We start from the raw sequence: 136454 nt of genomic DNA, 5'->3' as shown, positions 1-136454 counted from the left end.
GTTGGAATGACAGGGACGCTAGAACTGCCCATGGTCGTGGTCTGAGATGTTTGTTCCATGGTCTGAAATACTAAAAGTTCTTAAACAGCTACTTGATTTCATACTATTGTTTTGAAGAAAACAGTGTTTGTTTGTTGTTTTGCTTGTTTGTTTGAGACAGAGTTTTGCTCTTGTTGCCGGGTTTTGTCCATGTTGGTCAGGCTGGTCTCAAACTCCTGACCTCAGGTAATCCACCCACCTCTGCCTCCCAAAGTGCTGGGATTACAGGAAAACAGTTGTTTCTTTAAAACAATTATATAGGCTGGGCACGGTGGCTCATGCCTGTAATCCCAGCACTTTGGGAGGCTAAGGTGGGTGAATTACCTGAGGTCAGCAGTTCGAGACCAGCCTGGCCAACATGGTGAACCTCCGTCTCTACTAAAAATGCAAAAAATTAGCCAGGCGTGATGGTGCATTCCTGTAATCCCAGGTACTCGGGAGGCTGAGGCAGGAGAATCACTTGAACCCAGGAGGTGGAGGTTGCAGTGAGCTGAGATAGCACCACTGCACTCCAGCCTGGACAACAAGAGCAAAACTCCATCTCACAATCTCAAAAAAATAAAATAAAATAAATAGCTATATAAGCTACCTTATTGATGCAGCTACAAATGAGCTGTTGAAACATATAAATTTTAAAGAACAAGCCACATATCTTTCACCCACAGCTTCACCAACTAAAGGTGTATGTAGTACTTTTGTGGAAGGCATTTCGACATGCTTTGAGGGACCTTGAAATACCGCCATGATTACATGATTTTTCTAAAACCAGACTACTCCTACAATACAAGAATTGAAAAGTTCAGAGTAAATATTTGTAAGACCTAGGTTACTAGAAAAGATGATGTTCTTTAAAAAAAACGATGCCCATCTTTGTAGGGAAAAGAAAGAGAGATCAGACTGTTACTGTGTCTATGTAGAAAGGGAAGACATAAGAGACTCCATTTTGAAAAAGACCTGTACTTTAAACAATTGCTTTGCTGAGATGTTGTTAATTTGTAGCTTTGCCCCAGCCACTTTGACTCAACTACTTTGACCCGACCTGGAGCTCACAAAAACATATGTTGTATGAAATCAAGGTTTAAGGGATCTAGGGCTGTGCAGGATGTGCCTTGTTAACAAAATGTTTACAAGCAGTGTACTTGGTAAAAGTCATCGCCATTCTCTAGTCTCAATAAACCAGGGGCACAGTGCACTGTGGAAAGCCTCAGGGACCTCTGCCCTTGAAAGCAGGGTATTGTCCAAGGTTTCTCCCCATGTGATAGTCTGAAATATGGCCTCGTGGGATGAGAAAGACCTGACCGTACCCCAGCCCAACACCTGTAAAGGGTCTGTGCTGAGGTGGATTAGTAAAAGAGGAAAGCCTCTTGCAGTTGAGATAGAGGAAGGCCACTGTCTCCTGCCTGCCCCTGGGAACTGAATGCCTCGGTATAAAACCCGATTGTACATTTGTTCAATTCTGAGATAGGAGAAAAACTGCCTTATGGTGGGAGGCGAGACATGTTTGCAGTAACGCTGCCTTGTTATTCTTTACTCCGCTGAGATGTTTGGGTGGAGAGAAACATAAATTTGGCTTACATGCACGTCCAGTCATAGTACCTTCCCTTGAACCGAATTATGACATAGATTCTATTGCTCACATGTTTGTTGCTGACCTTCTCCTTATTATCACCCTGCTCTCCTACTACATTTCTTTTTGCTGAAATAACGAAGATAATAACCAATAAAAACCGAGGAAACTCAGAGACCGGTGCTGATGCAGGTCCTTGGTATGCTGAGCGCCGGTCCCCTGGGCCCACTGTTGTTTCTCTATACTTTGTCTCTGTGTTTTATTTCTTTTCTCAGTCTCTCGTCCCACCCGACTAGAAATACCCACAGGTGTGGAGGGGCAGGCCACCCTTCACATCTTGTCTCCACTTCCTTGATTAAAAAAAAGAAAAGAAAAAAAAATTTGCCCAAGTTGGATTCATTCACAGAATTCTACACATTAAAAATGATGTTGCAGGTCGGGTGTGGTGGCTCATGCCTATAATTCCAGCGCTTTGGAAGGCTTGAGCCCAGGAGGTCAAGGCTGCAGTGAACCGAGATCGCACCACTGCACTCCAGCCTGGGTGACAGAGCAAGACCCTGTCTCAAAGAAAAAAAAAAACAGAAAAAAATAATGTTACAGAAAAAGTACAATATTTTTAATATACACATTTTTTTTTTCTGAGACAGAGTCTTGCTCTGTCACCCAGGCCAGAGAGCTATGGCTCGATCTCAGCTCACTGCAACCTCCACCTCCCGGGTTCAAGCAATTCTCCTGCCTCAGCCTCCCAAGTAGCTGGGATTACAGGCACCCACCACCACTCCTGGCTAATTTTTGTATTTTTAGTAGAGACGGAATTTCACCGTGTTGGCCAGGTTGGCCTCGAACTCCTGACCTTATGATCTGCCTGCCTTGCCCTCCCAAAGTGTTGGGATTACAGGCGTGAGCCACCATGCCCAGCCAAAAGTACAATATTTTTAATGACATATAAAGATGTTCATTCTTTGTGGTTGCCCTGGATGAGAGGGACTATTGATACTCAATAGTGTTTCTTTTGTTTCTACATTGTTTCTATAGTGAAAATATGCATTGGCTTTGTATTAAAAAATGTATAGTAAAAATGGTTTTATTAAAAACAGCAAATAACTACAAAAACTCCATTGCAATGGAAAGCAGCCCTTGGATTTTCTAGCTGAATGAAACAAGTAATTTATGCACTGTTAGAAATGTCTAAAGGCTCGCTCAGGTTTCATGGGCAGAACAGGAATTGTATATCCAATTAAATGTGAAATTGCAATGCCTGGTGCGGTGGCTTATGCCTGTAATCCCAGCACTTTGGGAAGCTGAGGCAGGGGATCGCTTGAGCCCAGGAGTTCGAGACTGGCATGGGTAACATGGGGAGGCCCCATCTCTACAAAAAATAAAAATCATTAGCTGGGCAGGTTGGTGCATGCTTGTGTTCCCAGCTACTTGGGAGGCTGAGGTGGAAGGATCCTCTGAGCCCAGGAGGTTGAGGCTGCAGTGAGACATGATGGATGCACTCCAGCCTGGATGACAGAGTGAGACCCTGTCTCAAAAAAAAAAAAAAAAGAAAGTACAATCACAATTAAATGTCTTTGCATTGGTGGCTCCTGACCAAATTCCCTAAGCCAGCAGTATGTTAATAAGCAGAGAGGCCACAGCTCACCTTGCTCAATTAAAGGCAGGAGCAGGCCGGGCGTGGTGGCTCACGCCTGTAATCCCAGCACTTTGGGAGGCCAAGGCGGGCGGATCAAGAGGTCAAGAGATCGAGACCATCTTGGCCAACATGGTGAAACCCCGTCTCTACTAAAAATACAAAAATTAGCCAGGCGTGGTGGTGGGTGCCTGTAATCCCAGCTACTCGGGAGGCTGAGGCAGGAGAATTGCTTGAACCCGGGAGGTGGAGGTTGCAGTGAGCCGAGATTGCGCCACTGCCCTCCAGCCTGGTGACAGAGCGAGATTTCGTCTCAAAAAAAAAAGAAAAAAAAAAAAAAAAAGGCAGGAGCAAGTATGAGCGAGACAGAAATCAAGGTGTAAATTGGGCAGATCCTCAGGCCCAGCGCTGAACTTTGGTTTGATGAAATAAAACATTACATTTCAAGGTTGGCAGAGACGAATGAGGGTGGAAGAGGAATCTAGGGCCTTTTAGGGAAGCCATGAAGCCTCCTGCCCACACTAGTGGGTAGAGTGGAGCCAGGCGTTTTGCTAGGGCTTGCTATATTTCTTGGCAGGGTACTCTGCTGGCAAAGCCAAGAATTCTAAACTAGATTCAATAGCCAGAAATGATGTTAAACATTTGGACATGATATCCTCCCTCACAGATTAGCTAGAGTGTGCTTCTGCTGTGCTAGATACTTAAATAAATACCTCCCTAGCTGTGAAGGCTGCTTATCACAGTGCTATATTTTAGGATGAGGTCGTTATTTTCCTATGCATACACATGCATTGTATAATCTTGCCAATGTAGGTCAGCCCAAAATAAGTGATAAATGAGTAGAACACACATTGCACTAGCTTGGGACAAAACTAGTTTACCTAAAGATGACAGATTTCTTAACTAATTTTAAGAGCCATGCAGCTTTGTATTCTAGCAGAGACAGATATTAGGAATCTTATAAAATCAAAAATTTTAATTTCTGCCTGAATAGCTCCAAAGGGCTAAGATCTCAAGCAAATGCATGTAGGTTTTGTTTCTGTTGTTGTTGTTGTTTTTAGAGACAGGGTCTTGCTCTGTCACCCATGCTGAAGTGCAGTGGTGCAGTCCTAGCTCACTGCAGCCTTGACCTCTCAGGCTTAAGTGATCCTCCTGCCTTAGCCTCCCGAGTAGCTGGGACTACAGGTGCGTTCCACCACCCCTGAGTAATTTTTTATTTTTATTTTTATTTTTGTAGAGACAGGGGTCTCAATATGTTGCTCAGGCTTGTATCTTTTTTTTTTTTTTTTGGAGACATATTCTCGCTCAGTCACCCAGGCTGGAGTGCAGCACAATCTCCGCTCACTGCAAGCTCCGCCTCCCGGGTTCACGCCATTCTCCTGCCTCAGCTTCCTGAGTAGCTGGGACTACAAGCGCCCGCCACCATGCCCAGCTAATTTTTTTTTGTATTTTTAGTAGAGACGGGGTTTCACCATGTTAGCCAGGTTGGTCTCGATCTCCTGACCTCGTGATCCACCTGCGTTGGCCTCCCAAAGTGCTGGGATTACAGGCGTGAGCCACCGCGCCCCGCCCAGGCTTGTATCTTAACTTTAAAGCTACACATTCCCAAATGAAGATGGGATGGTACACAGATTTGAAGTATTAGCTGGTTTGGAGCTTCTGTCTTCTAAAGCAACATTTTACTTCGCCACAGGGTGGTGGGGCAGGGGCCATCCTAGAAGGAAGAGTGTGAGTTTCATGGGATAGGGTCTGGGGAGGTGGCTGGGGGAGTTTCGGTTTTTTTGTGTCTGTGGTACACAGACAGATAAGCAAGGAAAATGTCCAAGCAGTGAAATCAAGAGCTCACTGCACTAACACAGAGAAGGACCCTGACGCCTGGCCGCAGGCCTTTGTTCTCATTGGCTTCAAAGAACTTCTTGATGTCTACCTTAATTTCATTATTTACCCAGGAGTCATTCAGGAGCAGGTTGTTCAATTTCCATGTGGTTATGTGGTTTTGAGTGAGTTTCTTAATCCTGAGTTCTAATTTGATTGCGCTGTGGTCTGAGAGACTGTTATGATTTCAGTTCTTTTGCATTTGCTGAGGAATGTTTCATTTCCAATTATGTGCTCGATTTTAGAGTAAGTGCCATGTGGCACTGAGAAGAATATATATTCCGTTGCTTTCAGGTGGATAAGGTCCACTTGATCCAGAGCTGAGCTCAAGTCTTGAATATCCTTGTTCATTTTCTGTCTCGTTAATCTATCTAATATTGACAGTGAGGTATTAAAGTCTCCCACTATTATTGTGTGGAAGTTTAAGTCTCTGTGTAGGTCTCTAAAAACTTGTTTTATGAATCTGGGTGCTCCTGTATTGGGTGCGTATATATTTAGGAGAGTTAGCTCTTCTTGTTGAATTGCTCCCTTTACCATTACGTAATGCCCATCTTTGTCTTTTTTGATCTTTGTTGGGATAAAACTACATTTTATGTCCCCCTTCCTATAGTTTGTCACCGAAGGTTGGCAGAAGTTGAAAGGAAGAAGACATTTGGGCGTTTGGTTTGGGATTATATTAGGTTATAAGGTTCATTGCCTCCACCTCTTTCAACACATTTAGTTTCTAAATGAATCCAGCTTTAAATGACTGCAGGGGTGCTCATGCACAATTTTGTTTCTCAAATCTTTGGGATTTTTCCTTGAAGAATATTCACAGGGAATGGGGCTGTCTTGCTTCATAGTTACTCTTTTGTATACATGATCTCAAGAATCGCCTGATCACTGCTAGAGTTAAACCAATACACTAACCGCCTGAAGTGCTGAAAAGTCAAATGGGGGCTTAGAACCTCACTCCAGATCCTACAAAAGCTGATGGTTCTGTTCCCAGAAACAACCCAGCTTCCTGATCATCTATGGCCAGTGCCTTGTAGCACAGCTGGAGATCACCCTTTAGTGGGCTCTTCAGCTGGATCTAGAAATCAAATTGACACCAGGCAGATTAACAAGAGAAAAGTATACAGATTTTATTGCTTTTATAGGTACATGGGAATCTGCACAAGAGCAAAGTCCGAAGAGGTGGCCAAAGCAAGGTGCTTTATACATTTTTAGAAAAAGAGCAATAAATTGGAGAAGAAATGATAGGACAAAGAAAATCTAGCCAGGCAGTAAATTTTCTAGGAGAATCACTAGGACATATATGAGGAAGGGTGTGTAAAACAGGTGAAAGATAAGTGTTAGTTCGTTAAACATGTTTACTCTGGTCCATTGTAGCCTCTACGATAAGGAGTATTTTCTCGCTTTGGTGTGGACAGGGCACGCCTCCCAGAGCAACCTTTATCACTTACTGCATGCAGGAAGAGACAGGTCAGCCCGCCCTTTCTGAAACTACAATTTCTTCAGTGTTTTCAACTCAAAATAGTCAATATCCCCCATCTGGCATACTTGGGGATGGCACGTCCTTTACTCCTTCAGCCTCTTCTCCCTGAAGGTCCTTTGCATAGTTGGGAATCTCCACCAGGAGGGGTAGCTCTTTGGTCTGAACCCATGGCGACAGAGTTTCGACAATATTCCTAACTTAAATGTTTCTGATTCTGAGTGGCGGTTAGATCCCTTAGTACACCCCTGTCCCCAGTGCCTACAGAATGGGCAGGTTAATAAGTGTTGGCTGAACATTCAATGATGGATAAGGAAGAATAGGAGGCAAGAGAGAGGGTGGTCTCCAATGCCAAGCCCCTGTGCTAACTGGGGTGATTTTTTTTCATGACTCATTTTCCTAAAAGCACCCTCAAGGGTCCCACAAAACTTTTTCCAACAGCTAAATCACAGACTAATCTGGCCCATTGACATCTTCCCTGAGTATATTAATTTTTTTTGTTTGTTTTTTTTGAGATGGAGTCTTGCTCTGTCACCCAGTTTGGAGTACAATGACACTATCTCAGCTCACAGCAACTTCCACTTCCTGGGTTCAAGCGATTCTCCTGCCTCAGCCTCCTGAGTAGCTGGGACTGCCAGCGCGTGCCACCATGCCTGGCTAATTTTTTTTTTTTTTTTTTTTTTTAGTAGAGATGAGATGGGGTTTCACCATGTTGGCCAGGATGGTCTTGAACTCCTGACCTCAAGTGATCCACTTGCCTCGGCCTCCCAAAGTGCTGGGATTACAGGTGTGAGCCACTGCACCCGACCATATATTAATGGTTTTTGACGAATTTGTTCCATAGATTAAAATCTTGTGCCCCATTGCGTGTTGGGCTCCATCGCATGTGGGGCACAGGGTTCCTGAGTGTTTGTGGCTGTCAAACCAAGATGATTTCTTGCTTAATCAAGCAGATTTACAAGTTCATCTCTGCTACCAAGAAGCACTTGCTCAACTCAGAAGACAATGTCCTATCAGCCTTTCACTATCACGCAACTGTTCTTCAAGACCCACCAAATTAGCTCCAGTGAAACGGAGGCTAAAGTGAAACTTTTTCTCTTATATAGATTTTTATTTGTAACTAGGGAAAAATTAGGCACCCACAGGAAAATAATAACCTGAAAAAATTAGGCTGAACGTAAGAAAAATTTGTGATGAAATAAACATTTCAATCAACTGAAAATATTTTTCTGACTTTTTATGTGCCACCATTAGTTACATCATTGAGAAAACAGTATTTGTATTAAATAAAGAGCTGGTGAAAATCTGGCAATTGGCCGGGCATAGTGGCTCATGCCTGTAATCCCAGTACTTTGGAAGGCCGAGGCAGGCGGATCACTTGAGGTCAGGAGTTTGAGGCCAGCCTGACCCACGTGGTGCAACCCCGTCTCAACTAAAAATACAAAAATTAGCTGGGGGTGGTGGCGGGCACATATAATCCCAGCTACTCCGGAGCCTAAGGCAGGAGAATCGCTTGAATCTGGGAGATAGAGGTTGCAGTGAGCCGAGACTGAGCCACTGCCCTCCAGCCTGGTGACAGAGCAAGACTTCATCTCTCTCTCTCTTTTACTTTTTTTAAAGACTTCTTCTCAAAAATAAAAAGAAAGAAAATCTGGCAATCCAGTAAAAACTGGCCACTATGGCATGCATGTGCTATGCATAAACGTAAATTGACGCATAAACTTAATTTTAGAACTGGAAGGAAATCTGGAGTTCTTTAGGAGCCAGATTTTACACATGCAGAAACATACCAGCTTCAGTTTCGATTCAATAAAACTTGACTAACTAAATTTAAGATAAGCATAGTTATGCATTAGCGCATTAACTCTCAACCTTTTAAAAAAGAATTCTTCCTTTGCTTGCTAATTTTCTTTCTTTCTTTTTTTTTTTTTTTTTGAGATAGGGTCTTGCTCTGTCATCCAGGCTGAAGTGCAGTGACATCATCATAGTTCACTGCAGCCTCTACCTCCCCGGCACAAGTAATCCTCCTGCCTCAGCCTTCTGAGTATCTGGGACTACAGGCATGAGCCACCATGCCCAGCCTTTTCTTTTCTTCCTTTTTTTCCTTTTCTTTCTCTCTCTGTCTCTCTTTCTTTCTTTTCCTTCCTTTCTTCTTCTTTTTTTGATGGAGTCTGTCTCTGTCGCCAGGCTGGAGTGCAGTGGTGCGATCTTGGCTCACTGCAACCTCCGCCTCCCGGGTTCAAGTAATTCTCCTGCCTCAGCCTCCCAAGTAGCTGAGACTACAGGCGTGTGCCACCACGCCAGCTAATTTTTGTATTTTTCTAGAGAGGGGGGTTTCACCATGTTGGCCAGGATGGTCTTGATCTCTTGACCTCCTGATCCGCCTTCCTAGGCCTCCCAAAGTGCTGGGATTACAGGCATGAGCCACTGTACCTGGCCCTTTCTTTCTTTTTATCAAGACAACAACATGTCTTTGTAGTGCTCCCAAGGCTAAAGTATACCTTATGTCTATGTAAACACTCAGCCTCAGTTTTGCAATGGCCCATGTTGGCAGTAGTGCAAACAAAAACAATTATGAAACCCATTTTCCTTTGACAAAGAGAAATAAGTGGCAAGAACTGCTTCTTTCTCTTAGTATGGGTCTCTGAAAAGAACCAGATCAGTCAAAAGGGGAATATTTTTCTGGAGGGATAGGTTTGGTCTAGTGGCTTCTACCTCTTTTAGATGACTGCTATTTCTCATTTTAATGTTAAATAGACACTAATAGGAGAAATGACATTAATTCAGTCAACAAACATTTACTGAGCACTTCCTGTGGTCAGGCCCTCTGTTAACTTCTGGGAATACAATGACAACTCTGACAGTCCCAACCCAAGGAGCCAACAAGTCCAGGGATAGAGACAGACAAGAAAACAATTACAACTCCACCGTTAGAATAAAGGTACATTGAGAACTTGCAACAAATATTCTTCATCCCTTATCTTAATTATTCATAACATGTTTACCACCAATAAGAACAGCAATAACAATAAATGCCCAACTCAGACAGCAATGCCCATTTACCCTGTGTTTACACAGCATAATACAAGCAGGCAGTGGACAGAGATTCTCTTGTTTAGCCCTCACAACTCTGCAAGGTGGGTTTTATTACTCTCCATTTCTAGATAAAGGATCTCACCTAATATTACATGGGCCAGTGGTTTTCCAGTTGGGGTATGCACAACCCTGGGGGTAGGTGAGGACCCTGCCTGGGGTCTTCAGGTGGGGACCATCAACCTCCATTTGTACTCTTTTCTGAACATTGGTTTGAAACAGAAAGTCCCTGCAATTAAGGCATTAAGCTGGCTCTTTTTCTATTTCTCATTTCATAATTGCCCTTCTCCTGCTTTACCAAAACCTTTCACCCCCCCATCATATATATATATATATATATATATATCCCCATACATATTCTATATATACATATCCTATATATGCATGCACACACATCATATATATGTATGTATATATGATATATACATATATGCTATGTATACATATATAGCGTGTATATACACATGTGTATGTGTATATGTGTGTATATGTGTATATATACACACGTGTGTGTACATATATACATCATATATGTGTGTCTATATATATGGGTGTGTCTATATATGTGTATATATATGCAAATACATATATATGATGTGTATATATAAGATGTGTGTGTGTGTGTATATATATGTGTGTGCATGTGTGTGTGTATATATATAGTATATATATATTTTTTGAGACAGCATCTCACTCTGTTGCCTGGGCTGAAGTTCAGTGGCTGATGACAGCTCACTGCAGCCTCCCGGCTCAAGTGATTCTTCCGCCTCAGCTTCCTGAATGGCTGGGACTACAGGCGTGCATCACCACACCCAGTTGGTTATTTTCTTTTTTGTAGAGATGGTGGTCTCACTGTATTGCCCAGGCTGGTCTCAAACTCCTGGGCTCAAGCAATTTTCCACCTCAGCTTCCCAAATTGCTGGGATTACAGGTGTGAGCCACTGCACCAGCCCATCCTTTATTTTAATATTATGCAGTGCCCTGAGGCATATAAAAAACCCATCTTCCCAAGTAAAGGAAATTCAAGCTGATGCCTGCAGAGCCTCCTTTAACAAAGGCTCTGAAATACCCTCTCTCATTAAAATGATAATTTCCAATAAAATTTTTTTAACAGTGATTTACAAAATGATAAAATTTATTTATTTTGATTGTGTATGGATCATGGTAACAATAAAAAGACTTGTCAAAATAACTAAATTGAAAGAATCTTGAACATTTAGAGCCTTAAGACCACCGGAATTGAAGACCACAGAAATATTAATTTATATTCATATTTTTGTTGCAGAAACATAATGAATGATCAACGAAAGGCTTTTAAGCATTAAAAATATATTATACTAGATAAAATTCTTTGGGGGAAATGGGATGGAAATACATTTTCAAGAGAGAAAGGAGCAATGTAAAATGAGGATGTAAAATCCTTCTGCTGGTTGTCCTTGGGGTTTTCTTTTAAAGAAAAGCTTGGCGGTGTTTTTCTTTTTTTCCATTGGATGATGGTGAATATCAAATCACTTTGGTGCTAATATTTCATTTAATGCATTAATTTTAAAATTTTCTGTAGAGATGGGATCTCACTATGTTGTCCAGGCTGGTTTCAAACTCCTGGCCTCAAGCCATCTTCCTGCCTCAGCCTCCCACAGTGCTGGGATTACAGGTGTGAGCCACTGCATCCGGCCCCATTTAATACATTTAAAAGAGTGGTGTAACAGTTTTTATTCAAAATGTCATATTTACAATATTCTAGAATGTATACCATTTTCAACTAATTAAACCTAAACATCCTTGTAAAAAGTGTGAAAAGTTATATAGTTTTTCAAAGTTCGATTAGCAGTTATGTAAGCAGAAATGTTTCAAGTATGTGTGGTAGAGCCAGGCTTCAGTTCCCTGTCTTAAACACAAAGATCCATATCACTTCCAGGTACTGCAATGGTTTGCTGTTTTTCCTGCTTCCCCCATCTCCAAATAAACTAAAGTATCAACATGCCTCACCTCACATAACTCTAAGGTTTCAGCAGTTGGCAATTACACCTGGAAACCATTTTTCTAAAATAAACAACAACTGTTTGCTTATGGATCAAAATGCAAAGGACCATAACATTTAGCCTCACCTTCCTAGTACAGATCGAGTTTAAAAGTGCCATGGTATAGCTAAATTATAAAGAAAAATATGAATATAACTGCAAAAGTGGAAGGAGATTTGGGATAATTCTTGCCCATTTTGTTAGGCCAAATGCATCTTTGTGCAAATTAGAAAAAGGTGGTCTTCATCCCTTCACTCCTATCCTTTTGGGGGTGAAGGGGCAGTGGCTAAAGTACAGACTGGGTTTCAGCTACCACATCCTCCTTCAGTTAGCTGCCCTTCGTGTGACAGAAACATGTGCAAACCGTGCAAACAGCCCTGTGCCTTTGTCTTATGTTCCAGCCAGCCAAGAAAAATCATGTAAAAGAGCAGCTGCTGTTTGGGGTAATGAACTTGGACCCTCCCCAATTTGTTCCAAGCCTGTTTTTGTATTCATTTTTCCCACATTTATGTTCCTGGATGGAAGCTTCCGTATCTGCTCTTGGCCCTATTTGAAATTCCCTAGATTTCCTTCCTGGCTCCTGGCCTTTGGCTTTTCATGTGGCTCCTGATCCCACACGCTCCCTTAATTTGGATTCTCCTGTCATTTCAGGTGAGAGGTTTCCCACTACAGCCTCTTGGGCCTCACCCCCAATACCCCTTTCCCATCAGAACAGCCCGGACCTTCCCTTATGGTACAGCAGAGACAGAACTTAAATGAATTCTCAAGAAGTGCTTGGACTCACACCTAGCAAAATTACATGGCATTTAACCTTTGACACAAAAAATGCAGCTTCTAGGAATCTATCTAAAGATACACTGTGGCAAATATGCAAAAAGAAGCATTATTTATCAAGCACTATTTCCTAATAAAATAATTCTTAGGTCAGGCGCAATGGCTCAGGCCTGTAATCCCAGCACTGTGGGAGGCTGAGGAAGGCAGATGGCTTGAGCTCCAGAGTTCAGGACCAGCATGGGCAACATGGCAAAACCACATCTCTAACAAAAATACAAAAATTAGCCGGGCATGGTGGCATGCACCTGTAGTCCCAGCTACTCGAGAGGCTGAGGTGGGAGGATCGCTTGAGCCTGGGAGGCACAGGTTGCAGTGAGCCAAGATCGCACCACTGCACTCCAGCCTGGGTGACAGAGTGAGACCCTGTCGAAAAAAGAAAGAGAAAGAAAGAGAGAGAGAGAGAGAGAAAGAGAGAGAGAGAGAAAGAGAGAGAGAGAAAGGAAAGAAAGGAAGAAAGAAAGAGAAAGAGAAAGAAAGAGAAAGAAAAAGAAAGAAAGAAGGAAAGAAAGAAAGAAAAGAAAAGAAAGAAAAAGAAAGAAAGGAGAAAAAGAATTCTTACTAATAAATGCAGGAGAAATGATAGAATTGAAATATCACCATTTTCAATTCCTAATGAAATAACGTATCTAGGCAATGACCATCAATACCTAGATGCTAAAATCATCTGATCAAACACTGATGGGAACTTCGTAACAGATGGATGAGGCTAACAACATCTGAAACCACTGACTGGTTTCAATGTCATAAAAAGAAAAACAACCAGATATTTTCTGTCTCCTGATGAGTAGCAATTGGAACTACGTATCACCTGTAAAATCTTCTGGCCAAAAAATTAAGCCCAGCTGGATCTTATTAAACCTTTAAATCTAACAGTTAGTTTTGAAGCTTTTACAGATTAAATGAAGTCTGAGATTTGCTTCAAAATGAACCAGTGGTGGGGAGGAAGTGGGTGAGGTGTAGGTGAAACAAGATTGGCCACGTTGATAATTGCTGGAGCTGGGCGATGAAAGCACAGGTATTTATCACACCATCTCTCTACTTTTGTGTGTTTTTTTGTTTGTTTTTGGTTTTGGTTTTAAGGAGCAGAGAGTTTAATAGGCAAGAAAGAAAAGAGAAGGCTGAAGGAAGACGCTCCCCCGTACAGAGACAGAGGGAGGGGACTCCAAAGCCGAAAGAGGAGGTCCTCTTGTGTAGGTTTTAAAATACTCCCAGATAAAATATTTTTGGAAGAGTACGTGGTTGGATTCAACAGCTTTTTTTTAATTTAAAAAAATCACCTCAATTTTTTTGCTTGCTCTAACGTGCCATAGAAATTCCTGAGGTTTCACTTGTTGCTTTATAATGAACTGTGTAAACACAAGCTGGAAGAGATTAGCTATGCGCAAGAAGGGTTGGTTAAATATTGAGACTGCGTTGCTGAGGGAAACCTTTTAATGAATCTGAGTAATTTTGCAAGAGAAAAGATAACAATGAACACTACATTAAACATCATTCTTTTGCACTTTGCTAAATATGTGTATGTAAATTACTGTCTGTTACTGGATATATACAGCATATACATATGCACTTTTTTTACTTTTTATTTTTTGAACGGAGCTTGCTCTGTCACCTAGGCTGGAGGGCAGTGGCGCAGTCTTGGCTCACTGCAATCTCTGCCTCCCAGGTTCAAGCGATTCTCCTGTCTCAGCCTCCAGAGTAGCTGGGACTACAGGCGCCCGCCACCACTCCTGGCTAATTTTTGTATTTTTAGTAGAGACAGGGTTTCACTATGTTGGCCAGGCTGGTCTCGAACTCCTGACCTCCTGATCCATCTGCCTCGGCCTCCTAAAGTGCTGGGATTACAGGCATGAGCCACCGTGCCCAGCCCATATATACTATTTATACATTTTTAGTATCATTTTGCCTTTACATTTTACATAATTTCAGATACATTTTCCTCATATCAAATAATTCAGCGTTTTTTAGTACTAACATCATAGTCTGTAAGCCATTCAAAAAATGTATTTCACAAAATAGGCTATCTCATCCTTTGAGCTATTGAGATGAATTAATTTATACTCCTCCTAAGATCCTTCTCATCACTAAGATTCTTTCATTTTATGACAAAACCATAGTTCTAGAAGCTTGTTTCTCCCACCTGAAAAGACTGGATTTGGGAAATGATCCTGTAGAACTTCAGAGGTAAGCCTGGTGAATCTGATCATAGGGGGTCTGGAGGGTGAAAAAAAAAAGAGTTTGGTGCTCATGGATGGGGCTAGTATTGGGGTGTAGGGGAGATTAGGTCAAAGCAAGAGGATTCAAAGGAGAAATGAATTCCTTTAGATTGGGGAAGATAATTGGAAGAGGTAGAAGACACTGTCCATGACATTTCCTGGGGAAGCAGATGTATGTATAAGGATGTGAGTGTTGTGGTTTTGTAAAGAATGCATTCCTGAAGATGTCGCATAATTTAAAACCTACATATTTTGATTAATTTTCTCATGAGAATAGCAGGGTATGTGTTCTCAGTGCTCACAAATGTATAATCCATTGTGGCAAATTTTTGCTTTCATATTTTTTTTTATCATTATTGTCACAGGTTCTGTGACAGAGTTCTGGTTTCTGAATTCACAGCATACCAAGGCAGTTCTTTAAAGCTCTTGATACTGTTTTATCATATCTAACTTGTATTCCAAAATTATTGAGTTGGGGCACATTTTCCCAGCACTTAGCACCGCCATTTCATGGATGGTTGGAGAGGGGGGTCCAAAAATTTTAAAATTATGTTAACAAAAATAACACAGCAACAAAATAATAAGCAAAATAACTGCCAGAGTATTCTTTAGCTTGAAACAATACGGTTCACATCGATAGAATATGGCATCTATTTCTGTTTAATCAGTTAACCCTGCTAAGTAGCAAGAGCTTACAATTCATGTCTAAAATCATGATTTTTTTTACTAGTTTTTAAAAAAATGTGGGCTATATATATATAATTTAACATTTTGCTTGTAAGACTTAATTTTGCCTGGGTATGGTGGCTCATGCCTGTAATCCTAGCACTTTAGGAGGTTGAGGCAGGAGGACTGCTTGAGCCCAGGAGTTCAAGACCAGCCTGGGCAACACAGTGGGACCCCATCACTACCAAAAAAAAAAAAAAAAAGTAGTCAGGCATGGTGGTGTGCCTTGTAGTCCCAGCTACTTGGAAGGCTGAGGTGGGAGGATCACTTGAGCCCAGGAGGTCACGGCTGCAGCAAGCCATGATTGTACCACAACACTCCAGCCTGGGTGATAAAGCGAGACACTGTCTCAAAAAAAAAAAGACTATTTCTAAATGTGTGGCTATATGATACCATATAAATGTGGCTTCTTGGGCAAGGAAAGAGGACAATATAGATGAAAAAGAAACTGATCCTACCAGAAGTGATCCTTTTATCTGCATAACTCTCAGGCAGTTGTGGCAAATAATTTGCAATATCTACTCTATTGTTCTGAAACTGGTTTTCGCAACTTTTATTGGGAACACCATCCCCTCTCCTGCATGATCAGTTTCTCCACTCCACTGATCATTCACATGAGTAAAGTCAGTTGCGTGCTGGTAAATGTTTAAGATCTTGTTCTTTGGGGGAAAAAGGTCCTAAGTTATAGCAGTTGCCCTGGATAACTTCAAGGTATCAACATGGAAGTTATGTACAAAAATGGCTGTCACAAGCCAGTATGAGCTAACACCAACATACTACCCAGTGTTCTTCAAACTTCAGGTCACAGCCCGTTAGTGGGGCTTGCAAACATTTTAGTGGACTATAAGCAGCATTTTTTTAAAATGAAAAAAGTAGATTGTTTTATACATAGCAGGAGTATTGTTTTGTAGAAATTTTTTTTTTTTTTTTTTAGACACAGTTTCACTCTGTCGCCCAGGCTGGAGTACAGTGGTACAATCTCAGCTCACTGCAACCTCGGCCTTCTGGGTTCAAGCGATTCTCATGCTTCAGCCTCCCAAGTAGCTGAAATTACAGGCATGCGCCACAAGGCACAGCTAATTTTTGTATTTTTAGTAAGAACAGGGTTTCACCATGTTGGCCAGACTGGTCTCAAACTCCTGACCTCAAGTGATCCACCTGCCTCGGCTTCCCAAAGTGCTGGGATTACAGGAGTGAGCCACTGTGCCTGGTCAAAATTTTTGTTTTCGTAATTTTAAGTACGTATGTAGTAAGTCTCAGTGGAAATGAAATTCTTATGGCAGGTCACTTGAAAAAAAAAAGTCTAAAAGTCACCAGTGTAGTATCTTCTCTTAAAAAAACAAAACAAAACAAAAAAACAAGAGAAAACCTGAATCTGCCCTTGCTCCACTCCTTCCTCAGCTATAATGCTGCTTCTCCTTTCCTCCTCACAGCAAACCTTTTTGAAATCTTTATAGTCATGGTTTCCACCAGTTCTTCACCTCCCACTTCTCAACACACTTCAGAGTCAGAGTCAGCAATGACATCCACGTTCCTAAGCCCATTGCTTACTTCCGTCCTCCTTGGTCTCAGCACACTTGGCACACAGGCTGTTCCTCTTTCTTTGGCGTCTGTGACAGCACTCTCAGCAAATTCCCCTGGTTGTCCCTTCTCAGTCTCATTTATTGGCATTGTCTTATCTCCCCAGGGCTGTCCGAGGTGATTTTCTCCCTCCACTCTCCTAGGTGGTGCCATCCAATCCCATGACTTCATATCATTCTCTCCTCATGCTTCAGCCATGCTGGTTGGTGGCCTTTGTTTCCTGAACACATTTAATGCATTCTCAAGACCCTCCGGGACTTTGCAGTAGCTGCTCACTAAGGCTGGAATGCTCTTCCCCACCATCTTCATATGGCTGTTTCCTTTCTTTCACTCACCAGCAGCTTAAACTTTGACTCCTCTGAGAGACTTTCCTTGTCACCCAACTAAGGTTGCCACTCAGGTGCTCCCAATTTAATCTTCTCTAAAACACATCACCGTATGTGTCCTCAACTAGAGTATAAGCTTCCTTGAAACAAGAACCATCAAAACTCCTTGCCCTCATGGAGTTTATAGTCTTATGATGGGTGAAGTAACATAAAATAAAAAGGTACCTTATATAGTATATTAGCATGACAAATGTTAGCCAGAAATAAAGCAAGGAAGTGTTGATAGGGAGTGTGTATGAGTGTGTTTTGGGAGAGTGTTTGCAATTTTAAATACTGGTGGTCAGGAAGGACCCCACTGAGAACTGACATTTGAGTAGACTTAAAAAGGGAAAAGGAAATATTGAGTAAAGATTTTAGGATGGGAGTGTGACAGGCCTGCTAGGAGAATAGCAAAGTCGCTGTGGCTGCTGCAGAAAAAGTGAGAAGGAAAGTAGTAGGAGATAAAGTCACAGTGTGTGAGGATTCAGGCAGATGAGGAAGTGCTCGTGTAAGAACTGGATCTTTACTCAAAGAATGAGCAAAAATTAGTAGACGGTTGGCCGGATGCGGTGGCTCACACCTGTAATCCCAGGTTACAGGAGGCCGAGGCGGGCGGATCACTTGAGGTCAGGAGTTCAAGACTAGCCTGGGCGACATGGTGAAACCTCATCTCTACTAAAAATACAAAAGTTAGCTGGGCACGGTGGCGTGCACCTGTAGTCCCAGCTACTCAGGAGGCTGAGGCACATGAATCACTTGAACACGGTAGGCAGAGGCTGCAGTGAGCTGAGAATGTAACACTGTACTCCACTCCAACCTGGGCAACAGTGTGAGACTGCCTCAAAAAAAAAAAAAAAAAGGTAGGTTGTTCAGTAAGGGATTAACATGATCTGAATTATGTTTTGTCATGATTTCTCTGGCTGTTGTGTTGAGACTAAATTGCAGAGGGGCAAGGGCAAAAATAGGGAGACCAATTAGGGTACTGCAGTAATAATGTAAGAGTTGTGGGACTCTATCTAGAAGGGCCCATGAGGTCCTTTGCTTGCTAGTATTCTTTACTGCTGTGCCTGGCCATGATAGGCATTCAGTGAATATTTGCTTATTTAAAATAACACACTGGGCTAATTGAACAACAGTGCCAAATGAGGGAGATATTTCTAGGAGTAAGTTGTTAGGATTTATGAACATTTTAATTCAGATTTTCTTTGTTAACTCTGCTCTCTGGCCCTTTTACTCAGCCCCATTTGCACCTAAATATGACTTACAAAAGAAACACAGCATTTATGTGTACTTACTTCAACTTATTTTAGCTTTGTAAAGAAGCACGAGGTTGACTCAGGGCCAAGCTTGGTGTCTCATGCCTGTAATTTCAGCATTGTGGGAGGCCAAGGCAGGAAGATATTGTGAGCCCAGGAGTTTGAGACCAGCCTGGGCAACACAGTGGACCCTGTCTCTACAAAAAAAATTTTTTTAATTAGCTGGGCATAGTGGTGTGCGTTTGTAGTCCCAGCTACTCCTGGGGCTGAGGTGGGAGGATCACTTGAGGGAAACCCTGTCTCAAAGTGGCAGGGCGGGGGAGACTCAGGCAGAATTGTGAAGATATTCAATTGCTCCTGACTTTATCAATAATCTAACATTTCAACCTAACACTGATACCTATTTTATGCAAAGCATTACAGTATGCACTGGGGACTGTATAAGACAAGTTCCTTTTCTCAAACTACAGTCGAGTTGGGTAGATAAAACACACAACACACACCAAAAGATAACTATAAATCCAAGGCAGTCTATGTCAAGGGTAAATTCACCTATTCAAATTGGATCTTGGGAAGTGCATCAGACTTGGAAAATGGGTGAGGAGGAGAGAAAAGCAACAGTGAATCAGAACATGAGTTCCCAGTTATGGGACTTGTAATGAATTCCTCAATTAAAATGAAAAATAATGAAAACAAAAGCCAGGGAGGAGAAAGCCCACGCTAGTGACACTAAAATATATCTTTCCAAACAAATGTGGATAAAAGCCAAGTAGAGAAGATGAGAACTTTAAGGTCCCTAACACAAAACAAACAGTAAGCAGCCAGCCATTCCAAGTGGCTGACATGACTTTGTTTAACTTTATTTGTATTTCTGGCTGGTGTGTTTACAGCCAATAGGTCAAACTATGAGTCAGTGTAGGGCCCTGATAAGTTGGGTATTTACGAGCATCTAATACGCACAGAATTGTGCTCCATACTGCTTAAACTGTTCCCTAAGTGTCCAATTTGGAGAAAACACCCACACGCAGGATAACTGGCGAGTGACGCGGAGTGGCTGCGAGTCCAAGTTATCACTAACGGATGGGGAGCTTGGGCTGGGCACAGTCCAGCATACTGAACCCTTCCCCCACCGTTTCACCTACATCCAGAGGTGTGTACTGTCAAAAAGCAGCGCCTCCAAGTCTCTTCTGGCACTGTCTGGACTCCGATCCGAGGCAGACGAGGAAGCTGAGAAAACCCTGGCGTTGACCCCCTGGACCTGGGCGCCCCGGGAAGGCCAGCGCTGGGTCCAGGCAGGCGGGGCCTGTGCGGTGACCACCCTGGTCCTGAAAAGTCCCAGCCCCGAGCGCCCTCCCTCCTAGACCTGGAGGCCTGGAACAGCCAGGTGGACGTCGGCCCACTTGCTGCGGAAGACAAAGCCTTTCTCTTCTTTCCTTCCCATTTTCCTGCCACCTCCCACCCCACTCCGCCTTCGGGGCAAAGGCAGCCAGATCCACCCAGGACACATTCTTTGTCCTTATCCCTCTGTGCTCGTCCCACAGCAAGCCAGTCGCGGTCCAAGGCTCCAGAGGCTGTGCAGGAGGCCGAGCTGGGTGGCGATCAGCGGCGGGTCCCTGTCCAAAATCCAGCAGAGCCTCCAGGGACGCCCCATACACAGAAGGCGGGGCGCGGGGAGGGTGGGGAAACCACAGCAGTAAGGCGCGAGAGCAGGGAAGTGAACCAGGACTGACTCCTGTCGCTTCCCGTAGCCGCCCACGGACGCCAGAGCCGGGAACCCTGACGGCACCTAGCGGCTGACAAACAACCTGCTCCGTGGAGCGCCTGAAACACCAGTCTTTTGGGTGAGTCGCGCGACCCCCGGCCTCGGGTGGCGGGACAGTCGCTAGGGGCGTGGCTGCTCTGAGGGTCTCTCCAGTGGAGGATGGCATTCGGATGTCACGGCTCCCAAATCACAATTTGATGGGTGGGACAGTGTCCAGTCCACCCCGACCCGCAGGTCCTCACCGCGGCAGAGCTGGGGCTGGGTTGCGGGGACGCTGCCTCTGCAGGCGAGGCGCTCCGGGGCATAAGGGATTATCAGGAATCGCGGTCTTTCTTGGACATCCCTGGCTGGGGTCAGGCTGTTTGCTCTGGGGTGTCTCCTAGCTGCAAATCCACCCCACCTGGGCTGCTTTCTCACCTGTTCCCTCCTAGCCTGAGGCCGAGCGCCACCTCCAAGTGGAGGAATCTGGGGAAGTTTCCTTCCCGGAATTTGTAGTGACAGTGGAGTGACCTCCATTGCTTTCCCTGCCTCTAACACGCTCTTTAGGATGCCGAGTCATTTGACTGCAGTATTAAACATTGCAAAGCGCAAGTCATGTGACTTCCTTTGACCTTACGTGAAACTTAAGTGACGGCTTCTTGTGATGTATACGAAGTGTTCATGCTGGCGGGACCTGTCCCTGGGGATACTTCGGGGGTTGCGTGATTTAATGCAAGCCGATGGCTTAAATTGGGTCACTCGCTGGTTATTATACATGTGTATGGCAACTCAGCATCCATTCTTTTTGCTCTTGTTCTCGCTTCCTGAATTGAGTCACGGAGCCAGACTTTTGAGGTTTTGACGAATTAAGTGAATGACATAGACTGGGGCTATATTTCGATGGTAAACCAAGAGGGATACAGTTTTTTTTCTTAATAAAGAAAAAATAATAGATTTGATCGGTGTGTATTGTTGGTGTGCAGTATAATGACAGAATTGCTGGAAGTAAAATACAGGAAGCTCTAGTTTCATTTACCCTTTAGTTCTGCTTAAAGCCGAGTTTTTCCTGGAGCTATTAAATGTAGTGTAGTGTCCATGGGTGCTTTTATCTTAAAAAATGTGGCTGATGCTTTCCAACACTCCCCTGCCCTGTGATTTTTTTTTTTTTAAGCAACAGAGAAAACTGTATCTTAATAGTATTAAAAGTATTGGATTTTTCCCTACTTTGATTAGTTTAAATTGGAGGAGGAAGAGCAATTCTTTTTATTCACAATAATAATAGCTAACACAGCGCTTACTCTTTCGCTATTTTATTAACTCAATCCTCAGAACAAACCAATGATGTGAATACTGTAATTATTCTCATTTTATGGAAATGAAAAGTTAAATGAATACCTCTGATAATTATACAGGACTGTTTGATTAGTATTTGCCATTAATTAATTAATTTTTTTTTTTTTTGGAGATGGAGTCTCGTTCTGTTGCCCAGGCTGGAGTGCAGTGGCACAATCTCGGCTCACTTCAACCTCCGCCTCCCGGGTTCAAGCACTTCTCCTGTCTCAGCCTCCTGAGTAGCTGGGACTACAGGTGCATGCCACCACGTCTGGCTAATTTTTGTATTTTTAGTAGAGATGGGATTTCACTATATTGGTCAGGCTGGTCTCGAACTCCTGACCTCAGGTGATCCACCCGCCTTGGCCTCCCAAAGTGCTGGGATTACAGGCGTGAGCCACCATGCCTAGCCTATTTTAGTATTTTTAATAATACATTCCACGTTAGAAATTTTCTACTGATGTATTTTTTTTTATTATACTTTAAGTTTTAGGGTACATGTGCACAACGTGCAGGTTTGTTACATATGTATACATGTGTCATGTTGGTGTGCTGCGCCCATTAACTTGTCACTTAACATTAGGTATATCTCCTAATGCTATCCCGATGTATTTTTTAAGTCAATATTTCCTACACTCACAATCCAAAATTATTTAGTATATGAGCACACTGGTAAGAATGGGAGGCAGATCTTTGATTGTAATAACATTCTATTATTTGGTAAATATCAGTAAAGTAATATATAATTTAAATTTTAAAATAGGATATGAAGAAAAATGCTACATGCTTACTTTTCTTTTCCTCTATTTTTACTTTACACAGGGCCAGTGCCTCAGTTTCAATCCAGGTAACCTTTAAATGAAACTTGCCTAAAATCTTAGGTCATACACAGAAGAGACTCCAATCAACAAGAAGCTGGAAAAGAATGATGTTGTCCTTAAACAACCTACAGAATATCATCTATAACCCGGTAACTGATTTCTATAAGATAACTTTTTACCTATGCCTGGACAGATCCAATAGAATATTAATTATCCATTGGGAGAAAGGGCAAGAATAAAAGCCAGTGAACATATTTAAAGCACCTACTATGTAATAGAGATGGTAGTGGGTGCTGATTACAAAACAGCTCTTGTCCTCTAGTGGAGGAAGAAGTCACAACGATAATATGACGTGATGAAACAGTGTTATGAACAGGGAACGTTTGAGTAGAGTGGAGGGAATGCCAACTTTTGGTGATGGGAGGAGGCTCAGCTAATCATAAATTGTAGTTTTTAAGGGAAAATGGATTTCTTACTCTACAAGTTTTTCATTTTCTTTTTTAATTAGAGCTGTCCATGAGAAGTTAAGGTCTCGATCTTTCCCTCAGCCTTTCAAATACTGCTTGGCACTGAGCAGGGAAAATGTCAAAAGCCAATGGGGAGATGGAGAGTGAGAAGTAGTAAGGGTCTCGTGCAGTTCAGGCAGGTCCTAGAATCCCTGAATGACTGTAATTGCTGGAAATTGCCCTGTAATCCTGAGCAGTATAGAGCTTGTTTTAGTTTTATGTAGTGGTGAGAATCTTTAGGAATGTCTAGTTTCCACTTATCTGAAGCTGAATCCTGAATTGAGGTCTGAGAAAGGACAGCCACTTTTTTAGTAAACCCCCTAGAAGATTCTTGGGCAAAAGGAAGAGTGAGAATCCTTGAAATAAGGCCCTAAACCAGTTTTGTTAGTGTGTGGGGGTTCAAGTTTTTGTCATTTACTTTATAGCTGTAATTCCTTTTTCCCTAAGTTTTAATGTCATTGTGTAAGAATGAGGTATCGCTGCTGTATCAAGCAAAGTCAGTTTTAGGAGAAATAGCCTTTCAGTGGTAGTAAGTTTAAAAAAGATGACTTCCTGAAATGGAAGCTAATGAGACATTTAAGATGACTTTGTGCACATTAGAGTTAAAAACATCTCAAGGCTGTAAACCGATTTCCTGCAAAGATCTTAAAAAAACAACAAACCAGGCTGCCTGCCAGGGGTGTCTGAAGTATCATCTTGGCTCAAGCTGGGAGAATGGATAAAGGTTACACTGTTCATTTCTGCCGTTCACACAGAAAAGAAGATAATTTTATAGGTAAAATTCCTGCATATCTTGATTCTAGCATACTGATGATTCCTGTAGTTTCTGGGGTCAGTACTCTCAACTATTGAAGTGAAACAAAAATAAGTAGACTTCATTTCTTGAGGAAGGGGATCTGGAGAAGTCGTTCTGCTCTAGAGCAGAAAACGCCTTCAGTCTTGTGGCATGGCCTGGATGCTGTTCTGAGGATAATGCATTTCCAAGGGAGATATTTTTGGCAAATAGCTTTTTTTCTTTCTTTTTAAATTTCTCTGTTTTATTATCAGTTCTCACAAAAGAGTAGGAAAGGTTAGAGGTAGAAAGACTGAACTGAATGGCAAAAACATTTTGCTCTGTCTTTAAATTTCACTAATGTAAAATATAGTATTTCTCTCATTTGTAGCTAGTTGCCCTTTTGATTTTCCAAAAAAAAAGGCTGTAAATAACTTAGTTATTTTATTTATTCAATTAATTTTTTTTTAAATTTTTTTGAGACATAGTTTCCCTCTGGTCGCCCAGGCTGCAATGAAATGACGCAATCTTGGCTCACCGCAGTTGCTGCTTCCCGGGTTCAAGCAATTCTAGTGCCTCAGCCTCCTGAGTAGCTGGGACTATGGGCACGTGCTACCAGGCCCAGCTAATTTAGTAGATATGGGTTTTCACCATGTTGGCCAGGCTGGTCTCAAACTCCTGACCGCAGGTGATCTGCCCATCCTGGCCTCCAAAAGTGCTGGGATTACAGGCGTGAGGCACCGTGCCTGGCCAACTTAGTTATTTAAAGTTAATTAATTGGTATATTTTATAAGCTAGACTTAGGAAAACTGTTTTCGGCTGGGCGTGGTGGCTCACGCCTGTAATCCCAGCACTTTGGGAGGCCGAGGCAGGTGGCTCACGAGGTCAGGAGTTCAAGACCAGCCTGGCCAAGATGGTGAAACCCCGTCTTTACCTAAAAAATACAAAAATTATCCAGGTGTGATGGCGGCCTCCTGTAATCCCAGCTACTCAGGAGGCTGAGGCAGGAGAATCGCTTGAACCTGGAAGGTGGAGGTTGCAGTGAGCCGAGATGGTGCCACTGCACTCCAGCCTAGCAACAGAGCGAGACTCTGTCTCAAAAAAAAAAACAAAAAAAACAAAAACCTGTTTTCTTGAATCATGGTTATTTTGTTACTGATCGGTTCAATGAGTAAATATTTATTGTCTGTTGTATTCTTTATTAGGCATTATAAACACAGCGCCACTTTTTATTTTTTATTTCATTAATGTTTCTAATTTTTTTTTCTTTTTTTTTCAAGACAGAGGCTCGCTCTGTCACCCAGGCTGGAGTGGAGTGGTGCAATCTTACCCCACTGCAACCTCCACCTCCTGGGCTTAGCCTCGCAAACAGCTGGGACTACAGGCATGCACCACCATGCCTGGCTAATTTTTGTATTTTTTTTGGTAGAGACAGAGTTTTGCCATGTTTCTCAGTCTGGTCAAGCACTCCTCCCGCCTCGGCCTCCCAAAGTGTTGGGATTACAGGCATGAGCCAACGCGCCTGGCCTATTTCTAATATTTTGGTCCACATTGGTGTTAGACCAACTGTCCACATTAAGTTTTCTTGGAAAAGATGAAGTAAATATTGTAACTGGCCTATGTATTTTTTTCCCTATTTAGTATATTTCTTTCACTAGTTCAACTGATAGAATTCCAGGACTTAAAAAAGTCAGGCTTTAAGGCTGAGTCCAGAGGCTCATGCCTGTAATTCCAGCACTGTGGGAGGCCAAGGCTAGTGGATCACTTGAGCCCAGCAGTTCAAGACCAGCTTGAGCAACATAGTGAGACCTTGTCTCTCTATAAAAATACAAAAATTAACTGGGGATTGTGGCGCATGTCTGTAGTCCCAGCTACAAGGAAGGCTGAGGTGGGAAGATTGCTTGAGCTCAGGAGGTTGAGGCTGCAGTGAGCTGTGAGTTTGACACTGTGCTCCATTCTGGGTGATAGAGCAAGAACCATGCTCAAAAATAAAAATAAAAAGTCAGAGGCCGGGTGCTGTGGCTCATGCCTGTAATCCCAGCACATTGGGAGGCCGAGGCGGGAGGATCACCTGAGGTCAGGACTTCGAGACCAGCCTGACTAACATAGTGAAACCCTGTCTCTACTAAAAATACAAAAATTAGCTGGGCATGGTGGCGGGAGCCTGTAATCCCAGCTACATGGGAGGTTGAGGCAGGAGAATCGCTTGAACCTGGGAGGTGGAGGTTGTAATGAGCCAAGATTGCACAACTGCACTGCAGCCTGGGTGACAGAGCGATACTTCATCTCAAAAAAAAAAAAAAAAAAAAAGAAAGAAAAAAAGAAAAGTCAAGCTTCCTTTTCTGTTTTTTTTTCTTTCTTTTATTTATTTTTTTTAAGAGACGGAGGCATGCTCTGGTTGCCCAGGCTGGAGTGCAGTGGTGCGATCTCGGCTCACTGCCACCTCTGCCTCCTGGGTTCTAGCAATTCTCCTGCCTCAGCCTCCCGAGTAGCTGGGATTACAGGCGCACGCTGCCACGCCCAGCTAATTGTTCTTTTGTATTTTAGTAGAGATGGGGTTTCACTATGTTGGCCAGGCTGGTCTCGAACTCCTGAGCTCAGGCAATCCGCCTGCCTCGGCCTCCCAAAGTGCTAGGATTACAGGCATGAGCCACTGCGCCCGGCTGCTTCCATTTCTGTCTATTCAATTTGAATGAATAATTTGGAAGACAGTATCTTTACTTCATACTAGGAATGCTGTCAGTGAAATTTCTTGTTTGGCAGTTCATTATCTACCTATATATTTTATTTTTGCTGTTGTTTATAGAGTTCTTAAGATATGCTTAAATGCTAGCTGGTTAAGAAATTATTTAGAAATGAAACAGAATTGGTTGTTACTCCAAGTTAATAAGCCGCTTGTCAACATGAATCCTACTTGGTACCCAGTTTTCTTAGGAACCTTGCTTCCATGTTTATCCTTTTCTCCTTAGTATTCTAAGTACCTCCCTTTTTACCTTACAATTTAGTCTTAAAACACAACACAGTCAAGTCTTTTGTAACCTGTGAGGTCCCTTCCAGCCTTTGTGCTGTTTTTCTTCTTTTTTTGCTGCCTGCCTTCCAGAGTGAGAGTGGATTTCCTTGCTAAGGCTCTGCCCTCTGATTTTTCACTCTCTTAATTTCTTTCTTGGTTTTACTAGTGAAATTTTGTCTTTAATGTCTCTTTCTTTTATGTCTTTACCGATCACTCATAGATTTTTTTTTCCGTATGTATCCAGTTCCAGCCTTTCACCTAATGTGAACCTCCAACTCTCAGTTGCTCAGTCAGCCCTTCAAGACGAGGAGTTCAAAACCAAACTTGCATCTTCCTTCCCAAACCAGCTTTCCTCTTGCAGTTTTCTGCAGCAGGATCCTTCTGCTGTTTAACTTTTGCCTCCTCCCTTGTTTCCTAGCACCCAGTAGTTGGAAGATAGTCTGTCTTCAAAATTTTAAACTACATTTATGTCCAAACCAGTGGCTTTTCCCTTTTTTAAAAAAATTTAAAGATAATATGTGCAAATCACTTTTTAAAAATTCAAACAGTATTTAAGAGTTTCAGTGAAACATGCATTTTCCTTCTACCCTGGTACTTAGTTTTACTAGCCAAGGGCAATCACTTTTTACTGGTTTTTAAAAATATATCCTTCCTGAGATAGTTATGAATATCCAAAAGTGTGTGTGTGGTGTATATCACCTTTTATATATCCTATCTCTTTACATGCATGCATTTTACTGTATAAACTGTTTTCTACCCTGCTTTTTCTATTTGACCTATTTTGGAAATGTCATTTTATTTAGAACTTCTTCATTTATTTTAACAGCTGCATAATTAGCAGTAAAACTTATGTAAGCAGTCCCTTGTTAAGGGCTGTGTCTTTTTGCGATTATATCCGGTGCTATAGTGTACATCCTTGTGTGTACATCTTGGTGTGCCTGTGCTAAGTATTTCTGTAGGATAAATCTGTAAAAGTGGAATCACTAGGTCAGAGGGTATGATCCATTTTCTTTACTTATTTATTTAATTTATTTATTCGTTTATTTTTGAGACAGAGTCTTGCTCTGTCGCCCAGGCTGGAGTGCAGTAGCATGATCTTAGCTTACTGCAAGCTCCACCTTCCAGGTTCATACCATTCTCTGCCTCAGCCTCCGGAGTAGCTGGGACTACAGGTGCCCGCCACCCACGCCTGGCTAATTTTTTTGTATTTTTAGTAGAGACGGGGTTTCACCATGTTAGCCAGGATGGTCTCGATCTCCTGACCTTGTGATCCACCCATCTCAGCCTCCCGAAGTGCTGGGATTACAGGCATGAACCACCGCACCCAGCCCCATTTTATTATCTTTATTTGCTTGGATCCTTCTTAGCTTTTTCAATGTTAAAGATATTGACAGTTTTCCTCTTATTGAAATGTATAAATCTCTTGACTCCCTTGGTATTATTGCCCTGGCCTGACTGATTCTTCTCTCTCCTTTCTCTTCTCACCCCATGTTGAGGTCCCCAAGGTCATACCCAGTTTTGATGATTCACCAGCATAGAATTGTACTTGTGGCTATGATTTATTGCAGTGAAAGGATGTAGAGCAAAATTGCAAAGGGAAAGGCACCTAGGGTGAATTCCAGGGGAAACCCAGTGCAAGTTCCAAGGTCTCCTCCCACTGGAGTCACATAGGATGTGCTTACATCCTCCAGCAATGAGTCGTGACAACACTTGTGAAATGCTGACTGCCAGGGAAGCTCATCAGAGACTCAGTGCCTAGGGATTTTACTGGAGGCTGGTCACATAAGCACCCTCACACATATCAAAAAATTCTAGTCTCCCAGAAGGAAAGCAGGTGTTTAGTATAACCATATTATTTGCATGAACAGTTCAGGTACAGGAAATCCCCGTTATCAGTTAGGTTGGTGGGTGTCCTTCTAAAATCCCAAGTTCCTAGACACCAGCCAGGGGCCTGCCTTGTAAGGAGGCCTTTCCAGGACAGCAGTCAGGCCTGCCAATGTTAACTCTTTTCTGCATACCTCCTAATTTTAGAAACCACCGAGCCTTTGCTGCCTGACCTGTCCTGCTTTTCAATTTCTTTATCTACTTTGATATCTTTACAAATGATCTTTACCCTGACTTTTAAATGTGTGCTCTGGCCATTCACCTAGCGTGTGGTTCTGAGTCTCCAAGTCTTCTTAGCAGATTTGCCCTTAGATTTGCTCTTAGATATTCTGCCAACGCTTCACACCAAGTGTTACAAACTAAACTCATCATCTTCCTCCTGAAACCGGTCTCCCAGGCCAGGTGCGGTGGCTCACACCTGTAATCCCAGCACTTTGGGAGGCCAAGGTGGGTGGATCACCTGCGGTCAGGAGCTCGAGACCAGCCTGGCCAACTTGGTAAAACCCCATCTCTACTAAAAATACAAAAAAAAATTAGCTGGGCGTGGTGGCGGGCGCCTGTAATCGCAGCTATTCAGGAGTCTGAGGCAGGAGAATCGCTTGAACCCGGGAGGCGGAGAATGCAGTGAGCCAAGATCATGCCATTGTACTCCAGCCTGGGCAACAAAAGTGAAACTCCATCTCAAGGAAAAAAACAAAAAAAACCTGTTTTCCCCCCAGCTTTGTCATGTATTTAGTGGCCTTATGTAGACAGTTTCCTTTGAAACATCTCTTGGACTTCTCTGCTCTTCCAGGGCCATTGCCACCAACCTGGAACGTGTCCTTATCGCTTCACACCAGGCCTATGGCAGCAGTCAGTCACCCAGATGACCTCCTGACCTCTGGCTTATTTCACCCCCACTGGACTGTTGTTCCTAAACGCTTCTTTCGTATGTCACTCTAAAATCTGACCCTGGCTGTACCTTTCTTTAACAACTCCCTGACTACGTGCTGAGAGAAGATGGGTCTTGTCTTTTCCCGCCTCTCTGCTTTTGTAAACTGCCATTTCTACCTGAAGTGGCAACTGAAATCGTACCTTCTTCATAAACTGTCTTTGGCTACCTCAGTTAGAATTCCTTATCCCATTTTCCTGAAGCATTTCTTTGACTCTTCTTTACTGCTCCCCCACCCTTTTTTTTTTTTTTGAGACTGAATTTTGCTCTTGTTGCCCAGGCTGGAGTGCAATGGCCCGATCTCAGCTCATTGCAACCTCCGCCTCCTGGGTTCAAGCGATTCTCCTGCCTCAGCCTCCTGAGTAGCTGGGATTACAGTCATGTGCCACCATGCCCGGCTAATGTTGTGTTTTTAGTAGAGATGGGGTTTCTCCATGTTGGTCAGGCTGGTCTTCAACTCCCAACCTCAAGTGATCTGCCCACCTTCGCCTCCCAAAATGCTGGGATTACAGATGTGAGCCACTGCACCCGACCCCCATTTTTTTTTTTAAAGATGTTGAATTGGTCGGGGTTTGTAGTTACAAGCAACATAAGCCAGCTCTTTAAGCAGAAAAGGAATTTGCTAAATGATAGTGCAGAGTTCTCAGAATCTCTAGCAGGATGAAGAACCGGGCTTGGAGAATAGGTAGCCACAGATATACAAGCATGCTGTAGGACTGTTCCCATGAAGAGGCATCTGTTGTCACCACTGGACACAGATGATACTGTGTCTCTGCTACTCTACCAATGCCACTGCTGTCTCTGATCCCAGATGTAGCTCCCTCTGACCCTGGATGCAGCTCCCTCTGACCCTGGATATAGCTGCCCCTGACGCCAGATGTAGCTGCCTCTGACCCCGGATATAGCTTTCTCCAACCCCAGATACAGCTGCTGCCCCCTTGCCAGAGTGAATACTGCATCATTGTGGCTTCTTATTGTCACTGGTTCTTACTTAAAAGCTGAGCTGGAAGTTCTAATTGGCAGTTTTGTCACCTGCTCTTACTTCGTTGCAGTCTAGATGAGGTCTAATGTTCATAAGGTAGGAGATTTTCAGATAGGGAAGGGGATACCAATTTTCAACAGCCAAATAGAGTATCACATTTTCACTCTATGTTTCCTGGGTGTCTGTTATGTTTCCTGGGTGTCTGACTCTTACGCTTCTTTCAAGCTGCAGTCTGCCTAATAGAGAGCCTTGCATTTAATCATCAAAAAGGCAAAGCAATATGAATCAGCAAGGGTGTTTTGGCAAATAACACCAAACCTGACTGTGGTGTAAGCTTGTGGTATTGTCTCCAGTGTGATCAGATCTGTATTTTAATTTTTTTAATGTAAATTAATAATGATCTGTGAATCACCAAAGTAGTTTGGAGTAGCCTAGAAAATAATGAATGTCCTCCATTTTCACAGGAGCCAGGTAGTCCTGGGTTAAATGAGTCAGCAGCAGGGCACTGTGTCTCATAGTTAAAAAAAAAAAAAAAAAAAAAAAGAGTATTACTGAAGTAATGCAGGATCTTTTCTGAAGTAGAAGGCATGATGAACCCAGAAAACTAAAGCAGCAAGTGGCCACCGTTCTTAGCATAGTTGTTTCTCAAACTGGAACAACCTATAAACAGTTGTGAACAAGGTATTAGAAGTGCTGGGGGCCGGGTGCGGTAGCTTCTCCCAAAGCTCATTACCTCCGAAAGCAACCCCAGCACTTTGGGAGGATCACTTTGAGCCCAGGAGTTCCAGACCAGCCCGGCCAACATGGCAAAATCCCGCCTCTCTAAAAATACAAAAAATTAGCTGGGCATGGTGGCATGTTCCTGTAATCCCAGCTACTTGGATGGCTGAGGCAGGAGAATCGCTTGAACCCGGGAGGCGGAGGTTGCAGTGAGCTGAGATCACGCCACTGCACTCTAGCCTGGGAGATAGAGTGAGACTCTGTCTCAAAAAAAAAAAAGGTGATGGGAATAGATTGTTTTGTCTCAAAAAGCTCTTTCCAATGCTAAAATGAAACATATAATTAAAAATATTTTTCTGGTTATAAAAATATCAATGTTTATTATAGACATCTGCAAAGTATGAAAATATATGAAGAAAAAAATTAAAATCCCATCATCCCCCATGAAAACTATTGTTATCATTTTTGTCTGATTTCTTCAGTGTTTTTCTTTTTCTTTTTTTAATTTTTAATTTTTTTGAGTATGTAGTAGGTATATCTATTTATGGGGTATATAGGATATTTTGATACAGGATACAGTATGTGTTAGCAAGGTTTTCTTTTTAATGTTTATTTATTTAGTTGAGATCATACTATATATGGCTTTATAGATTACTTTCTCACTTTTGTGTTATTAAATATTCTGCATAAAGATAATTTTAAGATGAAATTTGATGTTATAAAAACTTCTCATTTTATTAAGAGATTAATGCTATGAAACATGCTGCTATATATTCTTGGAACCAGCTGTGACCCAAAAGATCAATGTAGGGATGTAGGTCCTTCCCCATTCTCTACACACAAAATCAGCTACTCTGATGTGCAGCTGTAGCCCCAGTCTACACTGTCTGTTGTATTTTTTGTTTTCTGGTGTCATGTGCCTCCACCCTGCTCCTAGCAATTGCCATGACAACAGATAGATAATTGGCTTCCATAATTTCTCATCTTATTGCCTAAGGCAACAGGGAGCTTGTGGGCTCAGCTTGCGGTTCAGCAGCTGCTTTGTTGCCTCTCCTCTGTATGTGTGAGGCCTGCCAGAGCCCACTTTCCAGACAGGTGAGAGTTCATTCATTCACCATGCAATTACCGATCGTCTCTTGACCTCTGTCCTAGGGAGGTAAAGGTGATGAGCCAGTTCAGCCCCATGCAGCTCACAGTCTAGGCAAAGCTACATGCAAACAAACAATCCAAAGTGCTATCATGAACCCTCTGAGAGGGGCTGACTCAGCAGCCCAGGGAGCTTGAAGAAGGCTCCACAGAGGAGGCTGTGCCTCAAGTTTTCAGTTTAGGAGCCACCAATTTATAACCACTTTTCTGCGGCCCGTCTTATTTTATTTCTTATTTCTTGACAATCAGAAGTACCTTGGGTAGGTTTTACCATGCACATCATAATTTGGGTGAGCTTGGTGTGACGCTTAACGGTGTGTGGGCTGTACATCCTGGTCAGATGCTCCAGATGGAGGCAGATGGTTGTGATGCAGGAGAGGCAGCCACACAGCACAGGTCCCCAGCCAGTGGACTGGGAGGACAGTGTAGTCATCTCTGGGGAAGGGGAATGACAAGATCTGGCAGTGTGGCAGGTCCCAGAAAAAAAGGGCTGGGTTCTGGGCAGTGAGGGTACAGGTTGAGACCTGAATACTGGGTGGGGCCAACTGTCAGAGCCCACGCCTGCAGACTGGACTGGTCCAAGGCAGGTGGATGCCGTGTCTTGAAGACCCACAGGCACCCACTCATCCTCACGATCATGCAGTTCTCTGGTTTCTAACAGTGCAGTCTGGGTTGCAGTCTGGGAGTCCAGCAGAGAAGAGCAGGCCCTGGAATCCCAGGTGTGGGGGCGTGGCTTAACTTGGAGCTTCCTTCAGAGGCAGTGAGTGCTTGTCATTGTCTCCATCAGCATTGACTTTGGGCCTAGTGTGGCCTCGAACCTTCTGTTGGGATCAGCAGTGGAATAGTAGGAAAAGGAATGAGTAGACGTGGCATTGCAACAAGTTTTTTTTTCTATTAGAATTATCATATTAAGCAGAAGTTTTGCTTCACAAACTCTCAGCCAAATACAAAATACTGTGAATAGTATTTACCTTGTGTCTCTTTCCAAAGGACTCATAGTGGTTTGCAGCTATTGCAGATATCCCAGCCATGCGGCATGCGGTTCCTTTTTTTTTTGAGACGGAGCCTCGCTCTGTCGCCTAGGCTGGAGCATAGTGGTGCAATCTCGGCTCACTGCAAGCTCCAGCTCCTGGGTTTGCGCCATTCTCCTGCCTCAGCCTCCCGAGTAGCTGGGACTGTAGGCGCCCACAACCACACCCGGCTAATTTTTGTATTTTTAGTAGAGACGGGGTTTCACCGTGTTAGCCAGGATTGTCTCGATCTCCTGACCTCGTGATCCGCCCGCCTCGGCCTCCCAAAGTGCTGGGATTACAGGCGTGAGCCACCGCGCCCGGCTGCGGTTCCTTTTTATAGCTGTTTGAATAGGAAAGATGACTTGGAAAATGCTGGATTCTGAGCAGATTTATGTGCAGCCTTAAAAAGTGTAGTTTTTCTCTATCAATAATGAGTTTGGGTTGTAATTGCTTAGTAAGTAATTTTATGTAAACGTACATTTGTTAAATTTTTTTTCTTAGGTAATCCCGTATGTTGGCACCATTCCTGATCAGCTGGATCCCGGGACTTTGATTGTAATACGTGGGCATGTTCCTAGTGATGCGGACAGGTAAAATCATTGTGCTAAAGGAAGGAGCATGAATAAGCTGTCTTTTTGTGATTGTGGAATGATAACAAAGAGTAAGGTGGGAAAGACCATTTGATACTTTGAGGCCCGATTAGCTTTCATCAGCAGCCCTGGCCAAGGTGCTGAAGAGATTGGAATGAATGACTAAATAAAGGTTATTGGGATTTATTTCATTGTTTAAGTCTGATTTCAGTATAAAAAATTAGAACCATCAGCTGGATGTGGTGACTTACACTTACTTTTCCAGCACTTTGGGAGGCCAAGGCGGGAGGATTGAGTCCAGGAGTTCGAGACCAGCCTGGGCAACATAGTGAGACCCCCCCGCCCCCCATCGGTTAAAAAAAAAAAAAAAAAAAAATTTAAAAATTAATTGGGCGTGGTGGTGTGCGCCTGTAGTTCCAGCTACTCAGGGGGCTGAGGTAGGAGGATCCCTTGAGCCAGGAGTTTGAGGTTGCAGTGAGCTGTGATCGAGCCACTGCACTACAGCCTGAGTGACCAAAAAAAAAAAGAAAAAGAAGAATTAGATATGTCATTAAAGAAAGGAATTGTGGTCAGATGACAGGGACAGTCTAGTTTTAGTCTGACATTCCCACAGCATCACAGATCTAGTTCAGATGGTTTTACTGAATACTTGCTTTGGATACAAGCTGTGGTATCATTAGTGTTGGGCTCAGCTCTGTGTACCTAACACCTGAAGAGTAGTGGTTTAAGTAAGATGTGAAAATTAAGTCTCAAGGAGACAGCCCGGGCCTTTTCAGTTAACTCCTTCAAGTCGTTAGAGAAGTAGACTCCTTCCAGCTCACCACTCTGCTATCTTGAGGGTGAGGTAAGGTCCCCTTTCCCGTTTTCCTTGGCAGCTAGATTTCCAGCCTTCACCTCTGTGGTTTGGGTAGCTGGATGGGTGCATGTGGTGTTTGCGGGGAAACAGAGATGGACAAAAGGCAAGTGCTTGCTGATTTTTAAGGCAGTTTCCAGTAGTCTTCCCTGAGCACTTCACTTCCATCTTATCAGCAGAGCTTTAGCTGCACAGGCAGGCCTAGCTGCAAGGGAGGCTGGGAAAGGTAGGTTTTTATTCTGGGCAGATTCAGACCCAGTTCAAACTCAGGGGCTGTGTTACTGAGGAAGATGGAAAAGATTAGGCAGCCAGCTCTTTAGGCCTCATAGTGAATGAACGAGGAGGGATTGGTCAGTCCCTTATCACTGGGCCTGGAGTGTAGTGCCTGCTGGGCCTTTACTGGTGGCTTTCCTTTCTGAGCACTCATGGGGCCCCTGTGTCTTCCCTCACATAGATTCCAGGTGGATCTGCAGAATGGCAGCAGCGTGAAACCTCGAGCCGATGTGGCCTTTCATTTCAATCCTCGTTTCAAAAGGGCCGGCTGCATTGTTTGCAATACTTTGATAAATGAAAAATGGGGACGGGAAGAGATCACCTATGACATGCCTTTCAAAAGAGAAAAGTCTTTTGAGATCATGATTATGGTGCTGAAGGACAAATTCCAGGTAGGTTTTGGAGAGGGACAGGTTGAGTCCTCATTAGTGAGCAGGAGTGCACAGGGGCGCTTTTCACATTTGTGAGCCCAGCCTTGTATTTCCTACACCTGAGATATAGTTTGTTTGGCTTTGTAGTCTTTCTCCATAAAAGGACCAGGAAGGCACCTAAATGTGAGGTGTGGCACCACTACTCTCCAGCCCGTTGTTGCCATGCAGAAATATGGTCCACTGTGACCAGATCTTTTTATTAGATCCTATTTCTCCTAGCAGGGCTGAGTTCCGAATTGACACAGTATTATATTCATGATGGGAGGGTAAGTTATAATATAACCGCCACCACCCAAAGAGCTAACAAGGGCAATCCCAGCGTAGAAATCAGAAGGGTTTTGTAAATTCAAGTCTTGCTACAAGATAGTTCTGTAGGATCATGAGATTTTAGACCCAGAGGAGATCCTAGAAATCCTTGATGTCAGTTCCATCTCTGGCTTCATGGAGTGTGTTATACCTAGCGCGTATGTGTACGGTTGAATTTGGTCCCAGAGGCTCTTAAACCTGCTGGCCCTCCGGCCTGTGGAGCTTTCCCACAGTAGAGGTTTGTACCAACGCGAGAGAAGACTCGCATGCCTCTGGCGCAGATCCTTTCTGATCTTTGGGATACTGCTCCCGCCCGAAAATCTTTCTGAATCTCCCAAACTCCATTCACTTCTCCCTTCTCTGGCCTTTCGAGCCCGTGTCTGTATCATTCTTTTTAACAGTTTTTAACAGTTATGCTTTGGCTTTATGTGTTTATTTTGCCTCCACAATGGGATTTTAAGCTCCTTGAGTCAGAGACTATATTGTATGCTGCTTGCGTTTTCTGCCTATAACCTAACGTGGTACCTGGCATTTGAGAGGGAGGGAGGAGGAGCCTCGTAGAGTGCTGAGGACCTGCAGAAGCTACTTTCTCGTCATCTTACTGTAGTCTGTTGAGGTAGAGATTGTTCCTACTTCAGAATAAGAAAACCGAATTCAAATATGTTGGGTAACTTGTCCATATGAATTTGTTTTATTTAGCAAATACAACAGATTTTGAGTGTCTGCCACATGGGAGGTCTCCAGGGACAGTGTTGTGGGGAGCTCGCAGCCAGATCTTTAACCTGAGTTCACAATCTCCAGGGCACCTGTGCCTGGGCTTCCAGGTGACCTTCGAACCCAGATGTCTCACATGTATGTAGAGGCGCACACAAGCACACGCACATATATTTATGACTGCATGTTTCTCTGTGGAGAGACAGTTCCTAGTGCTTAATCAAATCAGGAACTCAAAAGAAGTTCGGAAGCACTGCTAGTGTTTTGGGTGCTTTCGGTTACCATTTGGTCAGATGTGTGTGGAGACCTGTGGGAACGGGTATAAAATTGGACACAAGGAAACATTTAAATTTGGATAATAAGTTAATTTATTAACTGTTTTTTTTTTGGTGGTGGTGGGGGCTCTGTCTTCTGTATCTCTCTAGGTGGCTGTAAATGGAAAACATACTCTGCTCTATGGCCACAGGATCGGCCCAGAGAAAATAGACACTCTGGGCATTTATGGCACAGTGAATATTCACTCAATTGGTTTTAGCTTCAGCTCGGTGAGTGACCTTCCACAGCTTGGGGTCTTTTATAAGGATGGTTTCTGATGAGATGGTAGAAAAAATCTTCAAATAACACTTCTATTGACATAAAAAGGACGTATCTCCCTGACTGTAGTATTAATTTTTTGGAGGTGAACTGCTCACACTAGCAGAAGGCTGTTTATCAGCCAGGGCTTCATTGTCTGTAGGATCTCAAATCTAGTGTGGTTTTAATAAAACACACACTGTTTTTAGCTGGGTAGCAGCTATTTCCTTTGCATGGGCATAAAATGGAGTATTTCTGTAAGACAGGTTTCTAGGCTGGGAGTGTCTGAGTCAAAGAGCAGAGTCATGTGTTGCACAAGGACCGTTCAGTCAATGATGAACCGCATATACAACCGTGGTCCCATAAGATTGTCATATACTGTATTTTTACCATACCTTTTCTATGTTTAGATAAGTTTATATGCACAAATACCATTCTGCTCTGGTTGCCTACAGTATTCGGTACAGTGCATGCTGTACAGATTCACTGTCCAGGAGCTATAGGCCACACCCTACAGCCTAGGTGTGTAGTCGGCAGTACCATCTAAGGTTGTTAAGTAATCTTCTGTGATGTTTGCACGATGACAAAAGTCATGTAAGGACACATTTCTCAGAACATATCCCCTTCGTTAAGCAACACGTGACTGTCTTTGCATTGAAAATTTTGATAGATACTAACTCACCCTTCACAAGGGTAAAAACAATTTGCACTCTCAACAGCCATCCTCCCATCTTCTTGTTGACATTACATCTTATTCTCTGGAATGTTTGCCAATCTGATGGGGGGCGGAAAGGACCCCAGTGTCAAGTGTATTTTTGGATCATAGTTTTCAAGCATATTTTTAGTACCATTTATAATTTTTTATATGTCAAACAGGTTATATATAGAAAATATTTTCTACTGGATGTTACAAATTAATCTTTATTATCTTTTCTCAGGATTTACAAAGTACCCAAGCATCTGGTCTGGAACTGACAGAGATAAGTAGAGAAAATGTAAATATTAAATCTTTTAATGAGCCACTGGTTTAAAAATGTTGTTTTAGCTGTCATGTTAATGAAATGGCAAGAAGGCTGGGTTTTTGAAAATTATGCTTTTAGAACGCAAGTAACCATTTGAAAATTGAGATACATACTTGTGGTGCCAGTCACGCAATAAGTTTTTGCTGATGATTCACCTGTCAGTTTATGTAACTGCCACTCACTGTTCTTAAGTAAAAAGGACTCTCTCACTCTTAACTGCTGAATAGTACTGTTCTGGGGTATTTCTAAATATTGAACATCAGCCAGTGCACTGGCAAATGAACTTCCATGTGTATCTTCAACGCCTGGGAGAATAATTGCAATTTAAAAATGCGCTGTTATTAATGGAGAAAGTGAGGTCTTACCCACTGGCACGTTCACACCTCACAGACTGAATAGAATCTCCGCATTCTGGGGGCACCCTGGAAAGGACAACTAAGACGCGTTTGAAGTTCATGTAGTGCTGGGTGAAGGTGGCGGCTCAGGCCTGTAGTCCCAGCGCTTTGGTTGAGGTGGGAGGATTGCTTGAGCCTAGGTTTGAGATCAGCCTGGGCCACATAGGGAGAACCCCATCTCTACAAAAAATTAAAAAATTATCTGGGCATGGTGGCGCATGGCTGTGATCCCACCTTTGGGTGGCTGAAGTAGGAGGATGACTTGAACCCAGGAGGTTGAGGCTGCAGTGAGCCATGATTGAGCCACTGCATCCCAGTGTGGATGACAGAGTAAGACCCTGTCTCTTAAAAAAATTTCATATAGTTTTATGAAAAATTATTAATTTATGGTGGAGGATGAAGGACTCAGATGAACAGGGATATCAGACTCTCTTCTCAACCTGTGTAGCCCTTCACACCACCATACCATCCCGTCATAAAGCACCGGCTGCCTGGAGGTCACACCAGAGTGGAGCAGGAACATCCCAGGCTCCGGCCAGGCTCCGGCCAGGCTCAGCTCAGCACAACCAAGACTTCAGATTATAAACTATAATTCTTCTCCTTCTAACATTCTTATGTTTTGTTTCTTTTCCAATAGGTTCCAAAGTCTGGCGCGCCCCAGCTTGTGAGTATTTTTGCCTGGGTTATTTCATGTGGAATATTTTATAACGTTGCATAGAAAATGAACAGTTTAAACTGTGGAGGGCAGCTTCATTCATTCCATTCCTTACTGTAGAACTGTTTCCCTACAGCCTAGTAATAGAGAAGGAGACATTTCTAAAATCGTACCCAGAACTGTCTACACCAAGAGCAAAGATTCGACTGTCAATCACACTTTGACTTGCACCAAAATACCACCTATGAACTATTTGTCAAAGGTTTGAAGAGCCCCAAATTTACTTAACTCTATATAAAAATTAAGTTGTAATGAGCTGTTACGAGTAACCTGTACCCAGAATAGAAACCCAAAGCAGCCCCCTCTGCATTTGTGTGTGGTCCCTGGACAGATTCGAGTCAACCAGGCCTGCTTCTGAGCCATTCCTGTGTATTTCCTCAGCACCCCCCGGCTTGGCTGCTTCCCCTTCAGGCAGAACACAGTACTGCCTCAGACCCCAGGCACAGGGGGCCTTCCTGAGGTGTTTCACTCATACAGAGGGCATTGGGTCCCATCCTGTCATTCATTTCGTCATCTAAAATGTAATCAGTGAGTGTTTGTCTCGAGCCAGAGACAGTGCTGCTGCAGGGGACCCAGCTGGGACCAAGGCAGACTGTGTCTCCCCTCCTGGGATTTACAGGGTCATGGCTCTGAAACATTCTGTAGTGTTCTCTGGACACGAGTTTTCCCTGGAGACCGCTTTCTGCAGGCCTCTTGGTCCTGACTGTGGCTTCTTTTCAGAGCCTGCCATTCGCTGCAAGGTTGAACACCCCCATGGGCCCTGGACGAACTGTCGTCATTAAAGGAGAAGTGAATGCAAATGCCAAAAGGTCAGTATCCTTGGGTACCAGTCACAGTGCAGATACTTCCGTGCCTGTTACCGCCTTCCACCTGTGAACGGTCTTGTGAGCTAGAAGTAGGGCTAGTGTCAGAATCATTTCCAAGGTGAGATGATTCAAGCAGGAGGACGTTAGATTGCTAACAGCCAGTTGGCAGCAGAGCCAAGACTAAATAAAGCCCAGTGTTCTGACCTCGGCTTTTTCTGGCCAGACGAGAGAGTAGCATTTTTGTCCATGAGGCCTATCCTTGCCTTGTAGAACTCCAGGGCAGCCCCGTAAGATCAGGCAACATCTTTTCTTTTTTTTTTTGTTTTTTTTGAGATGGAGCCTCACTGTGTCACCCAGGCTGGAGTGCAGTGTTGCAATCCCAGCACACCACAACCTCCGCTTCCTGGGTGTTCAAGCCATTCTCCTACCTCAGCCTCTGAAGTAGCTGGGATTACAGGCGCGTCACCATGCCCAGCTACTTTTTGAATTTTTGTATTTTTAGTAGAGGCAGGGTTTCACCATGTTGGCCAGGCTGGTCTCGAACTCCTGACCTCAAGTGATCTGCCCACTTCGCCCTCCCAATGCTGGGATTACAGGTGTGAGCCACCACGCCCGGCCCAGGCAACATTTTTTAGGGCCCCTCTTGTCATGTGATTTAGAAAATTTCTGCTTTAACAACTTTTTCCACAGATGTCCAGCCTTCTGAAAGCTTGAAATTAGAGCTATTTCCTAGAAAGTGGCATACTTTCAAGAAGGAAGGAACCACGGGTAGCTGATGAAGAGAATACCTGCTTGAGAGGATCCCAGGCTCCTGCAGCCTGAAGTAGTCATTCAGTTTAGCGTTAAACCTTCAATTTCTGTCCAACCACATCTCAGCCTCAACGCTGATTTTAAAGGGTTTTTTTTTCGTATTTTTATTTTGCAAGTAACGAATTAGTGGAATGCTGAGTTTACAATTTCAACTTCACCTGCATTCCCATGACCGTGTGGATACGTGTGTTTCATAGCGTTAGACATAGTTCAAGTCTGGTCATTAACATTGCTGAAACTGCCACTACTCTGTCCTACTTGGTTAATTAAGGTTTTTTTTTTTCTTTCTTTCTCAAAAGCTTTAATGTTGACCTACTAGCAGGAAAATCAAAGGATATTGCTCTACACTTGAACCCACGCCTGAATATTAAAGCATTTGTAAGAAATTCTTTTCTTCAGGAGTCCTGGGGAGAAGAAGAGAGAAATATTACCTCTTTCCCATTTAGTCCTGGGATGTACTTTGAGGTGAGGTTACAGTTTTTGAAAATGGGATAGCAACAAGAATCCTTGGAGCAGGGGTGGGATAAGTGGTCCATTTAAATCAAGTCCTAACTCAATATGTGGAGGTTGTGTATGTTTTTTGTTTACTTGGAGATTGTAATTTGCCCCTTTTTATAATGTGGGCAATCAGTATAAATGGCAAAGCCAGTAGAGTGTCAAATTATGTGCATTGGAATTGACATTTGTCATCATATTAAAATTCCTGCATAGCCCCATATTGAAAGGAATTTAACACAAGGAAGCTTGTGTCAGGACTGGAGTCACACATTTAATCGTATAAGTGGACTTGAGGACGTGGAGACCCTAAAACTGCTTGCTTGCCCTGGCCATCATCCCCCATCAGGGTAGATGGTTTCAGGTGGCAGTCCTTTCTCCTAAGGAGTTAGTCTTGTTTGTATGTATTTAAAGAAAAATACATCAGTCCCTTGGAACTAAAAGGCATGTAGTCCTGAGTCCCCAGATAGGTGAATATTGTAACACATACCTTTCCCAAAATATGTTTCTGGGATGCTGAGCAGAGAATAATCTCCTTGTGATGCAGATGCTGGGTGGTTGGCCAGCCTCAATCACCAGCTCAGGTACCACTGCCTCACACAGTCACTTAGGGTCATTGGTTTAGGTTATAATTCTACAGCATTTTAAACTGCCACATTGTCTGGACCATGTGGGTTCTTGAGGACTCATCAAAACCCGTTACTAAAAGCATGAATATCAGGCGGAATAGATAGCAATGTGACATTCGTATTTGTCCCTAAGTTCCAGTCTAATGCAGTGCCCTGGTATGTGGAGTGTAGACAGATGTGGGCTAATCATGGAAGGTTCCCTGGAAGTTGTGGATATTGGTTTGGAATTCAGAAAGCTGGGAAGGATGTGGAAGGCTGAAGGTTGGCTTTTCTAGATTTAGGGCATGATTTGAACAAGTCCTTAGAGGTGGGAAGGGCAGCACAGGGTTGTTGGCTTGGCAAGGGTCAAGGCATAAAGGGTGACTTGGGGTTCACTGGAGGGAAACAGAGGTGAGCGCTCTAGAAGGAAGTTGAGCCTTGTGGTGGGTGACAGGAAACCAATGATGTAACTTGTTTTTGACCTATCTGGGCCCCAAGTTTGGATCTGCTATATTAATATAAAAAGGACAATAATGATACATTCAAATAATGCTGAAAAATACTAAGATGAAAATATCTCCAACTTCGTAATTCAAACCATACCATTAGGATTAGGTGAACCACATTCCAGGCATTTTTTTGCAGAGACAGTGAAAAGGATGGCTGGCTGAAGGAATGAATAGATGAATGTTATATGCTTTTGAACAATCGTCTTTTCCATTTAATTTTCTAATTCAGGAGCAGTAATTATCCTTGTGTTGATCACTGTTGACGATTTTCTGTACTGATAGGTCCTTTCCGGGGGCTTCCATCTCTTGCCTTTTAAATATGCTTGCATTGAGATTATCTCAGGTCTTTCCATTATGCCATTACTTTCATTTTAAATCTTCTTGCTGTTTCAAATACACTTTAGTTGTATCTACAGTGTTTTAAAAACAATCTCATTCAGTGTTGTAATTTCATCTGTGGGCTCTTCCTCTGGATGAAATCCATGTTCCTCCCAGCATCAGATGGTTGTGAGCGATTCTGTTGTTCTGTGTTTTCTTCTAGGCTGGGGGTCTTGCAAAGGATGTGCCTTCTTTTCATTTGTAGTAGTCTGCTTACCCGGAAGCATGTCATTTTTTTGCCACTTGCTTGTAATTCACTGGCTTTGCACTTGCTCTGATACGGTACAGGTAACTAATTGACACCCTCTGCTGCCAACTTGGTTTTCCTTCTGAGCTATAGCATCAGGCTGTGTGTTTTGTGTTTTCTTGATATTTTGTTAAATATATCCGGGGTCCCTTCTACCTGGTTGGAACTGGGATTCCCACCATTCTTGTGGGGATAGAATCTCAGGTTACACCTATTTCCCCAATCCTCTGTAGCCACAGAAGCTTCATCTTGGTCAGCTCTGTTATCAGAGTGCAGGACTTGGGCTAAAATTTCCTCCCCTTCCTGATTTTCCTTGACAGTCCTTTCCACTGCTCCTATCAAAAGAATGAAAACCCTCAACTTGCTGCTTTGCAGATTCAGGTTTTGTGCTTCACTCTGGCCTCTGAGGGTGGGGCCGGGTTAGCAGCAAGGCTGAGCTGCCCCTCTTTCTTCTGAAGCCTTCATGGGGGCGAGGAGCACAGGGAGAGCTCAGTGCAGGGCCTCCCAGTGGCCTTCTCAGAGTGGGTGGAAACCCTGCCTGGCACTGGCAGCGTGGCACCAGAAGTATGAAGTTTAGGTGTAAAGGTGATGTAAAAGGCTAGTAGGTTTTGTGGTTTTTCGTTGTTTGAGTCTTGAGCATAGCTGACTGTGAAGGGCGAACACGGCCGATGGATCTGAATGAATTTGCCAGAATGTGCACCACTTCTGACTTACAGGATACCCAGCTTTGACGGCTTTGGACAAACACACTGAGGCCAAGATGTGCTGAGCTTATGGAATCAGGATCACCAAGCAGCTGTAAAAACCCTAGCAAGTGCCTTAAGCTGCTGAAATTTCATATTAATTTTCTGGTTTGTTCATGGTCCTAGAGTTTGAGGCAGAAAAATCAGGATCCAAGTCCCTTGGTTCCAGGCTACTAGCTGGAAACAGCATCTCAGGGAACTAAAGCAACCATATTAGGAGTTTTCCTGCTTTAGGGGAGTCCCCAGCATCGGCGAGGAGGGGCAGTACTCTGGCTTTCCAGGAGCAAGGGGCAGGATGCGGCTGAGGGAGAGGGGCTGTGTTGAGGAAAGGAGGGCTGCAGGCCCTGGGGATGGTGTGAGGCTCCAAACATGTCCGAGTCACTTCCCTGGGTGGGATGAGGCAGACAGTGCCACCACCAGGGACACTATAGTTAGATTAGGGTCTTGGAAGTCACAGAAGGAAGTCAGCAGCAGCAGGCTGGAACTTTTCTATGTATAAAGAAATCAAATGGTTTACTCTGACACCCTGTTAGTATGTGACAAACACAAAATTTTAAACTAAGGGGAACCACTAATGGCATGTTTCCTTTCCTTTCAGATGATAATTTATTGTGATGTTAGAGAATTCAAGGTTGCAGTAAATGGCGTACACAGCCTGGAGTACAAACACAGATTTAAAGAGCTCAGCAGTATTGACACGCTGGAAATTAATGGAGACATCCACTTACTGGAAGTAAGGAGCTGGTAGCCTACCTACACAGCTGCTACAAAAACCGAAATACAGAATGGCTTCTGTGATACTGGCCTTGCTGAAACGCATCTCACTGTCATTCTATTGTTTATACTGTTAAAATGAGCTTGTGCACCGTTAGGTCCTGCTGGGTGTTCTCAGTCCTTGCCATGAAGTATGGCAGTGTCTAGCACTGAATGGGGAAACTGGGGGCAGCAACACTTATAGCCAGTTAAAGCCACTCTGCCGTCTCTCCTACTCTGGCTGACTCTTCAAGAATCCCATTCAACAAGTATTTATGGAGTATCCCTTCTATAATACAGTAGCTAACATGTATTGAGCACAGATTTTTTTTGGTAAAACTGTGCAAGGAGCTAGGATATATACTTGGTGAAACAAACCAGTATGTTCCCTGTTCTCTTGAGCTTCGACTCTTCTGTGCTCTATCGCTGCGCACTGCTTTTTCTACAGGCATTACATCAACTCCTAAGGGGTCCTCTGGGATTAGTTATGCAGATATTAAATCACCCGAAGACACTAATTTATAGACGACACAACTCCTTCCCCAGTGATCACTCTCATAACCAGTGCTCTATCATATCCCATCATTGAGGACTGATGTTGACTTACATCATTTTCTTTATCGTAATAAACATGTGGCTCTATTAGCCGCAAGCTTTACCAAGTAATTGGCATGACATCTGAGCACAGAAATTAAGGCAAAAAACCAAAGCAACACAAATACATGGTGCTGAAATTAACTTGATGTCAAGCCCAAGGCAGCTGATTTCTGTGTATTTGAACTTAGGGCGAATCAGAGTCTACACAGACACCTACAGAAAGTTTCAGGAAGAGGCAAGATGCATTCAATTTGAAAGATATTTATGGGCAAAAAAGTAAGGTCAGGATTAGGCTTCAGGGATTCATAAGGCAGGCACTATCAGAAAGTGTATGCCAACTAAGGGACCCACAAAGCAGGCAGAGGTAATGCAGAAATCTGTTTTGTTCCCATGAAATCACCACTCAAGGCCTCCGTTCTTCTAAAGATTAGTCCATCATCATTAGCAACTGAGATCAAAGCACTCTTCCACTTTATGTGATTAAAATCAAACCTGTATCAGCAAGTTAAATGGTTCCATTTCTGTGATTTTTCTGTTATTTGAGGGGAGTTGGCAGAAGTTCCATGTATATGGGATCTTTACAGGTCAGATCTTGTTACAGGAAATTTCAAAGGTTTGGGAGTGGGGAGGGAAAAAAGCTCAGTGAGTGAGGATCATTTTATCACATTAGACTGGGGCAGAACTCTGCCAGGATTTAGGAATATTTTCAGAACAGATTTTAGTTAAGATAGATATTATTTCTATCCATATACTGAAAAGAATACCATTGTCAATCTTATTTTTTAAAAAGTACTCAGTGTAGAAATCGCTAGCCCTTAATTCTTTTCCAGCTTTTCATGTTAATTTATGCAGAGTCTCACCAAGCTCAAAGACACTGGTTGGGGGTTGGGGGGTGCCACAGGGAAAGCTGTAGAAGGCAAGAAGACTCGAGAATCCCCCAGAGTTATTTTTCTTCATAAAGACCATCAGAGTGCTTAACTGAGCTGCTGGAGACTGTGAGGCATTTAGGAAAAAAATAGCCCACTCATATCAGTCCTTTTAAGTCTTAAGTTCATTTTCATTTTATGTGGAGGAAAAAGATGTAAAAAGCTATTAGTATTTATTAATGAATTTTACTGAGACATTTCTTAGAAATGCGCACTTCTATACTAGCAGGCTCTGTCTCTAAACTGCAGGTTGGCTTTTTGCTTGCCACATTTCTGCGTTAAACTTCTATATTAGTTTCAAAGGCTTTTAAACTCAATGCGAACATTCTACGGGATTGTTCTTAGATGCCTTTAAAAAGGTGGCAGATTTAATTTTATTTGAGCCCTCACTTTCCAACTTCACCATGACCCAGTACTAGAGATTAGGGCACTTCAAAGCATTGAAAAAAATCTACTGATACTTACTTTCTTAGACAAGTAATTCTTAATTAACCACCAATGGAACTGGGTTCATTCTTAATCCTGGAGGAGCTTCCTCATGCCACCCAGTGTTTCTGGGCCCTCTGTGTGAGCAGCCAGGTGTGAGCTGTTTTAGAAGCAGCATATTGCCTTCATCACTCCCGTTTCCCAAAAGAACAAAGGATAAAGGTGACAGTTACACTGTGCCTGGGTTAAAAAAAAGCATTCCAGAACCACTTCTCTTTATAGGCACAACAAAGAAATGAAGGCTGAAGTTCGCTTACCCAAAATGAAAAGTAGGCTTTACAGTCAAAAGTATTTCTGTTGATTGCTAAATAACTTCATTTTCTTGAAACAGAGCAACTTTGAGTGAAATCTGCAACATGGATACCATGTATATAAGATATTGCTGTACAGAAGAGTTAAGGCTTATAGTGCAAATGAGGCATCAGCTTTGGGTGCTAAAATTAACAAGTCTAATATTATTACCTTCAATCAAGAAGAGAATAATAAATGTTTAAACAAACACAGCAGTCTATATAAAAATACCATGTATCATTTACTCTTTCTGCAGCTCTATACAATAGGCAGGAGAGGCTTATGTGGCAGCACAAACCAGGTGGGGATTTTGTAAAGAAGTGATAAAACACTTGTAAGTAATCCAAGTAGGTGTATTAAGGCACCAAAAGTAACATGGCACCCAACACCCAAAAATAAAAATATGAAAAATCAGTCTGAACTCTGAGTAGAGTATGAAACACCACAGAAAGTCTTAGAAATAGCTCTGGAGTGGCTCTCCCAGGACAGTTTCCAGTTGCTGAATAGTCTTTTGGCACTGATGTTCTACTTCTTCACATTCATCTAAAAAAAAAAAAAAATCAAAATTAAAATCTGAGTCATTCCGCCTGCCTCGGTTCTCATTAGTTTAATTCTTAATGCCTTGCATTTTCTGGCAATCATTCAATCAAAAGAGTGAAATGAAGCACATTAACGAAGCAGGAGGAGCCATGGACCGCCTTCCTCCACACCGCTCCTTCCGCCTTCATTTCTTGCCCACAGGCTTGCACTGGAAGCTGAATAAGAATCCCCAAAACTCAAACTTCCTAGGGATGCCACCCCTTTAGTAGCTCACACTTCCCCCCTCCAAGAGCTAAGAAACAAAGGAGAACGTACTTTTGTAGCTTAGATAAGCAATGAATCAGTAAAGGACTGATCTACTTGCTCCACCACCCCTCCCTTAATAATAACATTTACTGTTATTTCCTGTGCCTAAGACTCTATGTTCTAGAACTGTCACAGCTCCCCATGTCACACTCACTAGCTTGTGATCTTTGTCAAATAACTGAAACCTTTTAAGCCTCTAGTTTCCTTCCTTTGTAAAACAGAGATAAAATGTTGTGATTTTTAAGTGAGATAATCCATGTAAAGCACCTAACATGGAGTAGTGAATGAACATCGGTTGCTACTAAAAGTGGACATCCTACTGCATCCTTAATGCCACTAGGCATTTCCATACAATAACCTCTCATCTGGGGACCAAAACTTCAATCATATAAATGTATGAGGTTAATTAAAAACACTACTGTAATCTGCTTGTATGATCACAAAACACAACAAAAGTAAAGATAGTGAAGATTACTGTAAATGGACTCTCAAATGATCAGGAGGTGGTCACTTTGCAACTCGCTCCCTCCACCCAACTCAAAACAGGAGCTCGAGCCTGCCTGTATTTGAGACTGGAGCCGCCTGTATGAGGACTGGATCAACTGCTAGTCACGTTATATCCAAATCTGCATTATCATTGGGCACATTTTCACAGAATTTTACTGAATTATTCCTTAATTAATAGTTGGGAATAGTTTAGGAATTACCTTCCATCAACTCTGCTAAGAAAGGAATGGATTCTGGTAGCAAGACAATATAATTCTCCTTTAGTTTTTCAGCCAGTGCTAACACAGTAATCAAAGCCGCAAATCGAACCTGAAAGGGATAAAAGAGCAAAGAAATAAAAGGTAGTGTTACTGTATTTATTATCTGAAGAGCTGTACTGACTTGAGACAAGCTCTAAGTTTTTAAACATTAGTTCACTTGCGTTTATTCACTTCATTATGTTCATTCAGCTTTCATCTTAGAATACCAGTTTCACCATTTGGGAGCTGTTTGTAATATGCGCAACCTTATAAATCAGTGTTTTCCAAACTGTGTCCCACGACTGCAAATCTTTAATGTGAAATGTCTTTTTATAATCTCTTCCTTTAAAAAAAAACCAATAAAATAAAATACCGCATGCAAACTCAAGTGTGTCGCCAGATTTTACTTCACTGGAGCTCGCCAGCCCGCCATGCTGGCAATGAAGTGCCTCCAGCCACCTCTGGCAGGTCTCCTCACCCACAGCCTCTGACTGGTCACCACTATAGTTGTATGAGGGGCCAGGACACTCGCTTGGGATAAACTCCCATCTCAGCACTGAATAAAAAACATTCTGTGTCACAATATCCTAGTTTTGGGGCTTTAAAAACATCTAGGTGTTCCTCACATGCCTTGTCTATGATAAGGAAAGCAAGCAGTAGTTGGGTATTGTTAACTTTTCAAACAAAAGCCCTACTGGTCTTCTAATTTTGGATATTTTAATTAAAGAATACCTGGATAGTACAAAGTGAATTATTAAAAAAACCATCTGTAACTACCTAGATTCAATCAGGATTTCCTTTATTTGTGCAAAGTAAAATATTACAATAAATTTGATGCTGCTACTTGTATAAAAACCTATGGTTTAAAATGTGGGGGTGCATCAAAATAGTCTCATTGTTAGCATATCCTAATAAAGAATTTGAACTAATAAATCCTATTAATAAAATTCTGCTTTGGTCTGTTATAGCCAGTAAAGTTCTAATACAATCATTAGTTTGAGAAATGGTGACTCATTGCTAAAACTTGGGTGTGGAATTTTGACTTCCACTCAACCTACCCATGTTTTATTTCCACTGCCACCACTTACTCAACAAGATCATGAGCCTAGTATCTATAAACAACAGAATGTATTGCGTAACTCAAAAGACTATTCTGTGGATAAATTCAATGCATTTCTCTCTGGAGAACAATGACATTTCAATGGCACTTAAAAAACAAGGAATTACTTCAAGTCTTTGTTATTTAAAAGCATTTACAAAGTATTTAAGTACTTCTGCCCAGCGCACCACTGGGGTGGGGATAGGGCATTGCTATTCTTTACAAATAGCCTGTAAGTAAAAAACAAAATTTTCTTAGGCACAAATTTCTGCCTAATACAAAAGACCAGACCTCTAGTACTGGATGACAAATAGCAATGTTCTTCCCTGCCAGTTTACCAGGGGCCTACATCTGTGACCACCTGCAGGCTGTTTAGGCTATGCAGTGAAAAGATGCAGTTTCAGTACTTGTCACCCAGTTCCTAACCTTAGGTGAGGAGTCTCTCGTCTTTAGCAGAATCTGGTAGTTCAGTGGTTTCCAAAGAGAGTCATCCGCCATGGCCACTGAAAACTGTGCGATGCATGGTATCAGGTGCTTTGTCACCCGTTCCTGGAATTTCTCTTCTCCCCCAAGCCTGTTTTCCAGCTAGGAAGAATAAGACAAAGACTTCGAACAAGTCTCATTTCTTTCTTCTGTTTGAAAAAATACCCAACATATAAATATTTTACTATCTTTCATGATATTAGCAGGTTCAAAACCCAGGCATTATTCTAATATTCTCTAGGGCAAATGTATTGCCTTCTCGAACTCAAATGGAATCTCATACCCTTTATCATCGCCCCTTTCTCTCCAGCAGAACATCTTAGAGGAGCTCTTTCCTCCAGAGGGCAGCCATGCTCTGACGCGTTCTCAGTGAGGCCCAGTTAAAACAAAAATGAATACATTACCCATGACACCTTATATCATGTCTGTCTTTTGAGCAGTTTAAAAAATAAAAAATAACTCAGGGCCAGGCATGGTGGCTCACGCCTGTAATCCCAGCAGTTTGGGAAGCCAAGGTGGGCGGATCACTTTAGGTCAGGAGTTCGAGACCAGCCTGGCCAACATGGCAAAACCCCATCCCTACTAAAAATACAAAAATTAGCCAGGTGTGGAGGCGGGCGCCTGTGATCCCAGCTATTCGGTAGGTTGAGGCACAAGAATTGCTTGAACCCGGGAGGTGGAGGTTGCAGTGAGCTGAGATTGCACCACTGTACTCCAGCCTGGGTGACAGAGCAAGACCTTGTCTCAAAGCAACAAAACAAAACAACTCAAATTCCACAATGAAGTTATATCTTTGAAAAAACAATTTTCAAATAAAACATTTCATTAAAAAGACCAAAAAAAAACAACCTTACAAAGAAAAATCCTAGCAAGCTGTCATTTGAGCAGATCTAAAACCTGCCAAGCTTGAACAGTGATGGCTTCCTCAGCAACGAAAGATGATTCTGTTTGGTTACCTGATCCACCAGAGGCATCATCAAGGCTTCTGCTCTCTCTTTACTTATAAAATGCTGGGTATCAAAAAGGAAGATTTTGTATAAACAGTTCAAAATAAACTGCAACAGCAAGCAGCACTTCTCAGGGTCATTTTCAGAGTCAAAAAATGCTTCATCTGTAGACGTGGGAAGAGTAAAAATGAAAAAACACTGAACTTAACCATTTAATCTCCAATGTTTACACTGGAATCACTATTAAAATAACTATAATCAGAAGAGTCTAAAATGATCTAGAAATCATAATCAGGATGAAGGCAGAACACAATGGATGGTCTCTCGAAGAACGATTCCTTCTTTTAGAGTTAAGATTCTAACACTCACTCTGGCAAGTTAAATTCCCTCAACTGTCAAGTGGGTCACATATTAGCATTAGAGAATAAACTAATCTTAATTTTTATGTTTTAAAGTTACTTCCGGTAACTGACAGTAATGGCCATTTACTTTATTCTTTCTCCCAAGTGAGGTGACTTATAACATTTGTTCATCATGCTAAAACAACACTTCACTGTCTGACAACAATGAAGTAAAAAATTCACCCTCCTTAGCTTAGCACTTAAGAACCTCTAAAATCTTGCTTCCAAGCACTAGGTTGTGTCTTAACTGGTACGTTGTATAAGGCACACAGGGCAAGGGTGACAGCTGAACTGAAGCAACTACCCACCTGTTTTGGAGATGTTCACCTGGTTCAAGGTGTCAGCAAAAGGCTTCACTAAGTGGCCGGCAAACAGAGTAAAAAGCCCTTTCAGCTTTTCAGCAATGCAATCTGCCAAGTTGTAAAATGTCAACAATCTGTCCTTTGGGGCATCTTCTGTTTTAGCCCAATCAAACAGCTAAAAGGATAAGATAGTATTAGTTTCTTTGACATCTTGTCACTTAAATCTGAGCACAAAAGAGAGGAAGAGGAAGAAAGCATCACCTTGAAGAACAGGGGCCTGAATGTGACCTCGGAAAGTTTGACAACCATGGCTACTAGACAGTCAACGATACAATTTTCTGTTTTTCCAACTTCCTCCAGATCGTTCTGAAAACAGAAGAGCCCATTTATTAGAGTGCTGATATCTGACTGTAAATTATTTTGGCAAGTACCACTGTTACACAGCTAGATTGTTCTCGGACTCTTCTATAGGTGGATAACGGCTTTAGGATTTGGATGAGTGAACCTGAGCTTACCTCAGAGTGCTGGGCTCGGAAGTCTAGGGCCTCCAGGAAAAAGGCAGTTAGCTGAGACTGATGGGAGGTGAGCTCTTCCTTCTTCATCACCCCAATATGCTCTTGCAAGATGCTCATAAACGGACCCATGTGATTCTACCAATAACACAGTAAAGAGATGTGCCATTTTCAAATGATTCCTAGAGTTCAGCAGTGTGTATTTTTAAAAATTAAATAAACATATTCTCTTTAAGTCAAAGTTTACACATTTCAGTACCACCTCTCCCTTCTCCAAAGTCTTAATACCCAATATGATCTAACCTTCCAGTTCTTCTCAATCTGCTTGTAAGTTTTTTTGACGGCGGGCAACAGGACTCGGGGTGCAAGTGTGGTAGCCAGTGTCTTTTTAAGAGATGTGAGACGGATATTAGCCTGTGAGGCAGAACCCATTTCACTAGTGATTTTCTCCAAATGAATCACCTACAGAAATATAAAAAAAGTATCAGGGCCACTGCAGATCCTCACTGACAAACACACACTTACAGAGAGGCTTCATGATGACGTACTAGTGTTTGGAAAATATGCTTAGCACTTTTTAACTACACACAGAGTTCCTTTTAAAGTCAGCCCTAAACGTCAGTGGATGAAACTGGGCAGACACCTCTTGCCCAACTTGCGATCAGGGACGAAGGCCGATGGTAGACAGAGACGCACACAGAGCACACAGACAGATGATTTTCTTAGAGGACAGGAATGCAAGGGACCATGGCAAGAGTCAAGTTGCTAAAAAACTGAGAAAGCTCCTCAGAGCACAGGCCCCTTTCTGTGAGAAGGCTACTTTTAAGCCCTGGCTGTGGTGTAAGTGAAGCGGTTTAATCATTTGCCCCATGGTAATGAAGGCTCCTAACCTTGTAAATGGCAAATGATCAACACAATGGAACAGCCAGGGCTCAACATTCTTGAGCATTTTCACTGGCCCCTAGTGTGTTGACAGGAAACCGCTGACGTGCAATACAAAAATTCTGCTTTGCAAGATGCCTTAGGATTAAACCTCTCACAGTAGAAACAGGGCCCACCAATTTCCACAAGTAATAAAAGGCGGCTCTACCAGCCCAACTTCAAAGATCTCACAGAAGAAAAAAAAGCCAGAATACATTCCGCACAATTAAAGAAGAGAAGCATCTCGCTAAAAAGTGACCCCCATATCAATTTCAAGATTAAGTGGCAAGGATGATGGAAGAGAAAAAGTACACATTTAATAAAAGCAAGTACATCTCTTCAGAAATAAGACTCCTTTCTGTCAAACAGAAACTAACCCTTAAAGAAAAAACAAAATCACTACATTTGTGATATTTTACTTTCCCCAGCCACCTCGCGTAGCGTGTCGTGGCCATGGTGGCTATCGTGGCTCACCTGGGAGAGAATGCCTTCCAGATAGGGGCTGATGAAGTGCGGGAGAGTCTCCACAACCTTCTGCAGAGCGGCCAAGGCACTGAGCAGGTAGACCTCGCTGGAGACCAGCTCGCTGGTGTTCTTCATTGTTGTCAGCAATGATGGCATCAGGCTAGAAACAGAGTAAGAGCTTTAGAAGAACTTGAAGCAGAAACAGAGGCTAGGGAATGGAGTAGAGGGCATTATGAAAAAAACCAACAAACTGTGCCTATTACATCGCTATCTGCTTCATAGCCTAAAAAGCTCTGTCTACACATTTTATGTGGCTAAGCACAAGAAATCTCCCAGTGCTAACAGTATGGACACAACAGTAATTTAAAAGATAACAATGTCTTTCATTAATTGAACACTTAACTATGTGTCAGGCCCTATGCAAAACTCCTTGCAAGCACTGCCCTACAGAAATCCTATGAGGTAGATACTGTCTCTGTTTTATAGACAGCAAAGCTCTAACAGGTTAAGGAACACACTGGCTGTACAGTAAGAACTACTACAGCCAGGAGCTTCTAACTTCCAAATTTGGCAGCAGAAGGCAACTTTGGCCTTGCCTAACTGGGTGGGCCCCTCTGCCAAGAATCTTCACCCACTGCTTTTTGACTATACTAGACAAAAGGAAGGAAGAATGGGGGACGATTAACATTGCAAAGCAGTGCATCTGAATATAAATAGGAAGGCTATGTCTTTCTGTTTGAAGATTATTTTTATTATTTTTTTTTAAGAGACAGGGTCTCACTCTGTTGCCCAGGCTACAGTGCAGTGGTGCAGTCATAGCTCACTGCAGCCTCAAACTCCTGGGCTCAAACGATTTCCCTGCCTTGGCCTCCCAAAGTGCTGGGATCACAGCCGGGAGCCACCACACCCTGCAAGATCAGTTCTTTAACAAATCCAATTTTATGCAACGTCTACTCAGAGGAAAAAGAAAAAAGTCACCAAAGTGTTATTTTTCAACGTGTGCCAGGTGGTAACAGCTCCTGTTCCAAGTCTCCGGCCGCATACCTGGGAAGCTGGGGGATGGCCAGCGCCTCCAGGGTGGAGGTCACCTCTGCTACGCACAGCAGCGCGCTTCCCAGGACATTCTTCTCCTCCTTTCTCTCTGGAGCAATCAGTTTCACAGCAGTGCTCAGCACTGGGACAAAAGGATCTGGATTTTCTGCACCAAAATTCTTGCATAAAAGCTTTAAGGTATACAACGCTGTCTGTCTATTGATTGCTTGTTCTTCTTCCCCTTCCTTTTTCTTATGCTGCACAATGCCCAAAAGGTCTGGAACCAGTTTTAGGAAACGGGTAACCTGAAGGGGAGAGCCAGAATCCCCAAATCATTAAAGCTGCAAAAAACGTTTGTCCATTTTCCCATTGTCACAGCTTGAGATTGTCTAAATGGAAATCAGACTCGGGGGTCCTGAGTCACACAGTCATGCTAAGCAATATGTGTGCTCTAACCAGTTTTTCACTTATACAAAGCACCCACTGATTTGGAGTAAAAGTGACTTAGAATTATGCTAAGACTAAGGCCACGTAAGCTCTGTAGTAAGCAAGAATTCCACTAGGCTGAAATTCCATTCTAAGAGCTCTTACAACACACATATATTCCCATTAGAATTAACATCACATTTTAAAACATGTCATGGTATTATATTCAGACAATAATATACTTCAATTTGAAATTGTACCACTAGAGAAATTGAAGGGAGTTAAATGCAGCTCTTTGATAAAGCAAAGTACAGTAAATGGGTGTGTCCTGGGTCTTTACTCACTATTGTCTTCTTCCAGGATATATTTTGCTGTAGCTTGTTATTCAAAAGGTCCAGTGCTTTCCGGCGAACAGACGGCAGGGGATTGCCCACCAGCCCTCTGATCACAGGAATGAATGTCTCTGTGGGCAGCAAGGCATTGACCTAAAGAGAAATTTTATATTTAACATGAAAAGAAAAACAAATTAAAAAAAAAATCAACTTCAATTAAGACAGACTGCTGTCCACTGCACACCTCCAGGCACCAGGCACTTCCACACACATTTTCTTATTTAATTCTTAAAATAACCTTTCAGGTAGGCATTACTAACCACGCATTATCAAACAAAACAAAAGCTTGATGTCAGGAGGTAGTGCCAAAGGCATGAAGCTAAATCATTTAGCTAGATTTGAATCAGCAATCCTAATTTCAAGCCCAGTGATATGTATGTAATATACTTCATATTTTTATTTTATTCCACTTGAATAAAGCAGAACATTATATATTACATGACTTAATTATTAAAATATATGAGGTACATGTTCTCATAACTGGTAAGGAAACAATTTTTTCCAGACAAATCTATTTCTAGTCATCAAGAGATTGTTTTCTAAGAAAAATCTGAGCTTCATTATATTCATAAAAGGAATTGCTAAGTTTATTCTTAAAAACTTTAAATAATTTCACAATAATTTAAAAAACAGCAACAAAACAGTAATTCCAGGCAGAAATGAAAACCTACCTTATCTAACAGGTCGTAAGCTTTACTAAGGAGTGCGCGCCAGAACTTCACGGTGAGTTTGTCTGCGTTCCTTTCCAGGGACTGTGCAACTGCATTGATATAGCCGAGAACGGTCTCCAGCAACCTGAAACACGGAGCCTCGCTCAGCAAACGGCAGCTGAAGGCACTCAGAGAACTTGTTCATGTCTACCTTATGCTAAATGTTTCAAGTAGAAAGACCAATTAAATAATTCCGTACTAAATTATTTCAAAAACTACTTGGAAAGAAAGGAAATGAGGGATTATTGCCATAGACAGAGATCATCAAGAAGTAACTAGGCGCTTCTGTGCAGAAGCATCGTCCTCGCTGAGACTCTGTGAGGTGCTAAATAAGCAACAGATGCTGAAAGCGTTTAAGGAACTCACTCATATCTAGCTCATGCTCAGTGGGTCGCACTGGGCTGTCCAAGTGGGGTGTTCAGGGAGTTATGGCCCTAGGTTAATGGCAGGTGTGTGTGCACACACACACAGGCACACACACACGCACACACACCATACACCATTTGTATAAAGAAAAATATTAATACAAATGAACATAGAACCCACTTCTTTCACATTATTAGGAGACAAAAAAAAAGACTACAAACTTCAAATAACCTGTAATTAGAAAAACACACCAAATCCAACACAACTGCCACTGGAGATCCCCCCACTGCTGCCAGCCTGAGGGGGGAGCTAGAGGGAAGAGTGGAGATAGAAGTTGACACCGCACAGCAGAGGAGGGGAGAAGGGGGCTCAGACAAAATCAGCTCCAAAAACGAAAGCCCTACACATAGCGCTACAAGTTGGCCCACAGGACTGGAACTCAGCAGCTCACAATCCCGGCTGCAGGGCAGGCACTTTCCAGTGGACGGGGCAGGACAGTGGCCCTGGGAACGCCATGCATTTGAAAAGGAGGTACACAGCAAGGCCAGGAGGCAACCCCCGAGGACGTGGAGAGAAAGGAAAATTCCTTACCCAAATACATAATGGCAGCATATGGATTAGAATCCACGGAATAAAGAATTCATGAGCCCATAGAAATCAGAGCCAGATTAAGACACTAAACAGATATGGCAACTCAATACGATACACAAACTTGACATGAATCATGATGCAGAAACACATGCGGTGTAAAGGACAGTGTTGGGATAATTAGGGAGACTGGAGTATGAACTGTAGATTACATCACTGGATTGGATCAATGTTAAATTTTCAGAATTTGATCAATGTACTGTGGTTTTATAAGAACATCTCTTATTCTTATGATTTACTTTCAAATGGCTCAGAGAAAAAACCCTACATAGGGAGAATGCTAAGGCAAATGTGGCAGAAAGCATTATCAAATGGTGAACCTGGTTGTAAAGAGTATATGAATTTTCTGTACTATTTTTCCAGGTTTTCTATAAGTTTGAAGTCATTTCCAAATAAAAAGTAAAAAAAGAAAAGGAAACATACCTCTCTTCAAAGCCTTTTAAAATCTCAGGACCACCACTCTCAACTACCTAATTTTTAAAGAAGATGTCATTAGAACAGTATGGAAGTCAATAATAAAAGTCATTTCAAGTCAGTTCAATGAAACTCGGACCATTCACTCAAACCTTCCACAGCAACTGTTTTCTGACATTACAATTTAATCAGGTTCATATCATCCTCATTATACTGTAGTAACTCTATTTCTCTTAATTTATTTTAATTACATTCTACTGGTAGTATCTAAAAAGTACTACAATGGTTCAGAAAAATACAGCAATCAACACTCAATTACCACTACCGAATTCTATGACATGCTGATCTGGTGAGCTCACATATCCTTTGTTGAGAAGTTAAACATTACAGATTCAGCTGGAATCCCCCAAGTACTGCTCCTTGGTCCTATTCTCCCTCTACCCCAAGCCCCACAAACACAACCATCATCCCAAATCTGCTTCCAAATGTTTCAAACAGTACGTATCATGGAACAACATGTTTTTCTGGAAACATATTTTTGAGATCTATGCATGGTGACTTATGTTCTAGTTCCTTCATTTTAACTGCATATGATATTCCTCTATAAATACAACTTATCTATCCATTTGCCTCTGTTGTTAGATGTTTAGTTTATGTCCATTTTTTCCCCTTTTACTAATAATGCTAGAGAAGAACATTTTTATGTCCCTTTGAGCATCTTGGCAAGTTTTTACAGCATATATGCCTAAGGAAGGGAATGACCAGATCACAGGAATTACTGGAACTTTCAACCTCATGGAATCCTGCCAATTGCTTTCTAAGGTGGTTGGAACAATCACACTGTCTGCCACTACATACCCAATCCCTAGTACTAACAACTTCAACAGTTTTGCCAATTTGATGGGTATCACATTTAATCACATTTCTTGCTTATTGGAGGCTAAATGACATTGTACATTAACTGGCCATCTGTAATTCCTCTTCAGTGAATTCATATTCTTTGCCAGTTGTTCTAATGGAAACTGAGGCTTTTTGATTTATGCAGAGCAATAATCTCTCTCAGGCTGTGGCTTTCTATTGAATCAAAATTTTAAAGAAATTCTTTCCTATCCTCCAGTCACAATCATGTTCTCCTTGATTTTCTTCTAAACATTTGAACTGTTGTTTTTTACAATGAAGTTTTACTCTGACTAATGTCTTTTCTACAAGGTGTGACATCAGACTTTTCCCCAAATGGAAAACAAATCATGCCAAGGCCAGCACTTGGACCATTCTCTCCCCCAACTGCTTTGTAAAATCACCTGCTGCACCTGTTACCTACGCCCGCATGTGTTTCTGGGCCTACTGTTCAGTCACATTGATCCATCTGATTACTCCTGCACCATAGCACTGTCCTTGCCCCTTACAGTTTGGTATCAATGTATCAATATCATTTCTTAAAATTATATAATTGAAAAAGCACACTGAGTTTCTAGACTAATCTGGGCAGATCTGCCACCTTTAAATAGTGAGGCTTCTTATGTGTAAACACAGTCTCTCTCTTTCCATTTCTTCCAAGTTTTCTTCTGGGTCCCTTCATATCTTGCACATTTCTTCCATAATATTTGTGCACATATTTTTGTCAGGCTTATTCTTGGTACCTTATAAGTTTATGTTTTTATTATACAGGAAATCTTTTTTTTTACTCTGTTTTCTAATTTGAGGAATAATAATATTATATAACAGTGTGCGAGACTAATTAGTTCAGCCAGCCTGCTTGATACAGATCACAACCTACACTGATCTCCAGATAGTGTCTACGCTGATCTCTCTTAAGCAAGCTTACTGAACTCATTATTAGTTCTAACTGCTGATTCTCTTCTTTCCTGATTCTTACACTTCATTTATTTTCCTGAATAGAAACAATGACAGAGAAGATTCTTGTCCCTGACTGTAGCAGGCACACCATTAATATTTCATCTTTAGGTATGATATAAACCACAAGCTTCAGATTGTCACCTTTATTAGGCCAAAGTAATTCCCATCTATCCTGCACTGCTGAGAGGATTTTTTCCTTTTTTTTCTTTTTTTATTTTTTGAGACAGAGTCTCACTCTGTCGCCCAGGTTGGCTGGAGTGCAGTGGCTCGATCTTGGCTGACTGCAAGCTCCACATCCCGGGTTCATGCCATTCTCCTTCCTCAGCCTCCCGAGTAGCTGGGACTACAGGCGCCTGCCACCACTCCTGGCTAATTTTTGTATTTTTTAGTAGAGACCATGTTAGCCAGGATGGTCTCAATCTCCTGACCTCGTGATCCACCCGCCTCGGCCTCCCAAAGTGCTGGGATTACAGGCATGAGCGAGGATTTTTTTCTCTTAAGTTGTGAATGAGTATTGAATCTGGTGAATTATTTCACTATAAAATGTAAAATGATCATATGGTTTCCCTTCTTCATCTGTTAACGCATTATAGGACTCAATGAACTTTACAGTACTCTAATGTCAAACCATTTTTGCATTCCTGGTCATATTCCTTTCTTTCCTTCCTTTTCTCTCATTGTTTAAATAAGTTTAATACACAAACAGAGAGGTACACAAATCATACATGCAGAACTCACTATATCCAGGTAAAGAAAGGCTGGGCATGGTGGCCCATGCCTGTAATCCCAGCACTATGGGAACTCGAGTTGGGAGGATCGCTTGAGGCCAGGAATTTGACATCAGCCTGGGTAATATAGCGAGACCCCGTCTCTACAAAAAAAGTTTTAAAATTAGCCAGACGTAGGTGGCACACGCCTGTAGTCCCAGCTGCTTGGGAGGCTGAGGCAAGAGGATTGCTTGAGCCCAGGAGTTCCAGGTTGCAGTGAGCCATGATCGCTCTACTGCACTTCAGCCTGGGACACAGAGTGAGACCTGTCTCAAAAAATAAAATAAAATACAGGCAATTTATCTACTCTGTTGGTAGACACTTGAGTTGTTACCAGTTTTGTGCTACCGTGAAGAATGTTATGAATATTATAAAGATTCTTGTAGATTTTTTTGGTGTACAGGTTCATAAACTTCTGGTGGGTGCACAACACTTAAGAATGAAACCACTGAGTCACACAGTTTACATTATGTTCAATCTCAGTAGATCATGACGAACAGCTTTTCATGGTGAAACGTATTTTCTTTTTCTATTATCTTTAAAGGCATGCCTCACATTTTCATGAGCCATTTACCAAGCTACTTCTACTGGTTGAAAACAGTTCCTTGGAGACAGCAGAATACCTTTTTATAAACACATTTAAAGAACACATTACCTTTTTCAGAAAATTATTGGAAGACAGGAACTGAGACATGAAGGACACTGACAAAAATTTAAAATGCCGCAGTTGCTTGCTAGTGTGAGTCTCTACATTAAAAACCTGTAGCATTTCTTCTTGTGATTCACTCTTATTAAATGACACTGCTTTGGGAATGGTTTCTGAAAAAGCAACGAAACAAGTGACCTTACTCATTTTCACCCGAATCCTTCATACAGAATTAACAGATATAACCTTTCAAGTAAAGGATGGTTAATGGGATAACATTTTCACAGAGAAATCTGTTCATCTATTACATCCAGTTTCTCCTCTTCTAAATTAGTGAAAAACGTGAGTGTATTTGCCAAGAAAGTACCCAATGGCCCTGAGAAGCGAGTGTTTAAGACAAAAAACAAAACAGGGAAACTGGACAATCATATGGAAGAAGACCATATCACGGAAGGAGTCTTTGAACTTCCAACTGCAGATGTAGATTTCTTTATTCAATGTATCTAATGTAAATGGGTTGGCAGTGCAGTGTTAAAAACCACTATCCTACAGAATGACTTACTGCTAAGCCACTTCCTTACCCACATCACCACATATACCACATACACCACATACTCTCCAGGGACCTCCCTCGTCTGTCCCTGTCAAACCTGAGCTGACTGCAGGATGGGACAAGTTACTGCCTCGCCAAACAGGGATGACAGGGCCAATGGCTGGCCACACAGAAAACAGTCTCTGCGGAGCTCTTAGAGTACCTTCTTTCTAATGTGCCTTGTTGTTCTGCTTCAAACTGTAGAGAACTAATAAGAACTATCAACACGTCAACCCTTTCTTAATGAAAAAAAGTTTTTTTTAGAGACGGGGTCTTACTATGTTGCTCAGGCTGGTCTTGAACCAAGCTAAAGTGATCCTCCTGTCTCATTCTCCTGGGTAGCTGGGACCACAGGCTGACACCATCACACCTGGCTTCATCAACCCTTTCCCAAGCCAGCCTCAGTGGTCCTGCGGTTAGTGGGATTTTCTTCAAGGCTCTGCTGTATGGTACAATTTTAATATTTTGCTGCCACTCCTGTGGTACCTACTTTTTTTCTTTTCATGTAAATGTCTTCAGATATTTTAATGAGAAGCCGAGAGACAGCTAATGAGGTCCTGATCATTTACTGTCATTTGAACCTAACTCATCCTGGATACCAGCAACATTCCACAGCCAAGACGTCAGTGCAGGGCACAGAGGTATAAAAGACAATGTGTGAGGAATGGCAAATGGAATCCCGACTATTTTCCATAAGGATTCAAGAAACTACACAATCAAATTAAAATGATTAGCTTACTTTAAAAATCCTTCTGAAGATGTACTAAGGATAACCTGCATTCTCTTCTGTTTCTCTTTAGCTTTCAGATTGAACAGTAAGTGACACTCAATCTACGCTTACCTTCTTTTTCCTCTGGCAGCTTTAGTAAGTACTGGAGGATATTCATCAAGCTTTGTATCTGATGCTGAACACTAAACTCACAACAGACTGAAAACCAAAATTCAGTGTCTGCTTCTAAAATAGCATCCTGTGTAGAAAAAGAAAAAGGTAACAGATCTGTACTTACGAATTGTGAAGGCATAATTTCAAGATAATGTGCGTTAGGATTTCTAGCAGAACAGAGTACACTACTTTATTTAGAGTAGGTCGAGATCTACTCCCAGATTCCATGTCTAAGAAGTCATTTAAAAACGGTCCTTGACTTATCAAAACAGGGCTTTATCCAAACAATCACCTGTGTTTGTGTCTTACTGACTTCAGGGACACGGACGCTCCTCTATTTCCCCACAAACTGCCTTCAAAACCACTTTGAAGAGACACTGTTTCATTACTCTTCAGCCATACTCTGCTGGGCTTAAAACAGGACCACTTGTGTGGCACCAGATCTGTTTCTCAGAAAAGTTAATTCGCCCTCAGAAGATGTTTTGCTGCAACTGAGGATATTCAGAGTGCTATGGGCTCTGAATGCAATTTTTTAAAATGCCAAAAACCTTTTTGAAAAAGGTTCTGAGCAAAAAGGTTCTAAACAACACACATTAGGCATCATCAGCCCCATGTTTAAACTGGACAATATCATAAAATTGTGAGAAATCACCATTTTCCTTATCTTCCCACCCTAGGTTCTGACCTTTTCGCCATAGGCAGCCGCCAGCACTGTTTTTGTGACATACTGTTCAAAAAGCAAGATGAGGAGAATCCAGAGGAATTTCTCTGCACCCAGTGTATCAACAAGTTGAACAAGGATGGGCAGGCGCCTGTGCTCCGGGACGTGTGGCAGTGCATCCACAAATACACCAATGACTTTTACCACGATCTCTTCAACATTTCTTGAAACTTCTATAGAATCTCCACTATCAGACTACAAAACAGCAAGCAGAGACAATGAGTAGGTGCAAGTAATTGTCCACAAAACAAGTTTAGGTGAACAAGATAAGGCTTTTAGATGGGCCCCCAGAAATTGCCGGAAGAATTTTATTTATTTTTTTAGAGACAGGGTCTTTCTCTGGGGCCCAGGCTGAAGTGCAGTGGTGTGATCATATCTCACCGCAGCCTGGATCTCCTGAGCTCAAAGAGATCCTCCTGCCCCAGCCTCTGAAGAAGCTGGGACATCCCAGGACCCCACCACTACTTTTTAAAAATTTTTGTAGAGACGGGGTTTTGCTATGTTGACCAGGCTGTTCTCAAACTCCTGGCCTCAAATAATCCCACCTCAGCTTCCCAAAGTGCTGGTGTTACAGGTGCACGCCACCACACTCAGCCACAAGGGTTTTAATAATCAAAGGCCTAATAATAAATGTTCAGTAAGTACCTGTCACGTCCCAAGCGCTATTTAGCCCCGAGGGGAATACAAAGCGTAGGATGTGAGCCCTGTCCCAAAGGAGATTTATTTTCTGTATGAAACAGGATACATGGCTGGGTGCAGTGGCTCACACCTGTAATCCCAACACTTTGGGAGGCCAAGGTGGGCAGATCACCTAAGGTCAGGAGTTCAAGACCAGCCAGGCCAACATGGTTAAACCCATCTCTACTAAAAATACAAAATTAGCCGGGCGTGGTGGTGCATGCCTGTAGTCCCAGCTACTCAGGAGGCTGAGGCAGGAGAATCACTTGAAACCAGGAGGCGGAGGTTGCAGTGACCCGAGATCAAGCCATTGCACTCTAGCCTGGGCAACAAGAGCAACACTCTGTCTCAAACAAACAAAAGAAACAGAATACATATGTGAAAAGATAACAGCAGGCAGTAATGGCAGATGCCAAATACGTGACACTGACAGCAAGTCTGCTTAGACTGCCTGGGAAGGCTGCACAAATCACGCAGGATTTGGGTTGTGCCTCAAGAAGAATGAAGATAAGCAGAGCACAGAAAAGGCCAACAACTTCCTGCTGTTTTCAGAATAAAGTTTGAACCATTTTACTCCAGGTATTGGTGATCCAAATATAGTTGTTGAATAAATGACAGAAAGAATGACAGAAAACACTTGAATGAATGAATAAACCAACAATCTACCTGTCTCAACTCTCTGCTCTCCATCAATCAATCACCATTACATTCTTCAAACATGCTGTGCACATTCCTAGATCATGCCTTTTCTCATACTATTGGCTCTGCCATCACTGAACAAATCCTATCCTTCTTTCATACCGGTACAAATTCTATTTCTCATAGAACTTTCTGGTCATCCTGGCCCATATAGACTTTCCCCTATTCTGAACTCTTTAGCATTTACTTATTCGACCAGCACTGATCATATGAATGCATATTATTATTTTTCTTTTTAGGTATATATCCTATACTTGCCAACTTGGTGGACACTGAGAACACCAATCTAATACTAAGGTTAAAAGAAGGTGCTGAATATGGTCATCCCTGAGATGGTCAATAGCATGAGAAAAGACATTAATTAACAAGTGAAGGGTACATAGAAAACTCAAGTAGATGACCAAGCTCTTTTATTCTTGAGGCTACTTTTAACTTTTGAATTGTTCATTCCTCACTGGGAACATCTCACCTGTCTCCAAGTTTAGCTCTTAGAGAATGCTTGGTAAACATTTGCTAGACTGCATGCTAACAAGTTTGTCACTGTAGCTCTAAAAGTTCCTAGCCTCATCAACATGTAAGAAGGTATCATCAAACTGATGCAATGTCCTGAAATAGATGGTGGATGTAAATTTACTCCACCCGAATGATGTTAAGACACTTACAGTTACACACTCACAGCACAGCAGAACCAGCTATAACACGTTTGTTTATATTATTGGGAAAGACATTGCCAAGACTGCTTCTTAGCTTCAATGTTCTAAAACTTAAGGGCAATGTACTTGAGCATTTCAGAAAGGCTTTTTATACAATTGTTGAGGATATAAAAAAAAACCAAAAAAACTAAAAAAAAGGGCTTTTAATGTCATTTATATGCAAAATTTTTCAATTAAAAAAAGAAACCCCACGATGGTATAAAGAGAGCTTACCTGAATAAGTGCGGGAATAACCATTTTCACTGTCTTGTTAATAACTTGAAAACTGTAAGTATCATCTAGGCGCATGACATTGGCTCCCATAAATGTAAAAATAGACATGATATTGTGTAAAACTTTATCCTGAAAGAAAACACAACTATCAACATTTTCTATTTCTATTAATTTCTACTAATTTATTTTTTAAGAGATAGAGTCTTACCCTGTCATTCAGGCTGGGATGCAGTGCAGTTGTGTGATCACAGTTCACTGAAACCTTGGACTCCTAAGCTCAAGCAATCCTTCCACCTCAGCCTCCTGAGTGGCTAGGACTACAGGTGCATGCTACCCTGCCCAGCTAATTTTTTTTCCTTTTCTTTTTTGTAAGGATGGGGTCTCGCTATGTTACTCAGGCTGGTCTTGAACTCCTGGCCACAAGTGATATTCCTGCTCAGGCTAACATTTTCCATTTCAATGATTCATTACAACTCACCGACAAAAAGAGAAATAACCTGATTAAAAAACAGGCGAAGGATTTGAAAAGACATTTCTTCAAAGAAAAAATTCATACGAAAAGAATATAAGCACAAATACTACTTCACACCCACTAGAATGGTGATAAAAAAGACAGTAACAAGTACTGGCAAGGATGTGAAGAAATTGAGATCTTTACAGGCTACTGGTGGAAGCAAAATGGTGTGGCCACTATGGAAAATAGTCTTGCAAGTTACTCCAAAGTTAAACATAAAATTCCGTGTGACCCAACAATTCCACTCCTAGGTATATATACCCAGGAGATAAGAAAACATGTCCACACAAAACCCTGTCTAGAATATTCATAGCAACATAATTTATAATAGCCCCAAAGTAGAAACAACCCAAATGTCCATCAACCGATGAACAGATAAACACAATGTGGCATACGCATACGACAATATTATTCAGTCATAAAAGGAATACGGATTCAAGCTTCAACATGAATGAACCTCAAAAACATTATGCTAAGCAGCCGGGTGCGGTGGCTCACGCCTGTAATTCCAGCACTTTGGGAGGCCAAGGCGGGTGGATCACGAGGTCAGGAGATCGAGACCATCCTGGCTAACACGGTGAAACCCCGTCTCTACTAAAAATACAAAAAAATTAGCCGGGCGTGGTGGTAGGTGCCTGTAGTCCCAGCTACTCGGGAGGCTGGGGCAGGAGAATGGCATGAACCTGAGAGGCGGAGCTTGCAGTGAGCTGAGATCGCGCCACTGCACTCCAGCCTGGGCAACAGAGCAAGACTCCGTCTCAAACAACAACAACAACAACAACAAAACATTATGCTAAGCAAAAGAAACACAGAGGGCCACATATTGTATGACTCAGTTTATATGACATGTTCAGCATAGGCAGATTGATAGAGACGGAAAATGGATTACTAGTGGCCAGGAGCAGGCTGGTGGTCATGGTGGTGCTGGTGGTGCTGGTGGTGACAGTGGCAGTGACAGGGAGGAGGGAGAGGAAGAGTGACTGTTAATGGGTGTAGAGTTTCTTTTCTGGGGTGATGAAAATACTCTTCAAGTAGATCGTGGTGGTGATCACACAAATTTCGTGAATATACTAAAATCACTTAATTGTATACTTTAAATGGGTGAATTTTATGGCATCTGAACTATATTTCTATCAAAACAGAAAAAATATTAATGATTCTTAACTGTTTCTGGATTATCAACCCCTTTGAGAAGCACAGACTCTCTTACAAGAAAAAAAAAATCCCATATATATATGAGAACCCCAGGTTAAGGAGCTCTGACCCAAATCCTCAATATGAAAATAGCTTCAATCTCTTTACAAATGTTTAAATGATGTTTTTCATAAAAGGGACATGATTTCTTTAAATGATATAGTTTATGATCAAATTAATTTTCTTAAGTCACTGGTTAAAGGTTATTTTGAGGATTACTTGAGGATAAATGAGATATTAACTTTTCCCAATTAACACCAATATCCACTGTTTTATTAGATAGATAGTGTGCCAGGTATTACGCTAAGTACTAACCACAAATTATCCAACTGAATTCCCCCAACAATCCAGTGAAGAAGGTTATTATTCCCACTTGATAAAAAGGGAAACCAAAGCTTAGCAAGATCAATTGGCTCATACAGTCCCAGCTATGAAGAGGCAGGGCTGAGAGTCTCACCAGTGCTGGAAGATTCCAAAGCCTAATTGATTAAATTTAAAATCAATAGGTGCCAATGCATTTCTGTGGAAGAAAAATATCTGAAATATCTGCTAAAATCTTATATCATTAACGCTTACCGGAAATATTCCAGCAACAGTGCCCAAAAGTAAAAGGGCATGGTGATGGGTCTGCGGCATCTCCGAAAGGCGGATGCACTGAACTATCAACTCCACATTGAACTTCTCCTCATCTAAAATATCTACAGTGGTGAGAAAGACAAAAACCCTAAGTGGCAGGTACACTCACACTCAAAGTAGATAATTTTTCTAATCTTTCCTTCCAAAAAGTACCTACCTTTGGGTATTTTGCCACCATCTGGAGAGAGTTTTTGGCAGATGTTGAGCAGACAACTAAGAATTAATTGTTTGGTGTATTCCATATTTCCCTGCTCTTGTGGCAAGGGTTCTAAACACCTTCAGGACACCCAAAAGAGAAATGATGGGAAATGTAAAACTTGTACAATTCATTGTTACACTAATGGCCGTTGTCCAGAACTCATATTCAATAAGGAATAACTAAAATACTATCATTAAACATGAAGTCGAGAAATAAGACATAAGATTTCTAACTCTAATTTCTCTCATATAGACAGGCGCTATGTCAAATTCCACTTCCTCTCTATTGCACTTTCCATTAACCTATTTGGAATCTTACAGGACAACCTTCAGAATTACTTTGCCTTTCACAAGAAAGCACACACTACAATTCACACTCAATTTACACACACACAAATCTACATATATAGAATATATACATTTATATATATGAAAATATATTTAGATAGCAAACACTATATATACACATATCTATATCTATATAAATTCAACACTGTATCTTGAAATACAAGTAATGATGTCCCAGGCATGCTACTGAAAAGTTCAGAGGAAAGTAGGCTGTAGAGTGAGTGGTCATTTACTACGTGACACAGGACACTAAGGTCAGTTTGGGACACTGGCAATGGATACCTAAAACCAATCTTTTAATTTCACTTGTAGTACTTGTCTTATTTTACAGACTAACTAAACAAGAGAAGAGTATGTTGAAAAGAGAATGTTAGATAAGATGGGCAAGAATTAGAGTCCTATTCTCTCACAGATCAAAGCCAAGTGTCATTACCTTGATAGCAAGTTAAAAAGAGTTGGCACCAATATCTGAGGACTTTTGAGCTTCTTTTTGTGCTGCAGTAATTCCAGGATGAGAGTTACTCTTTGCCAGTAGGAACCTCCAACTTCCTGAACAGATTCTAGATCTTGTGATTTTCTGGAAAATGGAGAAGACAAAAAGTTGGAAAAGCAAACTCTATCATGTGCTAAGTAAAAACCATTGTGCCTGATTATAGCAAATTGATGGGTATCAAAAAGTTCCAATGGTTTCATAACATTCAGAGTCAGGGGAACAACAGCATGTGCTCAATGCATTTGTAGCTCTTACTTCTGCTGCATTTTTTGCCTTCTCTTTTGCTGAACTGTGCCCAAGGGTTTAGCTTTATCTGGTGGCTCCAGTTCTATTCGGACTTGTTCAGCATTAACGGAAATCTGAAATATTGAAGGAAAAAGAGTTGATGATATAATCCATTGGGATAAAATTAGAGCAATAAATGTTAACCCCTAGGAAGGATTTATTCAATTAAGAGGGAAGAATGACTTACTGGATATGCATCTGAACCCCCCCCAGCACTGGATGCTACTACCTTGTTACAGAGTTGTTGAAAAACCAGAATGAGAAGAAAGCAAAGTAGGGCAGAGTATATACCAAAAGCACTAGCCAACATAAATTCAACTTCAGATTTTCATTTTAACTAAGCTCTCCTACTACCATGCACTTGCTTTCTATATAATTTATCTTGGGAGTCTCAAGTTACAGCCCTGCACTTGTCTTGATTAGGATACGGTATCACTTCTCCAGTCCAGTCACTCAATTTCATGTTCATCCCTTAGAGTGGAAAACCAGTAACGCAATACAGAATCATCCATACCAATTGTTTCCAAGTGCCGGATCAGATATGTATATTCTAATCAGCTGGGAAGGAATAAGACATATACACACATGCACAAAAACAGATTCGCTGCCCCAGAGATTCTTTAGATATGGGGTGGGATCCAGATATCTCTTTTTATAAGGTTCTAACATCACGACTACATCTTTGGATTCTGATTCAAAGAAAACAACTATAAAAAATACTTTTGCAATAACCATGGAAATATGATTATGAACTAGGTATCAGATAATACCAAGGAATTATTATTATTATTATTTTACTTCTAATGGCATTGTAGTCGTATCCACTTTTCAAAAGATGCACACTGAAGTACAGAGGGATGAAAGCACATGACATTTTGAGATTTACTTTAAAATATTTCAGCAAAGAAAAAGAAGGAAAAAAGATTAAGTAAATATGTTAAAATTCCGAGAACTGCTGAATCTAGATACTAGAACTTTATTCTATATTCAAAAAACAGAATAACTAGGTTTCAATATACATAAAAAACCAACAAGCAGAATTTCAATTCCATTATATGTCATTAAACAACTATTTAAATTAAGTAGAATAATGTTACCCAGTTCAATACTGAGCCACTGACTCATTCCTATTCCTTGCATAAAGGAATAGGTAGATTCCGTCTAATATGAGTAAGATCACACACACACATATTCCTACACATCCTATCTGGTTAAAATTATCAACAAATACTTCATAAGATAAAATAATGGTAAAGATTTAAAATTTTTTATTTTATGCCTCTCTATGATTTACTTTTCCATCATTTTTGTTAATGGTAACATCTGACCTCTTATAAGCACTATAAAATGCAGGACTCTTAAACATGGTGTCCCTTGGAAGAGACTATAAACATTGATAAAAAAAATTACAAGAAGTTTGCAGCTTACCCCTTTAAAAACACTGCTGACAGTCTGAGCACAATGTGAGTTTTTACAGTTCACCAATAAATCAAACAACATGCTTAAAAGCTTCTGCTGAACTTTTTCATCTGATATGGCTGTAAAAAATGGTTTTGTAATCTAGAGGGGGCAGAAAAAAGGCAACTGAGTTCAATGAACAAGTTTAAACTCCACAAATAATTTTTATATCAACCTCTCTCAAAATACAAAATTGTTTCCCATTTAATTTTGTCAGTTAAAATGCAATTCTTTTTAATGACCCATGTACAACATTCAGTTTTCAAAAATGGGTCAAATACATCATATTCCTTTAAAACATGTCTAGTCCACCTGTAACTATCTTCTCCAAATAAAATATTAAATTTTTTTTTTAAAACTCTGTTCCTGTTGCCTTCTACCTTTAAATGCTTGAACATGCTATGCCTTAGTTTCTGAAAGAAATCACTGACCTTTTCAAGGGCTGTGATCTGAATGGTTGGCATTCCTGCGTAAAGTTCCTTTGTTGTGTGCACAGCTTTTATAAATACATCTAGACTCTTCGGATCCTTATTTAAAAGGGAAGCTGAAAATTCATTATACTTTCCCAGAGTGAGATGCAAAACAATGGCCTCATCTTTCAGCACAGCTGTGGGCTCCTTCTGGATCTTTTCTAGCAGTTGTTCAGCCATAGGCAATAGCTGAGAAAGCACCATCTAAAGATCAAAAGACTATTAGTAAATAGTTATGTATATTTACATGTTTTTGCTCACCCTACAGAGACACTCAAAGCCTGCTGTAAGATAGGAGTTTAGCCTGGAGGAAAAAACCCAATGACGGTAACTTCTTAGACATGGAGACAGCTATTAATTCACACTAAGGCACTCAGGTCCTTTCTGATAGTTCATGTGTAATGCTCAAAAGTGCTAAACCCTTCAGAGACGAGCAGAAAGATAATCTGTGAGCATCCCTCAAGACTTGAGAACAGAAAACACAAACTAAAACTTTAGAGAATAAAAATAAAGTTTAACATTCCCTAAAACACTGTATGCGTCCTTCAATGTTTCCAACTTGGTATAATTAATATTAATTCAAATTATGTATGTGAATCTTTAACTGCTAAACTAGGGGCCAACAAATTATGGCTTCCAGGTCAAATTCAACAGACCACCTGTTCTTGTAAATTTTATTTACTGAAACACAGCCATGCTCATTTGTTTACACCCTGTCTGTGGCAGAGATGAGTAGCTGCAACAGAGACTGTGTGGCCCCGAAAGCATAAAATATTTCCTATCTGGTCCTTTACCCAAGAAATTTGTCAATTACTAATTTAAACTATACCAGGGACAACTAAGGGCTGAATGCAACCTGTTTGTTTCTACCAAGAAAGTGTAATCAAATGGTCTTCAATCCATTTGACTCATTTTAGTTCTCTAAGCCTACAGTCAGTATAGGACTGATGAAGCACACAGACATTTCTGTAACACTGGGATGAAAGAACCTTTTTTTTGTTGGTCAGCACATGCCATCACATCAACAAGTGTTTCACAACTGCTTTCTTCTGTAACGCAAGCTTCTTTGAGAACATAATGAAAGCTCTAAATATATATAATAAACGAGCAAATGATTTTGGAATTCTCACAGACTTGTGTCCGAATATATTCCTTTGTATAGAATTTTCACTTGAAAAACAGAGATGAACCAACAGCTGCTTTCAGCAGTGCAGCCCCATGAGACACGAGACTGTTAAGTTCATTTAAAATAAACTTAATGATTAGACAAGGACAACACATTTAATTTTAAAATAAAAAGAAACTCACCGGTACTTGTCTTTGTATCTTTTATCTGTTTTTCTCTACCTCAACTCATCCCCCTCTCAAATTAATATTACATTTATCTCTTCTGAGTGCACACATGCAACTCTTACAATTGTCTTCCTTACCCACAAGCAGTTACAATTCTTTAGTAACATCGCAGGAATGTACAATCCACTTAAATGGCACATACCTCACCGTTGACTCCCTGAAGTACTTTCATCAAATCTTTTGCTATATAAGATGGGCAACTATATACACAACTAAGTAAGTTTTTCAAAGTTTCAGACAACTTCTGATGAGATTTCAGTTTCTTTTCTCCCTGTAGTTCCTCAAATAAAGTAGCCAAATCCTAAGATACCAAAAAGAAAATTAGACAAAAAAGGGTTAAGAAACTACAAAGGCTAAATATATTAATTATGGAAGATTCTTACCCAAATGATGTGACATTGTTTATAATTTTGCATTTCTCCTTAAAACCTTAATAAGAAAGGTTATTAAAAACACACACTTGGCTTACTATGAAAAGCTATACACTAATCCTTTATCCAATGAAAAGAGCAAAATTGAAATATGACATTGCTATCTTTTAAAAAGTAGGGGGAGACAGATGTACAGATATTGACCTATCAGTTCCTAAATCCAATGACTTAGTCCATCAAAATCCCTACACAGTGAAATGTTGAGAATGGAGAAAACTGCTCGAGTACACACAGGCATGAACACACTCAATCTTCTTTGCTAACGAGCTTACCTGAATAACATAGGCAGCATCTGAAGTGATCTCCTCCGCTTTAGAAATCAAATGATCTATTATCAGATAAAACGGGGACGCCACTCCACTGAGGGCCTGGAGACACTGAATGGCAGCCCTACGAACTTCTTTTATGGGGCTTCCCAGGTTAATGAGTAAAGATGTCACCACTAAAATCAAAGGAAAAAAAAAATTTAAGAAACAATTTTAAAAACTGAAACAGTACAAAATTTACATAGTACCAAAGGTACTTGATAAAAAGTTTCCCTTCGAATTCAAACTCCTTCTCTGAAGACTGTTCACTGTTTGAATATTTAGCATTACAGAGAAAGGTTAGGCATATGTTACCTGGTGCATTCTTTTGAAAATACACAAATAAGAGCATATTATAAACCCTGTTCTACACCAACTACTATCACATCTGAGCTGGACGTTGTGCAATGGTGCAATCTCGGCTCACTGCAACCTCCGTCTCCTGGGTTCAAGCAATTCTCCTGCCTCAGCCTCTCGAGCAGCTGGGATTACAGGTGCATGCCACACGCCTGGCTAATTTTGGTGTTGTTAGTAGAGACTGGGTTTCACCATGTTGGCCAGGCTGGTCTCGAACTCCTGACCTCAAGTGATCCACCCACCTCGGCCTCCCAAAGTGCTGGGATTACAGGCACATCTAAACTCTTGGGAGTGTTTTCCATAAGTACATACATATCCAAATTACGTCATTCTTTTTTTTTTTCAGATGGAGTTTTCCTCTTGTTGCCCAGGCTGGAGTGCAATGGCATGATCTCAGCTCACTGCAACCTCTACCTCCCGGATTCAAGCGATTCTCCTGCCTCAGCCTCCCAAAGTAGCTGGGATTACAGGCATGCGCCACCATGTCCAGCTAATTTTGTATTTTTAGTAGAGATGGGGTTTCTCCATGTTGGTCAGGCTGGTCTCGAACTCCCAACCTCAGGTGATCCGCCCACCTCGGCCTCCCAAAGTGCTGGGATTATAGGTGTGCCCGGCCAAATCACTCTTTTTTAATTGTAAAGTATACTCCAATGTATTTTCCATATTTTAAAAACCGGTACCTTACTGGTAAAGTTTAGGTTGTTTCTATTCTTTTGTCATCAAAACAATGCTGCAACCAACACCGCTGTGCATACAGCCTTGTACAAGCGTGCACAGGAAATTACCCACCTGTGCATCGTACTCTACAAATATTTGGTCCCAGACTGGTATTTTGATTTTACTTTTTGATAGAGAAATGTTACAGTCAAATTTTTCTTCTACTTTTTTTCTGGTGCTTAAAAAGGCCCTCCTCATTCTAAGTGAAATTAGAAAGTATCTATCTCTATATTTAGATGGAGAGATCATATGTACCTCATGCTTTCTTCTAATGTCAGAGCTAAGTTTATGTTTAATCTTTAGTTCACATGAAATTTCTATCTAAGGAATGAGGTTGGAGTCAAACTTTCTAATGTTTCCAAATGGATAGCCAGATGTCCCATTTAACAATCCACATAACCATCTCACAGATCTTTGATTTTGGCTTTATTATGTTCATACATTCCATAAGTATTTGAAACTTGTCTATTTCTGCCGGCTAGCACTTCTAGAATCATGTTCAATGAGAGTGATGATTTCAGCAGGAATGCCTTTGTTTTCCCAATTATGAAGTGAAAATGCTAGCTTTAGATTTGAGGAATTTTTGATCATGTTACTCCTATTCTGCTGTCAATCAGGATTACTGATTTTTGGTTAATGCCTTTTCAAATCTTTGGACATTTTATGGGTTTTGTCCTTCACTGATACAGTCAATTATATTAACATAGTTCCTTTTACTGAACCAATTTTATATTCTGGGCATGAACTCTAGCTAGGTAAATGATTTTTATAAATATGCTGCTAGAGCCTATTTGCAAATATTTTATTTAGGATTCTTACATATTATTATTCAAAGCAACATGGCCTATAGTTTTTGTCTGTAGGCTTTCTCAATTTTCAGTGTTATGCCAGTTTTAAACAAAGACTCTGGAAGCTTCCCTTCTCTATGCCCTGCCCAGTTCAACAACACTGAAAAAATCTGCTTCAAAGATCTAGTAAGAATGCATCTGTGAGACCAACTGCGCTAGGGTTTTTAAAAAGATGTCTTTGGAACAAAGAGATATCTAAATTCCTTTTACAGTAATTCGTTATTTAAGCTTTATTTCATATCTACTACAGCAAACTACAGTCATTTATATTTTGCTAGAAATTATCCATTATACTTTCCATTTCTGAAATACTAAGATAAAGCTTGACAAGCTTTCAAACCTGCCTAAGAAGTTCATACAGGTTGAGCAACCTTGATCCAAAAAATCCAAAATCTCAAATTTTCGGAGCACCAAGATGACACAAGTGGAAAATTCCACACCTGACTTCATGTGATGGGCTGCAGTGAAAATGCAGGCATACAACTGTTTATTCAGTGTCCCCACGGAAAAAAAGACCCTCCCAGCCCCCTGCAGCTGCAATATATCTTTTTCACAAAGCCCAAATTCTTCCACACAAGCATCCCACAAAGGGCAATACCAGTGGAAAAGTGAAGTTCTTCCATCTTGCTATTTACAGTCAAAATGACATATATGACTCAGAGGCCATTGCCAAAGGACAGTAAACATTTAATACCAAATTGGAAAACTGAAATAGTTATCTCTAAATAAAATATATGTACCTTTTTGAAAACCCACCAGTTTAGCATAAAATAACTATTTTAATAAATTGCTATCTCCATACAATGGAATACTCTGCAGGCAGTTGTAAAAACATAAATTTTTCCATTTATTAATATGGAAAGATGTCCATATTAATTGAAAAGTTAAAGTTAAAAAATGTATAGGGAGTTGTTTTTATCCAAATACAACTAGAAAAACCTTAACAGTAAACTCACCTAAAATAAAGACTGAAATTTTGTAAGTGAATAAAAAACTACTTTTATGGAAATTTTATTTTAGATATAAAACTTGAAATTACATATCTACTTTACTTTATATGCAACAAAATTTGGTTACAAATGTAATTATGTGCTCTTTCAAAGAACTAAAAAAATAAACACTGAGGAATTGTTCAGGGGAAAGTACACGATCATCACTTTGCTTTCATAGAACATTTACAAAGAGTAATTTTGGAATTAAAAAAACAAAAAAAAGGACATGTTCAAATTTCCCCAGGGCCACTCCTATGCCTCTGATATTAATAACATTCCAGTTTGAAGCATCAATCATGTCCATTATGCTAATCAATTTTTTCATCTTCAACCACTCTTCTCTAATTCTGCCACATCCCCTCATGTCAATAGCTCTGTAAGTCAAACCACTTTTCAATATTGCATTCATTGTTTCATGAAATTCTGCATCTTTTGCAAAATTTGCAATTCTACATTATAAAAAAACTTAACTTTCAGTTATTTCATTAGAGAATGCCGAACCTGAATATGATTTATGCCTGATAAAAGAGATAAATGCATGAGAGTTTTGTTTTTGTTAGTTCATTATTAAATTGTATTATGATGATCTGACTTCTACATCTAACCCATTGCTGCTACAGCTCAGAAAATGAATAGCTGATTATTAAGAACTCATATAATCACCTGTCATTTCTATTATTAAACTTTTTGTTTGGTGAGATTTTGCAAGTGCCAGTAACTTAAAAGCAATACTTAGATGTAACCAGAAATTAGAAGTAAACAGAAATATGTATAGATGTATAGTTTTTTTTTTTTGTTTTGTTTTTTTTTTTTTTTGAGACAGGGTCTGGCTCTGTTGCCCAGTTTGGAGTGCGGTGGTGCAATCACAGCTCACTGCAGCCTTGACCTCCCAGGCACAAGCCATCTTCCTACCTCAGGCACCTGAGTAGCTGGGACTACAGGCAAGCACCACCACATCCAGCTAATTTTTGAATTTTTTGTAAAGGCAGGATTTCATCACGTTGTCCAAGCTGGTCTTGAACTCTTGGCCTCAAGTGAGCCTCCTGCCTTAGCCTCCCAAAGTGCTGAGACTATAGATGTGAGCCACCTCACCTGGCCTTTATAGATTTTTTTTTTTTTTTTTTTTTGAGGTGGAGTCTCACTGTGTCACCAGGCTGGAGTGCAGTGGCACGATCTCGGCTCACTGCAATCTCTGACTCCCTGGTTCAAGCGATTCTCCAGCCTCAGCCTCCCAAGTAGCCGGGATTACAGGCACACGCTACCACGCCCAGCTAATTTTTGTATTTTTAGTAGAGACAGGGCTTCACCATGTTGCCCAGGATGGTCTCGATCTCCTGACCTCATGATCTGCCTGCTTCGGCCTCCCAAAGTGCTGGGATTACAGGCGTGAGCCAGCACGCCTGCCCTCTGCTGTTTTTTTTTAAGTTATAATTTTCCAAACTACATAAACCATATAGAGAAAGCATGAACAGTTGGTCATGACAAAACATAACAATGCTACTTTTAATACCTGGAGAAGATATGGACGCCAGTTGGTGTTTACACTGTGTCTTCTGAGAAGAGAGCATTGCATAGCCCACATAAAGAGCTTGAGTCTGCAGCACTGTTTTCATATTGCAGTTTAATGGGTTTGAAAGGCTAGAACCATAGGTCCATAAAACAGAACAGAACTTGAATAACTGAAAAACATCTTCTAGATGTACCTAATTAAAAAAAAAAAGCAAACTTTTAATTCTTACTCAAATAAGCTGGTTCGAAATCCTCTTTTCATTAGTGTACAATTATAAATAAACAAATAATTTAAGGCAAAGTTTTGCTTTGTCTAATCATTTCAAATTATTCCATATTCCATGTTTTAATGAACTGGGAAGATGTCAATGAAGAGTGATATTCAGAAGCTTCACTATAACTTTGCACTTGAAAACACAGAACCAAGACAGGAGCGGTATCTGGGACGCCTAATTAAGAAAATACTTCAACAATGTGCTGAGCAATGCCAACTCCATGTCAAATGCTGTAGAGAGAACAAGTCAGGCAAGAACAGGAACTGACCACTGGGCCTGGCAACATGGAGGTCACTGGTGCTGGGGATGAAATTTCCTGAGTAACTTCACGTGTGCTAAATAACCTCTCTGAACATCAGTATTCACATTTTTAAATGGTATTAACCAATCAAAAAGACTGGGCTGTTGTTATTTTTAAATACAGTAATGGGCCTAACATATTAGTAGGAGTGTAGCAATGTTAGTTTCTATTCAACCTACTGATGAGTATTGTGATTGTATTCTTTTACAGGGCCTGTGCTTACTATTATATACTCTTCACTGTTTACAAGTCTACTTTCGTTTACATTATAAACTGTCATAACCCAAATAACCCACAGTATCTTTTTATTTATTTATTTATTTTTTTGAGACGGAATCTCGCTCTGTTGCCCAGGCTGGAGTGCAGTGGAGCGATCTCTGCTCACTGCAAGCTCCGCCTCCCAGGTTTATGCCATTCTCCTGCCTCAGCCTCCCGAGTAGCTGAGACTTCAGGCGCCCGCCACCACACCCGGCTAATTTTTTTTTGTATTTTTCGTAGAGACGGGGTTTCACCATGTTAGCCAGGATGGTCTCGATCTCCTGACCTCGTGATCTGCCCACCTCAGCCTCCCAAAGTGCTGGGATTATAGGCGTGAGCCACCGTGCCCAGCCCATCTTTTTTTTTTTGAGACAGAGTCTCACTCTGTCACCCAAGCTGGAGTGCGGTGGTGTGATCTCGGCTCACTGCAACCTCTGCCTCCTGGGTTCAAGCGAATTCTCCTGCCTCTGCCTCCCAAGTGGCTGGGATTACAGGCCCCGCCACCATGCCTGGCTAATTTTTATATTTTCAGTAGAAATGGAGTTTCACTATGTTGGCCAGGCTGGTGTCAAACTCCTGACCTCAAGTGATCCGCCCGCCTCGGCCTCCCAAAGTGCTGGGATTGCAGGCCAGCCATATCTTCTTTAAGGGTAGAGTACGCCTGAAAAGGAGAAGCCTTGTACCTTTATGAAAAGTTTCATCAGAACTCTGAAATGAACAGCATCGGCACCATTGAGCATCATCTCAAACAGCCCAATGAGCAAGTGCAGATAGTCCCTGCTGTCTTCTTTCAGTTGTTCAGGATTCCACCATATATCACCTACAAGGACATGGAAAGATAAATGATGCTAGACCCTACATGAACATGCCGGGAGCTTTTTATTCAAGACAAACAGTCATTGTGGAGTCAATCATTCAGTTTTGCAGACTATCACATTTAAAAGATTCACAGCTTGTATCTTACCTTTAGGAAAAGATTCAGGAGCTTTCAGTGCATATACAAAATTTTTCAAGGAAAATACAAGAAAAACCGAGTCCTCCACGGCCACCCTCTGAGTGCTGTTGAGCTCTTCTACATAATGTGCCCACAGCTCCACTGGGATCCCTCTGTCTAACATCAGTTCAATGTGCCATTCTGAGGGAATTTCCTGAAATGTTAAAGGAAACAAAAACTAGTACAAACTAAGGGTTCTGAACATGGGTTATATGAATTCCTCTCCATAATATGCAAAAGTTTTGTTTATGTGTGCATTTTGGTGGGGAAAGGATTAACAGAACTGCTTTGGTCGGATGTTTAAAGAGGTTTATCACTATTCACAAGGTTAAATTTTATCTATGTCTTACTTTGAAACATTATCTCTAAAAACAAACTTTATTCATATGAACTGTTTATCCAATAAAGGGTAGGAATAAATAGGCATATTTCTTTTTTTTTTTTTTTTTTTGAGACGGAGTCTTGCTGTGTCGCCCAGGCTGGAATGCAGTGGCACAATCTCAGCTCACTGCAACCTCTGCTTCCCAGGTTCAAGCAATTCTCCTGCTTCAGCCTCCCGAGTAGGAAGGATTACAGGCGCCCGCCATCATGCCTGGCTAATTTTTGTATCTTTAGTAGAGATTAGGTTTCACCATTTTGGCCATGTTGGTCTCGAACTCCTATCCTCAGGTGATCTGCCCACCTCGGCCTCCCAAAGTGCTGGGATTATAGGCGTGAGCCACCGTGCCTGGCCAAAATAGGTGTATTTCAGAACAGGAAGATAAACAGTTGGACTGCCAAGACATAGTTAAAGGGAATTCTTTCATTTCACCGTTTTACCACTAATCTGAATAAGGTACATGGCAAAAATCTCCAAACCTGCAGATGATTTTAAACAAGTAGCAAAATGTTAGGTGTTTAGAAATTATACTGTAAATGCCAGAAGAATGCAGAACAGGTGTAAGAAAATGACAAATGTGACTCTGTACAACCAGTACAGAGTAATAACTTCGAAGGAAAATAATCCAAAGCCAGATTTACAACGTAATGTCTCCTGTGAGGGATTTGATTAACTCAATGTGCTGCTACAGGCAAAAACATGCTCATGGCCTCGAGAAAGGCATTAAAAGTAAAGCAATATAAAATAACCTGTTATCTACATATGTATAATAAAACATTCTATTTGTCCATACTTTCAACACTGAGAATCAGTATAGTTCAGGTCATCATATTTCACAAAAGACACCAAAAAATTAGAAGTTAAGAAGGGCCTATCTGGGCTATTTTTCAAAATGTGAAGATTTTACTCTTTTTAAAGTTTACACATTTTAGCTAACAATGGCCACCATCAGAACTTATAAAATCCTGCGGGTACACGTAAATGTGAAAAAGATATAATTCATTTAGTAAATCCTATAATGAGAAGCCCTCTAAAATTTGGAGGACAAATAAAAACAAAATCCTTACATATAGCAGATATTAAAAAAAACAGTCTTGCTACCTCAAAACATGTCAAATGTAAACAGCTGAAACATGTCCCTTAGTAATACTATGAAAGACACTAGTAGGCTGGAGGGATACACATCTATGTAATATTAAAATTGTTTAAAGTCTAAAAGATCTATTTTTAGTAAACAATTAAATGAAATGGTATTTTGTTCAAGCACTAACACACCAAGTGAATTCTTTATCACTAGAGGTAGTTAGGTGTAGCTTGGGTAATTATCCAATAAAGACAATAAAAGAGAGGAGAGTCAGGCATCAGATACAAAATATTGCAACCCTGAAATTTTATAATTCAACTAAACTTTCTGCAAAAGCAAGGGAGTGCCTAGTTGACTATCTCACTGCTACCCAAGACTGCTTCACACTTCATCCAGCTAGTATCCACAGACTTAACATCTCGCCTCTGATTTTCAGTTTTGCTGTGACTAATAGGCCAGGCTGTTGTTTTATTCAACATCCCACTTTCTGGAGATTCTGCTTTCCTTACCACTGCAGTAATGACACTTTCAAGCTTCTTTATTTTTTTCTGCAACAAACTGAAGACTCTTATCGCAAATGGAAAGTGGGTTTCTTTTAAAGATGAACAACAGGAGACGAGCACAGACAGGATCACATGAAACGTTACTTTCTGCTTCAGGTTAAAGGACTCCTCCTCACCCATGCTTATTAAATCCTCCACCTTGAAAAATAAACACACTCTATTACTAGTTGCTCTTGATTTTCATAAAACAATTTTTTCAACTCAGATCTATCTAGGTATTATTTTACATTTAAAGTGAGATGACAAATAGAAAGCCTTTATAAAGTACTAAGTACTTATTTCTAAGTAATTATAAGAATAATTTCAGAAACTGTAATGAACATAATTGCACTTGCCAACTGGTTAATGTATTTAAATCACACATCTAATCCTTTACAAAGGTTTATTTAATAAGGCAAAGATAATTTTCTCCTCTTTGTGATTATATTTTGCTATTTTAACAACAACAACAAAAAGACTAATATTTTAAATGGGAATGAGAGAAAATGGTGGTAAAAGGATATATTATTCTTATGAGTGTGATATGGATCCACATTGAAAAAATATATAAAATGTTAAAGATTTCAAACATTGCACAGAATATATTAAACAACACTGTAACGTTTAAAGTAAAACCAAGTACTCAAGAATGAAAAAAAAATTTTTTTAAAGAAAAATCTAGTAAAGCAAAAGCTGAGAATTTAATAAGAGTATGAGAAGGAAATCCAGGAGGTGGACTTTCAAAGCATACTTACCATCTTTAACATTGAAGAAGGATCTCCTAAATTTATATTATCAGCCAGCAACTCAATCATCTTCTGATTTGCTACACCAATTAGTTTTCCTGGCTTTGTGCTTTTAATCACATTTTCAAGAGCTGTAAAGTAAAATCGAATGCAGAGAGCTCTTATGTCACCAACACTCAAAGAATCACATGAAGAATTCAGGCAAACATTTTACTATTGTTTATGAAGGTTTGCTTATTATTTTTCCTTGTATCCAATTCTGAATTTGTGTATCTATGAGTTGGCTTCCTTTTCACTGTACACTTTTTATCTTGGCAAAAATTTTAAAAGACCTTACTGGCATATAGCATGACAAACAATAAATTTTAAATTTTCCTTGTTTTCTTTTGTGTTATCTGTTCACTTTTTCTAAAAAACAACTAAATTTTTTACCTTCTTCCCAGCCTCTTAATAGAGGGTGCAGAGAGCAGATTCCTGATTTTGATAAATATATAGCAATTTTCATCTCAGCAGATTCCATATCATCATTATTGATAACCATAAATGGCAGCAAACGTACAACCACCTGATTTGACAACTGATCATTTTCACTCAGTATCTCTTCTTTAATTAGTATGTCAGTGGCTATCTTAAGTACCTTGTACCTAAAAGACATGCAAGCACACTTGGTTGAAAGACACATTGGAAGGCTTCAATTGGGCAAAAATTCATCACTACATTACTCCAGCTTAACTGACAATATCCTGGTCTCCTGACTAAAACTATTATTCAGACACACTAAGACACCACTTAAAATCCATGCCAATAACAGAGTTATCTGTGACAATATTTTTATTTATTTATTTTTTGTACAAGTGCTGGGATTACAGGCATGAGCCACTGTGCCTGGCCAAAAATACTTTTAATCTGCTCATCCTGTCTAATCTTAAAAAAAAATAATAATAATTTTTCTTAGATAAATCACTAGAGGTTAACTATAACATAAGACATATCACACTAGATGTCTCAACTCTACTGGAAATCAGGTTCACTCAGGCACTCAAAAAAAATGAACCAAGTACATCTTACATGATAGATATCTACCCATACGGTAGATACAAAAACACGTAAGACACACTCTCATCCTCTATGGAGCTTACTTACTTTTCCTTGCAAAAAGCTTTGGTGCCAAAAATGAAATAAACAGAGCTCATTAAAAACTTATCACAGATGGTATCATGTGTCTCTGAACTTATTTTTTAATTTGTTTAATACATTGGTATTTGTTTTTAATTATAAAGTAAAAATTACATAAAGTAGCAAATTAGAAAGTCCTTCCCATCTTACTTCCCAGAATGCAGTATCATACATTATATACTCCCTTTTGCATTTTATTAAGAGAAATTCCAAACACAGAGAACAGTATAATGAACACACACAAACACAAATTAATTAACTGTATAATGAAAGAGAGTATTACATTAAGATATGTTCTACTACCACAACAAAAGGGTCATGTAATCAAAGCCTTTAAAAAAAAAGAAGAAATAGAAAGAACTTGATATGAGAACTTCATCAATTCAAAATAGTATGAGGAGAAATGAATACATACCATTCTCTATTCTTTGAAAGTTCTGCTCTTTGAAAGAGATTCAGAAGATTTGAAATCGTCACTTCTGAACTGAAGTGTTCTTTGAAAATCTAAAGGGAAAAAAATATCCATGAGTAGATTTGTACTTGCTTCAAACATGTATGGTGCTTTTAAAATGCAAATTTTAAAAAGAATGAATTATAAGGAATTTCTCCCAGGAATCCTAGTACAACTAAAAGTTTTAAGATCTATTTCTCAAAAGTGGCATTCATAAGACAATTTTCATGGGTCCCAAGGCATTTGCTATTGATAAAAATATGTTAAAAGCAATATAAAAATTCACAAAACATTTTTCCTGTTTGAACAACTTCCATATATATTTAATATATCAAATTGTGAATTCCTATGAGTTTATCCTAACCAGACTTATGCCTGTGCTCTCCAGAGAACAAATTTCCCATGGAAAAATAATTTCCAAAAATATTCTAGTCTCAAGCAGAGAAATCAAGTGAGAAGGGCAAGAAAATTTACAAAATTGTATACCTCAACAAATGACAAATTCACTCACCTCAAAAGCACTTATAGCCGACAAAACAACATCTATATTATCATCACCTAATCGGGCTAAAACAGCTTCTTTTATGAAAGATTCATCAACACCCTCCTGAGCAATAAAAGAAAAACATTAATTTAGCTGTTGCCAAAAATCTCTTAAGGCTTTGCACTAGAAAGGAAGTATGGTTTTGTGAAAAACACTCCAGAATAACAGTCTAACACAGGCTCTGCTCTGGATGAGGACTGAAACACACTAGAACTAGATAATTGCTAAAGGGCCTTTTGAGATTAATAATTATTTGGTACAAATCCTTTCCAAGTTTTCAGTGAAAATATAGTAAATATAGCAAATATGGTATACTCCAAATATAGTTTTTGTAATTAAGGAGTTCATCTTATTAAAGTGAGAGCCCAGATATTGACGGGGTATAGACTAAAGAATAAGAATGTCTAATTTAAATCCTAGCTCTACCACTTATTAGTTGTGTAACTTAAGTCACTTAACCTTTCTGGATCTCACTATTCTCACCTATAAAACAGGTTTGCTAATAAGTAATACCTACCTCCAAGGGTTGTTAGAAGATTAAAAAATACATGTCAGTCTGTAGCACAGTGCTTTACACATAGTACTGTTAAAAGCTAGCTAGTATTATCTAAATTTTTACAAGGATAAGGACATGTACTACAAAGCCAATCTGCCAAAAATAGAGATCATTTTTTAAATATAACAAATAAAAGAAAACAATGTATATTCATTCACAGAAAAAGAAAACTAGGACTGCTAATCAACCTGAATATATCCCTATCTATATGTGGCAGGCAACTAAATAATATAAAAAACATAGGTCACTCTTTGGGAGAAAAATGAAAATTCATAGAATTCACAAAAATTAAGTTAGGCACAGTGGTGCATGTCTATAATCCCAGCTACTCTGGAGGCTGAGGTGGGAGGATTGCTTAAGCCCAGGAGTTTGAGGCCAGCCTGGATAACATAGCAAGACTCCATCATTTAAAAAAATCCTCAAGAGCTAATAAGCAGCCATATATCTGAACCTGGAGTTTAGAATAAAACCTATGTCCTGTCATCAATGGAGAAAAGAAAATGAAACATGGTATGCAAAGGAGGACATCAACTGCAATTACAATACTCAAGCCTGTAAGCTGAATGTATGTAGGGCCGGCCCTTCACTGAAAAACTAACCAAACCCAGAGAACAGGAGAGAAAGGCAGTAAAAGAAGGAAGGATGAGAATAACTTCAGAAACAGAAGATTCCAGGACTCCCCTTTATTCTAGAAGAATTTATCACTGAAATCCTCCTATCACAGCAAAGACTATTATTCAATGAATTTATTTAACACATCAACAAAATAAACCTATTGGCAGTTTACAAAAGCAGAATTCATGCCAGATCAAATAAAGCAACATTTCTCAAACCTGAATATTACATCAGCCACTTTTAAAGAAACATTCTCAAAGATCTAAATGTTGTTTATTGTTTATATATCAACTTAAAATTAAGTATAACTCCTTCTTAAAATATAGATGACACAAAACAAAAATTTTTTTTTAAATCTACAAGGGAAATACTAAAAACTCTATAAAACCAATAAAATTCAAATGAAGATGAATTTAGTGTGATTAGTTGTAATTAGCTGAAATTAAATTTTACTGATCATATGATTTTACTTGTAATATGAATCTGCTTCTAATTGCTATGACACAAGTTCTAGAGTTTGGCACGTTTACACTGCCATGTGCTACAAGGCAACTAAACTCCATTACCGCTTTACTCTGTTCCAGAAATTTCTGAAATATGCAAATCATGGTGCATAATTTTAGATATGACACAGATGGAGCATTCCTATTTTAATTATAGTAACTATAGTAAAATGTATATACAATTAGCACCTCACACCCACAATTTGAAGGCTATGTAAAAAAATAATGAGTCCATCTGAAACAAAGAAAAATTTTGAGAAAATAATACTACTATCAGTGGTAATTTATAATTTAGCAAAAATTGTACAGGGACTGCTTGAATGACTAAAGTTTGGAAACTACTATTCTATGCGCATCATTACCAAGTCTTCATACCAATGCCTTTGGTATAAATGCAAATTAGACCAAATTATTTACAAATAAAGTCAGCCTCAATACATATTTGAAGCCACTAACATTTTAAAGACAAAATGAAACTGCAGGCACCAAAATCATGGAACAGTGTCCAAAAGTTATCATTCAAATGTCCCAAAATATGTCTTCATCTAAAATTAAGACTATCAAAATCAAATTTATTGGTTTTTTTTTGAAACAGAGTCTTGCCCTGTCACCCAGGCTGGAGAGCAGTGGCGTGATCATAGCTCGCTGCAGCCTCAACCTCTCACGCCCAAGAGATCCCTCCTACCTCAGCCTCTCAAGTAGCTGGGACCAAACCATGTGCCACCAAACTTGGTTAATTTTTTGTTTTTTAAACTTTTTTATAGAGAAGGGGGTCTCCCTGTGTTGCCCAGGTTGGTCTCAAACATTTGGGCTCAAGTGATCCTTCTCACAGAGTGCTGGGATTATAGGCATGAGCTGCTGTGACCGGCCCAAAATCAAATTTCAAAACTAAAAAAATTCTCAGATAATTAATGAACCTATGTGAATTAATCTACAAATTCCAGTTTGAAAAACATTAAAGATAAACAAATAACTGTCAATGTGGAAACATAAAAGCAGTTGTTATTAGGTTATTGTTAAAATGGGGACAACTGGCATACAGTCCTAAATATTAGTCTAAGGTACTCTCATGAGGTTTATTCAACTCATCTGTATCATTATCCACTATCAATTCTAGGTGGTAACTTCAATTTCTTATTCAGAATTACACTGCTCATCGTAAGAAAAAAAAATCATACACAAAAGCGATCTGAAACAAACCTTTGATGTTTTCATGATCTTTTTCAAATGATTCATGGCCAGAATTCTCACAGGAGCAAGTGGATGATTCAGGCTGAGCATCAAAGAAGTATCAGAATCTGCTAAAAACTACAGGGTTCAACATAATTATCAAATGATTTCACTTAATCTGAACAGTCTATGATCAAGAATAAAACCCAGAGAAAACCACCCCAAATTGCCCAACGTTTTCAGTAACAACCATCTAACTACAGAAAACAAACAAAAAAACGCAAAATCTTTGTTTCTAGAACATCATATGAGTTGCAATAGATGAAAAAAATTTGTATTGTTAATGGTATGATTTCATGTATATTTGTGTCTATGTGTAGGTTTAATTTAGTCAAGTAATTCTACAAAGTAATTTTGTATTTTGTATGCATATCTGGTAAATCACCTAAGACAAATCACTGTTTTAGCACCTTCTGGAAGACAGAATGCAATTCATCTACATGATACAACAAATAGTGACACTCAAATTAGTGACAACTTAGTTCACTTATGCAATTAGACTAAAAAGGAAGTCTATCTATCAACCTAAGATTTACAAATGCAACACCATTAAAAATGAAAGTCTAATTATGGAAAAGAAATACTAAAACAATCATATTTCTCTTCATAATTATCTGTTTTTAAGGCTAAATATAAGAACTCCTGCTTAAATGTCTAACCTGTAGTATAAAGCTGTAGGCTTGAATCACCAGAAAATTTCTCAAGTTTTAATGTGATCATGAAATAGAACCCATCGCCCCCTTGCTAATCAATAATATAAACAGCCATTTGTGGCTGGTACACCGGAAAGCATAGACCTAGATGAAAGACAGAGAACGCTAGAAACCTACATGAGGCCGTCCTTTGATGATTCTTAATGAATATCCCATACAAAATTCTCAAACAATACTTTTCCTGAAATAAGTATCACGTTCATAGTTACGTACAACTTATTGTACCTTTCTCCAATTATTCTATTCCTGCCTCAGAGCCGTACTTCAGGCAACTAGGCAAACTGTATAAGGTCATCGCTGTAAAATTTTCCACACAAGGGAAAAAAGTGGCAAATTTCCTTCTGGAGCTCTTCACATAACCATACAAATGTACCCCAAATTGTCATAATTCCTTTGGAGAACAACATACCTGATACTTTCCTCCACTTGTAGAAAGAGAAACAAACTGATGGAAAAGCTCTTGTTTTTTCAGATCTGCAATTTCCTTTAAGTGTTCCTCTAATACCACATCTAATGTTCTGGGGTATCTGGGAAGCAATTAAAGAGTGAATTCATTATTCTTAATAAATTTATTAATCTCATACACCATACATATATAAAGGAAAGAATTTTAAAAATTACTGAGACTGTGACTTAAATTTTAACAAATGTTGTAGGTAAAACCAAATGATATCGGTCAAGTTTGTTACTATGACTACTCCAATAACAAAATAGTCTCTCTATAAAAAATTATACTCTCCATAGCCCCCACACAACCACTATTTCCTCTTATATTTCAAATATTTTTGATTCCGATACTTGCCCCTTCTTGAAGAAAAAATTTAAAAAGGACAGTCTCTGTACAATTCAGTATATTAAGATGTGACTTGTGAATCATATCTTTATAGAACAGGAAGTACTTTAGAAGAGCATAAACATACACACATAACTTACTTGCTTTCTAAAAGCCTAATGAGTGGAAGAAATTGTTCATTAAGCAAAGACACTTTATTAGAATCCATTTCTTCCTGTGAACTATATGAAATATACTCTTCAAATAGAAGGCTGTAAAAAAAACAGAAATATCAGCATACATAAGAGTTACTATTTATTGAGTACCTACTATATTCTAAGTGCTTCAGAAATATTATCTCTAATTGTCATACCTATACAAGGTACAGTTTAATACTTATTTTACAGATAAAGAAACTAGGGGCCTGGTGTAGTGGTTCACGCCACTGGCATTACAATCCCAGCACTTTCGGAGGCTGGGGCGGGAGGACTGCTTAAGGTCAGGAGTTCGAGACCTGTCTGAACAACATAGCAAGACTACATTGCTATTTAAAACGGTGGTGGCTCACGCCTGTAATCCAAGTACTTTGGGAGGCCGAGGTGGGCGGATCACCTGAGGTCAGGAGTTCGAGATCAGCCTGACCAACATGGAGAAACCTCGTCTCTACTAAAAACACAAAATTATCTGGGCGTGGTGGCACATGCCTGTAATCCCAGCTACTAGGGAGGCTGAGGCAGGAGAATCGCTTGAACCTGGGAGGCAGAGGTTGCAGTGAGCCAAGATTGTGCCATTGCACTCCAGCCTGGGCAATAAGAGCGAAACTCCATCTTAAAAAAAAAAAAAAAGGAAAAGAAACTAGGGTGTAAGTCTTCCAATTTGCTCATGAGAACAGCAATAAAAGGCAACATTCAGTGAGCCCTTCTGTGCCACAGAGTGGGGTTTCACATTTTAAGCCCCAGTCTGATTCTAGAGCCTATGTTCTCAACATTACTACATGTGTATACTCTCCTTTAATTCACAAACCAACCCTCTGAGCAAACAAGCATGAATGATGCACACCAACACATAGGTACTCTCTCGATGCTACAAAATGGCAAAGCTACATCCAGTCTAACCTCCAAAACTTACTATAGTCCTGGAAGTGGTAAGGGCAGAATTTACACCTATGTCTGACTGCAGTGACTACATCTTTTCACTGTATCAAGTTGCCCATTAAGAGAAAAAAAAAAAAAAAAAAGACTGAATTATCTTTAAAGAAATAATCCTTACTCTATGCTTACCTTCAATATTGTTTCTAAATGACATTTACTGCGTTTTAATTGTGATGTGTTATTTCAGATATTATGGTCCATTTACTAAGAGAAAACTTCAAACGGCCACAAACTGCATTTAGTTATTACCCAAATTTGGCTTAATCACTAACTTTCCATTTTCATCTATAAGCACTGAAGACATGCAAGAAAAATTACTTTTGCTTTTAATGCTGCCAGTTACTGGATTAAGTACTTATAGTTAATGAAACGATACAGACAAAACAAGATATACATTAAAAAGGAATACTGGGAAATTTCTAACCAATCTTGAAAATTATACTGAGTCACAAAAACGTAAATCAAAAGCATGTCAAAAATAATAGCTTACCTAGCCAACAAATGGTCTAAGTTGTTCTTCAGTGATATTTTTGTAAGTATAGCTTCTAAGTGTCTCTTGTAGATTTGACCATCCATTCCTTCAGTTTCTTCTCCTTAATATGTAAAAATTAAAATTGTGTTGGGAAAAATTTATTTTGTAAGCTAACATTATTAAATTCACTTACAGCAGAAAATCTTTCTCAGAATAAAACACACACACTGATATCCAGCTTGTTATCTATTTCCAGAAGTGCATTCCACTTATTTAGTCATTTATATTTTTCAAAGCTTTTTTGTATAGATTACCTTCATTTTTCTTTTATCTAAAATTCTCTATTTTTAACAAGTACTATCATGCTTATAATAATAATAAAACAAAAGTCCAAAATTAGTCTTTCCCCAGGTCACACTACAAATTAATTGTGATGGTCCCAATCAACTATCTCTGAAAATAGGCTAAACTTCTATCTCAGTACCTACCCCCTTACTGAACCAAGAGCTGTCATCTATTTCAGATTTATAATAAACATATGAATCTGATCTTAGCTCTTGCTTTCAAAGACTGGGACATTACTCATTACCTTCAGAACAGGAAGAATACATTTTCATTTTGCTAGTCACTTTTCTAAAATGCATGTTTAAACCAAGATTTGGTTATGAAAACCTCATTTTCCAGTAGACTGACGTAAGTTTAGAGAAGTCTTTCTTAGTATTCTCCAAGTAGCAACAGAACCAAGTGTTTCTTCCTAGTCTTTCTGTATTTATTAAAAGATATAATGCAAACAATCACTTTCTAATTATTATTATTATTATTTCTGAGATAGGGTCTCACTCTGTCGCCCAGGCTGAACTGCAGTGGCGCAAACATAGCTCCCTGCAGCCTCGAACTCCCTTGGCTCAGGTGATCCTCCCACTTCAGTCTCCCGAGCAGCTGGGACCACAGTTGCATGTCACCATGCCCGGTTAATTTTTGTATATTTTTGTAGAGATAGGGTTTTGCCATGATCTGCCCACCTCAGTTTCTCAAAGTGCTAGGATTATAGGTTTGAGCCACCTAGCCCTCTAATTATTACTTTTTGCTTTGTTTCATAATTTGGATTTTTATGTATAAAAATTTTCTCGGTCTTATATTTTTAATTACTCTAGGGAAAAAACTTTTTTGGCAACTGGATGAGATATTCATTGTAAATGAATCACTGAAGTTCATTAAATACCTAAATGAGAAGGTGAAGGTTTACTCTGCAATAAATTTTAAAATTATTCCAGTCTTTTTCATGTAGAGACTATTTAAGTATTTAAGAACACAGATCTAAAAAAAAGTAGAATTCTAAGAAATTACTCAATTAACAAGGATCTCTCTTCAACCAACCTGCTCCCCACCCCAGATGTTTCTCACTTAAGAAACAGACAAGTTACAGAAGAACAACTAGAAAACAGAAATTTTAAATATTTTAAAGCTGTTAACCAGGATACGGTTATTATTTTAAGATCAAATCTTAGAAAATTTCTGGACAAAAATATAAAACCACATACCTGTAACATGATGAATGATGGAGACAACCAGATGGGGAAGCATGTAACGCAGAAGAGGACTGACATCGTAAGTTTCAGAAATCCCATGAAGTATTGTAATAAGATCAGGAACATTACATAAGTGAAGGAATGGCCTTTGAAGAAGCAAAAGTACATATCGCGTTGACTTTACAAGTTAGACAATGAGTGACAATATAAAAAAATATATAATCACTTATCTTACAAAAAAATTATTCAAAATAATTTTATTCACCTCTGACTAGCACCATTTCTCAACTCAATTGTACATACTTTTTCCCAAGGCTCTCTGGCTTCTGTCTCTGCAGGAGCACTATCAAGCAACTTAATCCATCCTTGATCAAAGAGGGAATCTTGGTCAATGTTTTGATGATCTGTGATGCCAATGAATTCACAAAGGTATCTTCCATGGTCACTTTCACAGAAATCTGACATACTATCATGTATGTTGCAGCTCTGTAATCTGGTAAAGATGATTTCAATCCCTAAATATTTTTTAAATATAAGGAAAAATGATAAACCATATTATTTTCTGCTACTTTAAATGTTAATCTGACAAATTAGAAATGTCATAGAAATTAATACAACCTAATGCATAGTTACTCACTCTTCAGACATAAACAATAAAGGAGTTGACCCCTTTTTCAGAATGGATACAGAGATGAGACAAGTCTGTTGGACGAGACAAAGGATCTCAGAAAATTTCCCAACTCAAACATCTACTGCATGTCCTAAGGAGCCAGTAAGCTCTTCTTTTATACATAAAATCCTACTTATGGGAGGGAGACCTCAATCAGATCACTAATGGAAGAAACAAGTCTGATGAAAGGTAACAAGTTGGGACACTGGTGGGAAGTGAAAGCAGTACCTCCACAGGGCACCTGGGAAGGCAGCAGGCAACAAGGCACTTGGGAAGGAGAAACGCTGAGAGGCAGGAGCCAGTGCACAAAGAATACTGAGGCTGCTTACGCCTCGAAGAGACTGTCTGCTCCGTCCTCCTTCCAGTGAGGTACAAAGACTGCTATGGAAATCAATCTAGGAGATGGCAGCAGGATCAGACAGCCAATATTTATTCTTAAGAGTCCTAATTAAGGTCCCAGTCCAGTGAATTTCTAATAAAAAGTGTCATATTTTCAACCTAAGGGCTAAATCTCATCTATCAACTGAAATAAATTGTCAATCTAAAAACACTTAAATCTAAAAAAACTTTGAAAGCAAGAAAATTCCTTTAAGTACAAAATAATCTACTTAACACATCAGCAGTGCCAACCTTTTGGATATAGGGAAATAGTTTGGCGATGATATTGTCTGATACATCCTCTGCAGCTACCAGCGCCGACACTATGGTAGAAGCATAGAAAGCCAAGAGCACCCTCAACTGAGCTGAGCTGCCCGGGTACTCAGCAAAAACCTGAAACAAGGAACACAAACAAAACACATTTAACAGTGAAAGGGAGGTAGAAGGATTGCTTGAGGCCAGGAGTTCAAGGCTGAGATTTCAGTGAACTATGATGGCACTACTGTACTTTAGCCTGGGCAACAGAGAAAGACCATGTCTCCAAAAAAAAAAAAAAAAAAAAAGTGAAAGGCCAAATAAATATTTACAGCTCTCCTGAATTACCATATGCAACAATGAATAAATACACAATGTTGTGACAAGAATTAACTGCCTAATGATATTCCTAACATTTTTATTTTTTTAAATTTATTTATTTTTTTTTGAGATGGAGTCTCTGTCGCCCAGGTTGCAGTACAGTGGCACGATCTTGGGTCACTGCAACCTCCGCCTCCCAGGTTCAAGCAATTCTCCTGCCTCAGCCTCCCAAGTAGCTGGAATTACAGGCATGCCCCACCATGCCCAGTTTATTTTAGTATTTTTAGTAGAGACGGTGTTTCACCATGTTGGCCAGGCTGGTCTCAAACTCCTGACTTCAAGTGATCCATCTGCCTTGGCCTCCCAAAGTGTTGGGATTACAGGCGTGAGCCACCGCACCTAGCCTTAAAATTTTTTAAACAGCTTTCCCAGGTTGAATATTCCTGACCTTTCTAGACACTCTCTTCGAATAGTCACTGTAACTAGAATCTGGCAAGGAATAGACATTTATTTTTGTAGAAAAACACCTTTGGTGATAAAAGACTGATTCTTAAAAAAAAAAAAAAATACAGACTCTCAAACTGCTCCTGCTTCAAAACACCAGACCATTTAACAAAATAAATTTATCCAAAGTACCATTGTTATTAGGGAATGCTTTGGTATGTTTTCTTCATTCAAAGCAAGCAATCTTTTCATAAAATTATATACTCATGAAAAAACAGACTGCTCACCTTCACAGATTTTGTCACCAAACTGCAAATGAAATCCATGAATCCAAGATCTTTGTAGCAGTGGGTAATCAAAGTTCCTTTAGCTAACGGCACTCCAGATTGCTGTTATTGATGGAAAGAACAAACCATTAGCGACATTCATCAACTGATCCTTACTTTAAAGCATTTACCCTAGTAATGTCTTCATACTGCTCCAATTCATAAATAAAAAATATAATCTCTCCTTATAACTGGTGGTGGTGATGAAATTAACACATCAAATCATGTAAACTTAGAAATTCAAAAGAGAAGGTCAGCAATGAGGGCAGAGGTATTTAGTGAAAAATGTTTGCTTATATGTCACATTTTGAAAGGTATTTATCTGGATTCTCTAGATTCTTAGTAATTTTACTGGTTTGATTTGGTTTCTAAGCCAATATGATACACTTCTATCATTGCTTTACAATAACACTAAGAACAGAAATAGACTAGGAACCCGCACAACTTATACCACTATTCCCACCATCTAGCATTGTACATGGTATGTAATAGATGCTCCATACTGATAAAATAAATGAAAGGAGAATTTTAAGTGAACTTTAGTAGGTGAGTGGAGTTTGGCTACCTGGAATAAGAGTGCCTAGGGAGCAGCAAGGTCCAGGGTAGATTAGAGGAAGAATAATTCTGATGCTATGGGCAGAGTGAATGTTGGGAAGAGCAGTTTATGAGCTTTATCAAAGGCTGGCCTTCTCCAGCGTTCTTTAGTTCAAGTGCTTTACGTTCAGATTCTTAAATTCTCCTTCTAATTAAAAAGTCCTCATTACTCCTGTCTTACTAATTCTGAACACTGACCCCACTACCATCATCAGCCTAATGCGCACAGCCCCGTGATCTGTTAGCTTACTTTCATCCCCATTTGCCTCCTGTCCTACCCTGGATCACCATGCTCAACATGCAGTCAAATTCCTGCTAACAACATACATCTACTTTCCTCCACCATATGTTGCAAACAAAGTGCTAATGGTTAGTCAGTTGGTTTTCCTACAATAGCATGCTGTCTTTTCTTACCCAGACCCTTGCTGTTTTACAAGCATCCTTTTATTAGTCTGTAAATTAACTCCTAGCATCTTCCTCACAACTTTAATAAATTCTTGAAACCCCTGAAGTTATCCTTATCCTTTTAATTTTTGTAAGTATTTTCTGCCTTTCTTCACCTTCAACTTTAAGTTCTCAGTTCCAAATTTAAAATGCCAAACGGCATGGTACGATACAAAGGCACAGACTCTGGAATCAGATTTGGGTTCAAATCTCAACTCTGCCACTTTATAGTTATGTGAACTTTGGCAAGTAAGCCTTGTCCTCATCTGTAAAAATGAAGTTTTGTGATAATCCAAGATAATATAATGTACATTGCCTAGCCTGATATCAGATACTAAAAGCTAAATATTATTAACATTAATAATAGTTTCAATTGGAAGTCAGGAAATAAAAATGATGGAGGTAGTTATCTGGACTATCCCCAGGAGCACTGACTTATTTTTTCCTAATTAAATCCCTTAATCAAGATCTGTAATGATTACAGACATGTGTCATTCAGCAATTATACCTTAACTGGCAACAACCAGAACCATTTGTGCTTTGAATTATTAATTTTTAGAAGCTGTATGACTCGCACAAATATTCTCGTCTCGTGGTATGGCAGAACACAAGCAATGAGGCTATCTTGATTATAGAGATGTATATGGAACCTGGGGAAAAAAAGCAAACAGTCCAACTGAACACAAAACTTAATAATAAGCACCTATTTCCTCACATGCCCAAACTGTATTATTAATGAGCTAAAACAATCTAGAACGAGTAGCAGTAAAAATCACATAATTATAAGCAAGATACAGAGCATTTAAAAAGTCCTCAATTTTGCATTCACATATCCCTCAACATGGTCCAGCCAATTCCTATGCAATATCTTTGAATATTCCACATCAAAATATACATCCCATTAACTTTCTCTCAGCTTTAAAATTTTTATGTAATTTTTGGAAATAGAGTCTTGCTCTGCCACCCAGGCTGGAGTGCAGTGGCACGATCACGGCTCACTGCAGCCTCGACCTCCCAGGCTCAAATGATCCTCCCACCTAGGTCTCCTGAGTAGCTGGGACCACAGGTGAGCACCATCACAGCTGGCTAATTTTTCTATGTAGAGACTAGGTCTCCCTATGTTGCCCAGGCTGGTCTGTCAACTTTTTTTTTTTTTTTTTTTTTTTTTCGAGAGGGAGTCTTGCTGTTGCCCAGGCTGGAGTGCAGTGGCACAATCTCGGCTCACTGCAACCTCCACCTCCGAGTTTAAGGGATTCTCCTGCCTCTGCCTCCCAAGTAGCTGGGACTACAAGCGCATACCACTATGCCCAGCTAATTTTTTTTTTTTTTTTACTTTAGTAGAGATGGGGTTTCACCATGTCGCCCAGGCTGGTCTCCAACTCCTGAGCTCAGGCAATCTACCTGCCTCAGCCTCCCAAAGTGCTAGGACTACAGGTGTGAGCCACCACGCCTGGTTAAGATGCTTTTTCTAATTCTGACAACTGATTCCTCTTCTGTGAAAACTCTCCCATCCTTTTACATCATGTACTTTTTTTAAACAGTACCATACATTGCCTTTTATTAGATTTTTTTTTTTTTTTTCCAGACAGAGTCTACTTGGTCACCCAGGCCGGAGTGCAGTGGTGTGATCTCAGCTCACTGCAACCTTCACCTCCCAAGTTCAAGCGATTCTCATGCCCCAGCCTCCCAAGTAGCTGGAATTACAGGTGCACACCACCACACCCAGCTAATTTTTTTTGTATTTCTAATAGAGACAGGGATTCACCATGTTGGTCAGGCTCGTCTCAAACTCCTGATCTCAAGTGATTGGCCTGCCTCAGCCTCCCAAAGTGCTGGGATTACAGGCGTGAGCCACTGAACCCAGCCTATTAGTTTGACATACGGTTTTAGCAGTTACTTTTTCCATGAAGCTTTCTTCAACTATTCCAGGCAGAACTATGTCCACAAAACTGTGCTTAATCCTTTATTATGGCATTTATTTCAAAACAGTAATCAACGGCAACCTACTTATCTATGTACTGAACTTAGTATTTGCTGAATAAATAAATAAGTTATCTGAAGACATAAAATGAAAAATCAAATGCAAAAAGTATTCCTTACATTAATGATCTATTTGGGGGTAAAATTAGGTGCTAGAAAACAGATGGAAATATTACAGACTTTTAAATATTCTTTTTTGTCTGATTGCCCTAATGTTCTGACAATCAGAAGACCCAAGTGAAAATTATGTTTTCTTGATGACTCACTTGCTTCTTGAAAAAAAATTACTTTATCCCCATGTCTCCATTTTTTGTTTTTTTTTTGTTTTTTTTTGATACGGAGTCTCCCTCTGTTACCCAGGCTGGATTTTGCAGCGATCTCAGCTCACTACAAAATCTGTCTCCTGGATTCAAGCAATTCTCCTGCCTCAGCCTCTCAAGTAGCTAGAATTACAAGTGCTCGCCACTGCACCCAGCTAATTTTTCTATTTTTCACAGAGACAGGTTTTACCATGCTGGCCAGGCTGGCCTTGAAGCCATGTCTCCAATTAATGGAATAGAAATCTACTTTTAAAACATGTAAGTTGGACTGGATGTGGTGGCTCATGCCTGTAACCCCAGCACTTTGGGAGGCCGACGAGGCAGGAGGATCGCTTGAGGCCAGGAGTTCCAGACCAGCCTGGGCAACAAAGTGAGACACTGTCTCTACAAAAAATGAAAAAAAAAAAAAAAAAAAAAAAAAAACTAGCTGGGCATGGTGGTGCATGCCTGTAATCCCAGCTACTTGGGTGGCTGAGATCGGAGGATCATTTGAGCCCTGGATGTCAAGTGGGCCACGATCACACCACTGCACTCCAGCCTGGGTGAGTGAAATCCTGACACTCAAAAAACAAAATAAAAATAAAAAAGACAGCCGTGTGTGGTGGCTGTGGTGGCTCACACCAGCACTTTGGGAGGCTAAGACGGGTGGATCACGAGGTCAGGAGTTTGAGACCAGCCTGGCCAACGTGGTGAAACCCCATCTTTACTAAAAAAAAAAAAATACAAAAAATTAGCTGGGCGTGGTGGTATGCGCCTGTAATCCCAGCTACTTGGGAGGCTGAGGCAGGAGAATTGCTTGAACCTGGGAGGTGGAGGTTGCAGTGAGATGAGATCGTGCCACTGTACTCCAGCCTGCGCGACACTGCGAGACTGTCTCAAAAAAAAAAAAAAAAAAAAAAGACATACATATTGGGAGAATAAATAAGACAAAAATGTGTATGCTGTGATGTGACACCAAAATGTGAGAAAATAAACTAAGCAAACTTACTGAGACAATTCCCAAAGCAGATAAAAGATCAGACCTTGGAAAGAAACTTCAGTTGTATCCTAGCTCTGCCACTTACTAGCTGTGTGACTCAAGAAACTTAATCCCTCTAAGCCTCAGTTTTCTCAACTGTAAAACAAGGATAATACAAATAATCTCACCAGAGGAATGCTGTGAGAATTAAATGAGATAATGCAGATAAAGTGCTTACCAGGGCCTGGTGTATAAATGCTCAAAAACACATTAGCTATCATTGTTTTTCTCAAGTAATGGTATTTCAGAGGATAACATTGCCTGCTTCCCCAATCATCTTGTTATTTTGCCAAGAAAGAAGCTTAGTATTCATTGCCTCAAGTGTGCAGGAACAAGCTGTAATGGCAAAGTAACATGGGCTCTTCAGAACTAACGAGGTTAGGCTGGGCGAGGTGGCTCACGCCTGCAATCCCAGTACTTTGGGAGGCTGAGGCGGGTGGATCACCTGAGGTCAGCGGTTCAAGACCAGCCTAGCTAACACGGTGAAACTCCATCTCTACAAAAACACAAAACTCATCCAGGCATTATGGCAGGTGCCTGTAATCTCAGCTACTTGGGAGGCTGAGGTGGGAGAATCGCTTGAACCTGGGAGGCAGAGGTTTCAGTGAGCCAAGATTTCGATATTGCACTCCAGCCTGAGTGACACAGCAAGACTCTATCTCAAAAAAAAAAAAAAAAAAAACTAATGAGGTTAGACCATTTACTCAAAATCACCAGTAGTTCTACTTTTCACTATCAACAAAAAAGAATTTAAAGGCAGAAGAGCATGCTTATCTCACACAATGGACATTGTATCAATCTCTTAATATACCTAATTTTTCAGCTTTTAACTTGATAAGTTCTCAACTACTTAATTTTTTAAAAGACCAAAGTGATTAGCCCATAGTTATTTCTGTAATTCTATTAGCTACCTGTGAATCAACCACTCCAGACACTTCTGTGCCGGCTTAAGTAGGAAGTAAGGCGACAAGTGAATAAGGAATAATGAAATGTTTTCATCCAACTGTTTGTTTACTGCTTTGGTCTGAACACTTCGCTCCAAGGTTTTTGCTAGCTGACTGAACAACGGTGCTTCAAACTGCTCAAAGGAAGAATCAATTCCAAGCAACTCTTCCAGGCCAGTGCATCCTAAATTTCAAAAAAGGCCAGTTTATTTAACAATTCTTCGTAAGCAAATTCATCCCACCCCTCTTTTACAGTTTTACTTACCCCTAAGAAGTCTCTGAATTCTTTAAGTACATATAATTTATAATACAGTCCCAAACACTGATTTCTAGTTTTCAACATATGGAGTAAATCCTATCTCATCTACTAGAACAGAAACTACTTCGTGGCAGGGAACTTATTTTTTTTTTTTTTTTGGATCTCCCCTACAGTAACTAGGCTAGTCCTCTGAGAGGACTTCTCCGTCACCCCAGTCACTGCCTCCAACCCCCTTTTAGCTGTTCTTCTTTTTGACATATTAGTTGACCTCTCTAATTTTGTGTTTTCATCTGTGAAATCGAGACACCTCTACTCATAAACATTTCAAGCACCAAACACCTGGCTGTTATGTTCTCTTTCCCTTAAAAACATACATCAACATGCAGAAACTGCTAAGGAAGAGGACGGGACAAAAGAGAAAACAAGGAAAAAAAAAAAAAACAGTAACATCCAGAAAACAAACGCTTCAAAGAGCTTTTCTAAGTTAAAAGATGGCTCACCAATGGCAAAGGCGGTGTCCCTGTCGATTGTGGCCGCTTCCTTAGGGTCAAACAACAAAGAGGCAACTTCATCTCTAGATAAGAGGCTGGCATCACTTTGAGGGAGGGCGAGTCGTTGCAGCTGCTGGGCTAAGGACGTCATCTTTCACGCCAGCGGAGTTTTAATGACACGGGCTAAAAAAACGTAACCACTTTGAGAAGTTTCTACGAAACTATAAGGCGCCTCGTAAACAAACAATTTTCCTCTGCACTCAGCGCCGTCATGGACACACAAGGCGGCTGTCCTGAGATATGTGGACCCCGGAGATGCAAAGACGATGGCAACAGCGTTAACAACTAATTACAGTACCGGCGACGGCGCCAAGGCTTTCCTTCAACCCTGATTCCGCAGATATCCGGAAAATTATTGCCCTCCCTCGATATGCCGCCCCCATCCGCAGCCACAGCAAGCGGCTCTGTGCTCCTCCTTACCCGGAACTGGGAATTTGGGTATATCTTGGAAGGCAACAACTCTTCACAGCAGTTCCCACATGGTACCAAGGAGCCCAACCCTCACCCGGAAACCTAAAGCATGCTGTAGAGCAGCTTCCGGCTGCAGGCACTACGGCAAGTGAAGAGGTTCAAGCTTATCGGGAATGCGACGAGACAGCTCCGCCTCCTGAGACGAAAGCCCGCCCCTCAGCCCGCCCCTCAGCCCGCCGGACTCAGGCTGAAGGCTGAGCTTCGCCTCAGTAGCTCAGGTCTAGCGGTCTGCCCTGCGGCTTGTGTCTGAAGCTTTCGGTCTCTGGATGGGCCTTCTGTGGGCTTTAAGGATCCGTAGCCGAAATCATTCATTCAGTGTATAGTGATCCAGCCTTTACTAGGTGCCAGCAGCACCGCGTAGCGCTGAAAGCTACGGGTTGTGAAGTCACGTGGTTTGGGTTCAAATCCTGGCGCTGGCGCCTGTCGGCCGGGTTAACGCCACCAAATTATTTCATCTCTCTGAGCTTGTTACTTTACAAAGTGGGAAGAGGCCGAGTTTGTCGTGAGATGAGCTTCTGCTCCTAGTGCAAACCGATCTATAAATGCTGGACTCCACCGCCCCAGAGCTGGGGGGAGATCTTGTCACTCCTTTTTGTTTCCATTCCCGAGGGGTACATGGCATATATTTTTTTGTTTCAGAACGAATCCTAGTCAGGCGCGGTCTGTAATCCCAGCACTTTGGGAAGCTGAGGCGGGCTGATCACCTGAGGTCAGGAGTTCAGGACCAGCCTGGCCAACATAGCGAAACCCCGTCTCTACTAAAAATAAAAGAATTAGCCGGACGTGGTGGCGGGTGCCTGTAATCCCAGCTACTAGGAAAGCTGAGGCAGAAGAATTGCTGGAACCCGGGAGTCAGAGGTTGCAGTGAGCCAAGATCGCACCATTGCACTCCACAGAGGGAGACTGTCTCAATAAATAAATTAATCGAATCCTGTTGAGGTATAATTTACAAACAATGGTTGCACCTGCGTCAGTGGAAGAGTTTGATGACTTTTAGCAAATACATGTATAGGTGTAATGACCTCCCCAGTCAAAATCACAGTTTCCATCGCCCCTAAAAGTTGTCTCTTGCCTGTTTGCGAAGATTCCCGCAACCACTGGTCTTCTTGGAGTCACTGCAAATAGTGTTGCTGAAGAGTATCCTTATGTATGAATATACCTAATCTGTTTCCAAAACACTGGTATGCGCTAGAACTAGGATGAACTGACGTCTTCCAGACAAAGGAGTGAGATCGGTTGCTCTGTCTTTTCTGGATGCATTAATTTCTCTGAAGAGCTCTGCGGGGCCAAGGGGTCAAGTCTTTCTGTAACCGTCTTCCCTGGAGAATGTCGGAAACACAGCTACAAATTTGGAGGCCCTGGTTTTCTATACTTCATGCAGATTCTCTCCCATTTACAAAGAGTCTTTTGTTGTTGGTTTGCTTTAAAAGCATTTAAAACAACCAAATATTTTCTTCAGTTATTAGTATTTCTACTGACCGTTAAGAATCTTCTTTTCATGTGTGTTGAGTGCCTTGCAGAGAATAACATGAGAATTCTAGTAGTACCTATTTCATTCTTACAAACATATCTCTCAAAGGAATTTTTTTTCTTTCTAACGTGTCACAGGAATTTTACCTTTACAGAAGCAATCAGCTTTCTGTACTTTATAAGAAATGAACACCAGGTCTGTTTTATCGATAAGATAATTTGCTTTTTTTGCTTAAAAAATACCCTATATATTTTTTAAAAGCTTTATCAAACTGAAACTTTAAAAAGTGCTACAAAGATTTGACTCAGTCCTTTCTATGTCAGCTGTGACGGTGTATAGTGCCATGCCGAATTTTACTTTGGAAAGTAAAAAGGAAAACAAGTCAGATGTTCATAAATGTATTTAAAAAAAAAAAAGCTTTGGTTTTAAAAAAATGTAATAATCTTGAATTATATATTTTTATCCAGTTTAAAAGAATTATTTGGATTTGTTCTGATTATTATGTCCTCGAACTTTCTAATTATGTGCCTGTCTCACAGATTATTCAACTGAGGACCAGAACAAACTTAATTTCTCTTGTTTTTGAATTTAAAATACCAGTTATAGATCATAGGTAGCTCCGCAATTCTCCTACCTAATAATCCTTTTCATGGCTTTTGCTATTTACAATTATTAAATCCATAATTTTAGCCATAATTGACATGTATTTCTTGATATAAGGAAAAACATTGTTTTCAGAGAGGACATTTTAACCATACATTCTTTTGTTCTGACTGGTGAGGGAGTTCTCACAGTAGAGTGGTCAATTCTATTCCTCATTTCAATCACTGTTATGGCACAGACTCTACCTTAAAAAAAGCAAATTTGTAAGAATGATTTGAATGAGTTTTTTAAAAGGATATTCTCCCTCTCCTACGCCACTGCCCCTTTTACTCCAGAGTACAGATACCTTGATTCATTCCATGTGTACTTATGACAGGCCGAGGGTATGGGGGTGAACAAGAGACCGAGGTCTTTCGGTGAAACCCCGGCTCTACTAAAAATACCAAAAAATTAGCCGGGCATGGTGGCAGACGCCTGTAGTCCCAGCTACTGGCTACTCGGGAGGCTGAGGCAGGAGAATGGCGTGAACCCGGGAGGCGGAGCTTGCAGTGAGCCGAGATCGCGCCACTGCACTCCAGCCTGGGCGACAGAGTGAGATTCCGTCTCAAAAAAAAAAAAAAAGAGACTGAGGTCTTTGCTCTTGTGCAACTTGCATTCCAGCAGAGAGGCAATACACCAACAGATAAACCAAAAACAACCAGGTAATGTGATAAGTGCTTGATGACAATAATACAAAGCCATATGATAGGAATGATTAGAAGGTGTCATTAGTTTCAGTTGTTGGCGACCTTTAAACTGAGACCTGAATTTAATCTGAGACCTAACTTTAAGCTGAAACTTGAATTTAAGCTGAGATCTGAATGAGAAGTCTTGAAAAAATTGAGGTCATCCCAGATAGGATTGATCTTGGCATTTACTCCACTCCAATCACAAGGGATCCTTTCTGTCCTTCAGATGTACCAAGCTGGTATTTTCTTCATAGCCATTATCACTACTTGAAATGACCTGATTTGTCTGTTTGTTTACCTGTTTATTTCTTGTATTCCCTCACTATAATACTGGCTTCAGCACGTTGGCATAAAGCCCATCCCTAAGATTTATGGAGCCTGAGAAAGAGTACAGATGGACTCACTGCTGTAGGTGTAAATATTTAAAAGTTATAAATTAACTTAACACATTATTAACTAGGATATGCTATAACTCTCAATATTGGTGAGTAAACATTTATAATGGCAAAATAAAAATGTTTTTATATAGATGAAAATCAGCAAAATCTGATTGCATTTAATTATTATCATATCTGTCTGGGTGTCCTATTGATTGGCTTATTATTTTGGATGAGTAATAAAGACACTTATAGTTAATACATTTCCTATATATTTAGCCCATGAAAACTTACCTTCATTTCAGCAAAATTACCATGTATGCTGTTTAATCAAGATTTTCATGTAATTGTGTTCTATCAGAAATAATCAAAAAGGATTAAAAATAAAATTTAATTATATTCAAAACATATGAAGTATGAATGTTTTAATAAAAATATAATTAAATTAAAAGCAATACATTAAATCTTTTTCACTTTTTTCAAAAGATTTACCTTTCTTATAAGATACAAAGTATAATTAGTGACAACATTTTTTTTTTTTGTTTTGAGATGGAGTCTTGCTCTGTCTCCCAGGCTGGAGTGTGGTGGCGCGATGTCAGTTCACTGCAACCTCCGCCTCCCAGGTTCAAGCAATTCTCTGCCTCAACTTCCCAAGTAGCTGGGATTACAGGTGCCCACCACCACACCCAGCTAATTTTTGTATTTTTAGTAGAGACGGGGTTTAATTAGTGATGAAATTTTAAGTAAAATTATTTAAATAAATCTAAAGTTGTATTTGTTTTTTTGGTAAATATTACTTAATGAAATTGGTCATAAAAGTAAATTACTCACAAACATATCATTCAATGTCCACCTAGTTGCCAGTGTAAAGAATTGGTATCACCCTTTGTTCATGTTATGTCTGTATCTACCTATTTTCAAATTTCAGAGTCATGTGAATTGTTTAATATTGTTAAATGTTCCTCAGCAACCATATCTGATTGTTGAGAATTCTACACTAATTCCTGAGTATATCCAGAACCATAAATTGGGGGGAAAAAAGGAAATAAGAAATTACATGTTTGGAACTACTTAGATATAATACTTTATAATGCAAAAATATGTTCATGTAGTTTGAAAGGAAGAGTGTGGCAAATTAACTTTTCTTTTCTCTTACCTAAGCATTTCTGTATTCAGCATCCTGGTCGGGTCCCGGCCAGGTGCGGTGGCTCTTGCCTGTAATCCAGCACTTTGGAGGCTGAGGCGGGTGGATCACCTGATGTCAGGAGTTTGAGACCAGCCTGGCCTACATGGTGAAACCCTGTCTCTACTAATAATACTAATCCTGACTCTACTAAAAAAATTGGCTGGGCGTGGTGGCGCGTGCCTGTAATCCCAGCTACTACGGAGGCTGAGGCGGGAGAATCTCTTGAACCGGGAGGTGGAGGTTGCAGTGAGCTGAGATTGCGCCATTTGCACTCCAGCCTGGGCAACAAGAGTGAAACTCCATCTCAAAAATAAAACGAAACAAAAAACGAACAAAAAAACAAATTCTCCCTATGCTCTTAAGCAGCGTCTGGAAACAGTACAATCCACGGATATTCAGGGTATTCAGACAGGGTTGTCTTTTACTTTCAGGACATGGGACAAGAGACCTATTTCCCACAAACTTAAATGCATAAATCATGAGGGTCTATGTTTAGGTTTATAGGTTATGCCACAGTAGTGCTAAATGGCAGGTTTTGAAAGGCAGGTTCCCACATTTTTAAGCAAATTTATTTTGTATGATTTGTGATCTGCAGAGATCACGATCTAAGGATGATGTTGAAGACTTTCTTGTGTTTACTACTAAATCCTAACTACCAAATAAAGTACCTGGAACGTGGTTAACAATACATATTTATTGACTGAATGAATGAATGAATGTAAATTTGCATAAGCTGTATCTGTATCTCCTTCCTGTTCAAGAAATATGTATGAGAATGCAAGTGAATAAGTGTAGAATTATTATAGGAATAACTTGGAATTATTCTAACTATAATAAAAGTAAAATTTTCAGAAACTTCAAAGTTTTATTATTAGTAGAGTATTTACATCATATATCACAACTGATGGGATACCATCCACTTGAAAATATATCTGTTGCTGGGCTCAGTGGCTCACGCTTGTAAACCCAGCAGGTTGAGAGGCCAAGGCTGGCATATCGCTTGAGCCCAGGAATTCAAGACCAGTCTGAGCAACATGGGGAAACTCCACCTCTACAATGAGCACAAAAATTAGCCGGGCGTGGTAGCACGCACCTACCTGGGAGGCTGAAAATGGGAGGATCAACTGAGCCTGGGAGGCGGAGGTTGAAGTGAGCTGAAATTGCACCACTGAACTCCAGCCTGGGCACCAGAGGGAGTCTCAAAAAGTAAAAATAAATAAAGAAAAATAATGAGAAAAGAAATAGGAAGTATGTAATTAGCAATGTAAAGTCAACATATGAAATCTACATTTTGGCAATATGCTAAAAAAAATTTGACTAGTTAAATGATTGAGAAGTATGTGTTTCGTCATATTGCATCCCAAACAAATTTATTTGCATTTTTATAAGCTGGAGAACTTGCGCTCTTGCTACCAAAAAATTTATAATTATTTTTTCTGGTTATTTTGAAATGTGCTGGGAGGGAGCTAGGAATTAAAAAAAAAAAAAAAAGATTTGGAAGTCAACAGGAGCAAGTTCCTGAAACATCTTTGGAAACCGGCAGGTGGCACCAAAGCATTTTCCTGACCCCAGAGGGCATTCAGGGGTTTCCCCAGTTGCCTTATGGAATTATCAGTTTTGACACTTTTTAAAATGGAAAATTATATGCAGTTATCTAAAAATTGGTTAATGAAAGCTTCCATGTGTCATAAAAATGCCATAAAATAATGCCTTCAAAGGTTATTTAGAGAACTACAGGACTTAACAATATTTAGATATTCTTGGCTAATGAGAATCATTCAAAGTCATTGTTTAATAAATACATTAAATTTAGGTATGGGTAGCCTGAATCCCTTTCTTCTCTCATCCTCACCACATTCTAAGTTAGCTTCTATTGACTATTTGCCACTGGGGATACTTCTTATTGATGAGGGCAATGGTGAAGTAGAGAACTGGGAAAGCCAACATGTGAAACAAGCATATTTATCATATAAATATGGTAGCAAAGAATTATCCAGGACAGTTTTGGGGAGGAGATAAGGGACAAACGACTTGGTTCTATGTGAGATGATTTTGAAGGGAAATTTGGGACAGAAAGAGTTTTGGGAGGAAGTTGGAGAGAAGGGCAACTCCCTGTGTGAGATAATATTACATACTAAATGGACAGGAAATAGAAAAAAAGATTTTTGTTTTATGTTTGGATTCTTCCTAAGGTATTCTTAAAAGACTTATGTGAAAATTTCAATTTACTTTTAGTTCTATTTGAGAGTGACTAGTATTTCTTTCTTTCTTTTTTTCTTTTCTTTTTTTTTTTGAGATGGAGTTTCACTCTTGTCCCCCAGTGGTGTGATCTCGGCTCACTGCAACCTCCACCTCTTGGGTTCAAGAGATGGTCCTGCCTCAGCCTCCCAAGAAGCTGGGATTACAGGCGCCCACCACCACACTGGGCTAATTTTTGTATTTTTAGTAAAGACGGAGTTTCACCATGTTGGCCAGGCTGGTCTCAAACTCCTGACCTCAAGTGATCTGCCTGCCTCAAACTCCCAAAGTGCTAGGATTACAGGTGTGAGCCACTGTGCCCAGCCACTAGTATTTTTTATAGTGAAATTCTATGCTGTGGCTGGTTTTGAGACCCAGTAAGCCAGTCTAGTTTTATGTGGGTTATTGGAAGAAAGAGACAAAAATAACAGTATTTCCTAGTTACATGATTATATACCTAGAAAAGCCGGATTCCATTCTATAAACAGCTGGAATTAGCATGGAATATAGGAAACTAGGCAGCGCAAGTATACACACACAGATACATATATAATGTGCTGCCAACATTTATCTACAACTGTAGGAAAATAAGCTGACCAGAAAAAGATCCAATTTCCAATAGCAACACACACACACACACACACACACACAGAGTACCTGAGAGTAAATTAAACTTATAAGAAGATCTTCATGAATAAAACTATAAAACCTTATGGAAAATTAAAACAAAAGATTTTTGAGTGAGTGGAGAAGGTGGATTGTTATGTTCCTGGATAGGAAAGCTAATGTGTAAAATGCTTATTTGCCAACCCCAAGTTAATTTACATATTTAATTCAGTCTCAAGAAAAATCCCAGAGTGGTTTTTTAAATTTGACAAAATGATTCCAAAGTATATATAAAAGGATAAGTATACTAGAATACCTTTAAAAAATTTTTGGAGAAACATTTAATGGAAAAATATAACAGGGTATATTAGCATTATCAGATATCAGATATTAGCAATATCAGATATTAGCATTATCAGATATTAAAAATATGTGGCAAAGCAGTGGAAGGTAAAGGAGTATAGTTCTAGGGTAAAAACTGACAAATAGATCCCCAGGACCACATAGCTAATTCAGAAATGGACTCCAATATATGTGAGTATTTAATATAGCACAAAGGAAGCATAAAAAAACCATCAGGGCCGGGTGCAGTGACTCACGCCTGTAACGCCAGCAGTTTGGGAGGCCAAGGTGGGTGGATCACCTGATGTCAGGAGTTCAAGACCAGCCTGGCCAACATGGCAAAACCACGTCTCTACTAAAAATACAAAAATTAGCCGGTTATGGTGACCGGCGCCTGTAATCCCAGCCACTGGGGAGGCTGAGGCAGGAGAATTGCTTGAAACCAGGAGGTGGAGATTGCAGTGAGCTGAGATTGTGCCACTGCAGTCCAGCCTGGGTGACAGTGAGACTCCGTCTCAAAAATAAAGAAATAAAAAACCATCAGGGAAGAAAATGTTCACTAATTAACGTTGGGTTAAGTAATTTTGGTGGAATAAAAATACAACAATAGATATCCATCTCAATCTATACACAAGAATGGAATTTAGAGTACCTAAATAAATTACGGTTTTGAACAGGATGGAATAACAGAGACCATATTTATTCTCCCACTGGAAGTAACCAAAAAATGGATGCAATATATGAAACAATAGTTTTTAAGACTCTATCATCAGGCAACTAAGTTACTAGTGAGCCCAGAGAGATATGAAATAAATGAGGTGAGCCTAGGAGTGCCCCAGTTTACTGCCTTGGGAGAGTTTCCAGACAGCCCAAGGAGGAAACCCAGGCAAAGCACAATAAACCCTCTGAGCTGAAGAATATTCAGCCGAGAACTAGTCAGGTCTTCCTTGTGGGAACACTACCCAAAGCTGAGGAAAGAACTATCTGAAAGGATTAGAGGAAGCAATATCTACATTCACAGAGCTGGGAATAGAGCCTGTTCCTACCAGTGAGATTGAAAATCTCATGATTCACAGTGTTGCGCAAAGTATACTGAAGGGTCTGGCCTCACAAGTGAGGAATAATTGGCTCTAGACTGAGCACTGCTCTGGACCCACCTAATATATCTCAAAGCAAAACCTGAAAGATAAAGCCATTTCCAAGAGACCTAGCCACATTCTAGAACAATGCTCAAGAATACCTATAGGATATACAAAAATATCCAACACCCAACAAGGTAAAATTCCCCAGTGTCTGGGATCCAATAAAAAAATTACAAATCATGCACAAACCTAAGAAAATACTACCATCATGAGGAGAAGCACCCATTGAAACTGACCCAGAACTGACACAGGTGTTAGAATTAGTCAACAAAGACAATTAGTATAACTATATTCCATATGTTCAAAAAGTTAAATAGAAACATGGAAGATTTTTTTAAAGAGAACTACATTGAACTACTATAGAAGAAAACTATAATGTATGAGATGAAAAATACACTGGATGAGAAGAATGGCAAAGTAGATATTATAGAGGAAAATATTAGTGAAGTTGAAAGCATAGCAATAGAAACTATCCAAAATGAAACATACAAACACACAGAGAAAAGAGAATTTTTTTGAAATAAACTAAGCAACAATAAATTGTGGGACAACTTCAATGGACTAATCTATGTGTAATTAGAGTGCCCAAAAGAGGCGGGGAGACAAAATATATTTAAGGAGAAAATGGCCATTTTCCAGACTTGAAAAAAAATGACCAATCCATATATCCAAAAAACTCAATAAACGTCCACACAAGAAACAGGAAAAAAACGACCTCGAAGCTCATTATACTCAAAATGCTAAAGAAGTTAGATAAAAACTTAAACAGTAGAAAAAGAAGAAATAATAGAATTGCATATTTATCAATTTTAAGGAGACTATGAGAGACGACGTCCTAGAAGTTTCAGAAAAAAAAATATTGAGGAAAAGATCAGCAGATGTAACTACATACAAACTAAAAATTCAAGTATGTTCTACTTCTTAAAATAATGCATAAACAAATTAAACAAATTGAAGAGACAAGCAATAGAGTAGAAAACAACAAATGTAGAAGATAAAAGGATATTACATATGCATATTTGTATGTATATAATACATATCCCATAATAATATGATATAATACATGTATAATATAATACATATCCCATAATAATAATTAAAAACACTAAGATTTTAATAAACTGCCAAAACAATAACCAAAAGATTCACACACAACAAATCTAACTATTAAATTTACAGGAAAATGTTCAACCCTGTTAGAAAGAATAATGTAAAGAATAATTTGTAGATTAGAATAATGCACTTTATACCAAAGAAATTAGAAAATTTTTAAAGCAACAGTTTTATAAAGTAATGTTATTTATTATTTCATAATGATAATTTAAGATTTAGTAATATTAATTAAAGTAATATTATTTATTCCTGGAGAAGGCATATTTTAATTCACATTTTCATGCATTACCAGTGATAGTATAAAGTAGTATCACCCTTTCAGAAGTAATTTGGAACTATGCGTCAGGGACCCAACATATGTTCATACCCATGAATTTACTGATTCCTTTTCTGGAAATCTTTTTTTTTTTTTTCTGAGACAGAGTCTTACTCTGTCACCCAGGCTGGAGTGCAGTGGCACAGTCTCGGCTCACTGCAACCTCTGCCTCCCAGGTTCAAGCAATTCTCCTTGCCTCAGCCACCCAAGTAGCTGGGATTACAGGTGCCTGCCACCACATCTGGCTAATTTTTATATTTTTAGTAGAGACAGGGTTTTGTCACGTTGGCCAGGCTGGTCTCGAATTCCTGACCTCAAGTGATCCACATGCCTCAGCCTCCCCAAGTGCTGGGATTACAGGCGTGAGCCACCATGTCTGGCCTCATTTCTGGAAGTCTTTAACAAGCCAGCATTCCATAGCTGGATTGTTAAAGACTGTATGGGATGGTGAATTTTAAAAATATATGGTTATATACAGCTAAGTATAAATACAATTAATGTAAGTATATATATTTAAACATAAACTTATAAAAACAATAGTTTGACAGTTTTAAACAAAAATAATCAAGGATTCTTTTTCTAATTTATCTATTGGTACCCATGATTTTGTTACATGATGTCATTTTCCCTTTTAAATCAGCCTCTAATATTTAAACCTTGATATATATACTTTAAATTTTTTTCCCATAAATGACTCCACATAAATTACTTGCTAGAGACTATATATTAACAATTATTTAAATACCAATGCACATTTTGGTTTATGCTATTTTAAAGACTTCTTTTTTAGACTGAGATGAAAGAGCTTACTTTGAAGAAGACATTCAGTTCTAAGAGCCAGGTTTCTATAACAGAAGACATAATGGAATGAATTTACTCCTTTAAATTTACTTATAAAGACATTTGGAAATTTTTTATTATGTATCTCAGAGGACCTGTCTGTAAAAGTCACTGTACATGTAAAAATTTTGAGTTACAAGTGAATTGCAAACTTTAAAGAATTTAAGGTCTTAATTAAAGGGTAATATATTTATATCTAATGCCATTATTATTTTTACTTTCAGAAAGTTAAATAGAGGGATACATCACATCCAAAAACTTCAACATTGGACAGGTCAAAATTATTTGAACATTTTGAAGGTTGGAAGGATGATGGTATACCTTTAAGAAACTACTTTGATGGGTACTAGCAAAGTGAATCCTATCATACTTCACACATATCATTAGTTTTGCGTTTTCACTGAATGTGCTTTCAAATGTTTCAAAAGTTCTCAGAATCTTTAGGGAACCGTGGTTATTGTACAAGCAACATATCAAAGAAGACTATAAAAATAATGATAAGATACCTCTCATGCCTCATTCTTCTAGTAATAAGGAGTTTGGGATCACTGTGCCCATTGACATTTTTCCCAGAGACATGATTTGTTAGCAGTTTGCATAATTTGTAAGTGTAGTTTATTTGACAAAACAATACTTTGTAGTAATTTGTGCCAAGATCACCAATAAAATGAGTCTTCAAGTAATTTCAGATTCATCACTATGTCATTCAAGGCAAGTCAATTCAATGAACCCTAACTACACCTCTACAATATGCCTGGCACTTTAACACATGATAGAAAGATGGTCAATATACAGGGCCCATGCTTAGCCAGAAAGAAGCCTTAGGAGAGTCTGGTACAGAAAGGAGACAGGTTAGGTTTTAAACCATGCCAACCATCAGGGTTATAGAGATCGGGGGCATGGAGGGGTCAACCTTCCCTGGGAGTTCATCTTTCCAGGGAACATGACATTCGAACTGCATCTTGAAAGGTTGACTAGAAACAAGCCAGGGGATGATACTCCAGGGGACAAATCATTCCGGGCAGTGGGTTGGCATGTAAAAGGCACAGAGACATGAAGCAGAGCATTCGAGGAACTACCAGACTGATCGCACTAGTCCATGGGGTGTGCTAGAAGGAAAAACCAAGGAATCAGTTGGAGCAAGTGATGGAGGTCGGAAATGGAAGATGTTCTAAATTGCAGGTGGTTGATTCTGGCCAAGGAGTGGAGGTTACATTGGAGCAGTGAAGGCTGATGACAGAGAGACCAGTAATGTGGTGATCGCAATAGTTCAGTACTGGTGTTATGTTAATATTTTAGTAAGTTTCCCTACAGATATCATTTTAAAACAATTTCTTCCATTTTATAGTATAATTGATTGAAATTAAAAGGGTTAAGGGTTTTAAAATTGCACAAGAATTTTATGAAATAAAAAGAGCTATCAGAAAGGAAGGCATTACACAAAAACTAATGGTAACTAAGAAAGCCTTTGCAGAGCTTAGGGGTAGCTCACTACTGTCTTAAATCTAAGCCAAACTGCCACTCAAAAGACACTGTAACACTAAATGGAAGAACTGCGTGCTCAAGCCAGAAGGGCACATCAATCAAACTAACTTTCCCCTGGTAGATTTTCCATTGCTCTGTCATAATCTTTTTTTCCCCCTTAGGGCTAACTGAAAGTTAGATTAGCATTAGTGCATTATCTACGTGTCCAAAATATAGACAGAAAGAAGACATTAGCTGAGATGGTTTCATCAGCACAATTCTTATTATTCCTTATTGAGTCCCTGCCAAATGCTGGATTTTTGCAAAGCCAGAACTTTTTAGATGAAATACTAAGCTTCTGTCCTTACTTTATAATAAGCAGTGTTAAAGAATTAAATATTTTTAGACTTTGTGTGTGTGTGTCTGTGTGTGTGTGTGTGTCTATGTGTTATGTTTTCTCTCTTTTAGCTAAACTTGCTGAAAATAGCAACATTTGTCTTCCTTCACTTCAGATAAGATTGACAGGTGGCACTGTCTGCATCTCGTCTACCTGGATGCCTTCTACCCTGCCTCCTCTGGAACTCTCAGTAGAAACTCTCAGATCTGGGCATTGTAGCTTCACAGATGGGTCAGGAAGGGTCCAGAAGAGTCCACTGCAACACCAGACGTTTATGTCTTCAGGTAAAGCAATTATGTTTTCCACAGTTCTGCAGCATTTTCAAAGTGAAAACGTCCTTAGAGACCATGCTATTCAGCTCTTCATTATATAGATGAAGAAAGTTTCAGTAAAATTCCATTTTCACTGATTAGATTGGCAAAGTATAAAAAAGATTTACAATATTCAGTGGTGGTGAAGCTGTAAAGGGGAGCGTCTTCATACCTGTTGAGGAAAACATCAAGTTGTACATTTTTGGAGGGCAGTTTGGCACTACCTGTACAATAGTTTTTTTGAGACAGGGTCTCACTGTGTCATCCGGGATGAGTGCAGTGGTTCAATCATGGCTCATTGCAGCTTTGACTTCCCAGGCTCAAGTGATCCTCCCACCTCAGCCTCCTGAGTAGTTGGGACTACAGGTGTGCACCACTATGCCCAGATAATTTTTGATTTGTTGTAGAGATGGGGTCTTGCTATGTTGCCTAGGCTGGTCTAAAACTCCTGGACTCAACCAATTCCCCTGCCTCAGCCTCCCAAAGTGCTGAGATTACAGGTGTGAGCCACCGTGCCCTGCCACAAATTTAAAATACATATAGACTTTGACTCAGCAATTCTATTTTAAAAAATTTATTTATTTACTTTATTTGATGTTGAGACAGGGTTTCGCTCTGTCACCCAGGCTGGAGTGCAGCGGTGTGATCATGGCTCACTGCATCCTCGATCTCCCAGGCTCAAGTGATCCTTTCAGCAAGTGATCCTCCCACCTTAGCCTCCCAAGGAGCTGGGAGTATAGGTGCGTACCACAACACCCGGCTAATTTTTTAATATTTTATAGAGATGGGGTTTTGCCATGTTGCCCAGGCTGGTCTTGAACTCCTGAGTTCAAGCGATCTGCCCATCTCAACCTGCCAAAGTGCTGGGATTACAGGCATGAGCCAGCAATTCCATTTTCAGAAAGTTATCTTAGGGGAGGAGCCAAGATGGCCGAATAGGAACAGCTCTGGTCTACAGCTCCCAGCGTGAGCGACGCAGAAGACGGGTGATTTCTGCATTTCCATCTGAGGTACCGTGTTCATCTCACTAGGGAGTGCCAGACAGTGGGCGCAGGTCAGTGGGTGAGCGCACCGTGCGCCAGCCGAAGCAGGGGCGAGGCATTGCCTCACTCGGGAAGCGCAAGGGGTCAGGGAGTTCCCTTTCCAGGGGTGACAGACGGCACCTGGAAAATCGGGCCACTCCCACCCGAATACTGTGCTTTTCCGACGGGCTTAGGAAACGGTGCCCCAGGAGAGTATAGCCCGCACCTGGCTCAGAGGGTCCTACGCCCACGGAGTCTCGCTGATTGCTAGCACAGCAGTCTTGAGATCAAACAGCAAGTCGGCAGCGAGGCTGGGGGAGGGGCGCCCGCCATTGCCCAGGCTCGCTTAGGTAAACAAAGCAGCCGGGAAGCTTGAACTGGGTGGAGCCCACCACAGCTCAAGGAGGCCTGCCTGCCTCTGTAGGCTCCACCTCTGGGGGCAGGGCACAGACAAACAAAAAGACAGCAGTAACCTCTGCAGACTTAAATGTCCCTGTCTGACAGCTTTGAGGAGAGCAGTGGTTCTCCCAGCACGCAGCTGGAGATCTGAGAACGGGCTGACTGCCTCCTCAAGTGGGTCCCTGACCCCTGACCCCCGAGCAGCCTAACTGGGAGGCACCCCCCAGCAGGGGCAGACTGACACCTCACACGGCCGGCCAGGTACTCCAACAGACCTGCAGCTGAGGGTCCTGTCTGTTAGAAGGAAAACTAACAGAAAGGACATCCACACCAAAAACCCATCTGTACATCACCATCATCAAAGACCAAAAGTAGATAAAACCACAAAGATGGGGAAAAAACAGAGCAGAAAAACTGGAAACTCTAAAAAGCAGAGTATCTCTCCTCCTCCAAAGGAACGCAGTTCCTCACCAGCAACGGAACAAAGCTGGACGGAGAATGACTTTGACGAGCTGAGAGAAGAAGGCTTCAGACGATCAAATTACTCCGAGCTACGGGAGGATATTCAAACCAAAGGCAAAGAAGTTGAAAACTTTGAAAAAAATTTAGAAGAATGTATAACTAGAATAACCAATACCGAGAAGTGCTTAAAGGAGCTGATGGAGCTGAAAACCAAGGCTCGAGAACTACGTGAAGAATGCAGAAGCCTCAGGAGCCGATGCGATCAAATGGAAGAAAGGGTATCAGCCCTGGAAGATGAAATGAATGAAATGAAGTGAGAAGGGAAGTTTAGAGAAAAAAGAATAAAAAGAAATGAGCAAAGCCTCCAAGAAATGTGGGACTATGTGAAAAGACCAAATCTACGTCTGATTGGTGTACCTGAAAGTGACGGGGAGAATGGAAACAAGTTGGAAAACACTCTGCAGGATATTATCCAGGAGAACTTCCCCAATCTAGCAAGGCAGGCCAACATTCAGATTCAGGAAATACAGAGAACGCCACAAAGATACTCCTCGAGAAGAGCAACTCCAAGACGCATAATTGTCAGATTCACCAAAGTTGAAATGAAGGAAAAAATGTTAAGGGCAGCCAGAGAGAAAGGTCGGGTTACCATCAAAGGGAAGCCCATCAGACTAACAGCGGATCTCTCGGCAGAAACCCGACAAGCCAGAAGAGAGTGGGGGCCAATATTCAACATTCTTAAAGAAAAGAATTTTCAACCCAGAATTTCATATCCAGCCAAACTAAGCTTCATAAGTGAAGGAGAAATAAAATACTTTACAGACAAGCAAATGCTGAGAGATTTTGTCACCACCAGGCCTGCCCTAAAAGAGCTCCTGAAGGAAGCGCTAAACATAGAAAGGCACAACCGGTACCAGCCACTGCAAAATCATACCAAAATGTAAAGACCATCGAGACGAGGAAGAGACTGCATCAACTAACGAGCAAAATAACCAGCTAACATCATAATGACAGGATCAAATTCACACATAACAATATTAACTTTAAATGTAAATGGACTAAATGCTCCAATTAAGAGACACAGACTGGCAAATTGGATAAAGACTCAAGACCCATCAGTGTGCTGTATTCAGGAAACCCAAATCACGTGCAGAGACACACATAGGCTCAAAATAAAAGGATGGAGGAAGATCTACCAAGCAAATGGAAAACAAAAAAAGGCAGGGGTTGCAATCCTAGCCTCTGATAAAACAGACTTTAAACCAACAAAGATCAAAAGAGACAAAGAAGGCCATTACATAATGGTAAAGGGATTAATTCAACAAGAAGAGCTAACTATCCTAAATATATATGCACCCAATACAGGAGCACCCAGATTCATAAAGCAAGTCCTGAGTGACCTACAAAGAGACTTAGACTCCCACACATTAATAGTGGGAGACTTTAACACCCCACTGTCAACATTAGAGAGATCAACGAGACAGAAAGTCAACAAGGATACCCAGGAATTGAACTCAGCTCTGCACCAAGCGGACCTAATAGACATCTACAGAACTCTCCACCCCAAATCAACAGAATATACATTTTTTTCAGCACCACACCACACCTATTCCAAAATTGACCACATAGTTGGAAGTAAAGCTCTCCTCAGTAAATGTAAAAGAACAGAAATTATAACAAACTATCTCTCAGATCACAGTACAATCAAGCTAGAACTCAGGATTAAGAATCTCACTCAAAACTGCTCAACTACGTGGAAACTGAACAACCTGCTCCTGAATGACTACTGGGTACATAACGAAATGAAGGCAGAAATAAAGATGTTCTTTGAAACCAACGCAAACCAAGACACAACATACCAGAATCTCTGGGATGCATTCAAAGCAGTGTGTAGAGGGAAATTTATAGCACTAAATGCCCACAAGAGAAAGCAGGAAAGATCCAAAATTGACACCCTAACATCACAATTAAAAGAACTACAAAAGCAAGAGCAAACACATTCAAAAGCTAGCAGAAGGCAAGAAATAACTAAAATCAGAGCAGAACTGAAGGAAATAGAGACACAAAAAACCCTTCAAAAAATCAATGAATCCAGGAGCTGGTTTTTTGAAAGGATCAACAAAATTGATAGACCGCTAGCAAGATTAATAAAGAAAAAAAGAGAGAAGAATCAAATAGATGCAATAAAAAATGATAAAGGGGATATCACCACCGATCCCACAGAAATACAAACTACCATCAGAGAATATTACAAACACCTCTACGCAAATAAACTAGAAAATCTAGAAGAAATGGATAAATTCCTTGACACATACACCCTCCCAAGACTAAACCAGGAAGAAGTTGAATCTCTGAATAGACCAATAACAGGAGCTGAAATTGTGGCAATAATCAATAGCTTACCAACCAAAAAAAGTCCAGGACCAGATGGGTTCACAGCCGAATTCTACCAGAGGTACAAGGAGGAGCTGGTACCATTCCTTCTGAAACTATTCCAATCAATAGAAAAAGAGGGAATCCTCCCTGACTCATTTTATGAGGCCAGCATCATCCTGATACCAAAGCCTGGCAGAGACACAACAAAAAAAGAGAATTTTAGACCAATATCCTTGATGAACATTGATGCAAAAATCCTCAATAAAATACTGGCAAACAGAATCCAGCAGCACATCAAAAAGCTTATCCACCATGATCAAGTGGGCTTCATCCCTGGGATGCAAGGCTGGTTCAATATACGCAAATCAATAAATGTAATCCAGCATATAAACAGAACCAAAGACAAAAACCACATGATTATCTCAATAGATGCAGAAAAGGCCTTTGACAAAATTCAAAAACCCTTCATGCTAAAAACTCTCAATAAATTAGGTATTGATGGGACGTATCTCAAAATAATAAGAGCTATCTATGACAAACCCACAGCCAATATCATACTGAATGGGCAAAAACTGGAAGCATTCCCTTTGAAAACTGGCACAAGACAGGGATGCCCTCTCTCACCACTTCTATTCAACATAGTGTTGGAAGTTCTGGCCAGAGCAATTAGGCAGGAGAAGGAAATCAAGGGTATTCAATTAGGAAAAGAGGAAGTCAAATTGTCCCTGTTTGCAGATGACACGATAGTATATCTAGAAAACCCCATTGTCTCAGCCCAAAATCTCCTTAAGCTGATAAGGAACTTCAGCAAAGTCTGAGGATACAAAATCAATGTACAAAAATCACAAGCATTCTTGTACATCAATAACAGACAAACAGAGAGCCAAATCATGAGTGAACTCCCATTCACAATTGCTTCAAAGAGAATAAAATATCTAGGAATCCAACTTACAAGGGATGTGAAGGACCTCTTCAAGGAGAACTACAAACCACTGCTCAAGGAAATAAAAGAGGATACAAAGAAATGGAAGAACATTCCATGCTCATGGGTAGGAAGAATCAATATCATGAAAATGGCCATCCTTCCCAAGGTAATTTACAGATTCAATGCCATCCCCATCAAGTTACCAATGACTTTCTTCACAGAACTGGAAAAAACTACTTTAAAGTTCATATGGAACCAAAAAAGAGCCCGCATCGCCAAGTCAATCCTAAGCCAAAAGAACAAAGCTGGAGGCATCACACTACCTGACTTCAAACTATACTACAAGGCTACAGTAACCAAAACAGCATGGTACTGGTACCAAAACAGAGATATAGATCAATGGAACAGAACAGAGCCGTCAGAAATAATGCCACATATCTACAAGTATCTGATCTTTGACAAACCTGACAAAAACAAGAAATGGGGAAAGGATTCCCTATTTAATAAATGGTGCTGGGAAAACTGGCTAGCCATATGTAGAAAGCTGAAACTGGATCCCTTCCTTACACCTTATACAAAAATCAATTCAAGATGGATTAAAGACTTAAATGTTAGACCTAAAACCATAAAAACCCTAGAAGAAAACCTAGGCATTACCATTCAGGACATAGGCATGGGCAAGGACTTCATGTCTAAAACACCAAAAGCAATGGCAACAAAAGCCAAAATTGACAAATGGGATCTAATTAAACTAAAGAGCTTCTGCACAGCAAAGGAAACTACCATCAGAGTGAACAGGCAACCTACAAAATGGGAGAAAATTTTCGCAACCTACACATCTGACAAAGGGCTAATATCCAGAATCTACAATGAACTCCAACAAATTTACAAGAAAAAAACAAACAACCCCATCAAAAAGTGGGCAAAGGACATGAACAGACACTTCTCAAAAGAAGACATTTATGCAGCCAAAAAACACATGAAAAAATGCTCACCATCACTGGCCATCAGAGAAATGCAAATCAAAACCACAATGAGATACCATCTCACACCAGTTAGAATGGCAATCATTAAAAAGTCAGGAAACAACAGGTGCTGGAGAGGATGTGGAGAAATAGGAACACTTTTACACTGTTGGTGGGATTGTAAACTAGTTCAACCCTTGTGGAAGTCAGTGTGGCGATTCCTCAGGGATCTAGAACTAGAAATTCCATTCGACCCAGCCATCCCATTACTGGGTATATACCCAAAGGACTATAAATCATGCTGCTATAAAGACACATGCACACGTATGTTTATTGCGGCATTATTCACAATAGCAAAGACTTGGAACCAACCCAAATGTCCAACAATGATAGACTGGATTAAGAAAATGTGGCACATATACACCATGGAATACTATGCAGCTATAAAAAATGATGAGTTCATGTCCTTTGTAGGGACATGGATGAAATTGGAAATCATCATTCTCAGTAAACTATCGCAAGAACAAAAAACCAAACACTGCATATTCTAACTCATAGGTGGGAATTGAACAATGAGAACACATGGACACAGGAAGGGGAACATCACACTTCGGGGACTGTTGTGGGGTGCGGGGAGGGGGGAGGGATAGCCTTGGGAGATATACCTAATGCTAGATGACGAGTTAGTGGGTGCAGCGCACCAGCATGGCACATGTATACATATGTAACTTACCTGCACATTGCGCACATGTACCATAAAACCTAAAGTATAATAATAATAATAATAAAAAAAGAAAGTTTCTTAAAAAAAAAAAAAGAAAAATGTTCAATGATATCCAAGGACAGAAAACCCAACAACACGTGTTCTCACTCATAGATGGGAACTGAACAATGAGAACACTTGGACACAGGGTGAGGAACATCACACATCGGGGCCTGTCGTGGGGTGAGGGGACGGGGGAGGGATAGCATTAGGAGAAATACCTAATGTAAATGACAAGTTAATGGGTGCAGCACACCAAAATGGCACATGTATACATATGTAACAAACCTGCACATTGTGCACAAGTACCCTAGAACTTAAAATATAATAAAAATTAAATTAAAAAAAAAAGAAAGTTATCTTAAAGAATCCTAATACATATGCATGAGGATGTATGTATAGATGTGTTCATTGAAAAATTTTTAGATGGTAAAAATTTAGGGTCAATCTAAATGTCCATCAGTGATGGGAATTGTTAAATAAATGAAAGTATCTCTGTGACATGAAATATAAGACTGCAGCAGGAAAGAATGTCCGTGATATACTGTTAAGCGGAAAAAGCAAGTTGGAGGAAAAAGCAAGTTAGTTAGTTAGAGGAAAAAGCAAGTTATAAAAATGGAATAGAGTCTGATTCCATTTTTATAAAAAATATTTAAATGCTTATAGAGAAATATACAGAGTGATATATACCAAATTTTTAACAGAGATTATATCATGAGTTAGACTCAGAGAGTGAGGCAAAGTACATTTTTACTTTATATACTTAAATGTTGCTTAAAATTTTTGTAATAAGCATGTATTACTTTTGTCCTTTTTTTTAGGAAGAAAAATCTGAGACTCATATAAATGAAATAACTTGTTCAAATCACTCAAATAGTTAGTGACAAAGATAGGACTAGCCCCCAGGTTTCGAATACCAGTCCAGTGCTTTTTCTACCAAACCAAGATCTTAAGAGACGTTTACCTGAACCTCTGGCTTTCTGTAGGTCTAGTCAGATTTTGTATTTCTTAATAAAGTAAATAAAATAGACAATTTACTGCTTTTATCAAGACAAATAAATTTCTGAACCTCTAAACCAACAGTGTACTCCTCTTTAGATTTTTTCTCTATGTTCTTTGGTTATTCCCAAAGAAATATTCACTTACGGTTACTAGAATGACCAATTTTGACCAATTCCCTAACCACTAATCCACAAACGCAGGATTGAAATCACATGTTGGGGCCGGGCATGGTGGCTCATGCCTGTGATCCCAGCACTTCGGGAGGCCGAGGCGGGCAGATCACCTGAGGGCAGGAGTTCAAGAACAGCCTGGCCAATGTGGCAAAACCCCGTCTCTACTAAAAAAATACAAAAATTAGCCAGGTGTGGAGGCGGGCACCTGTAATCCCAGCTACTCAAGAGGCTGAGGCAGGAGAATCATTTGAACCCAGGAGGCAGAGGTTTCAGTTAGCCGAGATCATTGCACTCCAGCCTGACCGACAGAGCAAGACTCCATCTCAAAAACAAAAACAAAAGAAAAAAGAAAGAAATCACACATTGGATATTATTCTCTGGCTGAACAGAAGACCCAGACTTTTCCAACAGAGTACGGATTTCTATTTGCAAACTACAGAGGAATTTGCTATCATGTTTCCTCATCTGTTCTTAGACTATCTTCTGCAGTCTTACTCAACTACAGTCGTTATTTTTAGCTGCATTGTGGTATTTATGACGGATAGCACCACTGCTCTCCATTAAATTCAATTCAATATATGAACTTTTGGTTTACCTTAAAATCTACAGCAATATTAGCTTTTCCCATATATTTGTTTTTTAAGTTTAATTTTGCTGATTCAAAAATTCAAGTGTAGAGTTAGATTTTTCAAACTTTAGGAATGACCATAATTATGGGGTTGATTTTTTTCCCAATTAATAAATGAGGGGAAACATCTGAAAGCAATTCAAAGGCAGACTTTAAAAATAATATGTTTAAAAGACTATTTAATTATGTGGGGATATGTCACAACACCATGCTAAATAAAAAGAGATACAGGAAAATGTGTATCCAAAATTATCCTTCTTCAGCAAATATATATATATTTTTATATAATCATACATGCATAGATTAAGGTCTTGAAAGAAATAGATGTGGATATTAACAAGAACTCTGGGTGAGGAGACTAATTTCTATTTTCTTCTCTCTACTTCCCTGTTTTCTCAAATGTTGTCAAAAAATGTTTACTTTTGACATCAGAAAAAGAAAGTTAAAAGATGGTGTAGAAACTAATATAATCTAAAATAATACTTCCCAAATGTATTTTTCTGGGAATAACAGTCAGTGATAGATACTCCTAAAAGAGAATGGAAAAACCTCATCTTAATTTGCGTATACAGTTGCTGGTGGAGAAGGGAGCTGAAGTTTGACTTTGTAAAAGAAAAAATGGACTGCAGTAATCAAGAGAGAAATGAAGGAGACCAAGGGCAACTGGAGAGAGGAAGGAGGTGCAGAGGCTGACTACTGATTTGCCTGGGTGGAACTCGGATTTCAGACATGGAACGTACCAAGCCAGGGTGACTTCCAAGAGAGTACTTGGTAGAAAATGGAGAAAGGGACGTGTGTTATCTATCGAACGAAAGGGAAATTAACACACTCTTCTGAGCACAGGAAAGGAACAGCATAGCAGGACTGCCTCTACTCACCCCTAACTTTCAGCCAGGGCTTGGCACGGTTTTCAGCACGGGTCATCCTCTCCATTTTTCGGGAAGGTAAATGCAGGAAGGTGTGGCATCTGAGAGACTGAGGCTGAGGCCACAATTATAGGGGAAACTGAACAAGCTGACATATACCAGTGAAGTCTTGCTGGCATCATGACCTTGGTGGAGAGCTTTGTTACTCAGCTGAGGCCAGAAGATTCTGTAATTGAAAGTACTCTCTTGGGTCTTGACATATTTCTTGTGCAAATAGTAGGTTAAAAAAGGGATACTGATCTAATCATCATAAAATATTAGAATCACGTGAGTTAAAAAACCTGCAGGAAGTAAAGAAACAGGGCCAGGCACATTGGCTCATGCCTGTAATCCCAGCACTTTGGGAGACCGAAGAGGGTGGATTGCTTGAGCCCAGGAGTTCGAGACCAGCCCGGACAACATGGCAAAACCCTGTTTCTATAAAAAATAACAAAATTCACTGGGTGTGGTGGCGTACACCTGTAGTCCCACCTACTCAGGAGGCTGAGATGGGAGGATCACTTGAGCCTAGGAGGTTGAGGATGCAGTGAGCTGTAACCGTGCCACTGCGCTCCAGCCCGGGCAACAGAGTGACCCTGTCTCAAAAAAAATAAATAAATAAATAAATAGAATCATAGAAAAAAGAAAACCCCACAATATTCTAATTTAGTTATTTGTAATTTTATTTTCTTAGGGATCAAGAAACTGGTGAGTAGGAAGTAGAAGGTCTTTGCTAAATTTACAGAGGGAGATCAATCAGAAACATTGATATATATTGTTTGATGGGTCACTGACTTTACAAATCATCTTGTAAAATTTCTTTAGCCTCTTTCTGTGCTTCAATATTCCCCTCTGTAAAAGAAAATTCAAATTATACTTGCCCCCATTATCCTCAAAACTAATGTGAGCACTAAGGTGCAATGCTGAAATAATAACATAAACATACCATGACATGTTCCTGCTTAGTATTCTTTGGAAAAAAAATCTCTCACTCACTCACCTGTAGTGAGTAACAGTTTATTTTGGGTGAAGTAAAAAGCAGCAAAGATTTACTTATAGTAATTCCCTGGTACTACAAGGGTCACTTAATTGGCCCCTTATTTTTCCTCCTTCTCCAATCTATAAAACTCAAAATGGATTAAACGCTTATTACCAACTCCTATAGTGGTGGAATAAAGCAAGAAGTTAATGATAACTCCATTAGTTTTCATCCTTCCTAGTACCCATTTCAAAAGTCATATTGGGAAAGACAGTTGAAACTATAGACTAAAACAAGAAATATTAAATTACCTATTAATTTCACCATACTTAACCAACAACCCTGCTATTGGCCATCTTTACCTCCTAGTCCCTTGTGGTGTAATAGTTAACTGCATTATGAGGGTAAGGGGGTGGATTTCGTCTCTTCAAAGAAGCAGAGGCCAGGTTTGGGGGATTTTTTTGTTGCTGTTTACAATAATGCAAACAAAGTAGTACCATCTGCACATTCCCAGAGAATATCTATATTAGTTTTAAAACTTCTGAAATGTATGTGTTTGTTCAAAAACATTTATTAAGAGCTTCATATGTCCAGAGGAGTTATGCTAGGGGCTAGAAACACAAAGATAAATAACATAGTCTGGCCGGGTTCGGTGGCTCACGCCTGTAATCCCAGCACCTTGGGAGGCCAAGGTGGGTGGATCACGAGGTAGGAGATCGAGACCATCCTGGAGAACACTGTGAAACCCCGTCACTACTAAAAATACAAAAAAATTAGCCAGGCGTGGTGGCAGGTGCCTGTAGTCCCAGCTACTCGGGAGGCTGAGACAGGAGAATGGTATAAGCCTGGGGGGCGGAGCTTGCAGTGAGCAGAGATTGTGCCATTGCACTCCAGCCTGGGCAACAGAGTGAGACTCCGTTTCAAAAAAAAAAAACCATAGTCTGCAATCTCAAGTAGCTCCCACTGTAAAATAAAAATAAGCTGCAATCTCAAGTAGCTCCCACTGTAAAATAAAAATAAGCAAAAACTTCTAAAGCTTTTTCCTTTAATACTAAAATGATAGATTTCATTATATTTTTTGATAATGTTAAGTTAAAGAAGGAAATATAAAATCATCCATTATCTTTACTACCTAGAAATAACCACTTTCAATATTTTTTAACATTATATATGCATATATTTAAAAGGAATGATATTTGAAATATCTACTATTTTGTAAACTGCTATTTTTGCCCCAGGAACATTTTTCCATGCTAAAATTTCTGTGAATACCTACAAAATTGGTATTATAATTTATGGGTATTATAATTTATTTAAATATGTGTATTTCCAAACATTTAGGCTGTGGAAAATGACCACACACACACACACACACACACACACACACACACACACACACAAACACACACACACGAGGATTGTGGGATTGTGGCATCCAAGTAAGACTCACTTTTAATTTCATTTTCTGTGCTTCACCTGATCTAGGCAGCCACAGGTAAAGCCTTTGCTCTCTGTAAGTTTTGGTTGTCTCTGTGTACCAGGAAGGAGCATGCAGGTCAATAACATCGTGGTACTCTTTTTTGAGACCATAAGGCAGAGGAACCTGGGGGGAATATGCATTGCTAAAATTTACACACCCTCCTATGTAAGTTGACTTTGAATGCACGAGTGAGTCTAGTTTCCCTGACCTCCAGATGCTAAGAAGAAACTGTGACAGATGGACTGTAAGGCAGACCCTGTAAACTCTGTGCTGATTTCCATGCCTTTATTGAATCCCCTCCTCTTGAGTGTATGTGGGACCTGTGACTTGCTTCTAACCAACAGATTATGGCAAAGGTGACAGGATGTATGGGATTATTTATATGCGATTATATTACATAAGCATGTAATATCCATCTTGCACAGAGTCTTTCTCCCTTGCTGGCTTCAAGAAAACAAGCTACTGTTTGGAAGCATTCTTCAGCCTCCAGCTAGCAAGATAGTGTGACCCTCAGTCCAACAGCCCACAGAGAACTGAATGCTGTCAACAACCACAAGAGCTTGGAAGCAGATCCTCTCTCAGTTGAACCTGTAGTTCTAGCTGATGCCTATTGTAGCTTTATGAGACCCTGAAGCTGATGACCCAGCTAAGCCGTGCCTGGACCCACAGAAACCATTAAACAATAAATACATGTTGTGTTAAGCCATGAAACTTGTAGTAATATTGTTACACAGCAGTGGACAACTAGAACAGATTTCAGTACCAGAAGTGGGGTGCTTCCATAACAAAAAACCAACAATGGAAAGTGACCCTTGCACTTATTTGCTTTGCAAACAAGCAGTGGATGGAGGCTGGAAGTATTTTGAGGAGAATGCTAAGGAAAGCCTGCCTTGTAAGTAGAAATCTAGACACAAAGGATGCTGCTAGTAAGGGCTCAAAAGGAAGTAAGGAGGTGATGAGTATAGTATTGGAAACTGGAGGAAGGGGGAATCTATGTCACAAAGTGGCAGAAAATTGTTGCCAGTAATTATGTGAAAAGCAGAGCACACAAGTGATGAACTTGGTTATTTAGCTGATGAGATTTCCAAGCAAAACGTTGAAGGTGTCTCCTGCCTTATTCTTGCTGCTTATAGCAACATGTGAGAGGAGAGAGACAAACTGAGGGAAGAATGATTAAACAGAATGGAACCAGGGCTTCATGATTTTGGAGACTCTCAGCATTTCCAGATGGCAAAGATGTTAAGATAAAGAAATGGCTTCTGAGAACAGTTAGGACTGTAAGGTATGAAGATAAAGCTGAGGATGTTACTGTATCATCTTTTGTTAAGACCTCAGAAAGATCAGAGGATCAGAGAAGCGTTCAGTCACACAAAGGACTTTCAAGAGATTAAGCATGTGCCTCATGGAATCTTTCCATCAAAACTGAGAGCCTCCAGGCAGCTTAAGAGTGTTGTCCTTCAGCCCTCTCATCAGGGACCTAAGATTGAGGTCTCAACAAGGTCTGTGGATGTGACCTTTGCCTGGTAGAGTGAAAACCAGGAAAATTTACAGGAAACCCACTAAGTATTTGAGAAAAGAGTATTTCAGCAAGACACTGCCAGCTTTGAAGGGACAAAGAGTACAAAATGAGAGGAGGATGTCAGTCCCTCCAAATCCTACTGGCAGGAAGCAGACCGATAAAACTATTCAGTTGCAAACATACATTACCTTTCATGAAAAAAGGATGACTCAGAGGGCAGAACCAAGAATCCGATGGGTGGAGCCAAGTGCTACAAAGAATTATTCTCAAGCCTTGAAATCTAAAAAAGAAACTCCCAATATTTGCTTGACTGGATTTCAGAATTTCTACTGACAAGTCACTTATTTATATCTTCTATTTTGGCTCCTTTTGAATGGGAATGTTTATAGCTGTTATAATAGGTCTATACCACCATTCTATGTTGGATGTGGGGAGTGAGGACCAGATAACTTGCCTCTCAAGGGAAACTGAACTTAATCTAATCTTCTGAGGAATGTTGATGGATATGACTAACCATATGTACTGTCAAGTAGACACAGTGCTCAGGATAACCCTAAGCAGTACTGATAGAGAAATATGAAAACAGGACATCAAGCCAGGCATGGTGACTCATGCCTGTAATCCCGGCACTTTGAAAGGCTGAGGTGGGCAGATCACTTGAACCCAGGAGTTGAGACCAGCCTGGGCAACATAGCAAAACCCCATCTCTACCAAAATAAAAACTAAAAAACAAAAATTAGCTGGGCTTAGTGATGTGTGCCTGTAGTCCCAGCTACTAGGGAGGCTAAGGTGCGAGGATTGCTTGAACCCAGGAGGTTGAGGCTGCAGTGAGCCATGATCATGCCACTGCACTCCAGCCTGGGTGGCAGAGTGAGACTCTGTCTCTGAAAAAGAAAATACGACATTAGAGTAAGCTTAATGTTGTTGAATAACTGATGAGTATTTACAAAAGTAGAGATGAGGTATAGCAATTGTAGCTTTAATTCTAGATAGGTAGAGCTGAAAATTCACTGGAAACATATAGCCACTCATGACTACCTGCATGCATGCATTTTGGATGTTTTTTGTGGGTGCATGCGCTTTTGCTTGATAGTAAATTTAGCTAATTCTGTATTTATGAACTGGCATACTTTTGTGGATCTTGATTTCTTTTTCCCCCAACCTCTAGTTGTATAGACTCACAGATGGAGAGGAACCAGACCCAAAGAGCCTCGCCTGCACCTGGATCTTATTTAGATTTTGAAATTCTGAATTCAAGCACACATTGCAATGGGATGAGACTCTTAGGAACCTTAAGAGGGGTGAATATATTTTCATGTGGGAGAGGCATGAATCACTGGGAATCAGGGCAGACTGTGGCAGACTGATTCTAACAATGACCTCTGTAATCCCTGCCTCCTGGATTTAATCCCTTCCCTTGAGTGTAGGTGGGATCTGTGACTTGATTCTAATCCACAGAATACAGCCTGGGTGACAGAATATGTGTGATTACATGTACGTGATTACATTACATATGATTGTAACATCAATCTTTCCAGGAGACTCTACTTTGCTGGCTTTGAGAAAACAAATGATTCTTGAAAAGATTAATATGGCAAGGACCTAAGGAACTCCTTCAGCTAATACCCAGCAAGAAACAGAGGCCTTTAGTCCAACGGTCCACAAAGAAACAAATGCTGCTAACAACCACATGAGCTTGGAAGCAGATCCTTCCCCAGTCGAGTCTCAAAAGAGCCTGCAGCCCAGATGACATCTTGATCACAATTTTGTGAGGCCCTAAGACAGAGGACTCAGTCTAGTTGTGTCTGGAATCCTGAACCTCAGAAACTGTGAAATAATAAGTTTATGTTGTTTTAAGCCAGCAAGTTTGTGATAGTATTATTACACAGCAAAAGAAAACTAATATAAAGCTTAACAATGCCTCGAGTGTTTACTGATCCTGTGACAAGGAAAGTAAGAAGAAACAGAACAGAAGACTTTGTCCATGATTCTTAGTGGAATTGTTAACTTGCCTGCTTCTACACTGCCAACCACAGGAGCAGAGACAGCTTTAGCTTTCATTACATGAAAAGTACTACCAACTTGGGTAATTCAATATAAGACCAGAGCTTTCAAGGAGCCAACAAAGAAAAATACATCTTATTTAAGGAGAACGACCAGCCAAAAAGAAGAATATAAGTCAAAACTAACAAAACATTTATCAGTCAGGATAGAGTAGCTGAAAAAGATAGACAGCATCTTGAATTTTAAAAAATAGTAAAAGTGAGCTAGGCATGGTGGCTTATGCCTGTAATCAGCTACTTGGGGGCTGAGGTGGGAGGATCACTAGAGGCCAGGAGTTCAAGAACAGCCTGGACAACATAGAAAGACCCAGTCTTTGCAAAAATTTTTAAAAATTAGCCAGACATGGTGGAGTGTGCCTGTGGTTCTAGCTACTCAGGAGGCTAAGGCAGGAGGATCCCTGGAGCTCAAGAGTTCGAGGCTGCAGTGAGCTATAATCACACTACTGTACTCCAGCCTGGGTGAGTGAGCAAGCCCCAACTCTTAAAAAAAACAATCAAAGAAGCCTCACTTTTAGTAATGGTGCAATAGCTTGATTGAACTTACTCTCTTGCAGATAAAAAATAGTAAAATCTTCACAAAATATAAAAAACTTAAGGTACTAAAGAATGACCCAAAGCAGCAAACAGCAGTAAGAAGTGACCCTTGCACCAGTAAAGATCTTTTACTGTGATCTCAGCTTTTTTTCTTATTTATTAATTCACTGCAAGAACCCAGCTAGTCTCTGCTAAACCTCTAGGACTGGAGTTTGTTCATTCCCTCCCATGTCCTGGCCTTTCCTTGAATCTTCTTTTCCTTATGGACCTAGGATCTCTATGTTCCTGCTTCATTGGCCAAATCCCTGGCCCTGGTAACATGTCCCTTGCCCCGATTGTGGTTGTTTTTTTTCTGTTTTTTTTTCTTTTTAACTTAATGGTAATTTTATTTTTCTAACAGCTTTATTAAGATATGATTCACATATGAAAATCATACATATTTGAGATGTACCGCTTGATGTTTTGGTATTGCAGCATGCTGTTCTTAACAATTCAAATGACAGCCATCTTTCTTTTCTACACATACGGCAACTTGGCCTCTGAGAACCACTATCCCAAATTAGTACAGCTGACGTGTGTATCTGACAAATGACTGATATGCAGAATATTTAAGGAACTGCTTCAAATCAAAAAGAAAAGATAGACATTCAACAGAAAAAAATGGGCAAAAGACTTGAACAAGCACTTCTAAAAAGACAATATCTGAATGTGTTTAATAAACATGTAAGTATGTTCTCTGCATCATATTGAAGGTCAATGACCTACAAGACCTTACCTCTTTTATACCTCTTTGACTTCTTCCCCTATTGCTCTCTGCTCTTATTATAACAGCTATAACTACAACAATAACTCCATCTACATCTCTTGGATACTTGCTGATTTTCTTTTTCTTTCTTTCTTTTCTTTCTTTTTTTTTTTTTTCTTTGAGATGGAGTCTCACTCTGTTGCCTAGGCTAGAGTGCAGTAGCACAGTCTCGGTTTACTGCAACCTCTGCCTCCTGGATTCAAGTGATTCTCATACCTCAGCCATCTGAGTAGCTGGGATTACGGGCGTGTGCCACCACACCCAGTGAATTTTTTTCATATTTTTAGTAGAGATGGGGTTTCACCATGTTGGCCAGGCTGGTCTCGAACTCCTGATCTCAAGTGATCCACCTGCCTCAGCCTCTCAAAGTTCTGGGATTACAGTCATGAGCCACTGTGCCTGGTCCTGCTTGCTGTTTTTCTAAACACTAGACATGTTTTCACCTCAGGGCCTTTGAATTCACTGTTCCTTCTGCCTTCTTTGCTCTTCCCCGAGATAATGTCATAGCTATCTCCTTTTTTCAAGTCTTTGCTCAAATATCACCTTTTTGGTGAACTCTTACCTGGAAGTCCGTAGCACAGTCTCGGTTTACTGCAACCTCTGCCTCCTGGATTCAAGTGATTCTCATACCTCAGCCATCTGAGTAGCTGGGATTACGGGCGTGTGCCACCACACCCAGTGAATTTTTTTCATATTTTTAGTAGAGATGGGGTTTCACCATGTTGGCCAGGCTGGTCTCGAACTCCTGATCTCAAGTGATCCACCTGCCTCAGCCTCTCAAAGTTCTGGGATTACAGTCATGAGCCACTGTGCCTGGTCCTGCTTGCTGTTTTTCTAAACACTAGACATGTTTTCACCTCAGGGCCTTTGAATTCACTGTTCCTTCTGCCTTCTTTGCTCTTCCCCGAGTTAATGTCATAGCTATCTCCTTTTTTCAAGTCTTTGCTCAAATATCACCTTTTTGGTGAACTCTTACCTGGAAGTCCCTCTAAAACTACTAACAACCCATTACCACCACCTGACACTCCTATATCCCTTCCCTTAGCACTCATTGCCTAACATACTATGTTATTTATTTAGCTTGCTTACTGCCTGTTTCTCCATCTAAAATATGAGTGCCATGTGTGCATAGATTGGTGTCTGGGTTTTTTCCTTTTTGTTACTTCTGCAATATTTAGAACAGTGACTGACACACATCAGGCACTCAGTAATTATTTGCTGAATTTCTCAATGTCTCGATTTGGCATAAGGATTTCATTTTCCCATGGTATATTTTCTTCCGTAGATTGATAGGCTAGTACTAATTTGCAGGGGTGTTTCGGTGATTCACAATGATGGTTTTAATGTCCCAGTCCCCTTTGGCTACAGGAGGTACTTGATCCTAGGTGACTAAGGCAGAAAGAAATAGAATGTGTAGGACGCCCCTGGTGTACAAAGTCATGGGTTCCAAAAGTTCATTTATAAGTCAATTGTTTGGACATCCTGAACTTATTTTCAGAACACGATTGGGCATAGCTGGTTAACTGCAGGGAAGCCTGAGGAGACTGGAAGGTGCCAGAACCTGGAACCAGATCTGCCCACTAGGACAGGACCGGCCCTGGAAGGACAGGAGCAGGTGCACTGGATTCTGAGGGCATTCAGTACAGCCGGCGGGGAACATTGTCCTGAAGCCAAGACTACAGGCAGCAGTCAGCATTAGAGAGGGCCCAGAGGAAATGGGGAGACCCCATTGGGAAGTAGAGTCTAGCAACTGGCAATGTAGGAGTAGTGATGGACTGTTTACCAAAAACATCTTTAGTGCAATGTAACTGCAAAACAGAGAAAATATTTGTAATTCATATGTATCTGACAAATGACTCATATGCAGAATATTTAAGGAACTGCTTCAAATAAAAAAGAAAAAATAGACATTCAATAGAAAAAAATTAACAAAAGACTTGAACAAGCACTTTTAAAGGGACAATATCTGAATGTGTCTAATAAACATATAAGTATATTCTCCACATCATTTGTAACCAGTCAAATGAAAGCCACAGTGAGATTTCACTACACACCCACCAGAATGGCTAATATTAAAAAGACAGGCAATACCAAATGTTGGTAAAGATGTGGAACAATTGAAATATTTTTATACTGCTGGTGGAAGTATAAATTGGTACACATATTCTGTAAAATTATTGTTTTATCATTACTGAAACTCTCAGGTATACTATATACTCAACAGAAATGTTGAGAAATATGTGTGTACAAACACCGAAAGGCATGTTCAAGAATGTCCATAGCAGCATATTTTGTAATAGCATAATCTGCTTCCGATGCAGATGTTTATCAATAGAAGAATAAACATATACATTGTGAAACTGTCATACAGTGGAATACTATTCAGAAATGAGAACAAACAAACCATTGCAACACACAGCAATATGACAGACTCTTACAAGCCTAATATAAAGCAATAGATGTCAGATGCAAAGGAATACAAATAGCATGATTCTATCTATATAAAGTTCAAACCCAGTAAGAATTAATCTATAATGAAGGAAATAATTTGTGCAGCAGAGATAGGTAGTTACTGGGAGGAGGCATGAGGGTTTCTGGGGACATGGGAATGTTCTGTTTCTTGATTTGGGCAGTAAATACACAGTTACGTTCATTTTGTGAAAACCATCAGGCTATAAACTATGTATACTTTTCTGTATGTATGCTGTATTATAGTAGAATATGCATTTAATTTTTTTTAAAGGAAAGAAGTCATGGGATCAGCAGTAGGAAGCATCTTGGCATGTAGCATGACCCAAAATCCAAGCAGGAGTCAGGAGTTAGAAGCTACTTCAGGTAAGGGAGACTGAGAAGAGTTATGCAGTAGGAAGCATCTTGGCATGTAGCATGACCCAAAATCCAAGCAGGAGTCAGGAGTTAGAAGCTACTTCAGGTAAGGGAGACTGAGAAGAGTTATGCAGTACCATAACCCAGGAAGAGTTTGGGAGTTACATAGACAGGTTTTAGCCCAGACCATGTGAGCTGGTCGGGCTCAGTCTGCCACTTACTACCATGAGCCACCTAACCAACCTCTCTGGATCTCAGTTTTCTCATTTGCAAAACGAAGGTAATATGAAACTCTCCAGGTTTGCTTGTTACAGAGAACAAGTTTAACAAATATTTGCTATTAATAATAATAGTCATTTTACCTCAGCAGATGCAAGAAGGAGATTTAGTTACTGCAGCTGCAGTATAGAGTTCAAGCTTTGGGTCTCAGGAAAGATATAGAAACCCACTAATGTGAACCAGGGGTCAAAATCAGAGCTGAACACATATTAAAAGGCACTCAAGTGACTTCCTGAGTCCTGGGCTAGAAATGTTCAAAATTCTGTAGGACAAATCTGCATCACGGGAGGAGAGAGAAAAGATGCAGAGAGTGGGCTGGACCCGATGGAGTAGTTTGTCCCACAAATATGACTGCTGACAGTTTCTCCTGTCTGTGCATACTCCAGGAGATGGAGTCTAGTTTCCCGCCCCCTTGAATCAATGTTGGCCCTGGGAGGTGCTTTGAACAATAGAGTGAAAATAGCAATGATGCTATCTATACCTGGCAGTTTTTGCTTTGCTTCCTTGGAACCTGGTGGCCATACTGTAAGGAAGTCCAGGCTATTCTGCTGGGAAGAGAGGCCACGTGGAGAGGACATGGAGGATGTAACACCACATGGAGAGGACATGGAGGATGTAACACCACGTGGAGAGGACATGGAGGATGTAACACCACATGGAGAGAAAGGCCATGCGGACGAGAACCCAGGCGCCCCTGCTGAAGATTGAACTAAGGCCCCAGACGTATGAGAGAGACCTTCCTTCCAGAAAAGCCCAGCCACCTGCTGAATTCAGCCACGTGGGTGAGCCTTGGCCAACAACTTGTAGAGCGGAAGAGTTGCCCACTCAACCCCACCGAACTGTGAGAAATAAACGATTGTTGTTTTAAGTTCCGGATTTGTTTGTTATGCATGGATAGATAACTGACACCTGCTTTGGGAGACTGAGGCAAGAAGGATCACTTGAGCCCAGGAGTTCGAGATCAGACTGGGGAACAAAAATAAATAAATAAATTAGCTTGGCATGGTGGTGCACACCTGTACTTGGGAGACTGAGGTGGGAGGGTCACTTGAGCCCAGGAGTTTGAGGTTACAGTGAGCCATGATCATGCCTCTGCACTCCAGCCTGGGTGATTGAGTGAGATGCTATCTCTTAAAAAAAAAAAAAGGTAGCTGATACCAAAATGGGTACCCCAAAGTTGGGTGCTGTTATATAACAAAAACCTAATATGTGTGTCATTGACTATAGGATCAGGGAGATGTAGGCCAGAGGAATGATAGGAATACAGAAGTGGAGGCTGGCAGAACGATGAAGAAACTCCATGGGAAGCTGGAGGAAGGGCCACAAGCGCTATAGGTGGCACTAAGTTAATATGCTAAGTTAAACATGGGCCCCGCGTACTTGCGGGGTTTGCCAAGGAGATTTCCCAGCAAATTATGAAAAGTGCCAATTGACTTATCTTAACTCACTGCCTGTGATAAGGTAAGGGAAGAGAGAGATGAGCTAAAGAAGGAACTGTGCAGTTTTCAAGCAAACGTTAGAGGATGTATTTCCAACCCAGGATTTGTTGGTTTGGAAAATAAAACCACTTTCTCATTCTCAGCATCTTCAGCTGGAAAAAGGTTTTTTGTTTTTGTTTTTGTTTGTTTGTTTGTTTTTTGAGACAGAGTCTTGCTCTGTCATCCAGGCCGGAGTGCGGTGGCATGATTTCGGCTCACTACAACCTCCACCTCCCAGATTCAAGTGATTCTTGTGCCTAAGCCTCCCAAGTAGCTGGGAATATAGGCACGTGCCACCAGGCCCTGCTAATTTTTGTATTTGTAGTAGAGACGGCGTTTCACCATGTTGGCCAGGCTGGTCTGGAGCTCCTGACCTCATGTGATCGCCTGCCTTGGCCTCCCACAGTGCTGGGATTACAGGCGTGAGCCACCCACTGTGCTGGGCCCTGAAAAAAGATTCTTGAAGTAAGAAATAGTCTCGGGGAAAAGATCAAATCCAGGATGCAACCAGTATAACAGGGCCTTGGAGCAAGATTAAAACAAAGTGTCTCTATAAGACTCTTTGTCAAGGTCACATAAAAATTTAAAGTGGCTTCACAGATCCTTTCTCTTATGCTTCTGAGAACCTTCAGAAGATCGTTCCACAGTACCCTGACTTGTAGCCCTAAGTGGAAAGGAGCTTATCTTGAAGATAATTGTGAATGTGGCTTTTGTTTAAGGAAATGGATTGGAATTTGATAAAAGGCTTTAGAGGAGTTGTACCAAGTTGGACTCAAGGGAAGCAGAAAGAGTTCAAAATGCAAAGAGACTTTGGGACTCCCGCTCCAT

General features: G+C 40.3%; 2 protein-coding genes across 5 annotated transcripts; one reads left to right on the top strand and one right to left on the bottom strand.

Annotated features, from left to right (window-relative positions):
• The first annotated feature begins 20425 nt into the window (after positions 1-20425).
• On the top strand, positions 20426-49036 carry LGALS8 (galectin 8). Of its 4 annotated transcripts, none has more exons than XM_002809266.6 (11): positions 20426-20518; positions 22573-22720; positions 34037-34125; positions 35433-35643; positions 37128-37247; positions 38214-38270; positions 39330-39356; positions 39484-39609; positions 40128-40216; positions 41323-41488; positions 44602-49036. In XM_002809266.6, the coding sequence occupies exons 2-11, from the start codon at positions 22676-22678 to the stop codon at positions 44749-44751; spliced, it is 1080 nt and encodes a 359-aa protein (XP_002809312.1). In that variant the 5' UTR covers positions 20426-20518; positions 22573-22675; the 3' UTR covers positions 44752-49036. The 4 variants fall into 4 exon arrangements, with proteins under 4 accessions (XP_002809312.1, XP_054417060.1, XP_054417069.1 ...); XM_054561080.1 differs by lacking the exon at positions 20426-20518 and adding an exon at positions 20555-20673; XM_054561085.2 differs by lacking the exon at positions 39484-39609.
• On the bottom strand, positions 47279-100999 carry HEATR1 (HEAT repeat containing 1). The gene is made up of 45 exons (XM_024239972.3): positions 100859-100999; positions 100388-100561; positions 99596-99812; positions 95875-96016; positions 94290-94391; positions 93235-93375; positions 92238-92449; positions 91947-92080; positions 90424-90526; positions 88944-89054; positions 88420-88537; positions 87268-87375; positions 84361-84456; positions 83814-83902; positions 82655-82866; positions 82232-82353; positions 81444-81635; positions 79442-79625; positions 79161-79297; positions 77645-77837; positions 73188-73357; positions 72627-72785; positions 71093-71335; positions 70632-70763; positions 69174-69277; positions 68859-69002; positions 68037-68155; positions 67820-67941; positions 65536-65664; positions 63197-63427; positions 62470-62596; positions 61046-61209; positions 57776-57822; positions 56300-56423; positions 55581-55721; positions 54823-55115; positions 53788-53938; positions 52696-52854; positions 52396-52530; positions 52142-52246; positions 51887-52055; positions 51187-51341; positions 50174-50332; positions 48610-48718; positions 47279-47599 (listed from the first exon to the last, which is right to left on the bottom strand). Exons 2-45 carry the CDS (start codon positions 100527-100529, stop codon positions 47511-47513), a joined length of 6435 nt encoding a protein of 2144 aa, XP_024095740.2. The 5' UTR covers positions 100530-100561; positions 100859-100999; the 3' UTR covers positions 47279-47510.
• Positions 101000-136454: the final 35455 nt, after the last annotated feature.

Source organism: Pongo abelii, chromosome 1, assembly GCF_028885655.2.
Source record: "Pongo abelii isolate AG06213 chromosome 1, NHGRI_mPonAbe1-v2.0_pri, whole genome shotgun sequence".
Lineage (NCBI taxonomy): Eukaryota > Metazoa > Chordata > Mammalia > Primates > Hominidae > Pongo > Pongo abelii.
This window is presented reverse-complemented; position numbering and strand designations above follow the sequence as displayed.

Bases quoted from the DNA above. Each gene is read 5' to 3' on its own strand.
- LGALS8 (XM_002809266.6), top strand. From the start codon at position 22,676: ATGATGTTGTCCTTAAACAACCTACAGAATATCATCTATAACCCG. The intron at 37,248-38,213 runs GTGAGTGACCTT...ATCTTTTCTCAG, and splicing joins TTGGTTTTAGCTTCAGCTCG to GATTTACAAAGTACCCAAGC. The intron at 38,271-39,329 runs GTAAATATTAAA...CTTTTCCAATAG, and splicing joins CAGAGATAAGTAGAGAAAAT to GTTCCAAAGTCTGGCGCGCC.
- HEATR1 (XM_024239972.3), bottom strand. From the start codon at position 100,529: ATGACGTCCTTAGCCCAGCAGCTGCAACGACTCGCCCTCCCTCAAAGT. The intron at 99,813-100,387 runs GTGAGCCATCTT...TTTGAAATTTAG, and splicing joins GGACACCGCCTTTGCCATTG to GATGCACTGGCCTGGAAGAG. The intron at 65,665-67,819 runs GTAAGCGTTAAT...GTTTTCTTTCAG, and splicing joins CTGTTGCTGGAATATTTCCG to GATAAAGTTTTACACAATAT.